This window comes from Anopheles bellator, chromosome 2, assembly GCF_943735745.2.
Source record: "Anopheles bellator chromosome 2, idAnoBellAS_SP24_06.2, whole genome shotgun sequence".
Classification (NCBI taxonomy): domain Eukaryota; kingdom Metazoa; phylum Arthropoda; class Insecta; order Diptera; family Culicidae; genus Anopheles; species Anopheles bellator.
The window spans coordinates 60,020,379-60,160,727 of record NC_071286.1 but is presented as its reverse complement, the minus strand read 5'-3'; the positions used below and the strand labels follow the sequence as shown (position 1 = coordinate 60,160,727).

Here is a 140,349-nt window from a genome sequence, read left to right as displayed (position 1 = left end):
CGTCGGGTCCTGTCAGTTCGTCAGCGGCACCAACCATCAGGGTGGCCGTGTCTTTCAATCGGTCCCACACCACTACCACGCCGACTGCTTCCGAAAGGATATCCCAAAACCAACACAGAGACCGACGCTAGGTCCCCGTCCACCAATGCGTACGGAACCAATGTGTCCTTCGCGGCGGTGCCGTGTCCAATACATAGTTGGCAGTCCTTTTCCACCGAAGACTTGCAAACACATACACACTCATCCCGAACACAGCCATCTCAATCGCAGCCGTCACTCTCATCATCCGTCCATTTTTAACACATTTTTCTGCGCTTTCCCATCCGATCCCGCTACTTGATGGTGTGTGCGCCCCGGAGTCCTTGAGGGGTGCGCTCCTTTTTCCACCGTAGCTCGCCACCTCGCGCCATCGCACTCACGCGACCGACATACACAAACACACGGAACAGGACCCGGACTTTTTGGCCCACGGTTTCCATCACGCTCTCGCTCTCTCCCAAGAGTCCTTCAACTTTCGCGGCGACAGTCCATCCATCTGTGTGTGCTCGCCAGCATTCGTCCTTCCACTTCAGTGCAGCTTTCGCTCTCTTTCTCTCTCTCTCTCTCCCTCTCTCTTATTTTTCCCGTTTTTCATCCCTTTTTCGCTTGTTGCTCTCGGCGCTTTTCTTTCTTCCTCCGACAGTCATCAATCTTTCCGTTCGCTGTCTCTATTTGCGAAGCTCGCCCTATCGCACTCTAGCGCTCTGTGTTCGAAGCCTCCAGAAGCCGGTTCCGTGAGTGGTGTGGCTGTGTGCGCATATCAACATGTCAACGAGACGAATGCCAGGACCGCCACCATCTGGCGTGCTTTGCCATTTTCCCACTTTTCTTTCCGCCCCGAGATGTGGTTGCGCTCATTTTTTGTTTGCTGCTTCGGTTCGTTTCTACTACCCTCACAGTTCTTCCCAGGATCGATAAACACGGACGATTTCATCCCCCTTTTTTGGCAACGGCCGAGAACACGCGGCCCACCACCACCGAGAGTTCATCCGTGTTCTGGCGGCGTAGTACGTAATCTTTCCGCCGTTCCGAGAAGAGTGGCGGCTTCGGACAAAGTGAAAAACGGTGTCTGTCATTTGGGAAAAGCGAAGTTGTTGTTGGGGAACGGTAAACGGCGCTCGAGCGTGCAACAGATTTTGGCCCGCCACTTTCGAGGCTGCGCGCTGTTTGAACCGCGAACCCGAAACCGCGCCTCCCCTGGGCAAACAATGTCAATGAACACCGGGAAAACCGGGGAAAAGCCAGAGCGAAGGACATGGTCGTTCTCCTGCTGAGTGACGAACGAAGCGTGAGTCGAGCCACGGTTCGAGAACAACGAGTCCGATAAGGAACACGCGAAGACGCCACCGGCAGAAAGTCCTTCAGCTGCTTTTTCTGGCGGACGATGATGGCGATGATGGCAATGAGTGGCACTGCTGATCATTGTCCCCGGTCATCCTGGATGATTATAGAAAGCCGAAATAATACAAAAGTGTGATTTTTACAAGTTTTTACTGAACTAGCTGAACCATTTTAGGAATGCTGGGGTCTTAGAGCTCATTTCTGATTTATTAGCTGACAATTTGTGAATGGAGTGGCGGCACATTTTATTTATTTAATCCAACTGCGTTTTCTTGGACTATTACTTATTACTGTATTACTTGTAAAATTCTTGTACTGTAAAATTCTCGTATTATTCTCATATTTGTCAATGAGAGTTTGAGTAGAACATGAATCATTTTTTATTGTTTCGAATTTTAAAAACAATATTTAAACAAGAAAATATGTAATTGATTGAAATTTGTAAATAAAAATTAATATATAAATTAGTAAGTTGATTTTTTTTCGTCAAAACGAATCAAGAAAAACGCTAGATTCTAGAAAATTCTTTTCTGTAAATCTCAGCGAATAATTTCAAAACATCACTAAACCATAGTCCAAACCCCGTCACTGTGGCCCAGAGAACCCACCAAAATCGATCCACTTTACCTCTTGAAGCGGACCGCATAAGATGGCCAACGCAAGACGCTGGCTGGCCGCCCGCCCGGCTGGTGGTCACGAAACGAAATGAGAAATCACATCGGAACCAGAGAAGACAGAAGCAGAAGGGTGCCCCGGACGCAGGCCACGGTTCCATAGTTCCAGTCAAATGGCAGCGTCAGGGCGGCCTCGGGAAAAAAAGACCGACACTTTGAGGGGTAAATAGTACATTTCGTCTATTTTCAGACATAATTCAAACTCTGAGACAGGCCGAACGTAATAAATCTGTCAGAAAGTGTGCCTCCGCCCAGGCCCCGGGCCTCTCCTCTGGCCGTGCCGCTTTCGCTTCTTTCGCTCCTCGCATCGACATCGATCATGGTCCGCTTTCCGCTGCCGGGTCTGTCCATTCCCGGGCTCGGGAAGCATCTTGGAAGGGTCCTCGAGAGACGCGCCCCAGCATAAGCGCGGACCCGGGCATCGGTGGCCACTGCACCGAGAGTGTCGTTCCGTCCTGCGAGTCCTGCGCTGGACGCGGAAAAGCTCACTTTCCGGAGCCGGACTGCCGGAATTGCATCACAGTTCACTGGGCGTCTTTGTGTGAGCGTATCAGACGTATCAGTAAATTATATGCCAACCGCTTTTGACGAGGAAGTGCGGACAAAGGCGAGGCGCAGATAAGAAAAATCGGGCCTCGGCAGCAGCAGCAGCAGCACTAGCGGCCACGTAAAGATGCACCTCGCCGAACGAAGCACGGCAGAAAGGTGCATAATCCATCCGTCCTCCGGTCGGGTGCCTTCGATTCCTCGGTGATCGATTTATGCTGCAGTGCGAAGAAAACTTTCGCCAGAACTGCGCACACCGAACGATTGGAAGAGTAATTAAGGAAGGATGCGAGGGTGACATAAATTTTAAAACCGACGGCCCGGCTGGGAATCCTTAAGATGCCGTCCGGGAATGGTGGTACAAATGTGCCGGCTGTGTTTGGTGAAAGATTTATTTAAAAAGAACACTCCGCCCTCGGCCTGGCCAAGCCGGGCGATTTGGTGGTGTAAATAATGGATTACATTTTCTCGGGAAATGCAAAAAGAAAAGTCTCTTTCGCTCAGCTCAGTTCCGGTTTGCGGGCTTAAACATTTATTTCATTCATGAAAATGGTCGTACAGAATTTGATAAAATTAATCATATCATAAGTATAGTTGTACTGTAGCGGAAAAGGCGACCCTTATGTGCCCCTGTCATTGTTTCAAAAATATGTATTTCTCACCAACACCACCCGAATGCGGAATTGAAATCGAAAAGGTTTGAAGGGCAACCCCCAGCTGCTCTCGTCGCAGTGTTGGTTGAAAGGCCGCCGTTTAAATTTCCATATCCACGTCTCATGAGTTTATGAAATTTATTTTCGCAAAACTTTGATGGTCCCTTTCTGGCGGCCCGAGGTCTCAAGCAACACAACGAAAAAAGGCGCACGGACGTGTTCCATTCCTCATACAGACCCTCGCGAAGTCGTTCCGTAGCTGTGTGTTCCGAGTGCTTCCTTCATTCCGGAACCCATCGCACTGTAACGGCATCCAATCAAACGGAACTCGTTATCGTAGATAACAGAGTCGTAACATAAATATGAAGGGAAGGCAGCACCCCTCCCCCCCACAGCATCCCTGTTCCACCCGCCGCCGAACCCTGGCGTAATTTTCCATCACTCTCCTCTCGGGCCCGGGGTCCCGAGCCTCGGCCTTGTGTGGTCTATCTATCTGGTGCCACATTCGACATTGAAGGAAAAACGCCTTTCTCCATCACCTAGCTCCGCCGGTCCCCCGCCAGTTCTTCGCTTCGACACGGATCCTGCTGCTCCGAGCGCGTCGTCCTCACATCGCAAAATGGAATATTTCCCAGCTGAGGATTCTTCAGCACCGGCACCATCCAACATTTCCTAACCAAGCGAGCAAGTGAGCCCGGCAGGATTCGCCGGCAACATCAGTGTCAGTAAACGGCGCCCCTCACAAACGCCTCCACCGTAAGCCTTTTTCGGCTGCACCGAACCCATCGCCCGACCCGGCGCGGCGCAGGACAGTTATGCTCCTCCGGAGCGTAACCCGATCGTGATCGGGTGCCTCAGCAAATGCTTTGTTTTCCCGGGCATCGATGCGGCAATAACACGTACAAGACTTATGAGGGTTATCCTAAGTTATTGTTTATATTTACTAGCATCTCATTTCTTCCCGAACGTCTGCGACGCCGCCGACGACGCCGAGTGCTGTTTTCCCACCACCACAATGTCCCTATCAAAGAAAACCAGAAAGAGAGAGAAAGAAAGGGACAGAGAAAGATGGAAAGAGGGAGAGGGAAGAGAGAGCTCCTCTTCTCGATGGTTCCATTGGATGATTTTTCTCCGATGCCAATGCAAAGGTTGAAAGGTTTCTAGAATGATAAACCTCTTATAATGTTTATTGTATTACTTTAATGGTTTAATTTGCCCTATTTTCGTGATCATAATTTTTTTGAAATGTTGTATCATTCAGTTCTATGCGATTAATGCAATTTTTGAAAGACTTTTTGAATGTTTGATACTGTTATTTGGTCTGAGTTGTAACGGATACTCTGCGTTTTGCACGTTTGATTAATTATTAATAAAAATTATAGATTTGAAATTTTAAAAAAAGATTCGTAAAAAGCTTAAACTTTCCCTGCTATCATTGCAATATTTTTTGCGGAAAATTGAGTAATTCCAAAACATCGTTAATGGAGCATATAAAAATACTACAGACAAAAAAAGATATGTCGTTCGTAAACAATCTTTTCTACCGTTTACAGTTATTCTACACTGATTTTCAGTACATTTAAGAAAGCGTTTCATAAATTGTCATTAAAAATCGAGTCAACCGAAACACTGATTGCTGTTTTTCATCTGTTCTAGCAACTTTTCGAACGCTCCGCCCGTTTCTTCGGCCGAAACTTGAAGCCTTTCAATCTTTTATTAGTTCATTCGCGTTCGCTTGATGCCACATTTGTTTGGCAGAGTCCTTCGAGGCAGTCCTGCGAGACCAATGGGCACGCGCACCCCCTCCATTGTGTTATTGCCAGGACTATGTGGCATGTTTCGCAGCAGAAAGAAGCTGGCAAGGTGCTGACGAACGTTTCGAACGACGTTCGATCGGGCGCCTTCGATTCGATCGTCTTCCGGTAGGTCCTGAAGGGCTCAGATACCTTGCGGGTCGGGTCGGGTGGGCCTGCGGCCACCCCAAGGGGCAGCGATCCCCGGCCCCCGAAATCAAAATCATATCACATCGCCCGGAGAAAATATGATTACGGTTATGGAAATGGAAATAGATGAAACGAAGATTGACACGCCAAACGCCGCGGAATGGTGAAATCGTGTCGTGTGACGACGACGGAAGCCATTTTGCTCGTGCTACGTGCCCCGAGATCGTCCGGAGCATCAAACCCGGCACCCCGGAACACTGCCCCCCGCCCGAATCGGTTTCCATTATTTTCGATCCCGCGGTTCGGCGTTTTTGCGGTTCAGCGCCCGACAAAGAAAAATCACGATGCCCGTCGTCGGTGCACGAACTCGGATCCCTGAGATGTGTGCCGAATCGGGTCACCGGGCGTGTATGCTGCGCTATGATTTGATGGGTGCACACCACCCATTACGGTTTGATTGAGTCGTCCCGGCAATAGGCAGGCGGCGTGATGGAATCCGCCTCGCTCGACGGAATGTCCTTTTCTTCGTTGGAACCCGTGGCAGTGGCACCGAAGTGGCACTATCGATTCGGAGCGTCATCGTCATCAGCATTTGCAGAGCCCAATAAATTCGATGCCTACCGCTTCGGAGCTGGATCCAAATTGTCCGTGTGAAGAATATGCCGTGTCGCAATCAAACCTTCGACCTTCCGTGCCCTTAGCGCGGTGGGCCCTGTGGGTGGGGTTTTCCCATTTTCCCGGAACACACCTAAGTGGTGCTGCACACAAAGCAACATAACTCCTAACGGTGAGCCATGGGACAGCTTCGGTTTCAATCAAGAAAATGTGACACCCGGGCGCCGGCCGGTTGGTCGGTGGGTGGCTCGCACGCCCGAAGACGCCATTTTTCCCTATTGTCCTGTAAGGGCCAAACCCGCCGTGCCGTGCCAGGCGGCACACATACGTCTTGCTCATCCGTTGCAATGGGGCGATCCCAAATCCCATTATGGGTGACAATCGCGCTGCACACCGTCCGTTCCGTCGTGTCGGTGTAGAGGTGTCAAGGGGCCCGGTCCGCAACAACAACACAACAACCGAGCGCCATTTGTGCTCCATCCAATCAATGCGCGCCCATATTACAATGTTTACCGTTGCGCTTATCATCGTCGTTGTCGCGCACAATTGTGCATTCGTCAGGCGTCAGGTGCTGGCTCATGGCACGTGGCTCTGATGATGAAATGGGGCGGGAAATATGGCCCACGCCACGCGATCCGAAACCCATATCATCCTGTTTGTGATGGAACGCAATTTGTTGTGTAAATGTAACATTTACATTCAACTTTTACTGTATATTCTGTATACTGTATATTCTGCTTCCCTTCGTGATTGTGATGGGATGTTAATATAGAAATATGCTGCATCTTCGAACTAGTTTGTTCAGTTTTATATTCAGGTTTGGAGGTGCCAATAAATACATTATTACATACAAACGAAAGTTGACATTGAGTTAGTATGATAAATTCCAGTCTGTTGTCGAATATTACCTATGTTTTATGATTGTCGTTGTCACTAGGAAGACATAATTGAAATTGTTTTTAAGGAAATTATATTGTTTTCAACTTCAAGTGATGTTGAAACATGCAACATTCAGTTCGTTCCGTTTTCGGCATATGATTCAATTCAACTGATAATTTTTTTTCTAAATATTTCATTCCTAATTATCTCGTACAAATCACCTATTTGAGCAACACAGTTGAAAAATATGCAGGGTAGGCAAATCAGTGTGTATATTTTCATTTGGTTATCAAAAAAACGGCTGAATATTTTTCGATGATTGAGCGTTTATTTGAAAGGTTGATTATTAAAATTTATGTACTTAAAATTAGACAAACATTTGACAAAAATTGTTTACATAAAAAAAATTAAGAATCAACCTTTCAAATTAAAGTTCAAGCATCTGAAAATATTCAGCCGTTTTTTTAAATCAAATGACGCTGTAGTTGGCTCACTGTAATAATTTTAATAAGGAAAAAATATGAGAGGATAAAAAATCTATCGATATTTATGTTTCGTGTAGCATGAAAAAAAGCGCAATGATAGAAGCCCCGATAGCTCATTACTTCATTACAGAATCCGTCGAATTTTTAAACATTCTGTCGTATAGTATTAATAATTATGCGATCAGTTCCCATACTTTCTGATAGTTTGTTAGTCCACGATCAATGAACCAATTGCTCGATGACATTGGTAATAACCGATATTCTTCACAGACCTCCATCCGTGTTCCGTCGGTTTCCTTCGTGGCCTGTTTGCTTCTTGGCCGGTTCCGATACCGTCACCGCCATCTAGCGGTCGGGGCAGGCACGAAAAAAACGTACGCACCGCGCACCAGCATCATCGGCGTCGTCATCATCGTCGTCGTCGTCGGGGCCATAAATCTTGGCGGCAAACCCTGACCTGACAAGCGTACTACGCGCCGCCACATCATCCCTCCGCCAGTAATCCTCGCCCAGAGGAAGTCGGGATTGTGGGGGGGGTTGTCCTCCCAAGTCTGCCCTCCTTTATTCGCACACAACCGCACCGCCGCTCCGTCTCCCTTTTCGACCTGTTCCGGTTTCCGTCAAAGCCTGGAGAGTTGATCAGCTCGAGTCACCACACGGGAAGGGCTCAACTGTTTTTAGGCGAAAATCCGGTGTACATCGCAACCCATCAAACCGTCTTAGGTTTTCATTCTCTGTCCCGCTCGCACTCTCTCTGCGGCGTCCGGTGTCCGTGTGGTGAGTTATGATTTTTATATCCGCTTTCTGGGAGGTTTTTTTTCTTCTCAGTTTCATTTGCCACAAAGGGCCAGCCACAGGGAAGCCGTCTGGAAGCCCTGTACAGCTCCAGATAACGAAGCGGTGCCCGGGGATGGCATTCATGGCGATGGAAAGAAGCACACGACCCATTAAAAACATGACATACGGTGAATTGCGTCGTAAAAAGGGAAGAAATGTGACCGAAGGATGTTCGCTCATCTTTGCATGCTTCTCCGGGGGACGAAAGCATAAAAGCGGCGAGCGGTCTCATTTCTTATTTACAACCGTAATGGCGAGCGAAATTCAAAATATTTGATTCGTCATGGATGAGCGTGGCGAATCCTTGGGGCTAACAAAGTATATTGGGCGATAGCTCACATTGCCCAGCCGAAAGCATAAACTGCAAAGAAAACGATCACTTGGCTCAGTGATGCTTCGGAGGTTATCCAACATAACTTTGAAAGGACGAAGCCACGGAGGGCCATAGGCCTATCCTGACATCTCAGATAATTAAGCTCGCTATTTGTTCGCTGACGTAACAGCCTCCAATCCACACGTCGACCTCGGTGATGGCCCGTGCGCGATATGACGAAATGAGATCGCGAATAAGATGAGATTCAACATATCATTCCGAGCAACGCTCCACGCGTCGCCACCCCGCCCGTCTCAGGGTACTCCGGAAAATGGGATTCACGGAAAATTCCCAAGAGAAAAATCATTTACACAAATCCTACCCGAAAGCCCTGAAACGCGACGACTCCTGTCGCAGAGAGCCGTTCGCTGGAAAGAAGGAACGAGCATCCTCGGCCGTCGTCGGCCAGAAAGAGTCGGTTTGAGAGTGCGCCAGGACATCCGTCGGGCTGCGCTGTGTTTGTGTAGGGACAGCAGCGGTGTTGTGTATCCGCCGCTGGAGATGTGTTGCGTCAGTCAAGTCAGCCATCGACCGGAGTGCGCCCTCCCTGCTCTGGGGCTGACGAGCAACCGACAGCCGACCGACGGAAGACAGTCCGGGACCACGCACACCCTGTCCCGACGGCACACATACAGCCAGCCAGACAGGCTCTGCCGTAAAGGTGCGTAATGGCGTTCGCCGTCAAGTCGACGGAGCGCATCCCGACATCGATTAGACATAAACGTGTCACTGAGTGAGTGCCACGACGGACGCCTGTTTGACGTGCCGCCCGCAGCAGCACGCAGGACATCCACCGCAGGATCGGCACTCGCCGTCGTCGGCACGGCACGGCCACCGTCGGATACGCCTACAGCCACACTCTCCGCAGCCACAACTACAGCGATAGTGGCGCCCGGGTTTCCTTTCTGGCCCGGGTTTCGGGTACGTCAACGAAACATCCTGCTCTCGCACGCAGCTGGCCACACGCCGCTTATGTACAGGAACCCAGAGGAAGAGCCGGTTTTTTGCACTCGGTGGAAAACTTTCCGGATTCCGATTCATTTTCCGAGCGAGCGAACGATTGCAATGAATTTCTGGCTGCCAAGATTGAGGCCTGCCGTCGCCGCGGTTGTCGAAGGACGAATTTCATCTTCGCCCCGACGGAACGGGGATTTTTCACGCAACCTCGTGTTGATTGAAAGTTTGCTGATGGAAGGCTGCCATGCGAGAAGTTTCAGCTCTCTTTTTGCGGCTAAATGGTGGCACTTCAAGAAAGTTCTGGACGAGGAACACCACTTCACGGCCTCTCGTGCCGTTGCTTTTAATGGCCGCCACCGGAATTTTGCGCGGGCCTGAATTTTTCAAACGCAGTGCCTCGAGACGAGTGCCGGGGAATGGAACCGAAATGATATCGACGTAGCATGAAAGTAAGGAAAAGTTTCGAATCAAATGTACTTTTGAAAGAATTTTATTTAAATTTAAATCAAAATTGAATCCAAACGCACCATGTTTAAGCCGTGCCCTGCTGGGGACTGTTTGGAGACAAACTACACCAAACTGTTCTCTATTATTTCTTCGATGGTTCAATGTTGTTGACGAACAGTTGAGTAGTTCAGTGGCGAGCCAAGACGAAAAATAGCAACCACTTCAAATGGAAGGAAATGAATTCTTTATTGGTCGATTGTTGGATGATTCAATGTTTTAAAGCTACAATGAAAGTTTTGAAGTAATGAAAATATTCAACAACATTTTAATCGTTTTTACTTAAATACTTTCTCGCCGATTTTCGTCCAACGTAACTCTTATAAATTTCAGGAAAATCGTTAGCCCCTATCGCACCATCCAATAAAATTCTGCGCCCTGGCGTCGTTTGTGTAGACATTTGCAATTATTGATGCGTCCCTTGAGGATTCAAATTATTCTTTATTACCCCTTACGATGGCGTCGATTTGTCAGGGCGATGAGCAAAGCACCTCAATCATAAGGACACCCCTGCCTGCATACTTTATGCTGCACAAGGCCCTCATTACCCTCGAAGAAACTGAAGTTTGCAACCCGATCCCGAAGCTTGCATAGCGCTTCTTCTGTTTAGCAAGTCGAGCCTGATTTAGTGACTTTCCCTTTGATGCTGTTCCCTCATTATTAGTGGCACTTTGAACCCCAGATCCAGCCTAGTAACGCTCTGAATACGGCAAATTTTTAATCCACACTTTAGCACTTGCTGCCATCAGCGCGCCCGCTGAGTGTGAAACTTTTATAGTTCCTACTTCCGACGGAACACATCTTGCCGGTCCCCGAAAAGTACACATCCATTAGGAAGCACTTTATGCCGCCAAACTGCGAGCAGGACGACGACGACCTGCGTGTTCCGACGTACCGGCCTCGAAATCCAGCCGCAAAACTCCGGAGCCGACTGCCGAGCACCACAAATAATGCGTCAAGTGTACCGAGGCGCATAAACAAACCCGGCCGGTGGCCACGTCCTTACGCACGGCCAAAGCGCGCGCCCGTGCTCCGGTACTGCTGACGAGGCTCATAAACACCCCCGGGGGCCAGGGCCGTTCGAAAATATAGTGAACTCCCCGTCCGGAACGTGTCGTTCGTTGGTCCACACCATATGCGACCCTGCGCGGCGGCCAAACCGGTGGATGATGCCCGCCGTTTGGATCCGCCGACTCGACGGTACGGCTTCAGGTGTCAGTCGGAAGCTCATCGTCGGACTCGCCGTCCGCCGACCAAATGGAGCTCCTTCCTTTCCGGGGTGGGCGGGAAGCATTTATCTTCAGCTAAACACGCTAATACGGCGACAAAACATGCATGCGTCCTTCCGGCCACAGAGCCAGGCCGGGGGTCTTTCGAGCGCCGGCAGCGCCAGCCAGCGGAAGATACCGTGAGAACTTCGGGCTCGGCTTCCGCCAAAATATTCCCGGCCCTGGCCGTCCCGGCTCGGTCAGTAATTTTTGGGGATGGTTCATAGCCGGCTTGGGGGGAATGTTGGCGCCCCCTGTACGGCAAACGGCGAAGGCGCCGTCACCATGAGCCACGAGCGCGAGGCATTCGGGGACATTCCCGTTACGGCTTGCGGTATTGCGGCTAATAACCGCAGGAATTTGAAGCGCGAAACATTAAATCAGGGCGAGTTATTAGAGTACTTTAAATAGCAATTGCTATATCATATATTTATGGCGTGCAAAGCATGTAGCTGGGGTTTTTCGGGGCTGGAGCTTGTTAAAGGTTTGCGCCGGCTGCAGCCGCACCGATGTTGAGTGATTTTTTAAACATCAACCAAATTGCTGATTCAAGTTCAAGTTTAATGGAAAAGTAAAATGAATAAAGAGAATTGTTAAATACTTTTTTCTGAATAAATTTTTGGTTGTTTTCCTTTTTATGCAAAATTATGAGCACTCTCAGAAATTGTACGCTGTTATGCTATTGTTTCTATGGTTCGTTGCTGGTGGAGAAGCATCATTTGGACAAAGAGAACACAACCTTTTGTTGGACGCGTGTTCGAACGCGTGTTTCACAACATGTCCTGCATATGGTTTTGGATCACTGTTCGGCCGATGCTCCAACCGGTGGCATGGTGGCAACATGACACTTACGCTGCACGAAAACCATCACCGACGTTGCCGGGCTGAAGCGGGCGCAATGGATCCAAAATATGCAAAATAAGAAACGACTCCCTCCGGCGAACGAGTGCCAACCGCAACATTCTTCGCACGGGCTAATTTCGGGCCGTCGTTGTGACGTTATGTGTGCGGAAACAGGCCTGTCCCTTAACGGTCCACCGTCCTGCCGGCTTCCGGCCGACCGCCGGAAACGGATAACATCGTTCGCTCGGCCCGCTCCGATAAGAGACGCATCGCCGACGTACGCGCACACCGTATTGGGGCCAAGATTTGTGCGCTTATGGTCCATGGCTGTGTGTGTCTGTCCCTTGAGTCAACAAGGCTCTGGCCGGGCTTGAGGCGGGTCCAGTGTCCCCGTCTAACCACCCGAGGAATGGACCGGGACCTCATCAACCAAGAAAGCCGCCCATCCGTGGGATTCGTGTTCGGTGTAACGGCCACGGAGCATCCTCTCGTTAACCTCCTTCGGCATGGTCGGCAGGCTGGAAGGACCGACGGATGAACGAACAACGACAACACCGTGCTTGGTGCGTAGCGTGACCATGGTTCGGTGCACGGCGACGGCGAAGAACCGACGAGAATACCACGCCGTATCCGTAGACCCAAAGTTTTACTACCGAACCCGGAACGCCCGGAAAGCGTCCCTGGGAGCAAATTTAAGAGACCTCAGGGACAATTTTATTGTTTTCAATATCCTGCAAATCAGTGCTCACTTCCTGCGCATGCATATGATTCGGACCCCAGCTTCGGACCGCCGTACGCGATCGCTACCGGCGGTTCGATGCCAAACGTGAGACTTCGATTGTTCGGCGAAAAGTTACACCCCAAAATTCGCGCGGAAAAGAAAAATTTCAGCCGAAGTTTTCCCGAATTATGACAGTAAATTTGCCAATTTTGCATTAATTATGAAACCAATTTTCAACTGCCAATTTGGAAGCAAAAAGAAACGATTGTTCTTTACATTTGCACTGTCACCATCAAATTACTTAGATTTACTTTTCTAGTTGTTATGTTTAATTCATACACTTACAGGAAGATCGTTTTGTTGCCTAATGATATTTTGTTGTCTTCTGAAAAAGAATTGAACGTTTGTATTTTGTCTCTTCTCCTTCTTACGAATGATAATTTGTTAATAGTTAGAATAAACGTTCGTAGCGTTTACTGCAATGTCGGCCATTACAATGAAGAATTCGAAATAATTCAATATAGAATGGGTCAAAATTAAAATAAGGTGGTAATTAAAAATGTTGCACATTGAAAACGAAAGGCGAAGAATGTGATTAGTGAAGAAATAATTAATAGATTACCGTGCTTCAAACTTTTCTAGACTTCTTTTTTTTTCTTCGAACCTCTTTATTACGTTTGCTACATTTTAGCATAATCGTGCGCAATGACTTATGTAAGATTAAATTCAAACTCAAGCAGTATATCTAATGCCTCCAACTGCTTAACGATAAAACTTTCTCGCACTTTCATTGGCCCATGGTTATGGGGCCATTAAAAACTCGTGAAAATTGGAATTCAAATCCGATGGACGGAGCACCTGCAGCAGTGACTCGTAGAAGACGGCATAATTACATCTTCACGCCGTACGTGTAATCTGCCTCTGATACTTATAACAACTTCACTAATGCCACTGTTGTGTTGACTTAATCATGAGTTATTCATATGGCAAGAAATTTATGATCTGTTGGCTTCTTTTCGAACCCCTTACCGAAGCGACATCGTCATATGCTGTTCCAGATGCACCATCGACGCTTGCACGCTTGTTGCAGGATGTTCAACGATTCCAACCTTTTTTCTTCCCGGGTCCGCCTGTCCGGCCATCTTTAGCCTGTTCCGGTCCATTTATTACAGTTGATTTGTTTCCCATGCAATCCAATGAAGAGCTATGGATCTATCGAGGCGCACATTACACTAGCGCTACACCGATATGCAGCGAGCAACGAAGCAAAGATCACCGGGCAGGTGAACCAATAATGCAACGAATGCAACTGACCCGTGTGTGCATATACATGAGCTCCTGCTGCATGCCGCATGCTGCCCGGGAAAGGTGAGCATCACAAAGCGATGCTCGCCCCAAAAGCTTTCCCGGGCGTAATTAGATATATTTATTAATGTTCGCAAATGTGGGCATCTTTCAAACGACTTTCGGTGGCATGAACGTGGCCCTCCGACACAACCGGCACCACCGGCCGACCAGCTCCGGTCGGGCGCGTAAAATTCGAAACGAACCGGACCATAGGGAACCCAAGCCCAAGTGCTGTGGCCGCAGAAGAAAAGTTGATGTCATTCGGAGATGAGAGATGGTTCTCTCTGCTTCGATTCTCGAGCTGGCTCCTGGATGGGGGGACACCTTCCCGTTGGCCTCACGATGACCTGGCGTGCCTGAAACGCCGCCGCTACCTTACCAAAGACAGGAACCCGGCAGAAATGCTAGGTCTGGTCCGCACACGAAAAGAGTTACTACCGACGGTTTTGCCCGTAATGATAACGTACACTCGGGGCGATGTTTGAGGCCGATGCTGTTGTTGTGCAGTAACTCTGTTGGGAGATGATTTTTTCTTGCAAATTGATTATTGGGAGCTATTGTTCTTTTGAAGCCTTTTCGGACGTCAATTAGAATTTATAGTAGGCACGTTGCTGCTGTCAGATCAATCAGATCATCAAAGTCACCATCGAAAGACTGACCAAAAGGCAAGTGTTTGTGGAACGAAGCAGACGAAGGCTGTCAGACCGAAGAACAAGAAAGAGTTCCGAAGTGGCCATATCTTCCTCTCGCGGCATAAGGTATGGTGGTTCATTATTAGAATCCAACAGCACCGATGGCCCGAATGCTGCTCACAACTTGGCCCGGGGTGTGCCCGGACCCGGACGGAATGAGCTGCTAAGTTTCGGTCCAACAGCTCCCGGTGTCCGCATGTCTGTGTGTACATAAATTTGTGTAATAACCATGTGATATATCAAACAGAATTTATTCCAACAATTAGACAACAACTTTGGCCATTCATCAAAATAAGGATTTCAGTTTTATGACCATAACAAGCTCTAGATGGCAGTATAATCATCCTCCTCAGGGATCATAACATTCAGCAGGCGGCTTCCTTCTCCGACTCTCCGGCCATTGGTCAGCCGCGCGTCCGTCGGGGCGGAGGACCCGGCGGAAACGGGGTACCGGGCCGATACGCCAGTATGTTAAGAGATATCGTCCGTGTATGTTGGAGTCTCCCGGAACCCGTCCGAACGGTGGTCCGGACCCCGGCACCGGTCCGGCTTGTTTTCCGCTTCGAACGTACCATGTCCATGTCGGGACCTCCGTGTATGTGTTTGTACGGAACCTCCATCCCCCAGGTTCCGGTTCAGTGCCGGTCCACATTCCACGGTCCCAGCGCCACCACCGTAGTAAGGGGTACGTAGTATCGGTAGCGCGTCGGAATTCGGGGAGCCTGACGCCCGACGCGGAGGACCTCCAGAGTGCCTTCATATTCAGTTGTCTACAAAATTTTCTGAAGCCGGTCAGCTCAGCCCCGGATAATGGATTCGTTTCCCCATAAGTATTCCCCCAAAACGGGATCTTCCCAGCTGGCTTGTCCAACGTATCCGCACCTTCCCGGGCTACACTATCACTTATTAACCGATCCCTCCCCTTAGTGCCCGGTCCATCGATTCTACACCGTCAACCGTCATCGTCATGTTTCCACCCGGGGAGTAGGGTACTCCGGGAACCTCGGGACACTTTATCTCTCCCAAACAACCGAACAGAACTTGTCGGACCAACATTGACGCCGCGTCCACTCCGTAGCCCAACCCTCGGCAGCCCAAAGAGAAAACATTCAAAGTGTTGCAAACCCGGGGGCCGGACCGAGACCGGGACCGGGCGGGATGGGAAAATAAATGTTTTTACATGATATATTTATCAGAAAGTTCTTTATCACCTTCGCACGGGGACATAGACACACTCCCAGCTATTTGACTAGCTATGTTCGGGAGTGATTCAAGCCCAGGTGGCCGTGGGGCTGCAACCCAGGTGCAGCTCATAATCTGCACCCTGCACTTGCTCCGTCCGTCTTCGCCACTCCCGGCGCCACTTATCTCTCAAGGCATCCTCGCCCGGTTCTGTCCGGTGAGCTGGGGGACCCCATTGAACAGGTCTGATTAGTTGGCAACCCATCCCCGGGCGCACGTTTCTTGACCGGGCGCCTCTGTGTGTTGTCGCAAAGTTTGATATACTTGCCCTATTCCGCAGGTCTCTCGCCATCGTAACGGCCATTGTGTCAAAGGCGCGACTGGGCCGCGTCCGTACACGTGGCTTCTCGAACATCGACATGCTTCACGACGAGGACAACAGCGAGCTGGACGACACTCACCTCTGCATAAAGTGTGGCACCACCGTGGAGGGAATTGAGAATTACATCAAGCACCGTAAAGTGAACTGCAGCCAGACGCAGCAAAGCCCAAAGTCCGCGGTGGTACCATCGGTCACCAGCGGACGCCCGGAACCGGAACGAGCGGACCCAGAGCCGACAGGAGCGGAGGAACTACGCGTGACGACAGTGCCGCCGTCGTCCTATGGGACGTTTGACTTCAGCGAAGCGATCAAGGAACCGGACCACCACAAGAAAGTGCCCAGCAGTGCCTATGACTATCATAACTACGAGCTGCAGCCGCAGCCACATCACCATCATCATCATCACGACCACGACGAGGACCACCAGCACCAACAGCAGCATCAGCAGCAGCAGCAGCAGGATGAACCGGAACACCCCGGAGCCGGAGCTGACGGTAAAACGGCCGACTACAAGAACGAGGTGAATTACGAGTACGAGCTGGGAGCGGATCTGTTCTTTTCGTCGCTGGAGCTGCAGAGCAGCAGCAAGAAGTCGGAGAGAGCCCCCGGTAGCGCGACTGGCCCGAAACGGCAAGTGCGGCTTCGCAAGCCCCCCGGCTCCGTGTCCGACACCCAGCAGCAGCAACTACCAGACGACTGGCTGGCGACATCGGCGAGCTCGTCCGATAAGCTTATGAAAGCTGTCAGCGATATCAGCGGGCACAAGAAGCCGATGGACCTGTACCCGATATTCCATCAGGAATCGCCCGAACCACCGACGGACGACGACGAAGCGGTAAGCGAGGAAGAGGACGACGACGATGAGGATGCACCGCCTCGGACCCACACCGGTGGCAAGTGGAAGCCGGAGAACCGGCCGTCGGGAAGCTTGCTCCAGCGGAGCGCCCACCACTGGCGTCACCAGTGGTTACACCCTGAACCCGACGAACCGGAGACGACAAGCTGCAAGAGCTTCTCGCCGCCACCACCCGGCCACACCAAGGGCAAGTGGGTTCCGGGTTCGAAGCAAACGCCCCGACTTGAGGAGAAACCGCGAGTCCAGGTGGGCCAGTACGAGGACCAATGCTGGTGCAGTATCTGTAACCGGCGGTTGGCGTCGCGAGCGGTGTACGAACGGCACCTCAAGAGCCAGCTACATCTCAAGCGGGCCCAGGAGGAATCGGAACTGGAACGCACCGCCGTCCGGCCACTCTACTCGGCCGAGCAACTGTCGAAGCAGCTCCAGGAGTCACGCCAGCAATCGAGTTCCCAAGCCGACCAATTATCGCGACGGACCCCGGCGGAGGGTGCGAAGGCGAAGCGAAAGCGCAAGTGTTACTACGCCAAATGTGGCGTCTGCAAGACCCGACTCCCGACGCACCTGCTCGGGAAGCACCTGATCTCGCGGTACCACTACCGCCGGATGCAGAACCACCCGCAGCAGTGCTGGGAGCTGGTGCTGCGGAACATGCACCGCATCGTGCTGCAGTCCCCGTTCCAGTGTCAACCCTGCCGGTTCTACGCCAACACCGAGCCCCACTTCATGCGCCACTGGACGTCGGACGAGCATCGGGACACCGTGGGAGCGCCCGACGGCAAGTTCTGGTGTAGCTTCTGCAAGTTCGAGTGCGACGGAAACCAGCAGATGACCGAGCATCTCCTGGGAGCGGGCCACCGCGAGCTGATCGCCGTCATCAACCGGTCCGTCCCGATCATCATCCGACGGCTGGCCGACATCCGGTGTGCGTGCTGCGGGCTCCAGTTTCGCTACAACGCCGAGTTGCGACGCCACCAGCGACTCCACTGTTCGGCGACTGGGCCCGAGCAGGCCGCCCAGGTGTGTAGCCGGGTCCAGAACACTTTCGTGTGCGAGCTGTGCGGGGCTTCCTTCCCGGACCGTATCCGGTTGCTGCAGCACGGCCAAAAGCTGCATCGGCTGGCGCACTACTACTGCTCGATCTGTGAGTGCTCCTTCGGGACGGCCCGGGAGTCGCTGCGTCACCGTCGGACCACGCGCCACAAGACGATGTCGGCACGGCGACGCCAAAAGGGCCAGCGGACACCGAAGGGGTGCTCCGTTTGTAAGGTGCAGTTGGCGGACATTCTGGAGCTGAAGCAACACATGCACGAAGCGCATCCGGACGTGAAGTACAGGTGAGCCGGACGTCTTGAGTGTATGATTTGTCCCAAAAAGGGAACAATTCTCCATTGGAATTCGCTCCCAAATCGGTACGGCTGAAGAATCCGATGTCCAGGCTCGAGATCTGCGACGTAGGACATTCACATAACCCTGTATTGGACTTGGGAAAAAACGATTCCAGACTTGCTTCTCGAATGCGTGCGAAGACCCAATTTTGTGGTTCATTGCACACGAACCCCGTTGGCACTAAACCCCTCACCACTACCTCTCTCTCTCTCTCTCTCTCTCTCTTTCTCTTTCTCTATCTGTCTCCCGCTAGCTGTCCCGGATGTGGCGAGTGTTTCGTCCTGGCGCAAGAACTTGGCCGACACGTACGTGACAAAAATTGTACATTTTTCAATTCCTCCACATCGTCGGCCACAGCCACGCCACGGCCGGCCACAATCGATTCGGCGGCCACGACTCATCAGCCTGCGGCCGGCGACGGTGCACTTCCGGTGGTCGCACGGACACCGGCAACTTTACCAGCGTCGCCGTCATCAGCGTCGTCATCATCAGCAACCCGGTCGCATCTTCCGGTCACAAATTCAATTATCTCGAATGATTCAATTAAAGTAAATATGAATGATCGTAAACTAGGCAAGGAGCCCCATCTGTATTCTTCTTCGGCGTCCGACCAACAGCAGCCGGTGCCGGTCCGGGCCCCGGTGGCAGGCGAGCCGGGCCCAGCTGATGAGCCTCGCAGCAAAGGTTGGTGTACATATTTCACCGGTTTTTATTTTCCGCACATTCCTGCCGCAGCCAGGCCGACCGCCTCCTTCTCGAGTGCTTCCCGGGAAAGGGGAATCAGGGTTTCCGACGAGCGCGCGTGTCAAGTGGGAACAGAATAGAACAACTTTTCCCCAACTCCGGCTGGACTCCTTTTGGCCACGGGCGGCCTAATCGGAGATCGGGCGAACACAAACCTCGGACGGTCTCTGGGATGTCACCGAATGGCATCGTTTTATTTTTGCTTTTAATTTTTGATCATTTTTAAACACTTCACCATTCCTTGAAGTAGTAGCGTGGACGTTTTGAACAGGACATTTCATAAAACTATAGAGTCTCTTATGTTTTTAAAGCATATATATGCAACTTCCAATGGAAACCCTCTAATTGAAATGTTATTGATTGTTCTTGGCCATCATGTAACAGACTAAGCAGAATTACCAGTTGCACCACAATATTTGGCAATGTATCAGCTTTATCAGCAACTCTATCGGGTATCTTTTTGTACCTTTTTTGAAATGTTTAACTGTAACAAATGGGGAGCATTTGACAATGTTGCACACTCGTACAGAATTTTTAACTATAAACATAATGAAGTTCTATTTTGCTTAGAATCGTGTTTGAGGAAGAAATGAATCTTTTCAAAGAGGTCTAATTAAAAAAGACTGATCAGACCGACTGACGATCAAACGATAAATCGATAAATATATTTCCCTTCAATTCAACCATTTTTCGGCGAGAAATTCAAAAATCGCAGAAGAGATGTAATACATGCCAAAAAGTGATGATTTGATTTGATCAAAATATTCTTCAGTATTCTTATAAAATATAATAATAATATTAAAATATTCCATGTTCAGATGTTACATTTTTATTAATTTTATTAAAAAGAAGTCCCGACTTCTATACGATGCACTATTGTACCCGAGGCAAGACAACCCTATTGCCATCCAATATTCATTGGAGATCTTTTGAATTCGTTGGATTTAAAGCAGAGCACTTCTGGCTGACTTGTTTAGTGTGCAGGCTTTAAATACGGAAATACTTTAAATTTTATAGGAATAGTTTTATTCATAGTACATCCAGTTAATTTTACCTTCAGTCAGCAACTTTTCAGCTGTTTTGCACACCTTCAGTCTTGATTAAAACTAATTTTACAGTTAGGCTCTTGAAGATATTTTGACTGATTCTTAACTCCCAAACAAGCAATCATCGAACAGAAAACAAACTGCACAGCCAATATAGCCTATGTAAATTCTATTGACATTTACACCACATAGGATTACGAAACACGGAATCATTTAAACAAATAGCACCTTAACGCACTCAGTGTTGGATTTTCGCATGATTTTTCCTTTTCCCAAATTTTTCTCACAACCCATCTGCCTCTTTCTATCAACCTCATTTCACGGCTAATCCCGCACTGGCAAAAATCGGACTTGACGCCTGTACCAACAGTCGGTGAGATGGCACAAAGTTATGCTCCCGGGTCGCCCGCCGCGCCACATTTGTACGGAATTAAACTGCAATCAGCCGCGCCGGTTCAGCCATCAACATCAACAACACCGACACGGCTGGCCAGGCTCCCAGCAACAACTCCGGCACCGCCATCGAATTCGGATTGCGATAATACCCCGGATGTCGCCGGAGCACGCGGCAGCCCACCAGCGACCGGGCCGGCGGCGTCAGCAGAAATCTTCCTCACGATGGCGGCTAATATTGCGTCCGAGAATAATACTGTTTACGTTGATGAAATTGTTGGCACCATCGCCCCGGACGGTTCGCTCGTTTGCTGGCAATGTAAAATATGCCCATTCAGGTATTTGTTGTGTTATTATTCTGGTTAACGGGCACCGAGGGCGGGGTGTCCCGGTTGGGGATGGTGAGGCGGCTCCAATAGGTTCCAATTCAAAAACGCTCCTCGGGAGGATGGAAATTTTCCGAAGCACAAATTTTCGCTGGGGTCCTTCGGGCGTTGATTATTTTCTTCTTTCTCTCTCTCTCGCTCGAGCTGCGTGCCGCTCTGCTATGTGTATCTGTGCGGGGTGGGGGGGGGCGAGAGCCAGAGTGGCCGATTGTCCTTTCGCCACCAAATGAGGACCGGATGAGTGCCGGCCGGAGAGTGTGTTTACCTGTTTGCTTATTTGTTGCTGTCCTTGCTAATTTTCCACTTTTTCGTCCCCTCGGTGTTCCAACAACGGGTCCCCGGGATCCGACCCACCGCCTCACTCACCACCCACCCCCGCTATCGATAGCCCTTCCTGACCACCCCCTTGGTAGAGCGAACTCACGCACTCCTCGCCATATTGGCCGAAAAGTTTGCCGGACAATTCCACCGGCCCCACCGGGGAAACCGAGGGTGGTGCCGGCGGCGGGGATAAAATGGCGCTTTTGCAACCTTCATTAAAATTTTCTCATTTCATTTATTTTGTGTCCCCCGCCCGGTTCGCCTACACCCGCGCGTACACAGCACATCATCGCAGGCCGAATTTCTGTTTCACGAAATTTTGCACTCATCAAAGTTGGATGACAAAGCAAAGTCGTCACGGCGCGCACCGCCCCCGAAGCTCGTCTGTCCCCTGTGCGGCCGGCCGTTCTCGAAGGCTTCGCTCCGGTGCCACCTGCGTCAGCACACCAACGAGCGGCTCTTCCCGTGCCCGCACTGCCCGATGGCGTTCACGCGCAAAACCAACCTCAAAAGTCACACCGATAACATTCACCGGAAGCCACCCATCGGTCCCACCGATCCTGGCGGCCCGGTGGAGGACCCGGCGACGCGGCACATTTGTACCACTTGCGGAAAAACGTTCGCCAATCGGTAAGTGTCCGGGAGCATAGTTTCATTCTTCTGATTCGTTTCGTATTTTTTTAGCCGGTTCTACATGTTCCGTACGCAGAGGTAATTGTGCGTGTTTGGGGCGATCGGCGATTTGACAAAAAACGGCGGGCCTGAGGAGGCCCAAGAAGGTATTTGGCACGCAATTTATGACCCGCTGGGAAATATCGGGAAAATGGTTGAATATTTAACGCAAGGTTTTTCGCCCCCGGAAAGATGTTCCACGTGCTCCGCTAATGTTCGCGCGCGGGCGCGGCCTGTGGACTGTGTCTTGCCTGCTGGCACAGGCAGGCAGGCAGGCTTCGAGATAGGAGGAATTAATAAAGAAAGGTTTTACGACCTCCCCGGGAGGGCCGGAGAAAGAAACCCATTACCGCGCGAGCCCGACGGAAGCACGAAAGATAGGTCAACGCGCATTCAAATGAGAAGAAACAATTTGACGCTACCGTTGTCCGAGACCGGGGGCCATGTTCTTCGGCGCCAGTATTTTCCGCTCCGCGAGCGATGAAATAATCGAACCAGTTCTGGTGAGGTGGCAGAATTTCTAATTTGCGATTTGAATGCTCCCGAGCTCCCGAGGAGCTCTACAAGGATTGCTAGAAAACAGCGCTTGATGTCCATAAAATGTAGTTTATATTAACGGGTGAGCGTTACAGCGCATCGCGAAGTGGTCTAGGTGATAGCGTTCGCCGTTCTGTGTCGCCCAACTGGTCACCAATCGCCCTTCGAAACATTATTGACAGCACCACGACCTTCCAATTAAGTAGAGTTTTATCACGGTCTTACTTTAGTGGTCCCTCAAAAGGTCCGTGTGTGTCGTTTGACAAATGTTTACAAAATAGCACGCGGGCAAGGCTGGCGAAATAATTATAGGTGGCGAAACAGGGTGTCCTAGCCCAGAGCTGGCGACGGACACCGATCTATTCACGGATGCTCTCTAAAACTGATAATTTTATGTGTGGCCACCACCGAGCCATCGAGAATCGAGCAACCTAAGCAAAGGGCAGCAGTTTTGATGTTGTGACGGCAGGCAGACGAGATACAAAAGGACGACCTGAATCGGTGCTTTGTGGCATCGGGTATCCGTGTCGAAGCCCCTCGAAGTCCGTCCTTTTGAAGCACGGCACTCACTCACTGATATGCTGGGAGAACAGCCCTCCGAGAGGCGTGTGTGATGATGAAGCCCGGGTTTTATGTGCGAATCCTTTCCGAAAGGTACGTGCGCGCCGCACGCCACCATGTAAATAATTAAACATTTTTACATCCCACCCTAGCAACACGGGGTACTTTACGAGTGTCAGATAAGCAGGATGGCAGCCCGGGCCGTAGATAACCTCCAAAACTGGCACCGAAATAAGATGCGCACGTCACGTTGGGCCAAAATATTGCCGCTCCTTCTATCGGATCTACAACTCTTCCGGAATGTATCTCGGTATCACCCGAGATACATGCCACAGGCACATCAGCCAGATCAGCCCCAACTGCCCCGTCTTTTGTCACTGACAGGCTGACTGCCTGAGGGGTCAGATTCCGATGTGGTCCCTTCTACTTCGTATCCTCACCGAATGTCCACGAGATAATTCAGCAATTATCCCTCGACACCCCCCCAGTCCAAAGGTTAAACGGCAGCAGAATGTCAAGGAATACCTTACGCTCCGTCCCGGTCCATAGCCGGCCCCATATTGGCCTGCCACAGGTGGGAGCAACGGACCGGCAAACTAATTCACGATCCGTACATCAAGATCACTTAACCGTGTGAGGATTTTCCCGTGGCGAGATTTTCTTTATTCTCCGCTATCCTCGGTTCCTCGGTAAAAGATTCATTGTAAGTGCCCCAGTGTCGCCTCTGGTCCGGTCCGGTTGGTCGTAAGAATCGCGCGCTAAACACCGACCCCAGTACACCCGGATCGACATTAGCGCCAATAAAATTCGACCTCAGACCACGCGGACGCCATTAGGCGAAGGCAGCCGCCCCGGTCCGAGTCAAATGAACCAGAAAACAAGGACCAACCCGCGTCCAGCGTCCGGCGGCTGAAACTACACACAACGCCGCACATATCGGAGCGATAAAATGCAAAGTTAATTACAGAAAATCTAACGTAATTTGTGAAAATAGCTACTTGATCTGATAGATTTATCGAAAAAAAGGTGTCGTTTCCAGGGTGCGCGCGCCCGCGCGCTGGATTCGACTCATTTCGGTTTTCCCGGGTGTCCCAGTAGCATCCGTAGCATATTAGAGCTACCCATCGGAACCTCATCGGAATCTGTTCCGTTCCTGGGTGTGCGGAATGGAATTAGCAATTAATGTCCTGTGGGCGCAGGGCTAATGACGAGAGACACCGGAAGCCGATGGGGCTTGGCGATTTCTTTTCGCCCTGCCCAGGTCGGGACCTTCGGAGCATAAAAACTCTTCTACTGCTTTGGCAGCATTGCCGAAGTAGGATTAATAAGTGTCCAATGAATAAATTGACTCACTTGTGCCAGAATGAGGTTGATCTGGAAAACTAAACTCGAACTATTGCAGGATACGCATGCGATTCGCCAAGAGCATCATTGTTTAAATATATTTAAAAAAGAAACATGAAAAAGAAAAGAATTATTTTGAAAGCCATAAAACCTGTCAACATATTTCTCCTGTTCGCTGCTGTTAAATTTTGAACACTTGCTTCAATCATTTTTAACACTTTGCTCCTTAAAATATACAGCCTAACAGATGATTAGTTCAATGTTGAGGTTCCCTTATTCTTTGGTAGTTTTCCAAAGTTCATTTTGATATGAAATGTGACAAAACAATCACTCGTCGAAAATGCATATGTTCAGTGTAATTTTAATTGCTCACTTTCATTCTGAATCTTCTTTAAAATTCACATAACGTCAATCATTTCATTGTCATTGTGTCATTTGTCAATGATAACCATCCGATGATGTTAGAGAACAAAGCCTTTTACTTCTAATGATAAATGCATTCATAATTTTCTATCATTTTGATAAAACCAACAATGTTAATGTTCGTCAAAGTATGATTTGATTGCTTGCTGAAGCACCGTGGGGCATGCGTTTCACAAAGTCATTTTTGGGAGCCGTGTCTGTCGTCGGCTGCAAAAAGACACCTTCAAATGCCATCGGCAGCATAATCCGCCCCGGGTGTTCAACTGGCCAACCGGGGGGCACGCTTCTAATTGGCAGCTGCAGCGGTGTAGATAAATTTTGAATATACCCAAAACGGTCTATCGGCGATCCTGTGCGCCGCGCTGTCAATACCCGCGTCCTGCGAGACCGCTGCCAGTGTGTGTGCCCGTCATGTCCTGTGTGGCGGCACTGGTTTCGGACGAGATGACGACATTGTTGACGCCGCCGCCGCCGACGTTGCTAACACGCCCGTAACTGGCCAAGAGCCGGAGTATTTACCGGAGTTCATCGTGGCCGCCTCTTAATTGGTGCGATGTTACACTGGACAAGCGGCTCGCACCACAACGACGGTGGTGGCCCAGTTGGCGCATAAACATAACAGCACATAACTTTCCGTCACCGGACGGACGGACGCTTTTATGCTCTGGCGCTCGGTCGCCCTCTGGCCCAGGCGAATCATTTTTGTGATCAACCGAACGCACCCCTGTCGACATAAAGTCACAGGACACCACGGACCGTGGCGTAGCCATAACCGTAACAGATGGGGAGTCCAGAGAGGCCCAGGACGACACTCGGCGGCGACGACGACGACGACAACGATGGCAACGAGGCCGGTACGATATTAATATGACAAGCCTCGTGTGATATACACTACCCCAACGCATATATTTAACGCCACCCGCCCCCTCTGTCGTTGTCCCTGGCCGGCAATGCGGTGCGGGTGCGGGTGCGGGTGCGGGAAGTTGTCCCAAGATTTACAATCTCTTCCCCGAGCGGGACACTAATCGTTGCCGGAATAATCGGCCAGCTGGGGTTGGCAGGCAGGACCGGCAGGTCCATCACCCGCCGGTTCCTTAACCTCTCAAGGACACTCCAGGAGCGGGTGTTATCACCGAACAAAGGGCGTGCACTGACAATAGTGGGCAAAAGAAACGAGCCATATCTTTATATAACCTTCTATTGTTACCTTCTTTTGATGTTCTGTTTGTTCACGGCTTATTGCTTTGTTTATTTCTAGTTTTGGTTTTTGTTCATTTATTTGTATATTTTCTTTTGAAAATATTAGTTTCTTTCATTTGTTTGCTTTCACTTTTGCACTGAGAATGAAACGTAAGCTCCTCCGTGAGGACGAATAATCATTAATATCATTCTGTGACTGACATGATTCTGTTATGTACACTTTTATAAAAACAGTTTCATTTCATGTTGTATTTGCAAGCTGTATGCTTATTTTGCTTTTTATTTTGTTTCGTTTTGTAATCGACACGTCTCTTCGACTTGATATTTACATTCCATTCCCATTTCTTATTTCTTATCGAAAATGGAAATGAATTTCTTAAATTAAAAAGCTTTAACTGTTTGCTTATTCAAGGCCACCTCTGCAGTGACGCCGAAGTTGCCACCGTTTATCACGCGTGAAGACAGACGCGGTCGCCCATCTGCTGGCGCTGGGCGCTGGCTGGCCCCTCTGTCTCGGCGTAAATGATCCCAAAAATTTATCTAATAAATTTCTGACAGCATATGCATCGTTAAGCGGTGCCCTTTCGCAGCGGCTTCTGCTGAATCTTTCCGTGAAGAAGCTGCGACCGAGCAGCGGTCGCAATTTGCCTGGCCCTGTACGGATATGTACGTTCCAGTCGGCGATGTCAGCTAGATTTAATTACATATTCATACACCGTGCACGGCCTCGGCCCCGAACGGCAGCACCAAATCTCATCGCTGCCGAGGCCCCTGGGCTCCTTGCGTAAGGAGCAAAGGATAATTCGATTGAGTTTTGATGATTTCCCCGACCGAGACACGGGCCCGAGTGGCAGGCACGCAGGTTAGGAACACCGGAAACAGTAGCGCCAAACGCCCGCCCGCCAGGAAATGAGGCCCCGAATCCCCAGGAACATTTCGTGTAATTTATTGCCAAAACACCACTTACGCAAGGGGAAGTGGTCTAAAAAAACACATACACATCCACATACATGGGGGCCGAAAACTGCAGAACCCGGAAGCCAAAAGTGTATCCGAGACGCCCTGGCCCTGATGAGGTATGCGGGATCCGCCGAAAACCGCTACGGTGCCAATTCATCCTGAATACCATTGCCTCGTTAGTAGCGCTCCTTGTAACGCTCCAAACAAAACATGCACCCCACGACCCTCGTAATGGGTCCCCGTGTCCTCGGGAACCCCTTTCTCCGGCCGACACACATGTAGAAAAAGATTAAAATTATTTCAGGACAGCTCCAAAATAATGGAGGGTTCTTAGAGCCAGGGACTCTCCACGACTCTCTCTCTCTCTCTCTCGGTGTCTCGCGCAACTTGACCAATCCCTTAACTTCGGCGGGTGCTGCGCGGGTCACCTACACTAAGGTCCTGTGGTCCATCTTTTGTCGCGCACTGCAGCAGCCGCCAACGGTGTTCCGTTTGAATTTCCTGTGTATCGGCCCATCCGGTCCCGGGGAGCGGTTGGTGTCGAGGGGTAGGCCCGGGTTCGGGGGATGTCCGGGGTCCAGCCAAAGTCGCCGAGTTTCGCTTTGGCCGCGCAATACCCCATTAAGCATAAGTATAAATCTAAATAGCAAATAAATTATGAAGATTTTCATTTTATTCGCTGTCGGTAAAATTGTACAACCCCGTGGCTCCCGTGCGCAGGTGGACGCCAGGACGCCAGGACTGCTCCTTTTTTGTTGCCATTATTGTTTATTTGTGCCGAAAGAGGGAAATCCTTTAGCGGCCCAGGGAATGTAATGACACTATTGTTCAACACATTTCATTGGAGGCTTTGTGAGCCCAACTGCGGCCCGAAAATGAAAGTAACTAAAATTAGATCGAAGTTCAATGGAGCGTAAATTTATTCTTAAAATATGTGATAAATTTATGAATAATTTTATTTAATACCAAGTGGAATTAAACCCTTTTTTGTTTTTCTTTTACTACAAATGCATAGGTAGCATTTTTTTTCTAGTGTAAATTTGCTTGGTTTCGATCATATCGATTTTATTTTTAAAACGTTATGATATGATTGTGGTTTGTTCTAAATAATAAGCGAATTTGTGTGAGCTTTGCTTTGAGATTTAATTTTAAATTGCTAATGTCATTCCCAATTCACTTTCTATTTTTCCATTTATTTTTAGTTTAAGTTTGTGATGTATTTTGTCCTTTTTAAACATTTTCTGTTTCCATTTTGATTGTTTGTACCATTTCGGTTTCCAGTCTAGTATTTAGCGCCATTTAGTTGTTTTTAAAATGTATTTGTTTTATTTTATTTGAATTAATTTTCCTTAAGTACGTCTGCTTAAGGAAAACACATGTAACCGGCGCAGTTCAATCTCTCATTAGCGTGGTTCGACAGCAAACCGATCCTTGTTGCATTTGTCCACTCATCCGTGTAATTTCCACCAGGACACGATGGCCACGGACCAGCCCACGGCTTTGAGATGAGCAACAAAGCCAAACACACAAAAGTAAAAGAGCAACATTTATTCAAAAGACATAACAAAACACAAATAGCGGACAATTACAAAACAACGGACGCGATTCACACACCGTCCGTACGCGATCCTCAATAAAACACCGTCAAGGATCCAGGCCGGCCAGGGGCCCAGGGGCGACAATCGCACCCAATTCTACGTCCCGGCATGTTGTTTGGCTTTTTTTTGCTTTCGTTAGGGGGTACGAATCTGAGGTTATGTCGTTTGCTCATTCCGTCAGTCGTTGTGGTCCTTGCGACTTCCCTGGCTCTACTGCCGCGTGGTAATGGTTGTCCGTGCCCGCTGTGTGTGTTTTTTACGATACTTTCTGTTCAGTAAATTCTTTTCTATATAATTACAGTCGACGGCAATAAACAAGTTGTAGGCATTCTAGGTTTCGGTCACTCTCGCTCTCTCTCTCTCTCTCTCTCTCTGTCGCTCTCGGGACATCTATGCGAAAAATAAAACACTTTACTATCGCTTTAGCGCACTTTGGCCGCCGGATTTTGGGCCCGCCGCCGTCGCCGGTTTATCTTCGAGTGCTGTGCTGACCAGCGAAGGAAAGTTTGGGCCCACCATTCGGGGACACCACCGCAGAGGATCGTTTTGGCCGGTGAACCACCCGGAAGTGAACCCGATCCTTGGGTGTGTAACGAGGTGTCCGGAACCGCCAACGACCGAGAAGCCGGGCCCGGACACACTTTGTTTTATTTCCGTCGACTGGCCGGTGAATATTTGCAATAATGCCCACCTCGATCGTCACCCATTTCTACGGGTTTCTGGGTTTTACCATTTGCCTTTATTTTTTTTACCAACTTACTGTCCTTCGCCGCCGTTCGGACCAAGACCACCGAAAATGACCAGAAATGATTCCAAAACCCATTACCCGTGGCGTAGGGTGGACACGGGCTTTTCGTAAATCGTCCGTTCGCCCGTGGCCCGGGGCCCAGGTAAACCGGACATTATGGGGCCATTCGACCGGCGGCGACGGCGAAACATCATCCTAAACGCGCCCCGGGCATACCGCGTCCCGGTATCGGTTGCATACTTTTGTCTGTATTTATACCATTTTTTTATGATGATCCTACGCGTCCGGGAGTCCGGCCACAAGACGGCGAACGGTTCGGTCTCCGGTCAACCCAATCCCGGCGCATTTCGGTTCAATCCGAATAAATAGATTAAATAGCAAAACTGACCGCGCGCGCGCCTAGAACGGTGGAAGTAAGGGACCGCCCGTCGGAACAACCCGAATTCCCTGCAACACTTTTGTGCATTCGAATGCGGGGTGAAACGGAATCCTCGGGATTCCGTGTGGTGGGATTTGCGCCGTTTTATGTCTATGTGGTGTCTCGCGCTAACCGATTTCTTTGATTTTGGCGCAGTGGTTTGCGTCTGGTGTGTGCGTGAAAGGTTTGGCCGGAATTCCGATCCTTGTGGCTTGGGAGATGTTTTTTTGGTGGTGAGCAAACCAAAAAACTCGAGACACTTGAATGTTTAAAATACATAAAACTAAACGCAATGGTTATTATTATTATTATCATTAAAACTCAAGCTATCTTAAAAGTAATAAAATGCAACAGAACCACTTCTCTTTGCTAAAAATACCACGAGTTTGCTAATAGCTCAAAGAGTAGTTATTTTTCTAAATCTATTTCATTACCTTTAAAGTAATCTCTACTCCAATCTTCCAATATTCGATATTTATTATACTTTTTCCTATCCGTTTTCTCAAATCCTGGTTTTCTGTCAAGAAGACCACAAAACACAAACTTCTTGGAAAGGGAGTTCAAGACCTTTTACTAGACAATGCCTTGGAACGGCTCATCATTTCGTTGACACTTTATCAACCATCATCAAACGCAACACATCGCAAGATAGTGAACGATTCCTCACCATTTAAAAACCTTCCTGAAGTCACCATACACCCACACCGAAACGAGAGGCATTTGTTCCGGTAAAACAATATTGATCGCTTCGAACATATCCGCCACACGACAACCCGGGGTACGGACGGTCAGACGATTTGATGGCCACCGAGGACCGGTATGCGCCAGAATGGCCAGATAATGGCCGGTGGCCTGGAGGGACTTTTGGGAAGCCTTGGCCCACCCCCAAAAGCACACCCCTGTCGAGGGCACCCCCTAAGGCCAAACCTCGAGCCATGGCCATTACTTTTAATTTCTTTCGTCCCGGTGCACGGTAATCGTTTTCGAGAGCTTCTTTAGCGCTCGTTTGGTTTTTTGAGTTTTTTTTTTCTCTCGGCTCCTATGGCCCCAAAGCCGTGGTCAGTGCAATGGCCACCCTGCTGGCTTCCTTATTCCCTTCCTTATCCCTGCTGGCCAGTAGGGTAAGGGAGCTTAAGGAGTGCCCCCTGCACCGGCCAAGACCCACTCTCACCTGGGCGGCATCGGCTTGGTTTATGGTGTCCGACGGCGAAAACACAAATGCCCTATCTGGCGACCGGCGAAGAAGGATACCTTAGGCTACTTCGTGGCCGCCGCCACCATACGTTTTTTCTCGGCGAAGATGCTCCCGCAGGCTGGCTTCGGTTGCAGATCTATTGCCGCCGGTCCGCCAGGGTTTTGATAGGCGAAAAAATATTCCTTATTTCAGTTGACCAGAGCATAAATGTCTATAAATATTTTCGCAATCCACCCTCGGGAGTCCCTGGATCCTGGTGCCAATCGTCTGGCCACCGAAAGGTCAGCTTGACCGGCTTGACCACTTCGAAAGCTTTCTTCTGCAGGTGATAATAATATATGTGTCCGTGCACGGCGGAGAACTGCATTTATGCTTCTTGCCTTTTCCCGCAGCCAGCCAGCGCAGGGGCTATCGCAAATTCCTGAAATTCGGATGAATTCCTGGCCACACCACGGAGCGAAAGGAGTGCCAATAAAAAACAAAAAATAACTGTTCCAATCCTTTCTCCACAGCAAGCAGGGTAAGCCCGGTCCGGTAAGCCAAGACCCACAGCGGCCGGCCCGGGTGGTTGTTTTATGGTGCCTCTCGTCGTCGGTGTCGTCGGCGTCGATTGAATACTTTTATCGCACACCGGGCACAACACGCCACCGCCGCCGTTACATGATTTACGGTCCGACCAGGACGTTCGTGCTAAACATCGTGCCACAAGTCACCGGAAAGCTGGCCGCACATTGCACGCATTCCGGCGTGTGCGCCGAAGGACCAGACGTTTGACGTTTCTTGCGGACACCCCGAATGTGGTCGATTTCTTCGTGGCAACACTCGACCCAGACATTCGGACACTACGAGGGACATTTTTATGCCCCTCGTTTGCCTTCTGTCTGATGGGCCGCTGTCTGACCACAAACAGTCACAGGCCCATGCCGAAACACCGCAACCGGGCTTTTATCGGAAAACGATTTATAAGCGACAATCGCCAAACACTTTCGCGCTGGGGGGAAGTGGGAAAATGGACCCACGGTGATGTACCCACCAGCAGCAGACCGGTGGCCATGAAAAGCGAAGGACACGTCGGGCGTTTATAAATCTTCCCGATATCCAACCAGGACTTCAAACCATCAGCATCAAACCACGGACGCCCGGCTCAAAAACTCAAAACCCTTCCGGAAAGGCGGCACGGCCAGGGGATCCATCGAACCGGAAATGAACACATCTCGGTGCCGATGGTGCTGATGATGATGATGATCCTCTCCGGTGTGCCGTGGTAATGAAGTGTGCACGGAAGTATTTACCACCGCACACGATACCACCGATTCCGTTTCCGAGTGATTGGCTGGGCGGCTCCCGGGCATTCCGGCCATGATCCATTCGCCATGTCGCCATTCGTGGCGAAACAAATCATTCTTATCGCGTTGCCCTGTTCGGCGCCAGGACACTGCCGGCCGAGGTGCAGTTCAGTGGAGTCCTTTTGTCGGGGTCCTTCAAGAGCGAGATGGTGGCCATTGCCTGTGACCCATCGCCAATCGCCGCCGACATGGCTGATGTTGACACCGTGCCACAGTTGATTTAAGACACGGCCGCCGTAGCCAGGCATCATCGCAGATACCCTGACTCACTGGCTCAGGACGCATCGTTGCTCACGCGTTACGGCACGCTGCATCTTGCCGGTCCATGATTTTTTATGCAATGATTTATTGAATATCTAACATTAGCTGTCAGTTTTAGCCCGTGGTGGGGTGTGGTTCAATTTAAATACATCATAAATTTGACACCTTTGGTGGTTTGAAAATTACTAAAAGACCTTCGAACATCTCGACCCTCAGATGCTTTGTGGTATAAATAAAACTTGTCGGCTGATTGACTTTCAATCAATGTCCGATAAAAACTAATTCTGATTGCTCATGGTTTTTTACTATGAGACAAGGCATAACACGGATAAGACTCGTATAATTTAATACAAAATAGGATCTTTTGTTTCGCACTATACAAGCTGTAACAAATACAGCACATTAAACATTTATTTTTATGGCCCTTTCAACTGTGTCAAGCGAATGATTAAGTGTTTAAAGTTGGAAACTTGACTTCACCTCACTTCATTTACTATTTTTGCTGAACTACAAAGGGCATTCACTATATTGTCCTTGATAATAAGCAGCTTTCGGATAATAAGCAGCTCGGATTGATAAACATAAGACTTTGGCTTGATAATAAGCAGCATTTTTCATTATTTACTTAGTAATGTAAGTTAAGTACACTGATAACCTGGGACAGTTGAACCCGATAAATTTAATGTTCGATACATTTAATCAAGTGTACGAGTGCTTTGACTTTAATCAAATATCATCCAACGACTTCGTATCGTATCTCGTATCTTTGGGTATTTTTACCAGTTCGCAACATGAATTTATTGTACAGTAACCGGCAAAACGTGGCTGATTTAAAGCGAACTCATTTGCCATGGATGAATCGTGCCCTTTCCTTCTTAATGAACCACGCCAATAAGAATGACGTAAACATACAAATTTCTTTATTTAATTAAATGGCAACGACTTCATACAGCTTCGTCGCGATATCAGCTACGAAAATGAAATACTTGGCACATCACCATCATTTACCATAAACCTCGGGATCATGCATGGCAAGCAGCAAGTTATGTGATTCGTCTGAATCAACGGGATCCTTCATTAGAGCGTACAAAGGGAATCTGAAGTTACCTTTCCTTCCCAACCTTCCATATCCCATTGACATGGTAGACCTCTTACCACTCGACACAACACCTGCCCTGCCAAGGGATTCCTCATTTTCCATTCTTTCCACCGTCGTTTGGGTCGTCATTTCCGCGCACCGTTCCAAAAATTACACCGTTCGCGAATTCGCTTGGGAATACTATTTCTTGCGCCCGTACGGCCACGGTTGGAGTTCGGCGTCCAGAGCTCGGTGTTTCAAAAAATCAAAATCTTTGCCAAAGTGGAGAGTTATGAAATATTCAACACACGACGGGGTTCACAGAATTTCATTCGCTCATTTCCGGGAGGTTCCACCAATTTCGAAACACAGACTCGCCTTTATGCCCCGCGAGTTCCCGATGGCGGAGGACTCGCGGCGACCGTTCTCTACTCGCGAAACAGTCCCACATTCGAAACTTCAAACCCGTGGCGACCGTGAGCTTAACACCTGTGGGAGATCCACGGAGGACCACCAACCATTCCGTATCTACCCGGTCGGCACGCACAATAGATAAAGAACGTTAAGAACAACTGTGCCTGTCCTCTCCTATATGTGTGTGCTCTCAGACCTTCACGTCGTCATGACACCCGGGGCACTACAAGCCATTACACTTTTCCTTATTACACACTCGCGCTCGTCTTCGCTGCTGGGCCGCGGCAACAACCGGAACGGGGCCATATACATACGCGCCTGTGAGGGTAAAATATATTTTTCCCCAAAAACCGTTCTGTACCATAATTTTCGCAGATAAAAGTTAATTTTCGCGCCCACTCATTGCGATGGGGGCCACTTACTCATTCAGCCGTTTACTCAACGGATTCGCTCCGGACGCGGCCAGCACCTGGAAGACGCTCGCTCGGGCACAGCGTCTTAGCGGTGGGATGCTTTTATGAAGTACCTAAACCTCACCGGCGCAAATACCGGAGTTCCGGTCCCGAAACGGATTGTTCTTACCGCACGAAGTGCCATAAATATGGCAAAACAAACACACTCACACGTACGTGTAAACGGTGGCAAGGATTAATGGAAATGAAAATCGTAAAGTGCCGGTTGCCGGGTGGGGGGGAGTCTTCTGTGGCCACCAAAGGTTCAGGGGCCACGGCGTACTTCTTGTACGCCGAATGCGACTTTTCTTACGACTTTTCATTTAACTCTCGGCCCGGGGCTGGGTTGGTTAATTACGAGCGAGGCTTCTGCAGTCTTTTGCATTTTAAAATCCGACTCCCGGGCGCGCCCAGGTGGGCCAGGCGCGAAAACGAGCGCCACCTTCGAATGCCAAACTCGGGCGACTTTGGGCGAATTGGGGTACCGCCGGCAGCAGATTGTGCAGTATCTGCACAATGCATTTACATCATTATGCGCCCGCTCGCCCATTTTCCCACGCTGCATACCTAATGGGGGGCGCAATTTGCTAAATGTTATGTCCTTCTTCCCGAGCCCGCCTATGGGGGCCACTCGCCCGCGTCTTAATTGATTGTGTTGGTGAGGCGATGTGTTTCCGGTGCACCGGCACTGCATAACTTGGATTAGCCTGGCCGCATTGGCCAGCCGCTTGTGCTCTCATATTAATTACGAGCTCGGTTTTGTGGCCACCGTTCAAAGCAATCACCACCATTAACCGATCGTTCCGGGCCCTGGCAAAGTTCGGCCACCGATATCGAAACGTACGTCCGATCCGGGAAGGAAACTGGTTGCTAACGATTCGGTGGCCAACCGAACCGCATTAACAGCGGTGGAAAATCTTCAATCATAAAGCGGGAAAAGTTTCGAAAAATTCGATTTTATGTGCCATCGAACGGCTCCGGTGATGGTGCGGGATGGAAAATGGAGAATAAGGACACTCTGCAGAGGCGCGGTCTGTTCACGCTTCTGCAGCTGACGGCAGCGCTGACGATGGCGAAAAACCACGGCGGCGCTGGCAGGATCGTTTGATGCTGACACCGGACACCGAACGACGCCGACGACGGCCGGCGGTGACTCCTCAAAGTTTGCCGCTGCTCTGATGAGTGCGCAATACTTCGAGTGCAGGACGAGCTGCAGGACGAGTTCATCAAGTGCCGGGTGCACACGGTGGCCGACAAACTCTACCGTGCAGGCGAAACCGACCACAAGACCTCTTCACATCCGGTAAGGAGATTGGCCGGTGGTTGAGGACCCGATGTGGAGACCTCCTTCGGAGTGTTCGGAGCATCCCAAGAAAAACGCAAGCCCCGACTGCACATCCACAGAGAGAGAGAGGCAGATGCAAATTGGCTCGAGTTTGGTGGACTGGCCCGGAGAGGGGAAATGCACCCGTTTCGGTCGCAAAGAAAAAGACGCAAAAAAACCCTACACTTGATTATAATAATAAACATAAAAATTTATCGCAACATCCATTCTGGTGCCGGGCTGGGCTGGGTGGAAAAAAGCGCTGGAAAAACGCCCAGCGCCCAGCCACACCGGGAAAGGAAGTGATGCGAAACGGGAACGATCGGGGGGAGGCGGTGGCCAGCGAGCGGAGCAACTCAAACCGAATGGAACGAACGGATCTCCGAAATGTCATTTGCATTTCGCATTTCGAACGTAAAATGTCACATCATGCACACATACACTGGGCGAGCCGAACAGGAAGCTGGGCCGCGGCCACGGACTTGACGTCCGACTGAAGAAGAAAGCGCACGCCCTGCAGACGACGACGACGACGACGAGCAGCAGCAGCCCCGGCTTATAGATATATATGATAATTGCATTCTGCTTTTGGGATGAATGGTTTTAAGTGCACGACGCTCGTAAGTCTGCGTTTTGCATACGGATCCGCCATTGACCGCCGCCATCTTCTTTGTTCGTGTTTAGGAGCGAAAAAGGGTCAGCCGGAAAAATCGGCTGAGCGGGAGCCCGGGGATGGGCCCGCGCCAGGAATGTAGGGAATTCATATCGAAAAATTAACCCATTTCGATCGCTAATCGTCGTATCTTTTTATCGCCCCAGTCAGTCTGAAACTCTTCGGGCTGTTTCATTCATTATGAATTAACATTACTGTGTTGCGAGCTGCGAAGCTGTGGAGGTGCGAAACTCGAGCGAGTCGGGTCGTTTTGAGTTTTCCCTCCACGATTTTAGAATTTTTCACGCCATTGCAACTGGCTCACAATTTAATTTTTAATTTTCCTTTATGTTTTACTGAACAACTCTCTAGAGTTGTCTAGATAACTTTTACACGTTATTTTTATTCAGAATATGCAGTGTGCTTCATTTAGACCCGCTAAATAGAGGGTACCTCTTTTGCTAACTAATCTGAAAAGTTGGTTGGACACCATTTTGTTGTCTGCTTTAGGTTGACAATCCTGGGGAATTTGATTAGCATACTACCCCATAATTAGTGCCAAAAAGCAAGGAAGACTTTTGGTTTTCTCCTGAATTTTCCAAAATTAAATTCCAATCTCTTTTTAGTTTGCATTCGAGGTAAGTGATAACCCTCAAAAGGGCTTCAAAAGCTATTCCTTTGGCAAGTGTTGAGCAAATTTGAATTTATTTAAACAAAATAAAACCTTTCATGTAGTTGGTAAGGTTGGATTCATGTAATTGATGGAGAATTGATTTTAGTCAATCAAAAGTCACAAACTCATCGATTAAGACGTGTAAAATAATAAGCTAGTTTTGTCAAATTAGCTTACTTACTCCAAGGTTCATTAGTTGGTTGAAAGGTTTGGCCTTTCAGTGGATAGTCTTAAACCTCAATATCATAATTTTCATAATACTGCATGAAAACTTCATTTATACCGCGTGGATTGGTGCATTATCCTTTTGAAGGATGAAATCTTGACCGACAAGACGATTTTCTTCAGTAAATGTTGCTTCCGCTTCAACATGACCCAGAAACGTCTACGACTTGCCAACAACTTGCCAAAACTGCATCTCAAGACTATCATGTCTTTGTAATTTCCTTCCTAATGTTGATTTACCAAACGTCCAAAAATAATAAATTGAAAATTTGTGTCTTGAAACATGGTCCGATTTGTCTGCATCATTTAGTCTAATTCGAATGACATGCACTTTTTGTTGATTATTTTTGGGGAATAGAAGAGAATTCGTTGTTGAGAATTTATCAAATCATTTTAGTGTTGATATCACCAATAAATAACTAAATATTCTCCACAGAATGAAATATGGACCACCAAAAAATAAATTCAAATGAAACTAACATTCAATACGACTGTCCGTCTTCAACGGCATATTTTGTCAAGACCTAATTCATCATCTTCTGTTTGTGGTTGGCCCATGTGCCAACAATAATTCCGAATTCTTTACTCTGGAGTCGAAACTAATTAAAACCGGTGCCCTCTTCGTTGATTCTGCTGGTTTAATCGCATCGACATGTCTTCAAGTCATTGCTGAATATGCTATACGCGCCCCATAAATTAGCGCACCATTTTGATTGATCGCCACCGAGAGTTCTCACGATCCTCGGGAGTGTTCCCACCACAAATCGCGCAGATTTTGACCACGGGACGAACCCAACATTGCTTGCGCTGATCGATGGCGCAAAAGTGTGTGATTAATTCAATTATTCACTAATTACGTGCTTCTTTCTTCCAGCCACATAATGCTGCAGCACAGCAAAGTCCATCATCAGCAGAGATCCATCAAGCAGTTTGCCTGCCAGCACGAGGGTTGCCACTATCTGGCCGGCACCGCGGCCATGGCCCGCCGCCACCAGCTGGTCCACTCGGACCAGCGCCACTTTGCCTGCGGCGAAGGCGGTTGCGATTATCGAGGGAAAACGTTGGCCTCACTGCGACGGTAAGTTCGGGAGGGCAGTGCATTCCTCCGTGCGGGCAGCGGGGTCAGCATAATTAAACGATGATTTTGGTCGGTGGCAATCGGCGTACCGAAAGACGGACGCCCTCGAGAGATGACGGATCGTCCCGGCTCGTTGATTAATAGATTATCGGAAGGCAAAGGCGCACAAGATTGGTACGCAAAAAACCAATTCATTAGTCGCTCGAAGCCAACGAATCTTTTCGTAACTTCGCCAGCGCAAATCGAGCACCGATGACCGATGATGGAATTCATTTATTTCACCCTGAGTCCTGAGGCCCATCAATATCCTTCGCGGTCCGACGCTTACAATGCTAATGCATTTCGGTTCGCGGACCACGGCGGACTGGCACCGAACGCGGGTGAGGGCAACGGCAGCATAACTAGCATAAAGATATTGACACAAAATTACCATTCAATGCCCGGCATTGTGTGTTAACGTGTGTCGATGTTTCCGATACTTGCCCCCGTTGCAATGCAATCCCTGTTGGGGGCCCTTTAAAAGGACAATCACGCCAGTCGGGCCAACCACCGGTGGCTGTGGCTCCTCCCAGCAGAAGAAGCATTATCTCCAGCTTCTGCAAGAAGACAACAAAATGTTGTGCGTGCGCGCTGGGAAGCAACAGAACCGCGCTCCAATAGATAAGTGACAGCCACAGCAACCACCACAAGACGGAACGCATCGCGCGCCGGCCAGGGAAGGTTGCAAAATATGTTTGCCTTACATACCCGCCCGGTGGATGTGTAGATAGTTTATCATCGATTGATTTTTTCCCTCTTTCTCCCCGGCACTCGTTTTTATGCGCGCTCGTCAACGCGCGTAACGAGCTGTAACGATAAAGGGCTGCGTGAAACGCATACGCATGAAGGATTTGCACCTTGGCGCGGCGTAAGCGCAGCTCCCGGGCAACAACCGGGCTCCCGGTAGCGTACATAAAACGAAGAAACCCCAGGTAAACAAGCTGCTCCGAGCCAACAAAAACCGCAACAAACAACTACAAGGCAATGGAGAATAATTAAATTAAATTAATACCGAATTCCTTTTGATATCGCAAGCACTTTTTTATTGTTTTTAATTTCCCATCTTACACACATACTCGCGGCCCGGCCGGACGAGCGGCCTTTTCGTCATATCAAGGTGCACGCAAGACGAGGGAGGGCCGAGGCCGACCCACCCACCCGGGCGAAGGACTCCCGGCGAAGCGCGAGGATATCAACGCGCTTCGCCCCCGTTGTGCATATAAATAACCCGTTCCGGCGAGGGGCCCATAATGGCCGGCTGCCGGAGCGCAGCGCTGGGCGATGGGCGATCGATGGAGCAGCAACAGCAGCATCGCATCGCAAAACAGACCGCGCAAAAACGGGACACATACTTGGCGCGGGACCCGCGCCCTCGGCCTCGGCGCAGATGCGGGCTACCACTCCGCAAGGATATCGAAATAATTGGACACGAGTTCGCGGAATATAACGCAAGAGGAGAGAAAAAAGCAACACGAAATCCGCGTCTTATCCGGGTGCGGTTGGCGATGGCGAAGAAATACGTAAATTCAATAGACGCAAACCTGATCGCTCCCTGATCGGTTTTTTATGGTTCCGTGATATGGCATTTCGCGGACGCGCGGGAAACATATGCCCGTTTTCTGGTATGCCCGAGTAGGGGACGGTGAGCCGTGGACGGCCGCTGGAAGCCTGGTTCTTCTGTTTTCATCTGCTTAGACAATCTGCTGCCGTTTCAATGTTACTTGTCTTTTTACTGCTGCCTTTTTTATCATTTCTTGTTTACTTACAATGTTTTGATTAACATATTTATCAAATACTTCTTTTTTATCATTTTTACCAAAAATCTCTTACATTTCGATGCAGAGTTTTTAAACTGTCCCTTATCAAGGACAGTAATAGTCTTTGAATGTAGTTATGTTTTTAATTTATTGCTGTCGCTTATTACAACAGTTGACAAATACGACAGCTACTGGCAATGTCCCAATGGAATTGAGTCATCATTACAATTAATTCGCGATATTTGACCATCGTTTGTCAGCATCGGCAGTGTTTCCGTGCTGTCCGGCGATCCCCTAGAGTAGATCAATTCAATTTCATAGCCAATCAACGGCACGGCAGCACGACGCCGTCGGCACCGGGCGACGTATGGCCGAAGAAAACACGTCGATATCGCATCAGAACGATCCCGAAAAGGGAAGGTTGTCCCTTGCAAACCCAGGGAACCAATCCCTGAGGCTCACAGCACTTCCCAAAAAACCCCAGTCGGCCGAAGAAAGCGTCGTCCCCATAATGCATATTGTGTTGTGTGATGCAAGTCCTGGCCCGGTGCATCTGCGCGCGCTCCCCACGGTGCACGGTAGCGCGCGACAGCGGAGCTGCGACAACGTGAATAATGCACAACAATGAGCACTTTGAGCCAATGGCAAGAGTGATGAAGGCCGGTGCCGGCTGTGTGCCGTGCCGTGCCGAGCGCGGAAAGATTGTTCACAGCACACGGTCCGCCGATATCGATGATGGGACCTTAAAGACAAGACAAGACACAGAGCGCAACGCAAAAAGTAACGCGCGGAGCTCGCGAGAATGCAAAAATGTGGACACGGGGTCCCTGAAAAAAAAAACGCTCGCCGCTCTGGCCGATCGATTCGTACGAAATGGCGCGCGGTTCGGCCAAAAATCGAGCGAAATCTCCACGATCTCCACGGGACCACGCCGGGGCCGGGGGCCTTCCTGCCTGCCGCCGTGCCGTCACGTCACGGTCACCATAATATTGTCAAAATCTAGATCAAATAAGATATCTTTCGTAACTCTCTCGGAACGGTCGGCCTTCGGTTGCGAATGATGCAGAACGGCAAAAAAATAACCCGGGACGCATTCGCATTCCGTTCGATCCGTTTTTGGTGCGCTCCGATAAGCGCGGGTCGGGCGCAACTGAACCGCGAAAAAGCGAGGCCCAAACGTGGGGATTCCTCGCGGTGATCACGATACCGCGTGCCAGCGGCCACGGAAGCGATATCCTGGGGTTGCATCAAGCTTATTAACAAGCGTGCACCCAGAACAATGCACCGCGTGCAGTTCGATTCGGTAAGGACCTGCTTGTTTGCAGCTCCCGAAAGCTCCGCGATTCGCGGGGAAAGATTGTTCGAGAAGCGCCGCAGATGCGCTGAGAGTTGGTTTTCGGGGGTTTTCATTTATTTTGCGGCCATACTATCGTACTATCGTGCGGTATAAATCGTAACTTCTTCTCGGTTCATCAACGAGTAAGCTGGAATTTGCTTAAAACTCAGAAAAAAACTTATATTTAACCGAGTTAACTTTTAATAACCTATGTCATCACCTTTAAAGTGATCCTTTCTCTTTGCACCTATGTCAACATTCGATTACTATCTTCAAAACCGAAACCGAACCGAAAACTCCTTTTTTGGAAAATCCTTCAATAGATAGGGCTCACGGAACGATCTCTTGAGCGAACAGCGAGAAGTAACATAGACTCTAGTCAGTCAAAAACGATGGTTACATAAAGGTCACGAAAAGATCACGAAAATATGATGCAAAAACTTAGAACTATCTCTTCACAAATCCATCAAACATTTTTTTGACAATTTCACCGGTTAGAATGAATTTTCAATGCACCACACCAAATCAATTGATTGACAACTTGTTCCTGTTTTTTTTGCCCAAAGTACTACTCACAATTGATTATTATTTCAATTTTCTAAAAAATATTGGCTGGCTAAACAAATACTTTTATCTTTCCCATAAATTTATATTCCATCTGCCCATTATTGACTAAAGAATGTCGATTGCCATTACCTCTTTAGGTAATAAAAAGAGGATTAGCTGGCAAACCTCGCTCCACAAAAGCCTTTGTTGCATGATCTTTCTCTAATCATGAATAATGTATAATTACCCGAGCCCTGGACCCGTAACTCACGCGAAGCGCCACATGTCGGGACATCTCTTTCGCCAGATCAGTTCACTCGTCGGTCACGAATGTATCAACCCTTTTCCACGTAGTCAAATAGTCTCCCGCACACAATGGCAGCGACAATGGCCAACCCAGCCCGGCGCTGTGGCCCTTTTTGCCATTGTTTTCCCTCCCGACTGCGACTGACCAGAGGGGACCTCTGGCAACGTACGAGTTCCGTCCATCTTTAATCGTCCGTGAGCATATTTTGCTAATCTGCCCCGTGGCTGCCGTGGGGATCTTCCGCTGCCTGATCCTTATGTTTACTATTATTTTTATTATAAGTAAATTTCCTTAACCCCCCGCGTACAGCGCGATGGTGAAGGCAAATGTAACTGAATGAGGCTACAGTATTATTATTGGCTCACTTTTGCACTGTTCGGTGACAGTGCTCACGTTCCGCGCTGTTTTCTCATTATTCCTGCAGCGAATGTCCACCGACCGCAACAACCGAGGGCGAACCGAAACAAAACGGCGCACAGCATGCAGCAACGTACAGACAACCATTTCCCTACGCTCAGATAATTCTTTATGTTATTACTACATTTTATTATCATTTGCATTATTATGCATCCCTCCGCGGCGACAGAGAGAGAGAGAGATGCAAATGCATCTGCCGTGGTGCACTCGTGCCGTGGCTAACGCCATGTTAATGCCGCCACTGACGATGTGTCATCAATATCTGGCCGGCGGTGGAGTTGTGCAAGAAGGCCAAGAAAGCCCCACCACAGTGCAACAACGGCCACACAAACAATCACATCAACCCGAACCCGCAGAAGCCAAACTTAATCAAAACATACAATCCTCACGATACGCACATTAAGAGTGGGTCGCCAGGCGGTGGGCGTCACATAAAAACGGGAGCATTAAAAATAAAACACAGAAAATGAAAATCGGGAAAATCAGGAAAAACTGCTCCGCCGCGTGCACGCGAAGGAAGTTGGATTCCGTGTTTCCGGAGCGCAAACCCTGGAATTTGTTTACTTCCGCCGGGACCGCCCTACAGAATGTCGATTGGCCGCCGCCCGGTTATGGTTATGACGGACGGCGACGACCGCCGACGAGGACGACGTTCTCAGCTGCACAAATGGGTTTATTAGACCACCGCCAATCGTGCAGTGCAAACACACCGCGATGGCGATGGCCAGCACGATAACGGCGAACTTTCCGCAAGTGCTTCGCTCGGCGTGGCAAGTGCCCTTCTTGCAACAAATCCCACACATAAAAATGTGCTTCTGTTTTTCTCGCTCCTTGCTCCTCTGATTTACTCTCACGGACGGCGCGCTCGACGGCGAACTGCAAACACATTAGATCAGTAAACTGGAACTAGTCAGCGGTCACTTCCAGCCCTGCCGGGAAATGGAGTTTCCCACCGCTAGGGATAGCGGAACTGAAACACGTCTAGGGCGAGCGTAGTAGCAACACGATTGCATTAAGGATCGTTGCCCATTTGGAGTTTATCATAATCGTTCGTGAGGCTGGCGTCTCGAAATGCAATAATCGACCGATCGATTCGATACGCCGCAAAACTACGCGCCTAGTTATGGTATTCTTCGAAACGAAATCCCCTTTATTGGTAAATTTAACTAACTAACTAACTAACTAACTTTCGATCAAACATCCATCTATTTGACCTTCAAGATGAGATCCTTGATTACCCTTTTCATAATGACAAACGTATCATCGGGCCATTTTTGTTTTATTACCATTTTGAATGGTGTTTTCATTGCCATTGACTTCAATTGAACTGAACAGACACATTCTACGGGGGGTTTCGGTTCAGTGTTTGGATTTTAAGCTACCGATTCCTTGAATTTTGAAACACCAAGCCTCGTTCTGAAAATTGTAAACATTTATTAAACATTTTGACATATGCGAAATGGGACGCTATATGCTTGCAGAAAATTGGAAAATATTGGAAACTTATTACCAAAGTGGTGATCATTGGCTCATTTTTCTTCGAAAATGAAGAAGGAGTCGCCGTAACCTTTGATGGCGTACCCTACCGAGAAATGTTGGCTGATTAGTTCTTGGTCGAAATTTAAGCAGAAAACTAGGACGACATTGTATTCAACAGGACGCAGGACGCTCGGTTGCTTACGAATCACTGACTTAAAGTTGGGAAGATATCGGCTCTCACTATAGATTCACGATGAAATGCGGAACACAAGGAACGCGTTGTCGAAGGCCAGTTCGCACCTAATGATCACTGATTGTCCTATACTTATCAAAGTACGACGATTCGCTCTAAGCTTAAGGTTAATTTCAACAGGAACTGGGCATTTACTCCTGGCTCATGAAACCTTATCCCAAACTGACACGGTTGTTGGACTCCAGCAAAGAAGACTCTCGATCTTCCTCTATGACGGACTTCAATCCTATAGACGCATGTGGTACTTAATTCGCCAAATACTCGCCCTGCACTTGGCATAGACCTTGAACCAGAAGTTGCTACATGGCGCGGCCACATGCCAACAGGACACGCACACGAAAGCCCGCCCTGTTGGGCCCTCAGTCTAAACATCGAAATTTCATTCCAATCCGCGTCGTTGAAACTGTCGAAGCCGCAGCGAAAAAGGAAGCTTACACCAAAGTGCAGTGAAACATAATACGCGCGGAACGCAAATCAAACGCTGGCCAGCGCCGTGTTTGGGGCGGGCGTTATGTTTCCGGCTCAGTGGTGGACCAAAGCGGACACACGCTGCAACAGAAAACTGTCTCAAATACCAATCACCACGGGACCGGCAGCCGACAACGACACCGAGAGGAGCCGCCGGGTGCACCGAATGCCGATTGTCGCATACTGATCGCAATTTACATAAACCGCCATGCCACGTCAGAGTGGGAGAGAGAGGGGGCGAGAAATGCCGCCCGACGTAGGGAGCTATGCGCAGCATAAGGAGCAGCATAAGAAAGGGCCAAGAATGTCACCGGCAGAACCGACCATCGCTCGCGTTGCGGGATTCACGCGCTTCTGCGTCGTCCCTTCCGTCCATTCTTCGGTTGATCCGTGCGGTGGCCAACATGCTTTCCACCCCGTGGCCACTCCTTGGGACTTCAATGTTCGATCAAGATTTGGCGCACTTGGCTTCGGAGGACAGCAAAACATCGCGTTCGAGTTCGGTCTCGGTAAATCGATCGATCCTTCGCTCTTGCTCGTTTGTTTACTTTGCTCCTTTTCCTTCCAATAATGTGGCCACCATGGCTTCCCCCCAGCTGTCCCCGCCGGGGAGATCAGTGTCCTTACACTGTTCCCTGTGCATGGGTCTCGTCGACAACAACCCGTCGATCGCGAAAAGAAACTTGATAGGAGAGGCAGCTTCGTTGTAGTGGAATTGTTACAATTCCAAGCGATCGTAACAAGACCCCGTCCCAACGGAAGTCGCACGAAATTGGAGTCGAGTTTGATTCGAGAATTACAACAACTTAACGCTTTTTTGAATACCGCCTTAAATACTAGAACTAAACGAAAACAACAAATTATATCAATGACTCCTTCAGCTATTCAAGTTGGGAAAACTCTTCCCAGCAATTGATTTACCAAACGGCGAAGATGGAGCCCGGAATTGGGCTTCAAACTAAACTGTAAAAGTTTGCCAAAACAGTCCCAAACTCAAATCAAGTCTCTGTCGGCCAGTTGGTTGCAAAAAACGGAAGAATTACATTTTTTATTCCCTCGGGAAGAGGTGTCCTCGGGTTCGCGGATTCTTCACCACCCGTCGCGTACATAGCGTCTCGTTCAGCGCGACGAATCAAAAACAGCCCTAATACATATTATTATCGATCCCGATATGATCAGCGCGCATAAACTATACGATCGCGCACTGCAACCGTTTGTCTTACTCCATTTATGTTCGCTGCCTCCCGGATGTTACACTGTCTGCACGCGTTCTTGTGTCTTCTGATCCCCTGATTCGGCGAGCTTTCCGGAGCCAACCTCGGCCGACGGGAAGACGCGTGCGCCACCAGAGCACCCGCGGAGGGCGCACGCAGTCGGTTGCGGTCAGTTAATAAGTCACGATTTCTTCATCTTACGGCAGTCCAATTTGGGGCGCGCAGAGCGGATTCGCGTCGGTGGGCAAAATGCTTCCGAACTTTTACGTTGCCTCCGCAAAACGTTGGCCATTTTCTTGCGGCCATATCGCGGCCGGTAACATGGTCGATCATTATTATGCTCTGCTTGCTGCTGCCTTGCCCGGTCAGAAAGGTCCGAGCCACCGGTGCTCACTCGGCAGGCTAATTCATTATTGGAGCGAGCATCCCATCGCGGCATAAAAAAATCGATCGGAAGACGTATGACCTTATGGGAGTAATTTTGTTTAAATTGTAGATCAATAATCGCCCCCCGGCAGCCAGCCCACCTCACAGCCACAACCCACCGCCGAACGATGATTTAGCCCGATCTTTAAAGGCTCGTTTAGTCAATTCGATATTTTATTGCATCCACAGCGGACTTTCAGCCCGTTTAGCTGCGTATTCTTGTGTTGCGTAATGATGATAATTTTCTTAAAATATACGTTCCACTTTGTTGCAGCCACGCACTTCGTCACGAGGACACGGACAAGAAGTACAAGTGCGATCAGTGTGAGTTTGCGTGCCGCCTTCCTGGGTCCTTGAAACGGCACCTTCTGGTGCACTCGGGGCAAAAACCGTTCTCCTGTCCGCACTGCGATTACACCTGCAACGCCATCGTACGTAGCCGGCGAATTGTGTGTCTGGTGGGGTGAAATCTTAATGCTGATTGCTTATAATTTTAGGAAAACTTGCGCAAGCATGTCATTTCGACGGCGAGACATCTGGGACGATTCCTCTACGAGTGCAAAATCTGTGCGCACGAAGCTGCCGAAGGTGCGTATGGAACCAACTTTCAGAAGGAATATAAAACGCATCTTCAAGAGTGTCACAAAATGGTGGCCGAGCAAGTCGAAGAAATGGTAAAGCTGTGAACCCGCCCAAGGTCATAAAATGAGACGACAGTTGAAAAGTGATTGTAAAACGGATACTTCTTTTACCGAAATACTGAACTACGCATCAACAATATTTTTCGTTTTAATTTTCATGAAAGAACTGGAAGACACAAACACAAGTCAGCAGTATCTGGAGAACATAATGCACTCGGGCAGCACAGATCAGAACATTGGGTCGAATAGATGCAACTGCAGCAAAACATTGACCTTTGTTTGTTCTTATATGATAACTCTGGTTGTTCTTATTCTAGTTACGCAAGATTTTCAACGACCGTAACGGGTTGCAAAGATCTGTGCGATCTTTGGCCAAATTGTCACGATTCTTCAACACATCCGATATCAAATTGTTCTTAGCTTCTCCGTTTCATTCACAATCATGCTATCGCATAATAATGAACGGTGGAAATTATTGAAACAAACAAACAAATAAACAAACAAACAAACAAACAAAACAAACGAGCGAAAATTTAATAATTTGGTTTATTATTTTCATTTTGCGCGCGGTTATCCTTTACCGGCGCGCTCTGGTGTCCATTCCTGTAACTGTTACCGATTTTATAGCAAACCTATAGTTGGTGAAATGGCTGCGTAATATCATCCGAAATCATCCTTAGCACTGAACAGAACCAGGTACGCAGCCACAGAATATATGGCTGCGACATTCCACAGAACGAACTATGGGTAATTGGAATAATACAGGCGGACACATTTTTTGGATACAACAGTTATCGTAAATATTTTTAGGACAGGACATGTTACATAATTTATCTAAATAATAGAAAAGGCAGAAAATTCATAAAGGGAATTCAGTGGATGAGGAAATTAACTTTAGTTTGAACAACACAAAAGATTTTAGGAAATACGAGGATGAAAAATTTGCTTTAGTAAATCAAAAATCAATTAAAAACATAAAATAAGATGTGTAAAATATAGTTTTTCTGTATTTAGGGATGATTGATACAAGAGAAAAATTTTGATCAAACATACCAAGGAGCAACTATGTCCGTTTTACCGTCCGATGGACGTCCGTCGGGACTCCATAACTTGTGGAGTAATCAATGTTTTAACGGTTCGTTTGTATGGGAGGGGTAAGAAGGAGGGGGCGGAGGGGTTTCTAACCATGACGTTGCTCATCCTTAGCCCCTAAAACCCCTGTGTGGCAAGTTTCGAGTCAATCGGTCCAGTAGTTTCGGAGTCTATAAACCGCACACAAAACGGAGCGTCATTTTTATAATATAGACTAGCAAGTCCCGGCGAGCTTCGCCACGCCCCATTTCATTCTCATTTCTCGACTACCTGGCGTTTCAGAGGATCGGACTTCAAGATGACGTCCAATCGGCTTCCCTACCCACTTCCCGTTGGATACATGTCAAAACTCGCACCAGCTGAATTTGGCACAAATTGCTTGAAAACTGTCCGAGTTTACCTGAAATGAGCTTAGATTTTGTAAGGGAGCCCTCCTTTGCAAAGAGGGGAGGGGTTTCAAACATTCAAAAGAACATTTACCCTCCCCTAAAACCCCCGCCTACCGAATTTTGTTCGATTTGCTCGAAAACGTTGGAATGGGACGTTACGTATGAGACGTTACGTATGGGTCGTTACATAACGTTACGTTTGTATGGGAGCCCCCCCTTCCCGGAGATGTGGGAGAGTCAAACTTTCCTATTCACAATCTGGGGTCACAAAACTACGCTGTGCAAAATTTCACGCGGATTGGTTAAGTAGTTTTGGAGAAAATGCGGTACACACGACAGACAGACAAACAACCATTTCTATGTATATAGATTAAGATCCAAAAAATCCTTTAAAAAAAATCTCGCCCCCGTTCGAGATTAAGTCTTCGTCATGACGCTGACCATCCGTTTTGGCTTCCGTATCGTCAGCGCGGCGACGATGCGAAAGCTCGTGGCTCCTTAAGTATTATATGTAACAATATTGTGCGGATAATTACAAATGATTCATTTCATAATTTATTCAAAAATACCATAAAATATGTACCTAAAAGGGCACATTTGTATGTTTAGAGGAGACAAAGTTTTTACTACCGTTGTATAACGCGCATCCATATTTTAGAGCTAAAAAAATTGGGAAAATGGTGCGCGTTATACGCGGAAAAATACGGTAATTCTACGCTGTATTTTTACGCTTCGTGTGGCCTCCCCGTCATATCTCATAGTAAGGTTCGAGAATTGCAAGTGAGGAACGAAAGTCAGGTTAGCTAGTGTTTGACACTTCGAGCAGCTGTCAACCCTTACGTCGAGTATTGTGTGAAGAAACACTCGTCATAAAAAAACTAAACATTGCCCGCGAAGCGTCGCGTTTTCGTGTGCTCTCGAAATTGCCACGACAAAAAGGCAATAGATCGATTCGCGCGGCACCGTGACAAAACACAACAACAAGACACAACAACCGCCAATATCTGTCTGTGCGTGAATCAATGTAAAAGTTCAGTGAATCTCCTCCTTCTCTTCAGCTCCTCGCCCGTATCGCAACCTACTTTTCCGTCAAGTGCAACCGCGAATGCAGCGAGTGCAGTTATCTGGCCACAAGTTCCACGAAACCTCTGCAATCCTCAACCATTGTCAACTCAACTCCGTGTTAACCGCAGTAAGCACTCCCACCATCAGCGAGGGCGTGAAAGTCGAGTGAAACTCCGAAAGCATCGCCGCCGCTGGCCACTGGTTCCACTGGCCTCAAAAAGGGTTGACTGAGGGAAAAAGTGAAAAGCGAAGAAAAATTCAAATTCCAACCCAGCTCTCCAAACACCGTGCGATTGTGTCGCGACGTGACTCCCGGGAAAACCACGGTATTCGGAAGCTCGCCAGAGCCTTTTCCATCATTCACTCCGGAAGCGAAAGTGTGTTCTCTGTCTCTTTCTCACGCTCTCACGTGCTCTATCTCGTGTTCCCTTCCGCACGTGCTGGTGGCTACGGTGAACGATAAAGTGAATTAACGGAAGTAAACATCCTGACCGGAAGTCGACAGTGAAACCGGTAGTCGTGGGTTCCTTTTTTCGGGCTCGGGAGGCTGCCTCTTTGCTTGGTTTCTATTTTCCCCAAAATTCAAAACCCCGTTACTGTTGCTGCAAGACCCATCGTAAAGCATGGTGCAAAAGTATGAATCTCCGGTCAGGATCTACAAATATCCCTTCGAGCTGGTTGTGGCGGTAAGTGGCTGGGCCGAGCGCCCTTTGTTATTGACTTAAACTACTTCATTACCATCAATCACGCTTCGGTAATCCATTTTGAAAACAGTAAACAGAATAAACCGGTTTGGGATTGAAATTACGAAAACCTGTCGTTTCAGTTCATTGTCTGCTAGATTAGCTCACGTTAGCAATACGCGCACAGTGCGGCAAAAAAGATCCACGATCGAAGCCATGTATGAGCCCCAAACTGGGTTCCCTTAAACCGAAATAGTCACATTGTATCGTAAATAAAATAAATAAAATTAATAGTCATACGATAACCGTTTGTGTGCCAAACATTCGTGATGTCACTCCTACCAGCAAAATTAGTTTTCCTCAATTCGTTGTTGAAAGTTCCCCTGGCTTTTGTGAGAAATTGTGCCCCGAATTCAATTAGGTTATTCAATATATCATCCAAGTGGATCTCATAAGAACGACTTATCGACTTCAATCTTGAAGCTTTCTGGCCGCACTGTGCATCTTGGTCGGAGCTTCTAATGCAACCGCGTTGAGCCATTGCAGGGCTTTTTCCACGTATAATCGCCAAGAAATTGTATTATGAAATCAGAGTAAGACCAGCAAGACTGCCGACGGGTGAGCTCGCTTATGCGTCCGATTTGCGTAAGTGATCCTACAGTCGTCTATTGTCGCAGCTCGCTGTAGCGTAAAATGGACGTAGCTGTAGCCTTCAGGCATCCACAACCCAATAGGCAGATAATTCGTATCTGCAGTCGTCAGCCCAAAAGAAGCCCATTATCTAACACCGAGACCTTTCACATTCGACCAACCGGCCGACGTCCCCATGCGACATTAGCTGCGCACGCAAAGGGATCGCAACCCGCGGGTTTTACTGCTACGGATCGGTGGGGGGTCGCATCCCGAAGTGTGCTGCTGATAGCTGGTTGCCTCTTGCGTTCCGTAATCCCCGGTGGTAATTAAAAGCGCAAACTGACCGACACATGTACTCTACTACCACGTGGGCTCGGGGTTGTCTAGCGCGTCGCTTTGAGTCTTGTGACGAGACGCCGTTTATTTTTGTTATCCTATAATACCCTCTAAGCTTCAGGGGCTCACTACCGAGATAGAGAGAGAGTACCTGAAAGTAAAAGTCTGGCACGGATGCTATTGGATGTTGACCGGCGGCGGGTGGTCAGCGTAATCCGTTTGATGTGCCATTTTTAGTGTTTGTGTAAACAGACTTTGTGTATGCGGCGAATCAGAAACAAACAGCCCCTGGCCACTGATTTGCGTTTTGATAAGTGAGTTGTTAACATTTGTACAGTGGTGGTACGTTGCTTGTTGGTCTTCCGAAAAAAAACACCACCATAGTCGTCCTTCTTAGCTTAGCTTAGCCCCGGAAGCGGTGACCTTCGGTTCACTTTATTGACCTACAACGTCCGACATGGCTCGCGATCCGAGGTCTTTGCCACGGTTTTTGATGTCCGGAACGCTTCGTTCTTGGGTCTATGTAACGAGGGCAAAGTTGTTACTTTACTACGGGGTTGGATTATATCCTGAAGGCCCCCCGAAGTCCTACCGGTCGGCCTTGGCCTTTCTGGACGGCCTTGATGATTAAAATACTACACAGCATCGTTGATATCGTGTGGCTCGCAAGGCTCAATCGCCTTCGCCGCACGTATCGACCGAGCCGAAACTTTCAAAAATTTCGTCCATGATCCGTTCCAGTTATCGAAATGGAACCAGCAGCAAGATTCTGATTCCATTCCATAATTATATTTGCCCTATCGGAACCCATGGGGAGAAATTAATTGTCCCAAAAAACACATCAAACGCTCCTCTGCGCACTGCTGGAGCTAAAGTGTCAAAAATGGTTCGCCTTTTCTTCGCGCCTCTCGGTTTTAATGGCCATCGAATTGGTGCCAGCCCCAAATTTGATCAGCAAAAGTCAATGAGGCGCCATCGGGTATTGATTAGAAAACGCGTGGCACTCTGCGGGTCAGACTGGGGCGTTCCGCAAAAGTTAAGGTCCTTTGGCCTTCGGCCTGTCTTCTTCTGTCGTGGCGACCGTGTGCTTTCAGCGAGCATCCGGAATCACAATTAAGCACGAAGCGCCTGGACCACCAAGCGATGTCGACTCGAAGTTTATTCGAAGGACGACTGAATTCTTAATGGCGCCACCGGTGGGAAACATAATTTTGGGGCTGAGTTCGTTGGGTTTTTTTCTGTCTCATTATAGTGGCCAGCCAGTAAAAATCCTGCAACGGAATGTCTTTTAAATACTCATTTCAAGCTGATGCGCAACGCGGAATGGGGATAGTCGTTGAACTTCTGCTGTGCAACTTTAGACGTATTTCTCTCGCGAAGTAACGGGACTAAGAATCCCGGGGGGAGGGCGAACGTAAATTACAATCCACCACCATGCTGCACGCCCAAATGTTCAATCACACGCCAGCCTCGCCAGACTGAACGTTCGCCGTTTTGGCCACGGATTAACGGCACTTTAGTGGTCTCGGGGGAGCCCTTTATCAACTTAAGGCTCTCACGGCTGTGAAACTTGCTCCGTTGCACCGTCTAAGTGGTTAATCTTCGCTGGGTCCGCCATAAATTCGGACAGATTGAGGCAAACTACAGCGATCCCCATCGCCAGGATTATAGCGCGATCCGAAAGATTTGCTTCCACAAGTTGATGGCACTCTCAAGGTTCGTAGTGACGTCATTTGCTCAGAAACCGTTGACTCGGTGCAACGTTGCACGGATGGTTTACGGCCACCGGCTCCGACAGTACTCCATTTGAAAATGGCCAAAAAGGTGTTGAAGGTTAAACATTTGGCTCCCAGTGGGCGCATTTGGCCCACTGCGCTCACTCAAGAACCTGCCGCATGTGCCAAAAGGCGCAAAGGTTTGTGGGTTAATGAATTAAATAAACTGGACCGGAATTTAAATTTATGATTTCTCGAAGGTCTTTAATGGCCTCCAATTGCTGGCAACCGTTTTCGTGTAATTCCCATTCACCGCACACGCAGCACGTGGCCTGCCAGTCCATGTTTGGTCCCGGGCACCATCAGACGTGACGCGAGACCACCCCAAAAGTGCAACCCCCTTTTCAAGGTTGCACCCATTTCGCATCGTTTTCGATTTTTCACTAAAAAGATGAACCCGCCAAGTTCAAGGGGCGCGCACGCGTGCGCTAAAAGTGAATGCCGCGCCGTGGCCACCGAATTTTCCGGCCCAACTTATTACTGTGTGCGGTGCACACTCTCTCTCGGGAATGGGATTTTTGGCCAACCTCTACCACCGCGTTGATGGCCGGCCAGACCGCGGATCTCGGAGAATGGTGCTCAAAAGTTGCTTTCGCAACAACCATAAATTTCACAACGCAGCGCGGCCCCGGGGTTGGGTCTAGCCCGTGTCGCAGTGTCGGGGACCTTTTGCGCCACTCTCTGGCCGCGCCAAGTGCCCCCGACGGTTAACGCGGAATGTACACAACTTGCGCGGCTGCGGTAGCCTTTGATGGTGTGAATCAGCTGTTGTTGTGTTTGGCTGTGGCACATACACTCCTGAGTGTGTTGCTTACACGAGAAAGGTCAGCCGACGCCATCTCGGAGCCAAAATGTTGGCCAATCTTTCGGAGAACGCGCAGATCGCGCTACCGTCTTTCACTTTCACATCTGCGTCATCGTCATCGTCTTGGCCAACAGCAGATCAAGCGGAGCGCTGCAAAGTGATTGAATGTTCTCACCTTGTGTTTATCCCATTTCCGATTCGTGGTTCCCGGGGGGATCAAGATGTCGGATGGGGGGCGCCGGATTCAGTAATGCCGTTTGCATTCCGCCCCGAAGATCCGGCGAAGGCGATAAATTGATCAAATATTAGATTGCCGAATGCCCGTGTTGCCTGATGGCAAATGTATTTTTAGCTTCCCGAGAATTGGTCTCATTTGCGTGTGATTTGATACGCCACCAGTGCCTAGGATGTCCTTTTAATGTCCTTTTATCAATCCAGAGCGGTGAGAAAGGCTGACAGCAAATGGCGTGATTCGATACGCCTCAGTTAGCGGAAGCATCTGGCGCTAATCTGGTTCGCTGGCTCTGAGGTTTCCGGGAGGTGTCATTTGACGCGACGTCGAGATCTGTTGCCATGTCGTGGGCCTCTCTATTTATCTGCTCCATTTCGTTGTTCCATGTGACTCGAGTGTGTTAAAATTAACATTACACGGTTGAGCGAACCAATTGAGTCACTTCGCACCCTGGAGTGTGAATTGTTCGTTGGAGCGATCGTTCTGCACTCGGGACTAGATACTGGAACGGGACAACTGGCCAATTACTATTATTTTCAATTTTTTTTGTTGCCTTTTCCAAAGCTACTTAACTTTTCGTGTCGGTTCTTGAACTTTTCCATAATCGATATTGTCCGATTCGGTAGGGCAATTTTCCACGAAAGCATATTAAACGAAATAATCACTCATTAAACCGTAAAAAAACGAACGGTAAAACCCAATACGAGGTACGCCCCGGTGGCGGGTGTCCTTCGGCGCAATGTCGTTATTCAAATAGAGTCAATTAGTGCGCTCTAACTGTATCGAGTCGGTCCGGTTTGATGGCGGCCAGCACCGGCATCGGACCCAAGCTAATAAAAAGTAAAAAGGCCTTACGTAAAACTAAGGCACCACTACTGAGTCCGGCGGGAAATGACCCCGCTGTTGCCGCAGTCCTCCTGGAGTTTGAGTGGGCCACTTATGTGCAACAATTTGTTCGTGGCGTGGCGTAACAAAATGGTGTGTACAGGACTCACTGCGGGTTGTTTGGGGGGCTGGCAACTGCCCTGTGGATCCAACACGTATTTCAACTCCGTTCCCGGTTTCCTAGGGCTTCCTTCGACCCGACTATCCGAAGGCTAATTGACCGCAACAGGATCGGGTTCACACGCAGCACACAGCGCTGGTGTGGTGCTGGGATTAATAATTTAACGAAACAAATGCCACCAAACTTTGGGGTGCACCTGGGACGCGCAACATATGCGACCCAATTTTGACTCTCCGCTGAGCCGGGTCAACGACGAGGCATCGGCGATCGATCGAAAACACATGTGTAATAGAAACAAACAGAAAAAGCATTCGAAAGGTGGCCTAGTGGCCGGCGCCCAAGTGCCAATATTTGCACATCTGCCGGGGGCCACAACGTCGTTGGCCCCCCTGGTTTGGTTGTGTTTTCGCTTGGCTAACTTGCACTCCGAGCTGAAGCCGCTTCGTGGGGACTCACGAAATAGTGTAAAATATGCGAGCGCCACACTAGGCAGCGGGTGGTCAGCCTTTGAACATCGGTTAGCATGCAATGGCGCAATTTATTGTGTGCGCAACGCAGGCAGAGGTTGTGTTGCAGAAAATTGCACTTTGTTATGCATTTTGCAAAAGTGGCCTACTTTTCTTTATGGCTTTATTTTCCCGTGCAGATTTCAGTTCTATCCCGACATTGACCAACGGACACAGTTCAATATGTAGTGGGTAAAAGATCACGGGACGTGGTGTGGTGCCTATTGAACTCCTTTCGACCGGCCAAACTGTCTACAAACTGTACTTCAAAATGACCTGATTTGTGGAGAGATAATTCTTGGTTTTTGTATGACATTTTCGGGATCGTTTTCAATCAATCAATTCGTGATCATTCGTGATCATTTTGCCACAAACCCGACCAATATCACTCTGCAATCAATGTATTCGTCTTACTTGGCATTAGGTCACTTCTTTCTATCCGCTAAGCTCAAGAGACAGTTCCGTAGACACCGTTTAGAGGCGATCATTGGAGATAAGAGCAAATCTGTTGAAGGCTATTTCCAAAAAGAACTTTTTGGATCGTTTAAAAGTTTTGGACAATCTTTTACAGTGATTTATTGCGTAAAGTATGGATTATTTTCAAGATAAATAACTTAAAATGAATAATAAAAAATAAGATGAAGAAAATAGAATTAAAAAAATTGGGAATTTAAAAGAATACACATTTTTTTGAATAATCAGCATTCGCATCATATTTTTTATACCGTACTACCTAATGGCAGTACTCGTTTTTCCGTTTACAATACTCGTTTTACATTACCAGTATTTCATTTCGAATCTCATGTTGCCTCTCGTTAAACTTTCAATAAAACATTAATTACCCGCCAAACAATAGAACCTTCATCCGGTGAAGCTGGAATTGTTCGATTGAATGATTTTCTCTTACATCAAACGCATAAAACAATAGATAAATGGCTTGATAAATAACAATAAATAAATAAATAACGACCCCTTCCTATCCTTTCTATCGCATTGTCACGCGAGGCTCTTGCCGGATGCTAAAAGGTTCGCCGCAGCACTCGCATTTGCGCACCCAATCAAGCCTTATCCTTGAAACGTCTCGCGGTCGCGAACCCGTCACTGTAAACCGGGTTATTACCGTTAATTTGAATAATTGAAAACCAACAGATACGCGGCCCCATTGCAGTTCCCGGGTACACGCGACGACGACGGGCGCGTAAGCCATTTATTACTCCTCATTGTAGCACCCTTAACCACCGATACACCAGTTCGAGTCCCTTGCCGATTGTTTCCTGGCAGCAGCGCGGAAAAAGGAACCACCGGCCATTGCGTACGGCCGCTTGAATGTTTAATAGTTTTCACGATCGATGGAACACTGCGTCCCCGCCCAAACCTTCGGTGTTGATAGGGACACGCTACATATTTAGTCGCCATTCGCCATTCGATGAGTTCAAATAAATACCACCGATCGATCGATAGCCCGACAAAGTCCACACAGTCCATTAGGGCACGGTACTTTGTTCGCCCTTGGCAACGAGCTTTTCCGATAACGCACCCACGTAACCGCCGACCTTTGCGGCAAGGCTGGCAGGGCCAACACAGCCCGGAATGCTCCCGGAAAAGCCGGAGACACCTGTCCGAGCCAATCGAGTTGATTGGATTATTAAAATGCAGCCACAGCACTGCGGTGTGCCCCTCGGTGCTCCAGAAATTGGTACTGATTGTGAAACTGCGGACAGTGTGGCACGCAAAACGCCCACCGTTTGAGAACTGGAGTCCTTTTTCGAGTGGCGACTGCCTCTCGTAGCGTTCTTTTTATAGACCCACGGAAGCCCTTACCACTTCAACGGAACCAAGCCTTCGTCTCCGGGCGGCAGACAACCGCTCGAGACGAGAAGGTCGCTCCTCCCAACCCGTCGAATGTAATCCGACCTTTCGCCAGTGGCCTACAAAAAGTGGTGAAAGTCAAAGTTCACAGTCGCCGGCCTCAGTGTGAACCTTCACCCCCAAAGGTGGTGAACTATGGGGCAGATTCGATCGAATCTTTCGGAGCGATAATGATAGCTCGGGGTGACAATAGGGGTCCGCTAATCGGGGACGGGAACCAAATTGTACCCTGCAGTGGGACAAGGCATTGAGGCGCTTATGCTGCTAATGCTAGCCATCGAGTTGAACACGTATCAGGCGCAAATCTGTGACAAGTCCGGAGTACAATCAAATATCCGAGTCCTATGATCTATTACAATTACGATCACTACCTTATAGGCCAATCTATAACATCATCACGTTACAGCTTCAACGATTTATCGATGAAAAACTTACTCTCTGTTGGCGATCAGACAATACTAACATCTCGTTGCTGATTTGATGACGCGTTACTGATGATTTTTTATCAGGGAGAGTAGACCCTAATTGCCTTCAAATTTATGTACTGAAGTTAATGATTTGAAAACGAACCACAAATAATTATTGCTAATAGTTATTGTTGCGGTCTGATCATGCCCGTATCTTGACGCCACGTATCAGACTCCATAGGGTCTACTCTTTTAAAAGGGATTTTCAACCCATCATCATGTTTCATAACTTTAGATGATTTGCCTACAAATCTAGTCCGATAAGTTGCTGAATTCCATACGTTTTATAAATTATCGAACTTTTGATAAACAGGTTATTAACATATTGAGGTTGACTTAATTGTTCGTCTTATTTTTATTTTTTAAGTAGATAAACAATATAATCCAAACACGATTGTCTATGGTTTTGAACGCGCTTTCTTTTAATACAATATTGAAACACTAATGAAATTTAGATATTTGCTTTTTTGTTTCGTTTTTTCGGGTTCGTTTATTATTCCATTTCGTATTCTATTTTTTCTTTATTCCATTCACTTTTTACGGAGAGTAATAGCGTCATTCGTTTGATATTAGTAAACGCAAAGAGATGCTTTCGAGATACACTAACCGTCATCCGCTCTGTCTTAAATCTCTGTATAGTGGTCTTGTCCTGCGTTTTGTGATCCACTTATCACGTTGAGTCGGCTCGAAAGAATTCGTCAGCCGTCTTCGCTGAAGATCCAGAACATCCCTGCCAGGCTACAAGAGAACAACAGCCCAATCAGTCGTTTTCTACGAGATTACTCTTTACGCTTCGCTAAGAACGCTTAGGGCCAGGTTTGCTCCCAGCGGTAGCAACAGTGTTGACCGTCACGTGTTCCCCATTGTTCCGAATTGTCTATTTGTACTCTGTGTGCCGTCACTTGACCTGCATTTGTCGGGGATTGAAGCTGTCCCCGCACATGATTCTAGTTCTTAACACTATTAATGTAAAACAATAGATAATAAATAATAAATTAAATTCCTGTGCGTAGAATTGAATTCTTTGTTTTTTATCCTTTGTCATGATCCCAACAAACTGATGATTCATATGTTTGCATTGTCGAAATGGGTCCGATGCTATATATTTCCACCCGTTTCGATCAATCTTCCGGGGGCTCCCTTCCAAAAGTGTTTGCAAACATGTCCGGGGGTCCCATTCACCATGCGTGATAAATCTCAGCTTTCAGCAAGGCCTCGCTCAACAGCGCGCTCAACAAGTGCAACCGCCAACGCTTGCCAGCAGCATAGAGCATGGCCATTCGGATCGTCTAATGCCATGCCATAGCATTGTTTATGGCATCATTGGCCAGTGGAAGCCACTGAGACAGGGCGTGAAGCTCTGGGCGGTGGTGCACTCGAGCCGCGGAAGGTTCATTTATCAGCAACAACACAACCGACCGAACACAGCCACGCCGTCGGGTAGCCGGGCACAGAGAGTGCACAACCCACGACACCCCACGTGCCTGTCAATGGCGGTTAAAAGTATCATTTTTCCACACCTGTGCCCGCCAACGGGCGGACCGCCACCTGCACACATGGCAATGCTTTGAAGGGCTTACGCCTCAGTTGCTGCTGTTGTTGTTGAGGCTGAGTCTTGGCGAATGTTATTTATAAATGGCGGAATCACAGTCCGGACGCAACCCCCACAGCATAAGACATAAACATGAGTTGACGGGCAGAGCCATTTCCCGTACGACGAGGCTATTCTGGGAAACAGGAACCAGGAAAAAGTCCGCCAGATACGGTGCAACGCCGTCACGTCCTCCCATGTCCTTGGCAACTACTGGCGCTAGCACGGATGATGAATGTTTTACGAGTTGAGACTCCATTTTTACACCATTCTGCGGCTCAAACTCTCCCTGTGTCTAATTGGTGGCTTAATTGATTGATCATTAGCTACCGAGGGCAGGAACGGGAAAAGGGGTTCCTGTAGTGGAGGCCAGTCGTGGAACGGACGCCCTTCAAGGACATCCTGGGCCACACATTTCGGAAAGAGTGCAATTTTACGGTGCCAAATTACGTATTCTACGCCTGAAGTAGCGCCCTCCTGGAAGTGTTCTAGATGACGCAAGTTTACTCCCGGGCCTGGTTTGATTGACATTATCCGCCCCCACGGAAGGAAGGATATTGATAAAACTTTATCACAACGCCAACCATAATCTAGCGTGAAACTTTGTTGTGAAGGTCGTCGGGCACAGACAGTAACTCCATTGCGATTCCATCGGTGGTTGTTTCGTCGGAACGCACTCGGAGCATGGCCACGACGACCTAACTTTTCTGCCCATCAGATGCCGCTCGCTCGGCAACACGGCCCCCAACATTATGTCAACTGTAATCAACCGGAATGGATCGGTTTGGCGTTGGATTACGCTCATCCGCTTCTTCTTCCACTGTACCGCTGATGAGGCCTGTGGCCTTGACGAGACATCCTTCAGAGTTTGATTTCTTTTTCAATTGTTTTGCTCACAATAATCGGAAAAACGATGCGTAGAGAAGCGAGTGTTTGGATGTTGGTTTGCAGTGAATTTCATTCGTATCGAAAGGAATTCTATTAAGATCGTTGTTTGATATTTTTTCACACTTCTTTCTAACTCGTAACATTACTTACCAATTTCAAAATTCGAGCGTCGTTTGGATTCCATTCACTACATTGTCACCCATTTTGGAATTGCTTTAGTGACGGTAATACGTAATTTTGAACCATCGCCGGAACGATCTTCTTTTATGCCGATTGAACGTTTTAAGAGAAGCAAATAATCAACTACATATTCAAAGGTCTCTAGTGATTGAGTCCCTAGCATAGACGCAACTAGCACAAGCAGAAGACGTTGTGAAAGCTACGATGGCCTCCCCGTCATGAACAAACCACAAACCACACTGCACTAAAGTTGTCCACTTCATACCATAGGAAATTCAGGCCATTTAGGAAAATAAATACAGTGGTAACACCCGAAACAATCTACAAGGTTCTCGCAGATACCGCTTTCGGCCAATTATGGTCAGTCCGCTCTTCTAAGAGTAAAACAAACTGCATAAAGTTGGCCCAGATACATCGCAATTGTCTCAAAAGGTTGAAAAACTCAAGATATTCAAAAAAATGGTTCAGATAAATAATCCTCTAGTTCTTGAAGACCTGTTCAACAATAAACCTGTCCGATCGAGGTCTCAACTTTGAAGACCAAACTGTTGCTTATGTTCACTGAAATTCGAGTGGCAAGATCATCGAATAAAATCGTTCTCAGAAATAATGAAAAGCTTTTGTGCTGTTGCATTGAGAAAAAGAATTCCATTTCAAGACACTGCTAGTGGCCATTCGGTTGCAAAACTCATTTCAATATAGTCAAGCTATCGTCGAGCGCATATTTATTAAGGTTACATGTTCTTTTACCACTCTTCTAACCCGGCGGCAGGCATACGAACGACGCTTCCCCACGTGCCCACAAATGCCGATCGTGCTCGACTGCGAGATCATCGAGGACAACCTGTACGACAATGGGGCTCGGCGTGACACGAAGCGGCGCTGTACGATCGCCGTCGAGGCGCCGTACCTCATCAAGAAAATAATCGGCGTGGATGTGGTGTTCTTCATCCAGAAGAACTTCCTCGACATGCGGACGCGCACGCTGAGCATTGAGGCGACGAACGAGTCGTTCGCGACGCGCGTGGAAATCTTCGAAAAGTGCCGCTACTACGCGCACCCGGAAAACCCGGACTGGACGTGCTTCGACCAGACGGCCACGCTCGACATTAAGAACTTCTTCGGCATCGAACACTCGATGGAGAAGATGGGCATGAAGCAGTACACGCAGACGACGCTCAAGGGCAAGGAAATCATCGAGTACTTCGTGAACGAACTCAAACAGGAAGGCGTAACGCACGTGGAAAGGTACGGTAACAGGTCTTACAACCCCTTTCGGCAATCCGTAACTAACTTACCCTTCGATTGCTAATGCCACATTTCAGATGGGCCGATGACGGCGCGAGTGAAGATCGCATCAACAAGAGCACCAGCAGCGGCACCGGTACAGGAGCGTCCGAGAAGCCGCCGCTGCTGCGCGACAACTCGATCCTCGACGCCGACTACATCGCCAAGTATCTCGGCCAACTAACGCCACTACAGGAATCGAAGCTAGTGCAGTTCCGCAAACGTTTCGAAGAAACGGCCGAACACCCGGAACCGGATTACCAAACGTTGCTACGTTTTCTCCGGGCTCGTGACTTCAGCATCGACAAGTCGACGGTTATGCTGCAGGAGTCGTTACAGTGGCGCAAGGAGCACCGGATCGACGACATTTTGGGCGAGTACAAAACGCCGGCGGTGGTGGAAAAGTACTTCCCGGGCGGGTGGCACCATCACGACAAGGATGGCCGTCCGCTCTACATTCTGCGGCTCGGCACGATGGACGTGAAAGGATTGCTAAAGTCGGTCGGCGAAGATGAGCTGCTCAAGTTGGTACGTCCCAGAGTTCATTGACGTTTTCGCACCAATCCTTCCTATCTTGTGGGCGGCCAAAGGTCGACGGCTCCACCGATCGGCTGGCTGGCCCGCTTATCACTAACCGGCTCCAGAGGCGAATTGAGGCCACTCGCAGTTCCGGCTTGTTGTTATCAATGTTTTTCACGCCCCGTGCCCCTATTGGCACCCTCATTCGTTTCAGACGCTACACATTTGCGAGGAGGGCTTGAAGCTGATGAAAGAGGCAACGAAACTGTTTGACAAGCCGATCTGGAACTGGTGCCTGCTGGTCGACCTAGACGGCCTCTCGATGCGGCACCTGTGGCGACCGGGAGTGAAGGCCCTGCTGCGTATCATCGAAACGGTCGAAAAGAACTACCCGGAAACGATGGGCCGTGTCCTGATCGTCCGAGCACCGCGCGTTTTTCCGGTGCTCTGGACCATTGTCAGCGCGTTTATCGGTAAGATGGGTAGCGCCGTCAAGACCAGCCGGGCTCACTAACGGAAGCCCGCTTCTTTCAGACGAAAATACCCGCTCCAAGTTTCTGTTCTTCGGCGGTCCCGACTGTATGCACATGGAAGATGGCATAGAGCAGTACGTGCACACGGACAAGATTCCCAGTTTCTTGGGCGGCTCGTGCAATGTAAGTAGTTCCTGTGGGGCCAAATGGCCGTTCTGTGTGCATGGTGTCCGTTCGAAACCTACCGATTCCAGCTCTGTTCCTTTCCCGCCACCACCGTTTGTTGTGTGACGGCGTGTTTAGAGCACTGTTTATGTGAACCATTCGCGGTCTTTCGCGGCGTACTAATCAAACCAACTAACAGATAACCGTGTACCGTGTATCGTGCAGCCAAACATACCGATCGTGACGGAAGCGGTACCGGCGAAACTGTTCACGCGCTGCTTTCTGGGCGCTTGTCATTGTGTAAGATATAGTAAATTTATCGGTTTAAGTTTCTTGTTTTCCCCTCTATTTGTCACCTGCGCTAGCAACGTACAGAAGGACCTCTTTCCAATGGGGAAGGCCATAATGGGCATTCCTCTGTTCCTGACGCACAGGAAATCAACTTGTGAATTGTGACCATTATGGGTTTCCACTATAGTATTGTCCTGTTGGCTATTCTCTCGTATTGCTGCTACCGTTTACATTGCGATCAACCCACAGCCATCACTCGCTTTCTAACCGTTTCCTCACCAGCCATTATGCGAGCTCATTACGTGCAATGCAAGTTGTTGTAGTTAAATGTTGCAATCAATGGCACCTGCACTGGCAGAACTTGTGTGCATTTTCGCGTTCCACGTTATCCATCCATCAATCCTCCATCGGTCGAAGCAAAAACGTGTTTGGCTTTCTGCTCGATTCGCGCTCCTCGTTTCTTATTACGCCTGCCGTCTGTGCCATCGCTGTCCGGGATCGCTCCTAATCTCCTCTTCAAACACCTTCTTCACAGACCTTAATACACGAGGGAGGTCTAGTGCCGAAGCATCTCTACAAATCCGAGTCGATTGAGGAGAGCAACGGGGCCATCCAAGCGCACGATAGCCATGGCCTGTACAAATCGGTCGATCTCAAGCCCGGCCAACTGTTTGAACTGGCCATCCGTAACACCGATCCGAAGAGTGTGCTCACCTGGGACTTTGAGGTGCTGAAAAACGATACCCTGTTCAGCGTGTACCATACGACAAAGGAGCTCGAACGCAACGCCAATGGTAAGAGCTCAGTAAGGGGGGAACTATAATTCCTATTACCTCATCTGTTTTTTCCGCGATTCACAGATAACTTTTCATCGGTATTCGACGCCGCCGGGTTTACGGAAGGTGTCAATTATAGTAAAATAGAACAAGGCGTTCGATGCCGCCCGAAAGAAGGTGTACAGGTAAGGGATGGGACGAAGTGTGACGGAGTTTCTCGAAAGCAAAACCGGTAATCGCCTTTCTCGACAGGGTTCCCACGAAATGGCCAACACCGGCACCTACGTCCTGCAGTGGATGTGTCCACCGTCCAGTGACGGGCCAGCTCAATTGATGTATTTCCACGAAACGCTCAGCTCTGCCAACTACAAAGGCTCGATGACTAGTCTGCAGTCGGGATTCTCCTCCAACAGCCTACAATCCCGATGATGAACAACGAATGAGACTGAACCGAGCGCAGCCAGTCAGCCCTCGGCTGCAGCCCAATCATCTGTCCACTCAATCAGCCCTTTGCTCTAGTGATTCCCCCCTCTTTACGGGGAGCACAAAGACCGGGTCCGGGGTCACTTTGTGGTGTGGCACACACCATGTGCTTGCGCTGACCCGGCACCGATGCAGCCAATGAAACATTTTTTTTACTCAATGTTATCCACTCTATACCGCGGAACCCTTGCTTGCGCGACAGCGCATTTGTGCAAAATGTTTTACGAAGGAACAGCAGCAGTGAGAAGCATAATCAATTATTGAAACAATCTCAATGAGCAAACACAAAACCGATCTCGTAGTTACACAGTAATTTGTAAAAGTAGTAAGGAAGACAAATGGAGAGCAGCTAGTTTCGTACGAACGTTAGGAAAATGCTACTTCCCTGCCGTCCTACCGTTGTGTCCCGTGTGAGGAGGACAATAATAGAAGGCGAAGTGTGTCAGGCGACGAACGCGACGGACACGAAGAGTGATTTTGTGCACACAACGCACCACTTACACCACAAACCATCCCCTTACTGTCTCTGTCTGTATCTGCAATGTTCGCCGTTCGCGCTTTTGTAAAACTGTAACGATGTAAATCTCATTCCCACAATCACGAACTCGATCACGAATCTTCATTGGCACACCGTGTCCGGGAGGCGTAAGCCGCGGCTGCCTTATGGCACGAAAGCGGCAGAAGGTAGAACGAATGTCGAACCACAACCAGTCACCTGGTTTTTATGTTTCTCATGTGGAGCAGACGTGTGTAAATATTCTTAATTTCGGTAGTATCTCATTTTTCATAAAATAGCTAGCATAGGCACACACCAATCGTGATAGATATCAAACGGCGTGGAAAAGTGTAACTTTTTTCATTTGTACTTTACAAATCACTTGCGTATGATATTTTAGAGCTTCGAACATATTGTACTGTTACGATTTTATTGTTAGGAAGAAGAGGAAAACAGCAAACATACTCCCGGTTTTCCCGAATCTTTTATTCGCACCTCATTTCAACTCAACTAGAATGCACAGGATGATGGAAGAATATGCTTTCATGTGCAGTGGCTAGTGAAACAAAGTTTATTCTCACAAAACACAAATGGTTAATACGAGGATGCAAAAATTGTTTTAGTCAATCAAAGATATGTCGAAAGAAGCTATTTTATTTAAGAGAAATTAAAGAAAAACGCCAAAAATTCTTCTGACAAACAGTTTGTTATTGAAAACTAAGTTTATTTTGTGCTATACTGGCCATTGCGCTCACACACTATTGTAAAAACAGCGTTGGTTATGTCCTGCGGTCCTTTCTACAGTCCTCAGGTATTATTGTTGATCAGATTGTTTTAATTTTAATTAAATTTATTTGAGTTAATTCTGTTGAACTACTTTTAGTCTTCTCGGGGTACTGGTGCATTACTGCTGAGCAGGGTGAAATCTTGATCAAGAAGACGTTTTCCTTCGGGAATTATTACTTCCTTCGGCCAGGTTTGATAAGCTTTCGAGTCACCACGACCAGGATAGGTTTTTTACTTGTCAGATTTATGGAAAAAGCAACGCAATGTCTTGTGAATTTTTCAACGTGCGTTTCCTACCCTTAATGCTGCATTTTGAATAACAAAGAATATGAAAAATCAAGCCATTATTACTCATAACTAACTGAATCTTCCCTAGTTGCTTTAAAACAGGGAAGCAAAGTAATGCGAACAGTTTAAAACTGCAACTAAATTCACCTGCGACCTACGATGGCTGTACACGAGATTGAATCTGATTGATTGATTGAATTGAGATTGATAATGTCATTTCAATCGTCATAATCTTGCCCCTCGTACTTTAAACTAGCATTCAAAATCTTGAAAGCGGTTCAAAAAAACACATATTTTCCCGTATTATTCAAATGCTCAGTTGATAAACTTTGGTTCGCTAGCCACAGTATTTTCAAATCCGTTTAATGCAACAGTGAGAATATTTGATTTGATCTATCTCAATCTAAGTGCGGCGCACTAGCATTAGTTTAGCAACATCGATCAACCTTTAGGATACAGAATTTTTACTGTCAACAAATGGACACGGGCAGAATGATCATCTAGAAACATTTCATCAATACGTATCGTACAACACTAAACTGGATAAACAATCTATACAAACAGAAACAGTCGAAAATTGCTTCAAATGAACGAAAGCGTATCATTATTAGTGTACATTTTATCCAAACAGCTAGAGCTACGTGTGTGCCGCGTGTGTGACCCTCTTTCCTGCTCCAAGATACTAGTGAATGAGTGAGAATTATTGTTATTTAGGAACTAGAATGAGAAAGGGTTCATTTTATATTACGCAAGCGCAAAACGAATGAGGCGAGTTTTTGATTGTTCAAAAACTTTTAAATGACACGGGATGGGTTTGTTTTTTCATTTTAATCATATAATTTTAAAACATAAACGAAGCTAAGCATAACGTCGGTGTCGGAGGGGGGGGACAAAGATGTTTGTGCCGAGTTTTTGGGGTCAAGTTAAATCTAATAGCTTTTGCATAGCCACCAGAGTACGCTACTATTGGTACGAAATTGTTAGTAGGTTTTCACGCATACGCAACGTGATAGAAAAATTGTCATCCATCGCGCCAGGGCGTATTTAGTAGAGGCAAACGCAATCATAACCCACATTACACACCTATTGTCCAGCTAACGTCTGTAGGGGGACGCAGGACGAGTACAGTGCAAAGTAGCAACAGTTACAGAGGAATGGCGCCGGAGGGTAGTGAAAATTCTTATATTCGGAAAAGACGAAGGCGAAAAGAGGGTACTGCAAACGACACATAAATCACAGTTTATGGAAGCATTGTATTGTCGAATTTAGTTTATAACTGCAGATAATAAAGCGATATGGTAAAATTATAACTTGCGCGGTGAGTTCTGGTGTTTCGCGATTGGCGTGTCCTTTTCGTGTCCCTGCCTCAGTTATAGACTAAGTTTTTCAATGACGTCACGGCGGTTAGCTTAGCGATAGCTTCCGCCTTATCGAGCGTGATTCCCACACAGTGCGATATGGTCAAGTCCTGGAAACAGAAACCGAAAGCCAGTAAACGGGTCCATCCTTTTGGGAGTGTTTTTAATCTGTTACCTGCAGGTAGAAGCAGTTCTCGATGATTGCATCAACGGAAACGTTCGTCAAAGCGCGCAGGTTGACCACGACCAACCGTCGCAGGTGGGTCAACTTCCGTGCGATCAACCCTAGGCCATCATCCTGCAGTGTCCGTTTGTTCGATTCCAAATGCAAGCGCTCGATCAGCGGACAGTTGCGCACCAGGAACGAAATGCCCTGGAACGTCACGTGTGGGCAGTGCGTCAGGCAAAGCTCGCGAAGATTCGGTAGCGTGAACGTTAGCAGCGAGGCATCGGACATATCGCGGCAGCTATACTTTAGACACTGCAATTGATCCATTTCATCGAACCGAAGCACACCGTCGTTCAGTATCTCGCGTTCGCGGAAAACAAAGTTTTCTAGATCGAGAACCCGGACCCGACGCATCTGCTCCATCAGCGTGCGCACTACGATGATGTCCCGCATCAGCGTCTCGTCGTCCACGTCCTCCAAGTACAGCCGGTGCAGGTTCGGGAAGGAGCAAAAGATGGCCGGCGAAATGAGTGGGAACGTTACGGCCAACGAGAGCTCGGTAACGCTCTCGATCGCCACCGTTTCGTCCCAGGCGCGCACATCATACAGACACAGGGTTAGTCGGCGCAGGTGGCGCAACTCGGCAAACGCACTGCAGTTGTTGACACTCTCGGCAATAATGTCCAGCTCCTGCAGGACGGGCAACTTCTTTGGCAACGCCTCGACGGCTCGTAGCGAAAGCTCCGAACCGATCGTTAGCGAGCGGAGCTGCGGTTGATTCTCGTACAGCCGTATCAGCGCATCGGAGAAGTCATCCTCGTTGCCGGACGATTTCAGGTTCAGCTTGGTCAACCGCAACTGATCGTAAGAGTTCAGAAGCACCAACAGAGGTTTCAGCTCATCGACCCGCACGGTCAGCTCACGCACCGTTCCCTGGTGACCATTCAGCAGCAGCTTTAGATGGTGAAGTTCCATTTCGAACCGTTCGAACACCAGCGACACTAACGGGGCATCGTTCAGGAACGGGAGACTACGCAAGATAGAGTAGCCAGCGAGGTGGAGGTTTAGATGCTTGAGACCCTTTAGGGAACGGAGTGCCGTTTCCATGTTGGTCGGAAGTGCACCGTACGCCGATTCCGATTCACTCGTAACGCTCAGCTTCTCCAGGCTGTACAGCGTGGGGAATACTTCCAGCAGTTCCGTGCTCAGCTCTGTCACCTGGAGGGACAGCGATTTAAGGGCGCATCCTTGCTGCCGGAAGTACTGCTGAAACTCGTCCGATCGAAGCAGATCTCCGTTGGGAAGGGTTAGCTTCAAGTGGGAGCAGGGAAACGGCCTAGCACACTGCTCCGCCAGGACCTTCTCCATCGCGACGAATTGATGGGTAACGGGATGAACTGGCCGAACGTGGAGGACGGCATGCTTCGGCAGAATGAACGTACGGATCAGGTCTCTCCAAGCGGTGCAGACGAGTGAAATCGTTACCAGCTCGTCCACCGGCAGCAAGGCGAAGATTTTACCTAAAATCTGCGGAGAAACGGAACATTGGGTTTTGAGTTGGGACACACTCCGGGGGTGCAACATAGTTACCTCATTAGGAAGGTCCGAAAATTCCATCCCGTCCTGGCTACGTGTGGTTTCCTGTTCTGAGATTGTTCAACTTACTATGCGAATTTGCCCAAAATATTTGATCAATACTTCCACGGGGCACTATTAATAGCCACATCACGCACGGGTTGAACGGCAGCAACATGCACCACATTACATTTCGCCGATGTCCCGCATCCGGCCGTCGGAGGTCGCAGTGGAACTGTCGAAGTGCCATGCAACAGGTTGGCTACGGTGGAGTGTGCGCATTGCACCGGAGTTTGAATATCACTAACAACGGCCAATCTTCCAAACGGCCAAAGTTTCGTACACCTAGATTTTGTAAGCGTTCGATCGTTTATTGAAGAAGTAAACTAGCAAAAGTTTCCGATCGACCGAACAACATAAAGGAGCTGTAATCGGTAAGTACGGCCAGCTTAGGACCTGCTTCAGCGCTTCACGCCGATTTCTCGCGGATTTCTTTCCTTCCACGTTGCGCATAAGCGTGAAAGAAACAAGAAAAAGTCAACCGAATAAAGGTAAATCTGCTTTAATATATAGAGCTTTTATTTCAATAATAATTACTCAATCAGTTTATCTATAATTATAAATCACATTTTAATGCAGTTGTTTTGTTCATTCATTTATCGTCATTCGTGGGTCAGGAAATGTTCACGTGCGTTGTCCCCCACGTTGGCGGTGGCTTAACGGTTTTACGTCGATGGTTTAGCAACATTTCCTATGTATTTTCGTGTGTTTTCATTTTTTTTGTTTACTGTGTTTACTTTATTCCGTTTTTTTCTCGATTTATTATTGATCCTTTCTACTGTGCTCCGATTTCTGTTTTTACATTCAATTGATCCTTTTTCCTACTGTCATAGCTTTTGAACGATTTCTGCATCTTCTTTCGATTTCTGCATCGTTCGCTTCGTCCCACTCGCGGAAGGTTTTTGTATTGGCAGTGTTAGCCGGCAGCACAAACCCGCACGCGCCACCTACACTCACCTCCGGGAGGGACACACAGAGCTACGCCTTTCCTTGCTCCATCCGGGATCAGTTCTGGGCAGAGCGCTAGAGAGGTTTGTCTGCGTGCCGGAAAGCCACTTCCTTGCCCCACTACGCTTCCTGATGCCCGGAACGCAGTGTCCCATTTCCTCTTCGATTCGGAGAGTACTTTGGCTGGGACAGTAGTAATCCTATACCGAACACCGTCGCATTCGGTATCGATAGACAGAGCGTACACCTCTTCCCTTAAGGCTAGCCATCTTTCAACGGTTAGGTCTCAATCGCGAGTTGCCCGCTCGCGCCTCCGCCTAATTGTCTCCTGGACTCCCGCTCGTTAAGGCGGAACTGAGCGCGGCTGACGGGCCGTTCGTTGATTCCAACACAAATGGAACCAGCTGGTAAATGGTGATCGGTACTCCACCAGTGGGGTTCAGACTCGCCGGACAACGGAGCAGGATCCGCCGTTTGATAGTTTCATCTTAAATTGCTTCTTTCACTCCACCGGAACGAGGCCGATCCGGGCGGAAAGCCTGTGACACCCGGAAAAATGTTGTTGCTCTGAGTTTTCTTACACCTTCTACCCTCACCTCTTGACAACTTGTTCATGTTTATGCAATTACACTTATTCGAGATTGTGGCGCCTCGCGAACATTCACAGGTCCGAGCGGTGAATGTTCCGGCGAGGGGGGGATTTTGTTTTATAGTTTCTTTTCTGCTTTTGCTCTAGAGAACACGCTGACGGAACGCTGGATTCACACCACTCGCTAGGGAGCCGCACGACCATTTACTATCCGTTTCAGCCCTACGAAGCGCTGACAATGTACAGCAGCGAAGGTCAGGAGATAAACCGGTAACAGAACTGAGAATATGTTCCGCGATCGTTTGTGACGGCAATACTGGGCAGCGTCCCCCTATCTATTGCAGGCCTAGAATCGATTCGACAGAGACCAATGTAGACGCATGGGATGAAACAGGAAGTGACCAGCATGAAGTGTGTCGGTTTTGTCTAGTGAGGTTTCTCTTTTTACAAAATGGTCGGCCAACCGACGTAACAACATGAAAGGGAAATGGGGTTAATGATAAAACCGCAAGGAGTCGAACCATGACGATCGGTGGCCACTGATGAAGAAAGTATGAGTGTTGTAACGTGGAATCAAAATCTACAGCACACAGCGTGGCCGACCCTTTTCTTCCACACGACAGACTCACGTCAACACATCCCCGGCCAGGCCACGAGGTTACATCTAAACAATATGTATTTGCATACTTTTTTTCATGGTTTTCTCTAAATTTTCTCTTCGTTTTTTATGTTCTTTTTGTTCTTTTTAAAAGCTTTTCTCTCCATCATCAATCTTCTAGGATTAAGTTTGTAGTGTGAGTGATCCGTTCTATAATATTGTTACCCCCGTTGTCCGACTCGGACTCGGAGCACCTGCGGAGAAGCAAGTTTTGAGGCGATCCCGCAAAAGAGTCGGAATACAACAAATCACGGGTCTTCTATTGAACGAGAAACAGCAGCTAATGGACCCTGGAAGAGAAGAAGCTCACTCCCAAAATTAACACCTACCAATAAGGGGACATACTGTGTGTCGTACGACGAACCATCAAAGATTGCTTTGCGAATTCGCTAAAGCTGACAACCAATCCTAGCAACGGGTTGCTGTGGTGCAAACAAAGCGACAAGAAAAATGCTCCCCGATCGTGTGCTGGCCAACAAATGTGGCGTTTGGAACGAAACGACGATCACTATCCAACGGAGGAGAGAGAAAATGAATCGCCCCAAGAAGCCTTGAACTGAGATACTACGCACGCCAATTAAGCCGCTCGCCTTTTCCAGTAACGTTCACAACATAGTCACGTCGTTGGTTTGGTGAAGATGGTTTGTGTTTTTGCCGGCCATTTGTCCTATTTTGTCGTCGCGGATGCTCGTGCGGATTTTGCTCGTGATTGTGTTTTTTTTTTCTGAACATTTTGTAATTTTTATTGACAGATTTTTTTCGTTTCATTACGCTTTTCCACATGTTTTTTAAAAAAGGAGTTCCGTAATCTGTAAAGATCAATTCAGGTCCCTGTCTTCTAAGTACTTGTATTCAAACGTAAACCCTTCCTTTTTACGCTGGCCCCATTTTTCATAATCAAAATAGATGTAGGTTCCCTGGTTGGTGAGAAAAAAAGGAGGGGAGAAAAGAGAAGAAGGAAAACCAATTTTAAACGGTGTGCACGCGCGAAAGGACCAACATGTGTCTGTCCCCACCGCCGGACAAAGCGTCGGTTCTGTTTTCCGCCTCATTCCGCACCCATGTTCCAGCTTCCCGGCCCGAGTGTCACTTACCTGCTCGTACTCTTCGTTGATCACTTTCGGCTCCTCGTGGCGCTGGAACCACATCATGTATTTCGTATGAAATCTCCAGCTCTGCTTTTTCAGCGCTTTCGCGGCCAGATATTGAGCTTTCGTTCCCTCCATGTAGTAAAACACGAAGAAAAGCGTCTCGGGGGAAAGACGCTGGAAAAACTCAACCGTGTCAGAATGTGGAAGTTGTTGCTGCAAATGGAAGCGAGAAGCACAGAAATCATTGATCAGGTTTGATGGCCGTTATTTCGAGGAACCCCGAATTGTATCACAATGTGATCGCTGGATAGGAAATGTGGCGTTACCTGTGGAAAGTGCCCTGGTGTTTGCACGGGTTGACGTTGCAAGTACGGCCTTAGCCTCTCCGAGTCGCTCGGCGTTGGCAGATGATAGTAAGCGGCTTCCATCCGTTGGAACTGGAAAAGGAAGGTAGTAATCCCCATGCGGCCAGGCAAACGCGAATCGGACGCTTACTTGTATTTGATGCTCCTTCTGCAGCTTGGACGTACCGAGCGGGGCGACGCCAAGCAGCGGCGGTATGCATGCCTCGTGCGTGCCAGCAGGATTAAGGCTTCCGCCGGTGCCACTGTTCACGCTGGCGGCGCTCGAAATACTAGTGTTTGTGTTGATGATCGTGTTCGGTCCGTTGGTGATGGCAGTGGCCGATGACGTCGGTATGAGGCCGGCGCCTGCCACTCCACCGCCACCGCCACTGCCGGCATCGACCATGAACGACGCAGGCGGGCCTTGCAGTTGAGCGGACTGATTGGGAGGAACGGTCTGTCTCGTGTCCACTGGCTGTGATAGTGGTAGCTGCTGTGGTTGCTGTTGCGATTGTTGTTGCTGCTGTTGCGATTGTTGCTGCTGCTGCCCGGCGACGGCTGCTGCGGTTGCAGCGGCCGCGGCTACTGCCGCTGCCGTCCCTTGTTGCTGAGCGGACGCAAGTGCCACTGCTGCAGCGGCCGTTGCCGCGGCCGCTGCGGCGGCCGCTGCCGCAGATGCACCTAGCACATTCTGTTGCTGTTGGCTCTGCTGTTGTTGCATCAGAGTGTTGGGATTGGGGCTAGGACCAGTTTCGAGAACTCCCGTTCTATTTATCACTTCTTGCGCTGAGAAAAAATCGAACGAAAATATATGCATAGATACGAATGGATCATTTGTAGCCAACGCCAAAGCGTTTGCATAATAGGGCCGAGGACTTACCGAGTGTTGTAGGGCCATTTAACAGCTGCTGCTGCTGCTGCGGTGGTGACATTAAACTGGGAGACGCCCTAGGACGCAATAGGATATCCGGTCGGCGAGGATAAAAATAAACGGTCACAGATTGAAATAAACAAAGAAAACTACCTTCGCAAACAAGCGACCGCGAGAGCGCACGGTGCACCTACCTGCTACTGACTGCGGAATTGCTTGGCGAGACACAGTTATTAATAACATTCGGGCCACTACTGCTGATCGTGGCCGCGGACGAGGTGCTAATTACATGATTGCCGCTCTCGGTGCTCGCCGCAGACGACGACAGCGGTTGGCCACCGCTGTGTAGAAGCATGGAATTCTGCACGGAAGGAATCTGCTGGGATTGTAGCTGCTGCGGCGTTTGTTGCTGCGACTGCTGCTGCTGCTGCTGCTGCGGTTGCTGCTGTGACGATGGTACTGCTTGAGTCGATGGCTGCACATTGCCACTGTTTGCCGCGGCAACCACGGCCGCCGCACTCGGCATACTATTTTGCTGCGTCTGATTCTGCTGCTGCTGCTGCTGCGACTGACTAAGCTTAGGTTGAGATGCATTAATAATCTGACTGAGGTTGAAGACATTCGATGCATTCGGAGCTTGCGGACCGCTCGACGATGCACCCGAAGACGACGTCGCATTCGACTGGGTTGTGGAGCCATTTTCTGAAACAAACAAATGGAAATTGATGGATGTGTTTCAGCTGACTACACGCGCTCCGGTGATTGGTATACTGACTGCTGGCGTGCTGTTTCGCCACCGCAGCGAACGCGGGCCCATTGAGCGATATACTGTTCGGAGGTGGCTGCAACCCGCTCGGTGCCGGACCAGCGTTCGCGTGGTTTTTGCTAGGCGTCGAGCTAATCAACCCCGGTTTGGACGAATTGTTGTTGCTGCTGTTACTGCCGATGATGCCGCTAGTGTTGCTGCTGCCGTTGTTGTTGTTCACGACATTGCTGACCGCCAGGACAGAGGGGTCCACTTTGCTAGCTCGGATTGCAGTCGGTTTTACCGGCTGGCGGTAACGCATGAAAGTCGAAAGACATGATTTAGATATTTAACTAAGTGTAACGGTGCTCCCGCCAACATACCGTTATCTTCGTGCCATCGGGCTTGGGACGCTTCTCGCTTAGATTGTTATTATCGGCGGACAAATCGCTGCTGTGGTTGTGCAGCGTGCTCGCACTGTAGTTCAGCACCGGCGACTGTGCCGGACTAGTTCCCGATATCAGACTGCTGGGCGAACCGGCCGTCTCGTTGCTGTTATTGCTGTCTGTGCCAGTTGACACCGGGATGCCTAAAACGAAACAACCGTCGTCCGATTAACCAAGCTGTTTCGGACCATTTGGGTCTTGGGACAGCCTCGGCGACGCTTACCAGAGATTTCCACATCATCCAATCCGATGATATCGTCGTAGATGTACTCGTTTTCCTCGAAGTCCGGCTCTTGCGAAGAATCGATGTAGTACTCTACGTCCTCTTTAATTTTCTTTATCTGCTCCACCTCGACACCGTCGTTGTCGAGCATCCGCAGCAACGTCTCGAGCTTCGTGACGTGGAACTTGTGCCTCTCCAGCTTTCCCTTCAGCTCGTCCATCTTGTCCTGCTTGTCCTTGTCGAGCTTTTTCTTCTTGCCCGCCAGCAGCGATTCGATCTCGCACTCGAACTGATCGATCTGGATCTGCAGCGAGTTGATGGACGACGTTAACCAGCTGCTGATCTCCTCCTTTTCCCGCTGCGCCGGATCCATCTTCTGGGCCGCTCCGAGTCCCTCCTTCGAGTATGCTTTCGTTTTGGTTTCCCGTTCGACCACCTTAAACCGCTCCATTTGCTGCAGAGGGTACACAAATGGGAGACACGACCGATTGAGCCAACAAACAATTCTCTAAACCCTTGTCCCCGAAACGTACGGTTTCTATGAGCCGACGGTTTTCCAGCAGAGCGCTTTTATCCTTGATCTCGCCGGATGCGATCCATGATTTGATCTGATCACGTAACCGCTGCAGCTTTTTGATTTCCTTCTTGAGATCCGCCTCATACTTTTCCTGCAAGCGCAAGGTACCCGTAAGTCCGTGGCCATCGCATCGAGAAGCGAACGCGCGGTTGCTCACCTTTTGGTTGCTATTTGTAGCATTGTGAACTTTCTGCCAAATATCCTCGAACGTTTCCACTCCTTCAGTGACTTTCTTCAGGCACCGATCGATTTCACCTGCGGATAGGGATCGGGGATGAGTAAACATTCCGTTTCGAGCACGGCACGTCAAAAGCTACACATTAAAAACGGGGTGCCATTCGCCGTCGTCCGTATCTTTCTTGCCGCCGTTTTGTTGATACACAAAAGTGCACAGCGCGCCTTATGATACACGGTCTCGGCGGTAGCGCGGCAACTACTTGTGAGTGTCACATTCGTTCTATTTTGTACCTCCTCTCGGCCACTAACATACACTCGGGGGCGCGCTCAACACCACTGACATTCAATACTGTCAACACTAAAACGATCGAACAATGCTACTAATGCGTGGGGTTAAGGGCCGGGAAGGGCTTCAAACTGTCAACCGAAGTGGGGGTCCGGTTCGCGAGTGGTTCCAATCGGAAGCTAAGCTACCTGCCCGAGTATTGAAAATTAAAAAACGAATAGCTTGCCTAATCAAGTAAACATTATTGATGACCCCCTGATGACCCGCGATTTCGCTTGCTATGCCAAAATATCCGTCTCCGGGTCGTCGATAATGCTCTCACACAATGTCACGATGTTCAGCTCAACGGTAAAAAGCCCCACCATCTGTCACCGACGATGTTAGAAGAACTCTCATTGCCTACATTGCACACTGGTCATTGCACAGCATCCTAGATCCTAGGAACGAACTGATGTGCACTGATCACTTGTTCAGCACGTAGCTGTTGCTAGGGAACCGTAACTTGAAAGCATTGGAATTTGAAGCCGCTCTTTTGGGAACTAGTTTCGTAGAGTCCTTTGAACAGATACTGAGGACACATACACATGCACAAATATACTAGCAATCCTGGAGCTCCGCACTCCTTGTCCCTGCACACTTTCACGCAAAACTATTATGCTGAAAAGTTAACACAGTTTCCTTTCCCGGCCCGGGCAAAAATTTTCACAAAAATGTTGCACTCGTGTTGCACTGGACCGCTGGATCGATTATACGGCGGACAAACTATTGCATACTTGCGCGCCTGCACCGCGAAGCACCCCTATTGTACCGCGTTAACGAGTGGTTCTCACCTTGCAACTTTCGGGTCGCAGCCATGGCTATGTACACATCTGGTCACAGATATCAGACATAATCTACTCATGCAAGCCGGGCCTCTGGAATGGGTTCTGGGGCGCGTTCTTAGGCTTCCGGATCTCGCTGCTTGCTCCGTCCACTTCGTTTGCTCCGCTCCAGCGCTCGGGTTGTGTACCGCGGGACGGTCGCTTTCCACGCCGTCGCTGTGTCCACACCCAAGGGAGAAAGAGATGGTGCTCTACGCGGCTCGCCGGAACTGCCGGGTTCCAGTTCCGGATGTTGCAATTGTGATCCTGGTCCTTCCTTTCTTTTCGCTTTGCACCCCAGCAACGGCAAGCGGTTTGGCCGAATGTAAGCGACGGCGAGAGCGTGGTGTAGTGGTGGTGAGATGGTAGCGATTGTCTTACGGGTCACTTTTCTAGACCTCTTTCCACCTATCGGTGCCTGCCATGGAGACGGATCGTTGCTCGCTGGAAACCCGCTGAGAGGACAATCCGCTATCGATCGCTGGTAGGGCGAGCGCGTGTAGCAAAGGGCACCAAAAACCAAGGATTCCTTCGATGGCAACCGTTTCCTTGCGGGCATAGGACGCACGTACGTGTCTGCGTTTGTGCGTGTGTTGGTGTTGCCTTACTTTCAAGATGGCCGAACCGTGCTCATTCCGCGAGGAGTACCTTCCACTTTGGGTTAACGCACCGAAAATCTCGGCAATCCACGACTAGAGATGCGAACGAACACTTTCCCGAGAAACACGCACCGTTGCTTTGGGCTGGCACTGTTTTACCGGACGCCGAAAGCGTGCCTATCGTTTAGCATTTACAAAATATTTTCCTGCAATTGGGAGCACTTATTTCGGAACCTCTATTTGGCTCATTTGTTGGAGAACCGTTCGAAACCATTGCTTGCCCAGAGCGGTGTGCGTGTACGCTTCCCCATGCGCCAGACCAGGCCAGCAACAGCAGGCCTCTCGTTTCTTCCAACGTGAGAGCGGTCATCGATATTACGCACACACCGTTGCGTGCTTCTGCGCGTCAAACTGATTTGCGTAAACTGTCAAACCCGCTGAAAGCAAATCGTTCATACGGCCTTTTCATTCAAGATTGCGTGCTGTGTCAACTGGTGCGTATTGCGCTGAACATTGGGAGCATATTTAAACTGTCCATGCCGTATCACTTCAATGGAATGGAATCTCAATGGAAACGTTTGCCTGGTTGTCTTATAATGTTTCACATATAGTTTACTCATATTTGTATCGCCCATAATTGTCAACTATAAGGAAAGCAGATAACACCAATAAAACTTCACTGTTGGGCGGTTATTTCGCGATTGTTAAGATAAATGGGCATTTTCCTGCAAACGATGGTTTATATGTTGAACGATGATTATATCCATATAATAACCGAATAGATACACTAATGAGAATAAAAGTACTGATTTGTTGATAAATCGTACAATCGGACAATTAGTTTGCAGCAATCAATGGAGGAAATGATCACGTTTCGTGTGATTTAACGGTTCAGTTGAGTCTGGCGTGAAGGCCCACTTTAGCCAACGAAAAGATTAATAAAGCTTCATTTTCAGTCATGAACGATTAGTGTAATATGCATTTTATATTCGTTTGTAGGATTTACAAATCTAAACTTAATTGTAAGAAACGTATTCCTTCAGGCTTTCTTGTTTGCGCCAATCCGGCAGTGAATCGTGCTTCAGTAACCAGTAGAAAAACAAACAAAATATTTGGTTCCCATTCAGCTGAATATCAACATTATATTTATTCATAACAAATTGCTCTGCCGACCTCGGTATGCCCGTAACCTGCGGGCCTGCTGCCCGCTACAATTCTCTTCAAACATAATGTTAATGTTCAGCGAATAGAAGCCAAAATTTAAACGAATGTTTTCTGTTGCTCGCCTTATTCACGCACACCGCAAGAGAAGTAATAAGGATGCAGAAGGAAAAGCTTGCTGCTGCTGTCGGCTTAGGCTTCGACATCGGCCTGGATTTTGGCCATGAAATCGGCCTTGTGCTTCGCAACCTTCTCTTTGCGGGCCTCAAGGGACAGCTTGGCCAGAGTCCACCGTTTCTTGGTGACCTTCTTCTCGGGTTTCTTCGTGAAGGAAGGATCTTTGCGGATGGCGGCGTGAGCATTCTTGTAGATGGTTTCGATCTGCCGAAAGAAAAATGGGGGTAAAAGGTTATATGAATGATGATATTCTTACTCTGCTCACTAATGACCATAGGACAAACAGAACATAGCATCCAAATTATTGTTATTTTAGAAATCATTTGTATGATAAAATCAAGGAAGTCTGCAAGGTGGAAAATGTATCCCGCACACTACGAACTATTTCATTCAAACATTACTGTGGTCCACTTTCGGAAGCCGTCGTGCCTCTCTAAATGGGTTCGTTCGACGGTAATTTGGAGTGGACGTTTGTAAAAGTGCAACCGTACAATCATCGCTTCTATATACTTACATCATCGGCTTTGATGCCCAGGGCGACGTACTTGCTGAACTGGCGCTTGTACGCCTCCTCATCCTCTTCCTCCAGCGTTCGCATATAGTTGGCGACATGCAGACCGAAGATGTGCTCACGGTGCATCTCAGCGTTGAAGCTCTTGTTCTCTTCGCTGTAGCCCGGGAACCGCTTGACGGAGTGCGGGATGTTGAGCCCGCCATCGACGGCACCCTTCATCGCACCGAACACACGGGCACCCGTGGTGGTACGAGCCAATCCGACATCCAAGTAGCACCGGAAGGCTGCCGGACCATCGTCGACCGCCTCAACCAGATACTCCTCACCGGTCACGTCGGTACAACCGGCGTACAGGGTGTCGAGGCGCAGCTTCTGCAGAATGCGGCGAGCAACCAGCAAACCAGTGCAGTACGCGGCGGCGTAGTTGGTCAGACCAACCTTGACGCCATAACGTGGCAGCTCGTGCGAGTAGGCTGCGCAGACAATGCGATCTCCCTCGATACGGGCGTACGCAATCTGGCAGGTGATGTCACGGTTGCTGAGACGAACAATCAGACGGTATTTCGGCGTATTGTATTTGTTTTTGTCCTGGAAAATCAGGCGCTTGCGGGCATAGTAGTCGGTCTTTCCTTCGCGACGGCGACGGAACCTGACCTGGTAACGCTTAAAGTACTGCTTGTTCTTCACTACTTTAACGAACCCCTGTGTGCAAAAAGAGAAAAAAACATCAGATGTGTTTCAATTAGTGAGGTTATAAACATAACAAGTCCAGAATCCCAAAGGTATATTTTCGTTTTCCATATCTCACGAAATCATTTCTTGTATCACAAAGCTTGACTACAGTGGGTAAATTACATTCTATAGAACTGGCCAAAGCGATAAATAGATTGATAGATAATTTTACCACCGCATCGCCTGCGGTTCACACGCAGGTAGACTGTTGCTGTTGCACCGGACACGTATCAGTGTCGTAAAAGCGCTTTACATTTATTATATTCGTTCAAAAATTGTTTAATTCGATACAAAATTGGCATACGCACCAAAAGGAACTATTTTCAGTACAATAAACTCACCATTTCGTCTTATTTTGGGAATATTTCGACGCACGAAACGCTCAACACGTTTTCTACACGTCGGTTCTACACGGGAAAGGAAAAAAGAAAGATGGCGCACCGACAGACTCAGTTTGTTGACAGTGACAGCGGCGAACACGACTGTCCGCCTGACATTCGAAACAGAGGGTAGGAATGCGTTCTACTCCTTATTGCCACGGAAACAATATGTTGAAAAGATGCACGTCCACACTATGAGAAACTGGGCAAAAATGGATGGTACCCCTTTTTTTGCTGGAATGCCGCGAGCTAGTTTGAGTTGCTGTTGAGCTTCTTTTGTTTATCGGTTATTTTCCCGTTTCGGGATTTATAGGGAATATTTTTTAAATTTGACAGTTCACGTCAAATTTCCGCCAGATTTTTTGGCTGTCCAAAAAATGGGACAGTTTTTCGACAGCGAATCAGATTATGACAAAGATGGCAATAGAAGGAGAAGGAAAGCATCATTTGTTTTCATTTGTGAACGTAGTTTGGTACGAACGAAAGGTAAGTCGGTTGAATTGCAAGTTTGTGAAGCAGTTAGTGCTGCTAATTTTAAGAACAATTGGATGAAAAAGACGAAATCGTTATTCATGTTATCCGCAGAAAAGAATGGCGAACCACAAAGGAATTGATGGATCAAAGCGCGTCCGCTGCGCACCCTTACGAGTGCAGGTAAGAGCCGTTTTTAAGGATTATGGAGATGGCCGATAGAGTGTTGTTATTTTTCTGTTTTCTCTTTTAGTGGACAAAAGAACTAATGTTTAAAGTTATTGATGCTATGAAGGAGGAACAACTGCTGTGGAACCCCAAGCACGCGGACTTCAATCATCGTTCCAAGAAAATGGCAGCGTACAAACGAGTTGCTGCCCAACTACAGCTACCAATGGATGCGGTGCGGTATAAATGGGATGTGCTGAAAGGTTCATTCCATAAAAACCGCCGAACGCTAGAAAACCAGCCGGCAAGTACGATACGATGGTTTGCCTTCAAGAGGCTATCGTTTTTGGCTCCTGCTGGAGAGGTTTGCGAAGCTTCGGATGTAACGAACATCAAGAGCGAGGTAACTTTTATTAAAATAATTTTTTTGCGTAGTAAGGTTAATTAACCAAAACAACGCCAATTTACAATAGCTCTCCCTCTAGAATAAAAATAATCTTTGAATTTATTTCTTATTTCATTTGCACTGTGGCACTTGTCATGGCACAATTTGAAGTTCGAACATTTTATTGATATTTGCATCGTTTCGCCAGGAGTCAGGACAAATTGTGTTGCGTTGTATTCTGTCCATACTTCCTGTGGGACAGCTTTCCATTCATGTTGAGATTTTGGTGTCTAGTTATTAAGAGAAAAAATGGAGTTGATATCAATATTAACACACATATAATATTTTTTCAGAACATGGAAGCAACATACATGGAATCACAACAATTGACGGCATCAGAAAGAGACACGGCCACCTCACCCACGGAACATGAAACACCTCGGCCAAGCAATCATTCCGAAGGGGCAGTTTTGGAAAGGCTCCTGAAGGTGATCGAAGTGGGGTTAAAGACGGATAATAAACCCACATGGTCCGATATCCTGGGGTCGTACGTCTCCATGGCGGTGAACAAAGCTGGCGAACGGCCAGACAGCGAAATGCGGCGGCTGTTAAAGGAGGTCATCCGTCTGATGGAGCACTTCCAGGATGGCGGGCTGGCAGATATCAAGCCATCACCCTCAGCCATCAGCAGTCCCACGTTTTTTGACTGAATAAAACCCTGCAATAGACCTCTTTGGTATATTTACTTCTAAACACTAACATGAAATAATGAAGACACTGAGCCATATAAATGAGACTGAGACGCATAAATGAATGAAGACATGAAGTGAAGAAAATTGGTCAAATCACCTGTCGGACCGTAGTTTTCGAAACATTTTCATGATGTGGAGCAGTGTATTCGTAATCATAAACACCGGCTCAAGGTGCCGGATGTCAAACGCCTCGTTGTTTTTCTTTTGAATTGTCAAATTGAAGATTGCGTCGAAAGAGGAAGGTCGAATTGCGAAAAACTGGTCACACGGAGTGTGGATAAGAAGTATGTGAAACTGGGTTTCCGACGTCCTAGCGAGTTTAATCTAGAAGTCTGAAAGCGCTGTGCTATGGGCAATGAGCAGTCCCAGCTGAAGGGAGTAGAAATCAATAAGAAGGCGATCCAAGTGACCGACTACTGGTCGGTGTACAATGGGGAGCTTCCGAATACGAACGGAACCGTCGGAAACATATCGATCTTCCAGGGCGAAACACTGGTCTCAGGACAGTTTTGGACGAACCAAAACCCACTCGAGCGAGCGATAAAAAATCTGAAGATCTATCGACATCCGTACATTCTTCGGTACCACGCATCATGGAGCAAGGGCTCGCTGATGATGCTGGCCACCGAACGGTGCCGTCCACTGGTGCAGTGTTTGAGCGTGGCAAGCGACGTACAGATCTGTCTCGGCTTGCGGAACGTTCTCTGTGCGCTCATTTTCTTGCTCGAGCAGGCTAGCGTGCGCCATCTGAGCATATCATCATCTGGTATCTACGTTACGAACGATGGAGCCTGGCGGTTGGCCGGATTCGAGCATCTCTGGCGGACCACTGATTTCAATCAGACGCTGTTAGAGAAGTCTCAACCGTATCGCTACCCGAAATCAATCGACCCAGCCGAACTCAGCCACAAAGGACTCGCACTCGAGCAGTACGCATTCGGTGTGATGTGCGAAGAGATTTTGCACAACAAAAGTGACGCCAACATTCCGTCGGTCGAGGACTTTAAGGCGTACTGTGGCACGCACTTAAAACACGCCAATCCAGCCATGCGCCCCAACCTGTCGGCGGTGCTACTGCATCCGATTTTCAACCATGACTTCATACTGATACATTCCTTCCTGACCGAGCTGCCCCTGAAAAGCCCTCAGGCGAAGCAAGAGTTCTTCATCAGTCTAGCTGATCGGCTACGCTTATTTGACCCGGAAACGGTGGCCGAGCAGATGGGTTCGCTGCTCCTGTCGCGCATCGTGCTACTCGATACGACTGCTCAGCTGTGTGTGACACCGTACGTGCTGCGACCGAAAAGCGATGACCTCTCACCGGCCCTCTTCACGCCCAAACTCTTTTCGTCCTACATGCTGCCCAGAGTGCGTCAGGTATTCTGCGTGCAGGATGCGCAGATTCGTCTCACTCTGCTCGAATACTTTCCGGCTTACGTAGAATTTTTCGCCAAAGAAGACCTCCGAGACCACATTCTACCTCAGGTGAGAACTCGCCGAGTGGAACGACTAATCGTGGGTTTTGACGATTTGTTTCTTGTGTTTTGTAGCTTTTGCTTGGGATAAAGGACACGAACGATGTTCTGGTGGCGAAGACATTGCTCTGCCTGGCCGATCTCGTGCCCATCCTCGGTTCGGCAGTAGTGATCGGTGGCCATCGAAGTAAAATATTTGCCGACGGACGACCGCAGGGTATACCGGATGTAGGAAATCCTTGGAGTGCCGTGCGCTCCATTACGCCTGTGATTGGTTCGGGTGAATTTCTCTCCGGCAGCCCGGTGCCGGATACCGGAGCAGACACTAATGCATCGTTTGCATCGGTGCTGATGAACCAGAGCAGTTTCAATCTGGTACTGCCGGAACGGTTATCGCCCGAAGGGGAAGACATCTATCAGACTAACTCAGACGTGGAGCTGCAGGTGGACGAGTGGAGTGACTGGGAGAATGATACCGCCGACCAGCGAGTTCAGGAACAGACTGCCAGAAGTGAACCCGTGGCAACAGTGGATCGAGACCAATCGTTAGACCAAAGCGACTCTACTCAGCAGCAGGGAATCGGAACAGCATCGAACGATTCGTCTTCAGCGGCCACTGTTACGGGTGGGAGCATCGAGCGGTTAGACATCAAAGTGCAGGCCACAACGAAGAAGGGTGACCCGGGAGAAGAATTCGATTTCTTCAAAGACATGGAACCGGTCATACAGAGAGCAAACGTTTTGCTAATCGCCGAGGACGAGTCCGGTGGCAACTTTACGACCCACGAGAGTCGGGATGCTACCGGAGAGAAACTAAACCCGCCCGACGAGAACCGAAACGAACTAAGGCAAGAAACGCAGCGGCTGAAGGGGATTGGCAATAATAAGGAAGAGGAAGTGCCTGTGGTCAGCAGCAGCCGCCTGGAGATCAAGGTGGATGAGATGGAAGCGACCGAGGATGGATGGGGTGACGAAGGCAACGAGGATTGGTGAAGCGATCATCACGTACCAACATCCGGACTACCACTGATTACGATGCTTAACGATTTGTTTTTTATCGGATCTATAGCTAAGTAATAAATATTTGTTTATAATTGGTTAACTAAACCATTACCCTGGTGGTCTCCGAAAATACGGTGATTCTAAGCAACAAAAGGGTATTTGTTTCACAGCCATTCTACCATTCACGTGGAATAATGCAATGCAAGTCTAATTGAAGTGGTTAATGGGGCAAAGTTATTAGCTCACTACACCTATCAATGTGAATAGTTGAGCAACCAGAATGGAGGGACGGCGGCATGACAAACTGAAGAATAGGACCCTGAGATGGAATTTAGATTTTCCTATCGATCGCAAAGTGTTTCTCTTATCAGTGGGCAGACGCGTAATCATGCCTTTGATGGGGAAACCCGCTCAGATTGATTACTCCCCTATTGAAGTGATTGAATTGGTTACCCCACTAAGAGAACAGTGTCAAATATTTCTTACTTCATACAAATATAATTTTATTACTTTATTATTTTTAAAAAAATTACAACTAGTGTTTGTAAATTATGGTTCGTCGATCTTTCAATCAACGTTATGGTCACAAAATGGCCCGTTGTTATTTAAATTACCACACGAGTTCCACGCTGATTTGAAATGGAAACGAGGAGGTATTTGAATCCGCGTCATAGCAATCAATGCCACCGAAAGTTGCTCAGCGTGGCAACATCATCTCTTGTAAGTGTGGCTTAGTGGGTTTGTTGCTCTTTTACGCACCACGTAACGAGCCTTTAAGTCTTTCAGGCGTAAACGAACGTATTCATCTTTCATTTCCATTAACGCAGGAAAGGCACAGGGGTCACAAGTCACGATTAGTCAATGCTCAGAGGCGCATCTCATTGACGAGACACCTTCGTCATCGGGCGCCATTTTGACCTTGTCGCACCATTTATTTCGCGCGCTCCTCGATCGCACGTACGACCCGCGCAAGATCGAGTGCTGGTAACTGCGAACAGGGCACCTGTGGGTTATCGACCGCCGATGGGAGGCGGAAAATATCCTGCTGAACTCGATCCACCATCGTCGTATCACACATGAACCTGGCACCTCCGTAATCTGCTACCGCGGCATCAAGATCGATGCTCAGTCCGGACGGCGCCATGTGCAGAGAGCGTTCGATTTGTTCGCGAATCAAACACGCGAACGTAGGCCCAACGGTGGCATCGGTGTCTTTCGGACGTTCCGCAATACCTCCCACAACTAGATCGATATCGCGTACACTAGCATACACCGAGCGAAGGATCGCCAGATCGTTCGGTTTCATCACACTTTCCAGATCGGACCAGCCGTTGATCTGATCCCCGTTGCACAAGGCGTAGTAGTCGACGTATCGTGCCAACCCGTGATCTCGACCCCGCTGAATGTCCAGCGCCAGCACATCGAGTCCTACCTGACCCGTGGCTCCAAACAGGAGGTGCGCCACATCGTCCACGTACTCGGTGTCGAGAGCCATCGCGCTCTGCTGCAGCACGGAGCCAACGAGATGGATGAAGTAGTCGCGTTTCCGGAGATCCTTTGGCCGGTAAAACAGTGGCTGCAGATCGGTACCGTTACCGATGACCCCGGGCATCATCGTATGGTAGAAGCGGATTGCAGCCGTCGCAAACTCGTTGCTCACTCCATCATCTCCCCGGTCCACGGATTTGCTCTTCTCGCGTCGCCCAGCGACCGTTGTTAGCCACTCGCGGACAATGTTCTGATAAACCCGGGTGTTCACCTGTCGCGAGACGTTGAACAGCTGCTCGTCCGTCCAATGCGGGGCCAACCGGGCCAGATGCTTCGCTAGGTGGTTGTGTGAACGAAGAAACAGCGTGTGTAAGAGCGTAACGTAAGGATTCACATTTACGCGACTATCACCGGAACTGTAGCACGTAATTTCAAGTTGATCGTCCGCTACGCACAGCTTCTCGGACGCTGCCTTAGGCAGGTAGTCCAGAGAATCGGAATGTTGCGCCCGGAGACGACCACCCTGTAGGGATCGCAATTGCGACGTATCGTTCGCCGTACTTCCGTACACCTGCGACAGGTCCAACCGGGCAGTGGCCGCATTCAGTTGGTTGGCTGGCCCCAGATGGCAGGTCTCACCGAGCGACAGCGCACTGCGGACATAGTTGAGACACGTGGCCTGGTGCTTCCGGTAGAACGGATCTTCGGCGGGAACCGGCAACGGCGCGCAGGATGCCGGATGTCGATAGCGAGGCAGCAGCGGACCGTGTTCGTTGGTGCAGCATTCAATCTGCGTTCCGTCGTGCATGGTTTGCACGGTCGTTTTGGCCAAATCGTGCTCGATAAATTGTGACCACTGCACCAGGGCCACCGAATGGCGCCCTGCGTCACGATGGCCCCCGTTCTGGGTCGCCGTGTGGAATTGGCCAGAAATTTGGCGTGCCAACGGTAGCTCTCCACCGGACACGCTTCGCCGGAACGTGTAGATCCCGTCGTCGTAAGCGGCCGGTAGCAATCGACGGTACTCGTCGTTGTGCTCCTTCGACGCGATCATTGCCCTGCACCGCTCAGTCAGAGGCGAGCTATCCGGAAGCGTAATGGCACCGAGAAAGGCGCCACACTCGGTGGAAGAAATGGCGGCCGGAAGACAGTACCGGTTGACGATGAATGCCGAGGCGCGGAGCACCGTGCGGGCCAGCAAATCCTGACGCTCGGTACTCGGCGTCGGATACCCGTCGATGGTCTGGGCGTACGTGGTGCCCTCCCTGGTGACCTTCACCCGGGAACCGGCCCCGCTAATCGAGGCTTCCAGCCGTTTCGATTTCTCCACCACCATTTCGCCATACTCGAGGGCTTCATCGAGGTGCGTTGGGTTGGCGAGGCGGATCATCTTCTGGGCGAGCGTCGGATTCGCTAGTCCGTAGCGCTCCACGATTTCGAACGGCTGGCCAATGGCCGCCAGTAGCAGTAAGATCACCGAGGCGCACCACAAACTTGCCAATCCCGATGACTTCATGTTGCTTGCTGTGTTCTTATCTCCGTCGTAACTGTAATCGTAGTCGAATGGCTTCGCGGGGCGTGCTCGGCCAGTGGAATTCCATCGACAAACTTTTAAACCACCGTGGACGTCGGAACGGAACGTCCAACCGAACGGATTGACTGAACCGAACTGTGAACCGATCGCTGGGCGCTGGCTGGGTGTTGTTTTGTTTGCTCAAAACATTATCCGATCCCATTTTCCGCTGGCCGCTAAAACCGCAAACAAGTTCCAACGCATACATCTCCGCGGGGCCACATACCGTCCTTCGCGCTCTCTCTCTCTCTCTGTCTCCCGGTGTTACTTTTTCTCACTCACTCGATCGTGGTCCGGACCTTATCGGTTCGCCTCGGTCAAGATGACCATTGGGCGCCTCTCTCGCTCTTCGCGCTGTTCCCTCTGTTGTTCTTCAAAGTTCAAATGATGCGTCAATTGTGCCTGTGTGACGAACACACTACGAACCGTCGTCGATCGCTAACGCGTGATCGCGATCGGCCGCGCCACGTTCTAGCCATTGCGTGACTCAATTCCCCTTTCAGTCCGACGATCACCGATTCGATTGACAATGCGTAGGCAACCCGCCACGGAGTGTGCATTCAAATCGCAACGGGCGATCCGCTTCGATCGAGACGTTCAAATTCGATCCACGTCGACCGAGACTGGAAGGAAGCTGCTGGCTGAAAGGAAAAAGTTGAACGTGATGTGACTTCAACGATGCGATCGAAAGGTAGCGACATCTTTCAGGGTGCCTCTCGGGCTGAAAAGCTTTTAATTCCCTCTTTTACGGCTTTGGCGACGGGCAACGTGGACGGTTGAACTCTTCCTGGATTCCGCTGGGTTTAATTGAACGCAATTAGCCTGTGCTGGTTTGCGGACGCTAATTTTCGAACCCACGGTTCTCTAAACGACTGGTGCTTAGCGATTGCACACGTCCTTCGACTGCACAACCCGCGTGCCTCGTGTTTCCGGAAAATAGAAAACATGAACGCTTTGCTAAATGGTTCCGCGGTTCAAATTGGACGCCATTTGATGCTGATTGAGATGTTGCCGTGATGGTTATATTCTCTCGTATTTGAGAGAATAGTTCATTAAGTGGGTATGGCAAGCTCGCCGTGGCCGGCCGATCTCATACCAGAACGGTTGTAGTTCGAAACCCTCAAATCATGTACGCGAAAAATATCAACGTTTATCTCAAGTTTGCAGCAAATGTCTTTGATAATAAACATGCTGCACCACCGCATCGATCGACGACAAAATGGCCATGCAAAAAAGGTGCTTCAATCCAGATGCAATCTGCCTCGAACCGGAATCGGTTGGTCTCCGGGCTCAGCTGTGTTGTTTTCTCCAAAAGGAAAACCGGTACCTCGTGTAGGTTTATCACTTCGATGGGACTGTAAAAAATCCATACGCATAAGGATACTCGTGTTGGTAGTGAGCAAAGTTTAACGTCAGCAAACGGCAAAGTCAAGCGCACGATCACCTTCCGATAGAGAGGCACGTTTAAAAAAGGTCGGTATTGAACAAAAAAAAAAACAAATGGCCGATAACGTGGGCAACAATGAGCACATCTCAATTCTGCGCTTAGGTAAGTCATCGAGAAGAAATGTGAAAACCTCTGCCCATTGTGCTAGAAACAAAAGACGGAGAATCCGCGCGGAATGAGATGTGGGCCATAAAAAGCGGTGCACCCCACGAGAGTGTGTCATACGCGAGAAGGCCATACGATTGCGACAGCTGAGCTACTTATCGTTATCTTTGAATAAACTCTCGTCACTTGTAAAAAAGTCAGTTTTTGAACACTTGTTGTAGTTTTGCCTTGGCCAGTGGGCTCTCACCTTGATATAATTTATTCATTTCTGTGGTTCCACTAACAGCCCCGACCGGACGACTCGTTTTTAGTTGTTGTGTGTATATACGTCCCAGAGCAAGGATTAGTTTACCCTTGCCACGTGTGCCGCTGTGTCGTGTCACAAATTTCATGGATCTTACTAGCCGCTCTCAACATTCCGATGTAGTGAAGCGTCGTGGGTAGTGTTTTCGTTGAGAATTTCATATCACTTTACATAAGCCACCGCGCACATCCGCACATTGCACAACTGATCGCGCCAAACAAGCGCAAACTATTTTATCCATATCGCCTGGGGGCTTTTTCTTAAATAACGTCATTTAAGCGTGTATTCATAATGATATCGTTTTATAACTTCATTGGGATTTTGAGCGCAGAAAAGCGTCACTTAGGATTATTAATGTCTAACTGCGGCATTGCTTAAGCAAACGCAAAATACAAAAACTCAGCTTGCTCGGGGCGTTAATGGGCTGCATGGGTAATGATGACTGCACCGGATTTGTCCCATCGGTGTTTTTTCGAGTTGGACGATTCTGTTTGCAAAAGTGTGTTGCCGTTATATGCGAGGCTCTTGGTTATGCTGCTCGACGCCATTACTTTTCGCCTCTTCACTCAACATTCCTGTTTGGTTAACTTGGTGCTGCTGCGTGTATATACTGCTCTGTGTTATTGTCCTTTTTTGTGGCTCATTTGCTCGTCCCTAGAGTGACAAAGGACCTATTTAGTAGCATGTTTGATGGCTGGGACGTAGTTCAATAAGGGTGCATCTGATGCGGTTAGAGATAAATTGCGGCAGAACTGGACAGAACTTTGGAGACAATGTGCGGCCATAGCCCGGCCATTGCAGCGCACACCGAACATTTATCCGCACAACATAATTGACTACATTCTGCCACCTGCGCCAATGATGTGTCTGCTGGCCTATTGATTTTGGAAACGCGTGAGAAAGGAGTAGATGAGATGCGAATTTGGTTCCACTGTGTTACTGTCGGAAATTCGTCGTTTACAGGTGCTTGGGGAGAAACCGGGCATATCGTTTGGTGCATTACTTTTCCCCACTCGCTGGACGCTGGATAGCATTTCCCATAAATGTGTCTAAAAAGCCAATAAGCTGTCCTACAAACTGTATATATGTATCTATATATAAAATCGTAACCTATTATGTACCGTTGCCACCGAACATTACTGCCCTGTCCGGAGGAAAGCCATCGTTCTAGAGGCACAGAGGGTCCCGGTGCGCTCTGTTTCCGCTGCGTGGCTCGTAATATCTTCTACTGACCACGTGGTAGTTCCAAAACGGTATACGAATGACTGCCAATGATTAACGAAAAATTACTTTCCACGTTTCCCTGAAGCTAGATTTTTTCAGTTTTCCTCTTCGCTAACCAGTTGCCATTCCTACAGAAGAGCCGTTCCAGTTCCAGTGATCGTTGCTTGGAGTTCTTTCCTATGTCTCGTAATCATTTGGGCATACTTTTTACGTGCAACAATTAATCTTTTAGACTTTAGATGCAATATTGTGCCAAACGAATGATAGTCATTTGGCGGATTCTCCTTTTCTTTAGCCGGGAAAGATATGATATGATTATCAAACAATAGTAGAAATCGTCATTGTTTTTTAGATTTGCACAGGAAAACTTATCAGCTAACGCGCTAAGTAGTGAGGTGTTGTTGTTTACGGATCATCGTAAAGGATTCATTAACATAATGCTGCAAAGGTGAGAAAAATGGAATGATTAGTTCACCATCAAAAGATAAGAATTGGTAAATTTCTACGAAACAAGGGACATGAACGAGAATATATGAGTAAACTGCTATGAGTGGAATCTAGGGCGAAACAATAATAAAGTAACCGTATACAATAACTAATACAAAAGGAAATAAATAAACGAAAGTGCATTTGAGATCTTGCTGCCTCATTTTTCAATGTATTTCAATTTTCCGGCGTTAGCAAACATGCTTCCTAGAAGAGAATCTTTACTTGTTTCTTGAATTTATATCAGAAAAACGCGGTCATTCTCAGTCGGAATGCGTTGATTCCGTTTATACGTACCAGAACCTAAACGATTCTGATGGAAACGCGCTACAGAAAGTGATACAAATCATAAAGCTTATAATAAATTACAAATCATAAGGCATTTTTCCCAGCATTCCTATCGTTCATTGACTCCTTGTTGTCTTCGTTACGCATGTCCACAATGCACGAGAAATACTAACGTGAAATTCTCTAAAAATTAAAAACAAGCAGCTAGCTAATGAACCTGACCATTGAAGCTAATTCGCCAAACGTAAGCGACCGACATGGTTCACTAAGCAGAAGTCGATAACGCATAATCTCCATCGGTTTTCCTAATTTATAGTGAACGACAATAAACATATCCTAATTTCCGCACTGTCACGGTTCCTCTTTTGCCATGATGTTTTAGTATTTTAATCATTTTCTAACGGGATGTTTGTTACAGAACCACCGGTCTGTGGTCAATAAATAGTATTCTCTATTCGCAGAGCTTGTATTCGATCTACCTTTCTCGGTTTGTTGCTTCTTCGCAAAACACACGATCGTTTCACAAACACGTCGTTTGGATCCCACAACCAACTGGAAGCAGTGATATAGTGGGTGTGAGTGTGCGTACATCACAAATCTAAAAAAAACCTTTTTGCTGCAATCGTGCTGTGGCGCAAAGCGACGGTAGCACAAACGGAAAAGCGAGGAAAAATATAAACTTAATAAAACAGCGAACCTCTGGTGCTTAAGTGACTAAACCTTGCAACACGTCTAATGTCTAACACGTAATGATAGTAAATAAATACATTTTCCTTTTTTACCGTACTCTATATACACAATGAATTTTTCCAACCGTTTCCGGATATCGTCAATTTTGTTTTGTAAAAGCAGAATAACACGAACCTTTTCGTTTGCTGCACAGGTAAGATACAGGGACACAGGGAGGGTGAAAGAGAGATAGTACACCCCCATTCAGTATACCCCTCCGCGGCAGAGATCCCGGGAGATTATGTGTGTGAGGTTTGCAACGGTTTCCAAACGAGATTTAATTTCCTATGAACGCCCCCTTCGAGGAACACTGCCGATAGAACTCGCCAGTGGTGGTGGTAGTAGTAGTCACGCCGAACGACGCTATCCGGGAATTACGATTAATCATACGACCGACGACGACGCTGTTGCGAGCACGCATTATTATTACTGTGTAGTGATCGGGATTCCCATTACTGCCTCTAGTGGGGGCGGGCCACAACTTTCGTCGATAACGATACTAGATTGGTTCAGTGTTGGCGTTATTGAATGTTGCACACGAATACGCGGGTGGCCATCGTGGAATGGAAAGAATAACAAGAGAATGTATGTCAATATGAGGTCAATATGCAACAATGGATACATCATTCGATTTAGGCCCATCTACTGCTACTTTTACTAATAGTTCTCTACCTACGACCTACGACCTACAACCTACGACCTTCATGCATATCTAACACTTCAGTACCATCCTAGCAGGAGTCAACAGAACAGTTGGATGAAATCATTCGCTACCGTGCGTAAAAGAATAAAAAAAATCAACAAAACACTGTACACTTTTAAACGCGCACCAAAGAACATAACAGGGTCAGTGATGACCCAAGGTGCCAAAGGTGTTAACAAACGCAAACAATACGGAATCGGGCACTAGTAAACGTGATTGGAGAAAATTCGGTACCCATTTGGATCGCGCGTGTCGTCTACGATGTCACTCGTCAGCCACGGGTGATCGAGAATGTCTTCGCTGGAAAACCGCAGTTCTGGATCGGACTGCAGCATATTGATGATGAGATCGCGCACACTGTCACCGATGTTGTTCCAGTATGGGGCCGGAAAGTCAAAGTACCCGTTCAGGATGGCATCGAACAGCTGCTCTTGCTGATTGTCGGGCGACACGAAGGGCGGAAAACCGCACAGCAGTATATAAAGTATAATACCAGCAGCCCACACGTCGATCTGTGTAGCCAGTGGCCAAAGGAGCGCGAAACAAAATTAGACTTTCCAGAAACCTGGCGAACTGATATGTTCGGTAAGAGGAACCATTCGTTACCTTTACACCGTAGCCTGATTCCATGAGGATTTCCGGTGCGACATACGTAGGGGTGCCGCAGATCGAGAGCAACGGTTCCGTTACCTCGCAGGCAAGTCCAAAGTCTCCCAGCTTGAGTAGAATGACGTTACCATCACTGTCCAGCTCAACCTGCAGCAGCGAGAATGAAGATGAGTAAAATTTCGACAGCTGCTAGAGGCGCGTTCTCTTACCAACAGATTCTCGGGCTTAATATCTCGATGGACGATACTGAGGGAATGCAGGTAAGCCATGGCGGACGCCAAGTGTTTTATCATAATCTTTGATTGGTTCTCCGAAAAGCGTGTTACACGTGTGATTGCATCGAAGAGATCTCCGCCACGGACCAGCTCTAGCACTAGATACATATTCTTCATCGTTTCGATGTCGTGCACCAGTTGAATGATGTACGGATGGTTCAGTTTTTTCATCACACGTATCTCGGCCGCCAAATAGTGATCCTACAAAGATGAGTGATAAATCAAATGCGACAGTCGCAAACTGACCATTCAAAAACCACCCGGCGACCTTACCTTTCCGGAACATTTCGACTTGTCGATGATTTTAAGTGCGTACTCCGTTGTCTTTTGCTTGTCTTTCAGCTTTATCACTACAGCAAAGTTGCCGTCACCTGTTAAAGGGCAATGGAGACATTGAAAATTAACCCAACAGAAAGGCACAGAAAATATCCTTGAGCTTGAAGGGACACCTACCAATTACAGAACCGAGCGTATACTTTGCCTGCAGCTCCAATGGCAACGAATCCGGTAGAATTCCTCCGTTTATCGCGGATTCGTCCACACAAACGAACGTATCGTTGTGGCTCTTTAGCGGCATCTTGGGCTTCGGTCCCGTGCGGGTCGTACTGCTGCGAAGTGTTTTCCGGTGGGCCGCGATGGCTTTGCTTTCTTCGGCCTCGAGTTCGAAATCGTTCGCACCGACACGCTCGTTGCCATAAGCGAAGAACACGTCGTCGTCATCGAAAAACTGCGCTAATCGTTGCACCGGCACACCGGCCTCGGTAAACACCTTCCGCACGCAACCGGTATCCAGCTTGACGCACTGCGTGATGGCCGTCAGCACGTGCTCGTACGTAGGGCTGTTGCGCTTGTTGAGCAGCAATCGCAGAATCTGTCGACAGCGAGAAAGAGACGAAGGAGCGTTACTGCTGGACTCTAATTAGTTTACTAGCGTGACCTCTGGCCCTTACTAACCTTTCGAGGCTTGACACCATTTCTTATGAGGGTAACGATCCGCGGATGCACCACGGCGTCAATCTCCTTCAGTGGCGTCCCACCGTTCGAGCCGCCGCCATTCTTGACCGGTGATAGTGCCCGTATCATTCTGCAATCGCCCAAACCAATGAAATTTGATTAAAGACCAGCGGCTTCCAGTGGAAACTTCTATCTATACCTGGACAGTCTGTTGGGGTTCTTGCTGCTGACGGTGTTCGATACGTTATATTCTATTCGCTTGAAACCTTCGTTGTTACAGGAACACACGTAGCTTTTGCCATCCTCCAGATCGTCCACCTTCTCGATCTTCTTCCCTTCGAGGGTGAAGATCGACCGGATGGCCCCGGTAAGCGTTACACTGTCCTCCAGCAGGCGCGTTAAATCTTCCGTCAAGCTATCGAACGATCTACAAAACACGATCAAGTATGGGGTGGTGTCCACATTAGCGGATGAGATCAGACACTTCTGAACCGCTCCCCTACCTGTAACGTTCCACCGAGACCGGTATCGTGCTGCCTGAGTAGAACTTGTCGCCATTACGAAAAAATCGTATTCGTTTCGCTTTCTTCGCCGGTGTTCGACTGCTGGAGATCCGTTTCTTGAGCGTGCTCGACTTGTTGTGTGCCCCGGCGCTAATGTCCAGATCAATTAGCTCCTTCTCCAGCTCGGAATTGGAACTGGTGCGGCTATTGCTACGACTAAGCGTCGAAGTCGTATGCGTGCTTACTTCCATGCCAGGGCGCTGCTTCTTCTGCTTCCGTGTGTGTTTGACCCCGCTCAAACGATGTTTCCGCCGGCAGTCTAATGTCCGTCCAATAAAATGCGCCTAAGCCCGGAGACTTTTTGCTGTAAATGAAAGCATAACCACACATGAAACGCATGAAAAATAGCTAACACGAACTGGAAAAGAAAAATTGGGTTTCGGAATGTGCAATTAGATTTTATGACCATCCCGCGTAATCCACAGTATTCGGTGCGTGCCAGTTCATCCACGGTAAGCAATACCCCCAATACCCCCATGTTGCACCACCCAACGCAGAGCCAATGGTCATTGCTACCATCATCACGCTCGATTGGGTGAGGTAAAGTTGGGCGAAATAATCTTTTGAAGCGGTGCGGAAACGACCAGACCTAACAGTCAGTCCCAGTCAGCCAAGAGGCCTCTCTCTTGGCCCATTTCACCTCTCGAGCATTGGCGCTGCGAAAGCGAACGGAGAAATAGGAACGCCATGAACATTTTACTTTCATTTTGGTTTTTGGGACCAAACAGCTGAAATTGAATCTACTACCAAATCTACAAATCTACTTACTCCCGAGATCGGCGACGACAGCCAACAGGAGAAGTACTTAAATTTTATGAATTTATGCAACTAAACAAAAAAGTTCAATACATATTTGCAATGAAACACAACTCTTTTCGTATGTTTCTTCTATGTGCTGGACTGTGAATTCATTCCCAATTCTCACTTGATAAAACCTACTGCGATTGCTATGAGCTGCTGGTTGCTTTGGTATTTAAAACCAATCAAGTAAGCTATGCTTTTGCGCTCAGGATGCCATCTGACACCTTTGCCAGTAACAAGTGCCCTGCGTTTAAGAAAGTCTGAAGTCGAAAGCTAAGAAATAACTCATGTAAATGAAGTTTGCCTTAATCGGAAAATCGAGTTCTTTTTGTTTCGGGCTGCTCGGAACATGAACACTGAACACTTTTTGCTCTGAACATATTGTGACCTTTCCAAGTATCTATCGTGGGTATCTATTGCTCCAATTAACCTTCCGCTCGTCCACAACCCAACTATAGGTTACCGAAGTTAGTGGCCCATTAACCTTGAACTATTGAGCTCGCTGAAGCGGAAACGAATGACGCTCCACTTGATGCCACTTTCTTCACAAACTGCCGGTGTAATGGGCTGGCTGGTATTTCTCTATTCCAGGTTGAAGGTTCGCGGGTAAAGTTACCTGCATTGCATTCGTTACTTTCAGCGTTTCAGCCACGTTACGAGTTGCTCCAACACATCGCAATGCGAACGAGTTCAGATCGCTACCCCAAAGACACGTAGCCCGAGGCAATCGCAAAACCGGCAAAGGGCGAACCGACGGTGCGTACACATTAATCGCTTCAAACCATCTGATTTGTGTCTGGACCGAGTGTGACGAAAGACGAAGGAAAGTGGTCACCCTATTTCTGAACATCCTAATGGCTGTACCGAGGATCTCTTCGGGACCCCAGCGACAAGTAGCAGGCCATCTAGACGACGCTGGGCGAAAAGTTCCCTCCAGAGATGAAGCAGTCAAAGTCGCCGCGAAAGGGAATACCAATGGTCAGAGGCCCACATTCCACGTGGCATTGATGCTACCCCGGTTCTCCGTTTGTGTGCACATAAAGGTCGCGAAAACGGATGGCGCCATTAAGGTTAGGGCTTCTGTTGACGAGTTTTACACCGTCACGTGCTGTTCATCCCAGTGTTTGTGCCATATTTTTTGCATCATTATCCCTTCGTCTGGTCTTCGTGGGTACCAACGCATCTGTTCTTCCAACGGCCAGTAATATCTCACACTTCAGTCCCCCTCAAGGCTATTACTGCCGGTGGTGGTCGAACTTGCATCTTTTAATTACTTTATGCAACATTTCTTCCTCTCCAAACAGACCAGTTAGCCAAGTCAAGCAACACGCTCGGGCTCGGGAAACGGAACTTGAAATGGTCTACGTCGGGTAAAGTGGAGCAAATTTCACTTGCCAGTTGGCAACACCCGGCACTGGCAGCAGTGTACGGCAAAAGCACAAAAATGGACGCAACTCGCCGAGTGCACTCCGCGAGTATGGGCGTGATAATTGATTCTCCACGTCAGAGATTTACATAACAGCGAGTGACTATCATGGCCAGTTCGGGTAATGTGGACATACCACCGCACCCTCTCTGGGGGAGTGTAGTTGGGTCCCTTTTTTGCACAATTGATTCACTTGATGGCGGCGGCGAGCGCGTATTGGTCGGACCCGCCGTAATGGAATCGATCTAACCGAATGCCGTCGATTCGGTACCGTGCCCGGTGGTGGTAACTTCCTGGCCACCTGCTTAGTTGGTCGGAAGTACTGTGGATGGATCGACACGGCCATGTTTACCCATCCTCTGGTCTCTGGTCCTTTCAACCCCATTTTCTTTTTTTTCGCAAACCGATCACGACGATGAACCGCGCAGATTCAGGTTTCAATTAACTTTTGCGCTTCGATTAACGGTAAACGAAGCATATCCGCAACGGATGATGGGTCTGGGATGGTGACGGCAGTGTTTTCGAGCAGCAACCCGTTTTCTTCTCGTTTCTTTCCATGCTAACCATACTTCTTGTTAGCGCGAATGTCCGTCGCTTTGATTTACATCTCAATCTTCTTCTCCACCAGCGTTACAGCCCGAGCAACCCCGGGCAGCTACCAGTGTTTGCTCACTTGGTCACAGAGGGAGGGACTTGCAAATCATACAGCAGTGGAGTCAAGTAGCGGCAAAAACAGTACACCCTGGACCCGTTCGATCGCACCAAGTAACTACTCCAAGAGGAAGAACAAATGCGATATGGCGGGAATGTTGTTTTGCTGCGTTTCTAATCGGGACGTTAGTTATACCATTACTCGGTGGTGGTGGCGGTCAGAGTTGGTGTGTTTACTTTACGTTCGTTTACATGTGATTCTGATAAATTATTACAGTCAGAACTCGGTACTGTCGAGGGTTGAAATGTTTTTCTTCATGTACCACCCGACTGTCGGCTACACGGTGGCTAGCGAAATTAGTTGGACCGTCGTACGTGCCCTAGCAATGATGAAAACTAAACGCTGGTCAATTCTTTTGCAGAGTCTGATTAAGTACTTGATTAAGTTGCTAAACGAGCAGTGCTGATGAGAGGGTCAAATACAGTGAATTCTTGGGATTCACCGTACGACAGATTCACTGCAAATAACGAGACAGGAGCAGGGTCAAAATGACTGTCACCATGTCTTACTCAAGAGTCTACACAAATATTGGTTATAGCCTAGAACGAGAGTCTAGCAATAAGTTGCCCTGCTAAGGACCCGCCGGCCTATCCACAGGTTCGTTTGCGTGTGGCGTAAAAAATCATTCCCACCACGGTTTCCACTTCCTTTCTGTTCGATCAATGCAGCGCCGCCGCGTGGCAGTGGCCATTTTCCTGCACTCGAACTCGAATGATTTACACACAACCGATTCGATTAGAATTAATTGCAGCTCGTTCGGTCCGGTCGGACAACGGTCTCCTTTCAACCGTCGGTAGTAATTATTATGTGTTCATTTGCCACGGAATGGACCCCTGATTGGCCGTGGCTTTCCATTTCACGAACGAAACCGAACCTCCGTGGCACTTCTTTCGGGGAGGACCCCCCGAAAACCTAAGCGTGCGTCCCGTTAAGTGGAAACAGCGGAAAACCGAAAGCCAATCAGCCACAGCAACTCACCCCGCCGGTGGAGACACAGTCGTGGAGAAAGCGTGGCCAAACTACCCATCAACCACGATTTCTGTTACTTCCCCGGCCATTGGTGTTAGCACCGGAGTACTTCCGACGCTCCGAGCACCGGCTAAGCCAACACTGCCAGGCCAACCAATAAAGTCACCGATTGCATTCCCCTCTTTTTCCAACGATATTTTTGGAAAATTCTTCTATTTAGCAGCATGTTTAGGCTTACGCGGCAGCGTGAGTCATAATTATCCGCGGGGGAAAAACTCTCCACATACAACCACAAAAAAAACCTTAAACCGAGTGCCGCGCTAGGAACGGGAACTACTTTAATTTAATGATTAATCATTAGCTCGTGCCTTTCGCGGATGGTCACGGAAGCGTAAACTAACGGGGCCGCATCATAAACAATATCTTCTCTTCCTTTTAGACCACTTTTTTCTGTAGCTCGCAATAACGATGCTATCAATGATAAACGATGGGCCGGTGGTAAAAACATCAATTTTTACTGCCTTGGCCAAGCTGTAATGAAGGAAAATTCAAACTTCTTCGTACGAGTCCTAAACGATCGGCCAAAAGGCCGCTAAGCAAAAGTAGGAGAAGTAAAAGTGTATATTTAGGAACCATTTTCGAACCGAACCCCTTACCGAACGAACAGGTTGAACACTTCTCTTCACAGGGCGTGTCCATATGTTGCCATATTGGTGGCGAAAAACAGAAGCAAAAAGCCAACTCTTTCCGGGCACCACGACGTCCACGACGTTACGTCACCCCGAAAATTGGGTTATCACTCACGGAACACGGACCGGTCTGCGAAATGATGACTGATACCGAGTTGGCGAAACCTACAGGCGAAAAACATGTGTTGGACCGGCGGTGGTCCTGTTGGTGGTGGTTAGGGTAGATAGTTCATCGAAGCAAAAAAAGGGAGGGCTCATAACGTTGTCCTCCACTTTGTCAGCTGGGCCCGAAAAAAAAATCTAGGATTCTTTGAATCGGACCATGAAAGTTTGCCCAGAATTATAGCAAAACTCAATAAAACCCGACCCGCACTTTGGTGTAATTCTGCGGCAAAGTTGATAAGAAATCTGGCCGAGAAGCAATATAGAAACATCATAATCACCAAAAAAGGCCGGGCCCTCTCTACCGCCCTGTCGTTATCGCTTGATCGATGCTCAACTCAAAATACCTGGGGCCGGCAGATGGGTCGGCGTATCTGACGCACATTATTCCACACCGCCAGCGGGTCCTGGGCTCTATAATCGAAACCCGTCACGTCGCATTTGCCAAACGCGGTGCGGGCGGTCTTGCCGCTTAACCTTGCCCTTACACCGAAAGTTTGGACCCGATAAGGTGACAGTCGGTCTGCGGAAAGCAAATAAACCTGCCATGGGACACTGTTATGCGCCTAAGACGCTTCATTTTTCATTATGATTTCCTTCCTTCGATTCCGTCTTCTTGACTCTGTGTGCTGGATACGCAATGCCCGAGGAGCAAGATCATATCTCATTTTTTGGGAACTCAGACCGGAGCCAAACTGCCGCCGGAGGGGACCCGTTCAACCACAACCCCACGGCAGATATCAAAATATTAATAAACGTTCCACCTGAGGGATTTGGCTACCCAACACCTTCCACCCTTAATCCCTCCCAAGGGAGGGACCCGGTGGAGGGATGCATGCTCTTTACATAAGCAGCCCACGGAACCGTCCACGAAGTCCGCCGCCCCCTGATTCTTCGGCAGCGCCAGTCATTGACCTCCACCGTGCCTGTGTGCCGCCTTCTCTCGCAGGGAAAAATAGCAGCCTACATCGTTTGATGATTGCCGAGCTTGCTGGGTAATGAAAACGTGGCCAGCAGTGACATATTGGGGCAGTAAATTCACCTGCGACTTATACAAGGGTAGTCAAAGAAGGTTGGATTAGAAGAAGACTATTTTTAGCGCTTAAATGTGGTCAGAGATGACTTCGAACAAGCTTGATGCGATCTAGCAGTCACAGCGCAACCACAACCGCTCGATGTCAGCATCGACAAGCGATTCCAGCAGACAGTTACAACTGCAAGCATTAGTTGACACCGGCAGGAAGTACGAGCGGAGCCATTATCAAACAGAAAGAAGGAACTGTTAAGTCGTTTAGAAGGACATGAACTAAAAACAACCTGGATTTGACTGAGAGATGAGGAAATTTATGAGAAAAACGATTATTCGGAAGATGATAGTGTAGCTAAGACGTTTGACAACGGGCATCGGTTGTCGATAGCAGTGACTACTACGATGAATAAAGGAACTATAAGGTAAGTTCAAGACATGTCACAAATTTAGTTTATTTGTGTTTTGGTAAAAATAATTTCAAAAATTAAATTATGAAAAAAAAATCGCTTCGTGTGGCTCTGTATTTATCAGGCGCCGTAGTATACGCTTTCCGGTAGCGACTTTCATTACCAGTCCTGCAGGCCTCTGGCACACCGCGGAACTAACCAGGGGGAACCGTGGGGTTTTTGCATTGCCAATAAATCTCCGACACGATTCGTGGCGACTCGCTCCTATTTTACCGCCGAGCCTTTAGTCCTCTGCCGCGAAGCGAAGCAATAATCAAGCGTGAGTTTTTGGCAAACGTTCAGCTTCATCCTACTCGCCACCCCGGGGATCCGGATCGATAACGAGCTTCCTCCGTTTAGCGCTAACGTCCGGTTCCGACCGAAAGCCGCAAACTGGACCCCGGTGGCCGTCCGGAAGGAAGGAAGGAGACACGACGGACCGCGCTTAGCTAACTTATGGGATGTTTTGGTTGCCGTTGTCGGACGACGGACGACGGAGAGGTATCCCGGCAAATGGAACCACAAAGATGACAAATCGTAATCGCGTAAAAGGGGTTCCTTCTTTCATCTCCCGGCCGTTTGTTGGTTTTATTTTTCGCGAAGCAAAACAACAATCGGCCAAATGGGCATGTTTGTTTTTGCTTGTCTTGGGCCGCGATAAAGCAAGTTGCATCGTAATGAAGTGATTATGCATGGAAACAATTCCACCGATTTTGGGGCGAACGGCAAACTACGTTTTTATATCAGAAAAGTAGCCAAAAGGTTGTCACCACCTGAACAAGTATGAACCGTTTATTTTGGTTTTTGAAATGGAATGCAACCTTTGCCGAGGACATTGCACACAGCTCGGCAGTAGATTTATACGGCACGGTAATGGGAATGCCGACTCGTGACTCGCGAGTTGCTCAACCGGCTGTGTCGCAGCGATTAATCGTTGGCAGTGTCCCCGGGCCTAAGTTCTGTTCCCCGACACTGCACTGAATCAAAAGAAAAATTATGTTGATGGACATATGGCTCGTTCCCCATTTAATGACGTGAAAAAACTAGGAACCAGCAACAGTTAGAATGTCTATTCATCACCAAGAAGACGAAACGGGAGCATAATATCTGACTGACACGACAGCTACACAGTGCTCGGGCGCTCAAGCGACAACACCTTCGCGCGGAGAATAGTTTTGAATAGATAAGTCCGTCGTGATAGAAAGAGATGTCGGTAAAAAAAACAACAAAACCCAAAGGTCTTGGGCTTTGGTTATGATATATGATATTTTCATGAACGCCGCGCCGTGCCGGCTCCGGTAATTTCCGACGACTTAGCGAAACCCCAGCCGCCTCTCATTTATATCTTGGGGGGTTTTAATGGCCCCAAAAGTGTTGTTTAGCTGACAGCTCTCAAATGAAGAGGGTTGTAGTAGAACCGCGAACGAAGGTTGTTGACGTTGTGCATACTTGTGTGGGGGTCCGTTTGAAGGTTGTTAAAAATGCATGCAACGTCCACACTTGGGGTACTCTCACTCTGTCCAGGACACAACTTGTTTTCGGTTCTTATTTTTCTACCAAGCCACGTGTTAATGGCTTACCCTCGTCTGACTGGAATCCCTGAGTGGTCACCGAAGCGCGAAATTATTTACTCTCCGGCTCAAATCAATACACAACACAGACCGTCGAGAGAGGACCGTGCCGCTTTCATGCTGCATGCTTCGCTGGCCAAAAATCAATTCGCATTAGAACGATCCGAACAATACGCCCTCCTGGACGGCACAAAAAATAAGCTAAAGTCTTGGGTCAAACGTGTCCAGGTGGACCGCCGGTCAGTCAAGCAAGGCTTCGCCGCGAAAGAGTGAGAGCAAAAAGTTTTACGATCCTTTTATGGCTGGAACTGTGCCAAAGTTCACGGGGCAACGGAAGACCACACCAGGGAGTTCCGGTAGGCGCCAACCGTCTAGTAGACGACCGTCTTGTGGGCCAACGACTTCGTACTCGTCCACCTTCCAGTGGATGACCATTTTGTTTTGAGCACGATTTTGGTCTACACTAAGGAACTAAGGAACGCTCGATCTGAAGCCTTTTGTGATTGGAGAAAATTCACCAGAAAATGGACTCAAGTAAGAATCGTAGCCGTAAATGTGAAACTAATGACCGGTCGTAATTATCTGCCCAAATGGGTAGGGGTTTGATCGTATCTTTTGGGAGAAATGGCCCCGAGGAGTTCATTACAACAAATATAAATCAAAAGAATTGTTGAAAACGTTACAAAAACTAATAGACTTTGTGATTACTTTCGGGCATCTTATCGAGAAGTAGAAACCTTCACTAGAATTCATCAGGATCAGTGTAAAGGCAATAAATAAAAGCGACAGCGCTTTAACCACAACTCGTACGCTAACCTCAAACTGCTGGCAACCGTGAAACTTTTCTACACATTCCTCAGACCAACATTCTTCGCCACGTTACAATTGACTTCGTCTGACATTGATCGTCGTCTCCCCGGGCCGCCAGCTGGAATGAATATTTATTATTAGCGTTCCACACTTCCTGCAATTCTCTGTGCTCCTGTCACTGACTCACCCTATCGGAATCCCACTGTCCCGACGGTCGCCCGGAACATTTTGGCGGCCTAGACAAGGCGGACTCTCTTCGGTAGCAGTGTCATAAGCCACGAAAATCATAAGCGAAAGAGATCGCGATCAACATAAATGATTTATGCGCTACCGAACGACGTCGTACTGTCTCTGGAGGGTTTCTTGCCACGCAGCAATTAAAGCCATCTCTTGAGTGAGTCGACGGTGCGCGCCCTCGCAAAAAACTAATTACTTTAGGAGCCTTCCCCAACTGTGGGATGAGCTATTGGACCGTGTGAAGACGCGCGAGTGACCTCCGGGTGAGTAGTTATCAAACAACCGCTACTAGGATTACAAACCTCCCCCAGCACGTCGCCAAAACCGCAAACGGACTTCACACCATATAAAGACAATAAAATCATCACCCGGCGGTGTAGCCGGTGTCGATTGCACCTCACTCCGCCGATGGGAGTGTTTCAGCGGGAACCGGTTTGTTTTGCATAATCAAGCTTACTTGAGCGGGCCCGGGAGGTGTGCCTGGGTGGATTGAGTCACCGGAAGAGGAACCGGCAACGGTACCGTACGCGGGTCACGGAGGCGTATCATAACACGGAGATCATCGTCGTCATCATCGTCGTCGTTGCCGATGGTGCTCACATCATGTGAGTCGATGGCTCAAGTGCCGTCCGCCCGAGAACAGAGAATATATGGGAAGGATCATCGGCACGCAACCACCACGTAGAACCGGGTTGTTAGTCGTCCGTGTTTGCAACTTTGTCACATTCTCCTATGCCCGCGAACGGTAGCCTCTCACGTTTGCTCGCATAAAAAATCAAGACATGTGACCTACTTCTCAGCCTCGATTAAGGGTCTCTAAAAACAGCGCCTTTTATCCGCCCTGATGTGTGTCAAAGCACTCCGCACTCTCCCTTTCTCTTTCTTTCTCTGCACGATATTCTGCAATCTAGGGCGCCATCGTCCATTATCAACCACGACTTCTGCCACCGAAAGAAGGCGTCCATTGACGAGAGAAGCTTAGTGGAGTTGGTGAGGTCGATAATTAGCCTCAAAAGTGGAACAAACAAACCGGGCAAGGACTTACGGGTGGCGGTCAGTCCTTTCGAGAACCTACTGTGTGCGCCAAAAGCAACCCACCCGTCGTGATTTGTGCTAGTAACTGCCCGAGGGAGCGCGGCGGTTGGCGCGCTCTTATCAAATCAAGCTCGCCCACAGGCAAATGTGTTGGGCTCGTAAAAAACGGAATGTTTGCACGTCAACCAGCGGGATAAGCTGGTCTCTCGCTGTGTAACGCGGGCTTGTATAGCGTCGCTAACTGGTGATGATTTGCTTGAGGCCACCTTTTTTGTGACGTTTGTGCGCGGAATGGCGATGGAAGAAACTATGGTTCGGAACATCCCATTCAACATTGGTCCTTATCCACCATAAAAGCCTCAGCAAAGCCGCTCTGCGAAATTCATCCTGGTGACCGATGAAGAATCGGCGGTTGAAGAAGCGACTCAAGAACGGAACCGTGCGCCACCATAAAACATAGCCACGCTCAAGTGGGTTGGTGGGGCTAATGAATGCAGAGCAACCAAAGATCCTGGCTCGGTTCGCTGAAGCTACAGTAAGTGTTACAAGTGCTACAAGAGCGGTACTCGTCCAGTTATCAGAGCATGCTTTGCAAAATTATACTACATTTAATTACGTTTCGCTACGGTGCCCAACGCAGTGCTGTGCCGTGCCGTAGTCCTATTAGCGAGTTGTTCCCTTTCAACACACATCAGACGGTGGAGGAAAGAAAAAAAAAAGTCTTCTCACTAACGGTTTCCGCTTCGCACGTGGTGCATTCCAATTCCACACTGTGTCTGGTAAGTCATGTTTTATTCCGCCTGTCCAAAGGAGCGATCGTTGGCCTGCGGGCACGAGGAGAGCATAAATCATAAGGTACAATGACACCCCAGCAAGTGGCTACTGAAACATTTAAACCGTCTAAAAGATTGTCCACGTGAAGGCATAGGACCCCTCTGTTATGTTACGAGAGAACCTTTGGAGAAGTGTTTTCTGGTAGGAATTTTAATATAATCTCCGGTCACGAATCTCCAGCTTCGTAGCTGATTTGACAATTCGGCGATCAACTGGTCGCTTCCATGGCAACTCAAACTATACCTTTGGGATTCGATTCGATGCTCAATGGTCTTGGGCATCGGTTATTCCTGCATACCCTCTTGAAGGCTCAAAGCAGGCGCGAGATGGAAGTAAATGATCACAACAACGAACAACGCCATTAGCATAGTGTGTTCCAATAATAAACGTGGCAAAGGCGCGTAAAAAACATTTGCGTAAATCCAAATGGGCCGGTGTTCGTTGTTGCGAGCCGACAACCGACAGAACGGTGGTGACATATTTCATCAATCATAAACCACCGAACCCCCACGCCGGACGGGGAGGACGGAGGCGGTGCTCCGGTTCGGACCGCCATGACGGATGAGCTCACTTTCTCTATTTTCGGTCAGTAAATTGTAGCAGAAACGCGTGGAGCATTGGACGTCACAAGGGGTTGCTGGTTTGCCCGGTTAACATGTTGTGGCCACTGGCGAAACGACAAATTAGATACTGATTCACCGAATCGCTTGTGTCCCTGACGTCCCTGACAAAGTGGAGAAAGTGTTGGCTTTCTTCATAAAGCATAACCTTTTGGGGCGCTTAATGTGGCTTTCTACCTTCGCCAATTCGTTCGATGCCTTTCGGTAAGAGGCAGACAGACAGTGGGTTGCCGTGGGCCATTTTTTGAAGAATTTATGTTACGGATGCATCCAAATGGCATTCATGTGCGCTGCCAAATGCCACAGTATGATGGGTGGATTTGATCACAGGAAAAGTGGTGCTGGTATTGAGAACACGGGAATCACTGTCCGGATGTGTTATGAAACCGATTTAGGAGGCAAAGGAATCAGTAAAAGCAATAATACTAATAATACCACTGGACCAGTTTGATAAGCTAAACCGGTTTTATGGCAAATGGGAGAGGCGCGCCGGCTATCGTTGTTTTATCGCTATTTGTCACTGTTTTGCAAACTGATAAGCTATGGAACAACAGTTGTTGTTTGTCTGAAACGAATTGTGACACTTGAGGGAAAGGGTCGATACGCCTAGCGGTGCTCCATCGTAGAAATATCAAGTACTATGCAAAATTATCTTCGGTACAAACCTCGTGTATAAAATAAAGTATGTACGGGTAACTTTATTATTTCCAAGCTCCTCGTAATGGACCTGTAGAGCTCTAAATAGACCTCACGACTTTCACCGCACTAATAATCTGTGAGCTTGAAGGTTTATATTTTTATTTTAAACTCCTTTTACGAAGCAGTGTTGCGTATCCGCTCTATGGACGTAATTCCGCCACGTGCTGTCAAACAGCTGCATGTCTGAGTGCTGCTGTTGTGCTTCATTCCTCATATTATCACTTCTCACACGCCAGGACGCAACAGCACGGGGCAAAGGGGGGGAAACACAAGGGTACACATAAATAGCTATCTTTCCCACGAGCATAAACACAAACCGACAGCAAATCGGTGGGTGGTTCGCTTGATGAGCCAAATGCACGCCGAAGCTAATTTTTGTGGCGTTTCGCCGTGATGGACTTGCTTTCAACTCTATCGCGCACGCCAGGTTGGAAAGGATACCCTCCGCCAATGGTAGGCATCATGTGACACCCACCCACCGGGAGGTCTTGGGATTGAAAGGCGATTTGGGGAAAATCATGGAACGTGTTGCGTGCGCGTCCAGCCGTCGACTGGGTATCGATCGGATGACAGACGTTTATGTTTCTGTGACACGCCTAATGTCTTAATGATTCTTGAGTTGAAATATTTAACAAATTTCATCAATTGATCTTCTTTTGATCATTTTGAAATTCTTTCGTTTGCTGTGCCATTTCGCATTAACATATCGTTGGGAACTAGAAAGTGCCCCAAACGTGCATCAAGACTCTCCTCATAGAGTAGCATTTAAGAGCCTGGTTCGCTTTGCTTTGTGCTGACACATAGGTTTCCAGTAGCGACGACTACCGTTGCTTTGCCACACCTAAAAAGGTCGCAAAATGCCGGCCACGTGAAATACATGCTATAAATACGCTTCGTCACTGCTTGCAGCCCAACCCAGAAAAAAAGAACAGACCTGGTAAGGTACTGGCACAAGATAAGGGAAGGATATTGTGCTGGCTCCAGGCCTACAGGTGCAGCCCTATGTGTGGGGACCTGTATGCCACGCGACGTAGACTGCAGTCCAACAACTTATTTGGGTCACCGCCAACGTCCGACCGTGCGCCACCTGGGCTGACTATTTTTTCGGGAGTAAAAATAGTGACTAGCGGCAACCGGCTCTAGAGCATTTCCAGGCCACTGGCTGTACAACAACCTGGAGCCATGGGGCGTAAACACTGCTTGCAGCTCCAAGGTGTCGATTTCATATGAAAAAAGAGTAGTCAACAATTCAAGCATAACTCGATGACAAGATGGGTAAAAAACATTCATTAGACACGCCCTGGTGGGTTTGGACGGGCCGAGGCAGGAGGATTGCCATGATTGCCGTCCTAGAAGATCACCAGATCGTATTAGATATGCGCCCTTGCTTCGGTGCACATACTTGCATCACTCTGGAGCAGACTAATAACAAAATTAGGCTTTTTTCAAACAAAAGACGAAACTTTTCCAGTTATCTCTACCCGATCCAATGATAATAAATAATAATTTGTCAGATGTTTTTGTTTACTCCACATCCTACCAATCATGAATAACTGTTACAGCGGAATGTGTCATTCCATAAATGGAAATCGGCTCCCGCGCGTAGGGTTTACCATAAATCTTTTCACTGCCCCCAGAAGGTGGATTGGAAATAGCTACAGAGATGCCTCCATTCCACAGCGCCGGATTCTTTCGATCGGAGTCTTCGTCGGTCTCTTCGTCACTCTCCGCAACTCTCTCCGCAACTGGGCTCGCTTGTTAGCCTAATCTGTAGCATAAAATACTTCCACGGTTGTCGCCAATCTGTGGAAACGATTCATGCAGACGAGACACGCGTGTGTTTTTGTGCCGGTTTGTCCAGTAATTATAATGTATCTTAAGGGCGCACAGGAATGTTGGTTCTGCGCCATCGTCCCACGGCCACGGTCTGAGTAAACATCCGAAAGCAACTGTGAACAAGAGGCATTTCTTTCGATCCTCCCCGAGACTCTGGCGTCTAGGCAAACACTTAGTGAGACTTTGTGTTGCCCTCTAATCGACATCCCAGACAGAAACCTACACACATCCGCTGCATTCGGCTCGGAAGAGCGTCGCGCAACTCCTGCGTCAATGGCATGCATGTCCGGTTGGGCAGGAATGCAGAGGGCCCGTTGTTTTGGGGCGACCAGAAGCTCTCCGCACTACGGTGCACTGCAACTCATCTGTCCCCTTCGGGCGTGTCGGAAAAACACAACATTAACCCATGCGGAGACCGGGACGCTAAAACCCGAAGCATAGGTATACTGTAAATGTGTGCGTGCATGGGTTTTTGGGGAGAAGGGATGGCGGCTTGCGTGGTACGAAATGCGCGCGTACGGAACATTTTTAGAATCTCCTTGACATCGACGTTGACTCCCCGACCGGTGCGGCAGCAGCAAGCCGGGTCGAATTCGTAGCCAATGCCAAACGGCGGGTGCAATACACCCTCTTCTCTGCCGGGGGCCAATAAATGTACGTCCGGCGCCGGGGGGAGTTTGTTGTTTTTGTCGGTGTATTGGTAACGGTGACAGTGACACGAAGTGCACGCAGACGACGCATCCCGACCGTGCAGCTTCCAAACACTCGCCGAGTGCTTCGAATTCCAACGCTTCACCGCAGTATGATTGGGTGACTTTTCTCAATGAAAACGATTGCATACTTTTCTCGGACGTCAGCGCCATCATCGAAGGCGACATAAAAAGCAGGCAGGCTGAGTTTCACGCTACTTTCAAAAGCGAAAAGGAAAGGCGAATTTCGGTTTCGTGCTCAGGCGTCGCGGATGCGTGTCACTGTCCCGCAGATTTTGCCATCGTTTATATGATAGACATTTCCTTTTTTTATTAGCGTTGCATGGTGCAACAAATAAGATTCGAGAAACTTTCTTTTCCTTTTCTCCACCGCTCTTCACGCGCTGATGGGTTTATGATAGGCTTTCGGCTTTCCCGTGCGGTGGTGGTTGCGAAATTGTGGCACCTCCGACGGTTGTTAAAAATCCATCGAGAGGAGCGCACCTGTGAAGCCTTTGGTCCTCACTAAAAGATACACAAAAACGAAAAGTGAATACCAAGCAAAAGGCAAAACACAACAAAGAGCTCCACGTCAGGTCGAAAATAGTAATGCCCAAATCGCCCTAAAAAAGCGATGGATGTATCTATCCTCTCGCTTTCGTTAGCAAAATGGACACCACGAACTGTCCTCCGTCTGGCACCGTCGCGTATCCTGCAACACCAGCTTTAAGATGCATTTCTCACTTTCTTTCCCCGCAGCACCCTCTTCCCATGCATCCGGGGGGGTCCTGGGGCCTTCTTTCGACACCGGGACATTTTTTCGGACCATTTTAAGGCCAAGTTCTTTCCCCATCGTCGCCGCACACGAATCGTAAACATACGCGCGGGTGCCAACAAACGCACACAGTCGAACGCCTGCTTGGATTAATGTTATGTTACGGCACAAAATGGGTTTTCCATTTCCTTTCTTTCGCGCCCCGGAAAGCGAACGCCTGCTCCGCTCAGCACACAGCATCGACAATTATTCGCCATTCGAGGGTTGCGGATGGGACAAAGGGAGTGCTCCACTGCAGAGACTTACTCACCTGCGGGGTGTGATCAGAGAGCAAGCGGCATGAGGGGCGAGCGTCTTCGCGTCAATGGCGACCAGCAGGGCGTTCGAAGGTGCGCGATTCCACTCACAGCGATTTCACGGTAAAACAATAAAATGCTTCATTTACTGGAGCGAACCGGAGATTTTCCCTGCAACTTCCGCGCTCTGTGTGTGAGTGGATGGAAGAAGGGTGCGCCCGCCGGGTGTGTCGATGGCTCGGTGGAGGTTGGCAACAAAGAGCAGGCAGAATGCACCTTCAATCTATGGCCACACTTTTCTTGTTTTCCGGCACAGTGCACAGCAACACAGGCTCCGCTGGAAACTACGGCCTACGCACGTTTCACACAGCAAGCGGCACACGCGAAAACAACAGCAGCGAGAATAGCCACTATCTTCCTATTGCTTTTCCACTCGCTTGCGCACTCTTATCGTAACTCCGCGACATGAACAGCGGCAGCTCCTTCTCTCGTACGGTTGGTGATGTTGGGGATGTCGGGCGGAGATTGGCACCGTTGTTGTCACACGTCGCGAGCTACAGTGTTTAACCCTTATTTCGCGGTGGAAATGCACAGGCGGAGCAGCAACTTTCCCCCAAAGAAGGACCGCGATCAACGCCCAACGCGAACGAGTTGCCAGCGACGAGACGACTTCCGCACCGAAATTTCTCGCGACCGACCCGTCCAATTGAAGTTCCGATTTGAGCCGAAGGAGTTACGATTCCACACGATCCGACTCGGCCGTCATCTGACGCTGCAGGGCTGGGCTACTTTGACAGCTCGTAACGACCGGCTTGTAACGCTGTCATCAGCCTAGAATATAAACAAGGGCAAGAGTGAATCGTTCGTTACGAAACGAAAGTCGGAATGATGATTTTTAAAAGTTTTGCCAAATGTCTGATCTCGGATCGTGCCTGTGTTCAGTTCGGGGTTTCAGCATGCATACGGAATTCGTCCTCCAAACCCGACCAACGGCAGGCTGAGTTGATGGCAAGGAGTTTGCCCAAACGGATGCCTCTGCCGGGAGTGAAGCACATAGTCGTCGTTTCCTCTGGAAAGGGTGGAGTGGGCAAAACGACTACCGCCGTCAACCTGGCCGTCATGCTGGCCAAACGCGGCAAGGACGTGGGACTGCTCGACGGAGACATCTTTGGGCCGTCGGTGCCGCGGATGATGAATCTGGCCGAGGTCCCGAGGGTTGATGAGCGAAACATGATGATTCCGCTAATGAACTATAATGTGAAATGGTAACTGCGCGGAAGAATCTACCAACCTGGCCGGTGCTACCACGCTACCAATCTTTCTTGCAGCCTGTCCATGGGTCTACTGGTAGAATCTGGACCGGTTGTTTGGCGAGGACCCCTGGTCATGTCGGCTATACAGCGACTGCTGAAGGGTGCTGTGTGGGGCCCGCTGGATGTACTGATCGTGGACACACCACCCGGAACGGGCGATGTCCACCTGTCGCTCAGTCAAAACGTGCCGATCGATGGAGTGGTGCTCGTCAGTTCTCCACAGGCGGCTGCTCTTGATATCACCAAAAAGGGTGCGGAAATGTATCGCGCTCTTCAGGTGCAAATTATTGGCATGGTGGAAAACATGAGCCACGTGGTATGCGACAAATGTGAACATCGCATCGAGTTCGCCGACAACCTAATTGAGAAATACACACAAGAGCTGGGCGTTGACATTCTTGCGCGTGTACCGATCGAAAAGGACGTCATGCAGTGCTCCGATAGAGGAACGCCGGTTTGCCTGAAGTACCCCAATTCACAACTAGCTCACTCATACGATAGCCTGGCCACAAAGGTACTAGAATTCCTGGCGAATAAAACGACAAAAGTTTATTTCTTCTTCTTCTTCAGCTTCTTCATCTTGATCGCTGCCTTGTGGAAGGCCTTTTTCTTTCTGATTTCCAAGGCCTCGGCGTACTTGCGTTTGTTGAACTTTTGGAACTCGGCATCAGCCAACAGTTCGTCCACGAGCGATTGTGACTTTACTTTCTTCACGCCCCGCTCATTGTAGTATTCCAGAGGTGAATTGGCAACCGTTCCTATCTGAAAGTACTTTGGCAGTTTGCGGATTTTTTCCGCCCTGCCAAAGGACTTTTTCGGATCCAGCACGGAGCGCATTTGAATCAGTTCCAGTTGGTTCTTCAGCTCGGTCGTCATCTCTGGCGCTGGGAGATCGAACCAGCTCTTTCCCTTCGTTTTCTGACGTTCCAACTGTAATGGAATAGGAAGGATATTGTTCAATAAACTAACCACACACAATCCTTCGGGGCGACAGATTGAGATGGGTCACAAAGTTATCAGATTACTAAAGAAGGCATCAAATGGCTCAGGGATCTCCGGACAACTTGGCGAGGCCCGCACTCACCGAACCCATCAAAGATTGCACTTGTTGGACGGGAACAACCACAGCGCATCGTTACGTTTTCTCACTTTGTTCCGTGGCTTAGTCCTCGGATGGATAAATTGCCGGTGTTCACTTCACCAGCAAACGCCCGCCAATCAACACACCCCTTCATTGTCTCGCTGGCCTTACGACGGAATGTAAAGCTTAAGTATCGATTGCTCAAATTCAAACCGTTAAGATTACAACGAGAGGGTTATATGGTGGAAGCACGGCGAAAATCTTCGCCAATTTGGTGGAAGTATCCCTGCGAACCATTTCAGCTGTCGAATATGTCATCATTGAGACTTCTGCTGCCACATCACCACATAACGTTGGGAACGGTCACAAAGATGCTTACCCTGTTCAAGTGCTGCAGCTTTTTATCGCTCATCGAGAGTCGGGCCAAGTTTTCGCTCTTTTCAATGGCTGGTGACAACACGGAACTCCGCAGCTCTTTGTCCACATCCGTGGTGTTGAGTTCGTTTGCAACTGTTACATGCCGACGCTTCGACGAGGCTGCCTTCGATGTGCTCGGTTGTACGTCCACCCGAAAATTGGGACCTTTCAGCGACGCCAACGTTTTTATTTTACGTTTTTGCCTACCCGTGCTAGCGAGGCAAACCAGATCAGCATCATCGTTTAAGATTTCCGAAATGCTCTGTCCCGGAGGAGGTAAACCTGGAACAACGCAGCAGACAATGAGGTTTCTGGTATTGTGGGAGTTTTAGCAGTTTAACGCACCATCGTAATCGTCGTCTTCATCGCTTTCGTTGTCGGCCGCCGGCAGTGATGACTGCTTCACAGAAGAGGATCCCAATGTTTCGAAGGCATTCGAGTAACGTTTGGGTAGTTTGTTGCTTGTTGCCGCACTCCCGGTGGAATCCCCGACCGTATCAAGAACGAACAAATCCATTTAAACTAAACTCACAGCTTACTGGTGCACGCTTATCGTGCTGAGAAGCAAATTTCTGCTGCCCGCGGCAACAGGCCAGAAATAAACACGCGTGCTTTTCGTGTGGAAAGTGACGTTTAGTTCAAGGTTAAGATACGGACGGTTGGTTTCTACGCCGGTTTCTAAAGCAACCTTGTTTTGCACATGATTTCCTTTCTCTATTTCGTGGTGATCTGAATTGATTTCAACTGCTGTTTCAAATTTGTTTAAAAATATACAAAACAATTACATTGAAAAAATGTCGTGTATATCACTCTAAAACAAATCCAATTTAATTATTCCCTTTCTTTGAAAGACGTAGTAAAAACATTTTCATTTTGTCATCACTGTCGGGGAAAAACTGCAGTCGATAGATTTTGCTTCAAATCATTTATTGTTCTTAGTTGCATATTTTTCGTAATTCAAGTTCACGGTTTATATTAGTTGCTGCGGAATTAATTTCAGGTGAGAGTTACAATATTTTTACAATACAGTGGCATATAACGGTGACGGTTGCATGTTCGCTTTCAATTTCCGTGTTTGCTGAACTACGGGGCGTGTGATTCTGTTGGAAGTCAGAATGGTACAACATTTAAAACTTATTTACATCCATTGTGGTACCATGAGTTTGCATCGTGTGCACAAAATTGATACTGTTGCCTGTGAAGATTGACAATATAATAAAGCAATCTTGTTTCATCAATAACAGTAGATGAAGTGCTTCATTAATAGTTTTAAGCATTCGACTGTATTGTTTTTCTTTTCGGTTTGTGAAATTGATCAACCCCTTATTAATGCGAGTCAAAATAGTTTCTCTTTCTGTCACGTATTGCTTCTCACTGCTATGATGGTGGTATACGCGAGAATATGAACAAAACTTACTATAAAAGGCGCATTAACATATAGACAAAGCCTTTTAAAGACGGCAAAATCAGACTAATTCTATTAAATCATGTTGTTAATACAGTATCGCTAACGTAAAAGTAATAATGATGCCCTCGGGTTTGTTGAAATGAAATGCACCTCACTCACTCTACTACCTAGCGTATCTACTACCTTGCGTGTTTTTCCTAGTCTTCGCGACAAACACTACGTGTATGTAAACGCATTTTAGAATAAAGTAGTTGTACGAATGGCGACCGCATTGACCGTCTCCGTCAGAGTTCCATTTTGAATTCAATGTTGTTATACGTACTTAAGGGTGGAGAACGATTTGTGTAACTGGCATGCTTTCGCGGACTGTGTTTCGTCGGTAGAAACGAGACGCAGTATGACATGGAGGACAAAAAAGAAATAAAGTAGATTTATTATACATAGTTGCTACATTTGATATTTTATGTATTGTGCCTTGTAAGTTGTTCTCTCTAGATTCAACTAAATCCCTGTGATCTGCAGATCTGTGCAGCTGTGCGGTTTGCTTCGGAAAATAATTGCTGCTGGTTGTTTTATTTATCTGAGAAAGTAGTGCCACAAAGCCCTTCTGGCATTGACCTCGGAAATGTCAGTGTTTACGTTTAAAAGTATTCTTTTTTACACATTATCGCATAAACTTCTCATGCAAATCTGATGCTTAAGTTTATGGTTTAACTAATAACATGTGTGTGCTCTATCGATTATTGGATCTTTTGGCTTTTTACAACTTGAAGCCTTTGCCTGCCCCCTACACTACCTGAAGTGGCGAATCCTTCGTTCGTTTTTACGAATACGCTTTTATACTGTTAGCTCACGGTATACATCCCATTTTGGATGTAAACCCCTTACATACCAGATATGATCACTTCTCGGGACTTTTCATCCATCTCGATGATCTCCTCTTTATGGACCACTTGCTGCTGTTGTGGCTGCTGTTGCTGGCTAGCTTGTTGCTGCTGTTGGGCCTGTTGGTTTTGTTGATTCTGGTGCAGTGGCGTGGTTTGTCCTGCACGAAAAAGAGGAATCAATTGTTAGCTTCTAGTTATGGAAGGGTTTGCGAATGAACGTACCATATTTCTCGTGGATGCCACGGTGCCGTTTGAGAGCGAAACGATCGGCAAATGCTGCTGAGCAGATGTCACACTTGAAAGGCTTCAATCCCGAGTGCACCTATAAAAGAGGAAACATATGTCATTAGGTCACTTAAGTGTTGTAGATAGTAAAGCTTCACAACACCGAAATTGCTCCTTACCTTTTCGTGGTTCTTCAAATGGGCAGCTTGACTGAATGCCGATTGGCAACGATTGCATTTATACGGTTTCTCGCCAGTGTGGATGCGGCGGTGGTTCCACAAAGTAGCATGGCGTGCGAAACCTTTGTCACAGACCTGCAGAGGACAAGAGGACATTTCAACATCGTTCACAGACGACACGAGACTTTTTTAGATGCTCACTTGTTAAATACTAACCTCACAAACGTACGGCTTTTCTCCACTGTGTGTCCGTTCGTGGTTCTTTAGATGTGGTGACTGCGAGAACTGCATGCCACACGTGCCGCATCTGCAAAGAAATGATCCGTACATTCAGATTTCTGCTCTTGTGACCAATGGCGGCCCAATACTTACTTGTACGGTTTTTCTCCCGTATGAATGCGCATATGGTTCTTCAGGTAGACGGCCTTTGCAAACGCTATCCCGCACACGTTGCACTTGTAGTTCTTTTCACCCGTGTGCAGCTTCTTGTGCGACCAAAGGCTGGAGTAGCGCGAGAAGCGTCCTCCGCAGGTGTTGCAAGTGAAGGGTTTTTCCGGTCTAATGTGAAACATGGGGTTAGGTTTGCGTTATAAGATCTGGCAATAATTTCACCTTCATAACTAGGTACTCACTGATGGTGAATTTGCGACTGATGCATGTGTTTCTTCTGGCCACCCACTATAATCACCCCCGAGCCGTTGCACTTGTTGCACTTTGTGACGGTCGCTAGGTTGCGCTTCTTTACCGGATGTGCGTTTTGTTGCGGAACTACGGTGTGTTCTGCCTTGATGGCATGCATCGGATTGGGCATCAACGAGTCCATCGACGAGTTGCTGTTGGAGGCATTGGGAATTTCGCCAATCTCAAACTTGATATCTCCATCCGGTGCAACAAAAATCTGAGTGGCTGTTTGTCGAACAAGGGCAGAAATTGAGTGAAACGTTCCTTTCCATAGCAATTACGAACTTACTTCGTGCCACAGTCTGGGCACCATCGTTGTTAATGCACGTTTCGCAACGAATCAACTTGGGTCCTTTACGCTTGGGGTTGCTATGGATGGGCCCGTTGCAAGAGATACACTTCTGCGATTTATCTGCCTTCGTAGAGTGAGTTGTAACTTGTTGCTGCTGCTGCTGCTGCTGCGCTTGCTGTTGCGCCTGTTGTTGCTGCTGCGCTTGCTGTTGTTGCTGAGCTTGCTGCTGGGCTTGCGCTTCCTGTGCGTGCTGTAGCTGCTGCTGTTGAGGAGCTGGATCGAGGGCCTCGGTGGCGACGATTTGAATCTGGCCCAAATTTTGACCCGTTTCCGAGATGAGATTTTGAGCCTGCACCAAATTCTGCGGCTGAGTTACGACGGTAATGGCATCCGATGTCGTTTCACCGTCCTGATTGTGCGTGCGTTTGTGATGGTTCAGTAGCGTCAGATGGTTAAACATCAATCCGCACACATCGCATTTGAAGCTGATGTTCGAAATGGTGTTCTGTGGAAGCACGAGCAATCGTAAGAATCGTACGTGGAATCAATTGACCACGGTGGGGACACTTACGGCAATCGGCTTGTTGACAACGAGCTGCCGCCCATCTACCGTAATGCCTGTAACGCCATTCGGTATCGGCATCTGGTTGACGAGGGCACAGTTCGTGTAGCTGAAGGGCTGCAAGTACTGCACCGTTTTCGTGTCATCGGAAATCTGTGCCAAGTTGACGGTGCTTAGCGCCTGCAAGAGATAAACGGACGAAAGTTAGTGCTACCGGCCGCAAAAAGGACGTGCGAAAAGAGAAGCGTGGTGCCAACCGCCAGCATTGAAGCTGATTGTACCTGCGACGTTGGCGTCAACTTCTGTATCATATTCACATTGGCGTAGAACGTCGAAAACTCCGGCGCCTGTTGGTTCGTCTTTTGGCCCTCCAGCTTGGTGCCTTTGTTGATGTCGGTCGCCGTGGTCGTCTGGTACTGAATTCCGATTGGTGTGCCCGTCGCCGTTTGGATGTTGTTTGTAGTAAACATTCTTGTTCTGCGTCGCCTCTTCGATGCAGAACTGCGGAGTCTCTTCCACACGCTTAAGCGATCGACGATCGCATTAGGATAACTGTCCAGGAATTTCTGATTTCGATAACCTGTAAACGATAAAGATGTGGCGGTCAGCGTCATCCCAACAGTCGGAAATTGCGAGGCCAAATCTACAGCATAAAAGGGCATAGGTTTCATTCATTGAACTCAGCGATTCGATTGAAGTGCTTCAATATCTTGTTGATCACATGCGACCAAGTCAAGGTTGTTGCCAATTTTTCGTGCGCGAACATGATGTTGCACGGTGCCGGGCGACCGTTTTGAAAGTAGGACCCAAGCCACCGAATTGAACAAACGGAGCCAGAGTTCACACGATGCTGCCGATCACACTGCATACCATTTATCTAGACTATGCACACCTACTTAAGAAATATTGCCCCAAATTATATTGCACGAAACATTTATCGATATCTGTCAAACTTAAGGTCAAACGCCAACCACGATTGTTAGTTAACGCGGCAAATGAAATGCAAGCATTACTTCTGCGGCAAGCCGCAGATTTCCTTACGGTGGAGTGACGAAAAAAACGTAAATAAACCGCCGCTGGTCGAAGATTCGCGCGCTCTGGTGTTTTCGGTCACAACACACGTTTTTCGCTATCACAATTCGGCGTTCTGTTATCGTAGAAAGAGAAGGCGTTTATGCGAAGAAATGTGAAAACTACCCAACTTTTCCAGCGATCGAACGGAGAATGGAAAAGAGAAAACGCTGTTCAGCAAACGCGAACACGAACGGACCGCGTTACTGCGCAGCAGAACAAGAGAGACAGAGGCGCACAGCGAGAGCGAGAGACCTTTGTCTGAAACAAAAAAGAAGCCTCTCTCACACAAACTGTTCAACTGGCAGTGCGGCCAAGCGTCTCTTTTGCTGGCAACACGGCACGGCAGCAATTCCCAGTTCCCAAATGAAGCACATGAAGCCACAATGAAGAAGTGCTCGTAAAAACAAAACTACTCCATCTCATCGAAATGATGGCCTGTCTCGCTTGCGGCACAACCGTAACGTCAGCGCCATTGTATTCGTTCCTTCCTTTTCCTTTGTAGAACCAATTGTTTCAGTTACTCGCGGTGCGAACAAATGTCTCCACATTCCACCGATTCGGATCGGAAAGAAAGCGTAAGAAAAGGCTTCTTGGCTTGACTCGGCGTAAGGAGAAACGGGATGACAACTGGCTTTGAGATGGCGGCTTCGCGTCGCCGTGTGTAATAAAGTTCGTCTTGCTCACGTCAATAACTCACATCACGGGCTGTTGGCCCCACTTTTAATGATGGAAATTTGGGATTCTTTCTATCAACCGAACAGACGAACTGAGAACCCTTAATACAAATTGAGGGTCGCTTTTTAGCACTTGCTGTCAAGATGCACAAAATGCCGAAGCAGTAACTTGGTGCAGTAAACTCGGCTTCTCTCTTTTCCAACTCGAAAAGCCCTACTTCCGTTCCGTCGGTAAGCGCGCGCGCGGCCATTTGCTAACTCGCTCTCTCGTGCGCGCGGCCTCGTTCACCAACACACTCGCGCGTCGCACTATTCTCAATTCGCCGACACACTCACACACACTCGCTCTCTCGCTCTCGGTGGAACGGTTCACTCGCACACTTTGCCGCATCGGTGCGTTGGTAAAAATTTATGACGAAATCGCCTTTGCTTGCCATTTTTTACCCAGCAACTTCAATCGATAGCAACATTCACCAAATCCGCCATTATGCCCAGCTACAGCAGGCAAAAAAGTACCCTGGAAACGGATGCGCCGATTTTCCGTGCGGTAGCCCTTATTCAGCAAGAAGCCACTCGGGCAAGAAGCGACCCACGCCAAGCGCTTGCGGGCCCGTTCGCGGCGGAACTTCGGTTTTCCGTACGGTATCGCGCTTTTAATGTTGGACAACAGTTCAATTCAAAACAAATCACCTTTTCGAGACACAACGCGCGCGCTTTCCTAGTGCGTCCTCAGCTCGTCTTTTGTCTCACTTTAATATGGCGGTCACTCGCTCGAGAATTCACACTTCTCGAGAATTCTGATCTGATCTGAAGACGACGGCTGGGAACAAAAAGGAGCACAGCAAACAATCGGTCACACGGATGAAACGGAAAAAGTCGTCTGTTCCGTTCCGAGAAAAAGAGCTGGCATAAGACCGCAGGCGAAAGAGAGAATCAGGTACGAGAGAGAGCACGAGTGCGGCGAACGAAAGAGAGCAGGAACATTTTTCGGCGGATGATCGAGAAACAGACGTTGGTGTTGGTGTGAGCAGTGTGCTCCGATGAGAGAGAAAATATCTGTGAGAAAAAGAGACGCGTTCCAAGCTGCTCGAATTTACATTCCGCGACCGTTCGAACTAACGGTTGTTTTTCGAACAAGTAAACCCGTTTTGAAACTTTTTGGGCGCCTTTACATTACACGATTTAAAGTTGGAGTCTTCAAATGAACTGACGTTTGAGGAATTATCAAAATTTCGTTCTGTTGTTTTCTCCGAGCAAATGTTTTCCTTACTTTCGAGCAGTAAAGAAAGCATGAGGTATAGATTTTTCACCAGGTACGGGTACTGATCTTCAAACTTTTAAATAAATACAGTTTAAAAATGTATATACAGTAAAATAACTCAATATTAATGGATTTTTGATATTATACTCTATGGAATTTAACAAATATTGGAATGAAGGGAATGTAATTCAACAACGTTTTTCTCGAAGAGGCTGTGAGCTTCAAGATGAAATGACTGGATAATCTTTTTTGAGTTCAAAATTTCTGTTGAAATGTCTGTTGTCCGCGGCGTGTGGGGGCCTTAAACCCTTCCTTGGGTTCTAAGCTACCTCTACACCAATTTTCAGCCAGATCGGTTTAGTCGTTCTTGAGTTATAAGCACGCTTCGTTTACGCTTCGTGTGGCAGCCAGCAAAAATATAAAAACAAAACGTCAAACGTGTTTACGTTCGTGTTTTGGTCCGAGAAAATAGAAATAGAAGGGAAATCAATTGAGTCTGAATATTTTTTTCTGTTTTTTTTTATTTTGTTGATATACCAGAAAATAAGAAGTTAAATTATCCTCTGTTTGCAAGCAAAGCGTATGAAAAAAATAATTACGCTCGGGTTTTCGCCTCGGCCGAGCCGTAAACGAGGCATTAATCTGTAATGTCAAAAACATTACGTTGCGCCTCATGTGGCCCCCAGTATGGGATTCACTTTTGCCTTGCGTCAACCGTCTGACAGAACACACCAGTCCGCAACAGGGCACGGGCTTCGCCACATAAGCAATGGCGAGGCTTCATACGGTTGCGTATGCGAGTCCCGTTCGCGGTACACCAACACACCAGCAGCGAAACGTTAGACGCTTAAATCGGCTGTCTTCGAGCGATCTCGCGGTTCTCAGTAACACCACAACCGCGGACACAGGCGAAGATCGCGTTTCTTCCGAGCGCGACGCGAGACGCGAGATCAACGTTTTATTGCTCCGAAATCGCGTCACCCGTTGTGCCTGTGGAATGCGGGGCAGTCTGAGCTGCTTTTTTGTTCTTTGACGAATTGAAGTTACGAGTTTATGTGAACATCGTGGAAGTGAGCTAAACACGGCGATAGAGTGAGTAGCTTAGAAACTGACTCGATCGAAGGAGTCCGCGAAAGCAAAACGGGGTAGAAAGAAAACGCGCGTGGCGAGAAGAAGCGTCAAGCAGTTCTGAGCGCGAGTGTGCGAAGGGTTCGTTGCTGTCGTCGTCGTTGCAGTCGTTGCAGTCTGCAAAGTGTTTGCTTAACTGTTCCGAGCGCGAGCGGCAAGTTCGGTGTGTTGACTCGATCCTCCCCGATCTGCCTCCCATTTCTGAAGTAAATGTGTGGCCTGGCCTTTTTGTGTCACTTCGGAAGTTGAGTGAACAAACCGTTCGTCAACAAAGAAGGCGGTTTTTCCTAGAAGAAAAGTCGAGCACCGCAACCGCAACAAGCAGTGGCAGCGAAAAAGTAAGTCAAATCTTTTAATCGTTGCATCAGGTTGGCGATTTTTACGATTTTAACCCTCCATATCAACGTCGGATCAGTGTATAAAGTGCTCGACAACAGAGAGAAACGAAACAACAAAAGGAGACTTCAGCAGCAACTTGCGCATTCCTTGCTTCTCGATGCGTGAACTGGTGTGCGTGACCGACGCGTGTTGGTGTGGGTATCTGTAATATCTTTTACGAGAGAGTGGAGAGAGTTTTCTGAATGAATTGGAATGTTTAAAAGACAGAAACGGGGTTTACGTCGCTTTCACGCGGCCAGAAAAGCTTCTGGAGCTTCGCACAGTTGTTGCAAAACATGCGAGTGGTAGATCCTCGCAGCCAAACCGTGGATGCGAGACGCCAAATGCTCCTTCGCAACATGATCGCTGGCTACGTGGTTTGTTTGTTGCCTCTTCTCCCGGTGCTGATTCATGCTGCCAAACCGCGAACGGCCAATGTGTCTGCGTCTAACGATCGTTGCAACATTATTTTAAAAGGTCTTGTTCTCCTTCGTAGCGCAAGATCTGCGCGATCGGGAAGCTCACGTTCGCCACCAACAACGCTGGCCAACCAGCCCTTCCAAAGCCGTGGCCGTAAAGAAAGACACATTTTCTACACCCAGTCCTGGGCAAGGGTTTCAAAGCAGGGTGACCGGGAATGCTACCGTTTCGAGTATTTTGGACCCCAGTAACATTCACTTTTAGTTGGTCTGAACATTGCCCTGTCGCGGAACAAGTTTCTTTACGCTTGCAACATCCGTAACACTTCGGGGAGGGTCTGGATCATTCTTTAGCCAGTCGCGAGCATAGCCCAACGCTCCCTTCCGAGTCGATCCGAAGCGAAAGTGATCGTCTGACTGTGGTCAAGTTTCAGGCACCCAGTTTGCTTCAGTACTTATGGTACACTGGAAAGTTTTCCACAAAATGAGAAAAAAAACACGTTACGTTCATTAGAAACATTTTATGCCTTTCGAACAAATGGGACTATTTCTTCCAACCCCAAAGAGAACCTCCTAATGATAGAGCCATTAAATTTCCCATGACCACAAGATAGATAGACACGGTGCGGATGTCTTTATTCTTCTGTCTAGCTGGCTGACAATGAGGAAAAGGAACGCTTTGTATAACCACTATAAACAGTCCGCCAACAGCCGGGTCTCACTCAGGGCGAGACATTCAAATTACATGCTGTGGCCACCACGGTGAAAACGTGGCTCGACGTGCCACGGTCCTCTCCCGATTGTCCCATTTTCTGTCTACGTTTCGTAGTTCTTATCTCGTCCGTACATGTGTGGTGTCCAGAAACCTGCCCAAGATTACCATCTTTGCCGCGATGCGATCTGCGAGCCCGGAAAGATTGATTTCGGGTTTGGGGACCAACCGAGCGTGAGCGTGAGCCCTTTTCTCAATCCGTACCGAATCAGTGAAAAACATCGCCTTAGAACCGTAAGAATTCCGCATACGGGTGGTCAGCAGGGCTGAAGAATGAAGCATAATGAAAAATAGCCCAAAACGATCGAAAAAAAGCAAACCGATTTTCCATTCTCGGTCCGAGGCCCCTTTTTTCGGTCCGGCCGTTTTCTTGGATTCGTTCTACTTTTGCCCTGTCGTCCTTCCTTCCGTCCACCGTTCTGGTGCTTTGGCGGCGTAGCTGGGCCATCGGGCTACCTGTGTGCCGGAAGAGGCTGATGGTGGTGTTTTGGGACCGAATAAGGTCTGGCCGGTTGCCGGGGTACGATTAAAACGGGACAGGCCGAAACAGAGCACGAAACGGGACGGAAGAAGGAGCAACCCAAGACGATTTAGATTTGTCATTCCAATTCTTTTCCAACTGGCGCGGTGAAATATTAGCTGCGATCAAGATCTACCCTTTCTTTCGAACGCTAGCCACTCGTCAAGTCGCAGCCAAATGCACTGCAGGACCGAGTACGGCCCACGTAAAGCACCAAAGAAGCAGATGGTCAGTGAGTGGCCGTAAAGAACGTTCTTAAGCGGCAGAGTACCCATCGCGAGCCTGGTACCTTGGTTGGTGCCAAGATGCCCCCGATGTCAATGGCCGAGGTTCATCTTGGAGCCAAAGTCTCAGCAATTCCGTTGCGGGAACCCGGGGGAGATTAGTTACGATGTTCAGCAGACGGACGCCTTCGGGTTGCAGTAGTTGAGCAGATGATTTCGTGAGACGATTTCGACGGCGAGCGGGACCCGGTTCCGAAACCAGTTTTGCTGGTGCCCGTGGTGTTCGTTGGCTGGATCAGCACCGCTTCGGATCGTACGGGAAAGTGTGTAGACGCTGGTTGATGCGGTCGGGGATTAACCGTGCGCCGCAGAGTAATGCTGCGCACCCTTATCGTCCCCGGTTTGATACTCCTAGGGGGCAAAAGTCTGACTGCGTGGGGTTCCGAAAGGCAGTTCCGAAAGAAAAGAACTTATCTAAAATGTCTAGAATTGTTTGAACATCGAGACTTAAAAGTTTTAAAGATGCTTACGAAGCGTTAATAATTTATTTGCTTCTTATTCTGTGTTACTGAGGTCCTAGTCCAATGCTCAACGCATTATTTAAGTTTGGTCTTTCGAAAGAAACGTAGCATTTACCAATTTCCGATGAATTCGTGGAAAGCAACCTCCGATTGATGGACCGAAGCTCCGACGGCTCACTTGCTGCGGTTGACCTACAGCCTGGGCCGCCGGAGGCTGCATCTGAACTCTACGACTTCCGATGCGAAGCGCAATCATTCCCGTCCGTCCACCGACCCACCGATCGCCCCCGCCTGGGCCTGAAGGTTAGCGAGCTAACTTCACCTCCAAAGGTCTCCTTCTGCTGGACTTGCTGGACCGAAGCGAACCGGACGAAGCTCGAAACACGGTGAGCAGGTGCGGGCTGCGGAGGGACAAACCGGACGTGCTAAGTAAAAAAAGGAGAGAGAGAGAGAGAGAGAGAGAGAGAGAGAGAGAGAGAGAAAAGAAGAAGAAATAACCAAATCAGTTTCAAAAATCATCACGCCGCCGCGGGAAGCACATTGGAGCAGTACTAAACTTTATAGTCAACCTGGGCCCCGGGCCCCGGCCGAGTTTGTGAAAATGGAAAGTTAAAATAATCTGGACGACGAAAGGCGCGCACGAGAGCCTCCGAGAGCCCGCGGCCGAAGACACACAGAGAAAGCGCCCTCGAGCGCAGCTTCGCAAGGCGTACCGAAAAAGATGTATGTGACGTGGCCGCCGACAACGACGTGGATTCCAGACGACTTCAGCGCCGCGTTCGGGGCCCACGATCGACAACGGGAGATAGATTTGTTGGCGGAGGCTCCCAAACCGCGTCGTGGAGATGATGAGGCTTTCCGTTACGAGGTGGTTGATATGCCGGCCGCAGCATCTCGTCCAGACTTCCAGGAAGCCACCTATTTGCGAGGAACACACAAATCTCGATCCGAAGGAATGCTGCGCCCTGTGTCAATTCCGTACCGAACAAAGCGCCTTGCTGTGGCCTTGCTTACTGCCCTACTCCTAAGGTGGTGCTCTTCATTCTCCTGTTCCTGAAGCCGCTGAGTAATAGCATCTCAACCGCAATCTTTGTGCGGATTTTTTTTCCCGGTCGTTGCGAAAAAGATTAAAAATAAACAAAGTGTCGACGGACTCCAAGCCAGGGACGACTCCTGAGCGGACCTCGGCGGGGCTGTCGAATATTTCGAGGCATTCCTCGAATTCCTGTGAGCAGCGTGGACCAACCGAACGGCGGCCGGTCGGTTTTCGGTGTTGGAATCTTAATCGATCGATGATCGATTTCGGTCGATGATGGTTTTCAATTCCGTGGCCTGCCTGCCGTCGCCATTTTCCAATCGACGATTGGCGTTTGGGGCGTGAAGCGTTTGTTCGAACTGAAAGGCAGCCAGGAAAAAAAAGAACCAAAATGGAGAGTCCGAATAATGACGGCAATGATGTGTGGGTTTGGCACAGATGCGCACCGCGCGCCGAAAACTGTATCGAGCTAATTATTGGGTTTCCATGACCGGCGGTACCCGAGCCACGGGTCCGATCATTAACCGCAATTACCGCGAATTCGGGTAAAAGTTTGCGGTAATCGCTCTGTGTTACGGCTACAGTTAAAGGATCGGATTTACTGTCCCACCGTAACGCCGTAACGGACAATCCTCTGCGAATACCGGAGGTCGCGTAAGGAGGAAGGTTGAATTCAATGTGTGCATGCGATTCGGAGGTATCACATGGGTTGAAAAGTTCCGAGCTTGGGGAAGAAAAGGCGTTTTTTGTGTGTTTAAAATAGGCTTTATTCATTAATGTCGTTTCCACCAAGCGCCACACAATCATTCTTGCGACCCTTGGACATTTCGGTACCACTTTGTAGAACGATTTATCGACTTGCCTCAAAAAAGGACTCAATTTCAGCGATAACCTCTTCATGCGAGCAAAATTCCTTGCCGGTGAGCATTTTGTTGCCATTTTGTCCTTAGACTAGTCTGTTCAATAAGTTCGTAGCCTCGATAAGAAAAAAAACCATTTTATGGTTTGAAATACACTTTATTATTCAACTTTGTGCTAAATTTTTTTCAGTCATTCGACGATTTTCCAATACGATACCCTGTACTTTTTCTACGATTTCAGGTGTAGTGTCTGTTTTTTTACTTTTTCGACGTGGATCGTCTTGAAGGCTTATACGACCACGTTTTTATTCAGAAACCCCCTTTTAACGCCCTAATTGAAGACGAAGAGTCCTTATACACTTTCAACATTCCTTCATAAACTTCCTTTGCTTTTAAACCCAAAAAAATCAATCATTGCACGGAATTTGTTTTTTCCGTTGTAAAAAATATTGGGACATGTCGATGACTAAATGGCTTGTAAAAAGAAAAGAAGAGTTCATAAGAAGAGTGTACCAATATAACAAAAAGAATAGATTCGTAGCAGCGTCCTCTGTTCGGCTCCCATCAATAATTAGTGTAAAATTGAAACTCAAATTTGTGTTTGATCAATTGTTTTGAAAATAGCGAAAGTAGTGTTACTCTTTTAGGACAATAACTCGACAACTTTCGAGCATAACACTATAAAATTTAGACAGCTTTCCTTTCAAGGTCCGTACTGACTGGTAAAGCGATGAAAGCAATAGCTATAGCTATAGCAATTTATGTGCTAGGCTCGGGACTTTTCAGCCCATGTGTTCAGCTACCCCCAACACAACGTTGGAAGAGAAATTCCTAAACACCAGATCACTACTTAAAAATAGTGCCATCGCTTCAGAACGAAAGCTGTGACTCAACCCGTGTCGTTATTTGCGCTGAGTCTCAGCGGTGCAAGTCATGCCGTCATTATGGGCTTTAATTTTAACCATGACGATAAGCTTTACGTGATCTCCCGGCCTCTGGCGAAGGGGATGTGACGTACCGCAAGTGTGACACACGTGTTTCAGCCTAGTTCAGCCTACAAAATGCATATGGTTCCGTTAATTCAATTAAGGGCTGATGCGTTGGAGAACCTGTTTTTGGGGGGTTTTATCCCAAACCGAGCCTCGAAGCGACTGTAAACATTCTACCCAGTTCTGTTCCGAGGTGTAGCGAAGCCCACCAAATGGTGCTCCGCGTTGTCAGCTTATAGCCTTTGATGTGTCACCGTGACTCTTGTGACGCAACCGGCTGAAGGTGGCGCAAGTCGCACGCTGTTCACAGCACGCGCACACGAAAAAGAAACTAGTCTAAAGAAACACAATCTCTTACTCGAAGTGCCGGAGGAAGTGGCGAGCAGGCAGGAACCTCACCCAGTTCGTTCAGAGCGTTTCTGCAGCTGCAGCTGATGTGGCGGAGTGCCGAAGTGCCTCCGTCGGTTATTAGATTATGGCTGCTGGGTACTGCGGGCACTGGGTGCCTTTTAGCTTTTGCTGTTCCTTGTTTGCTCGCAGACCTCGCCGGTGGCAAGTTGCACGAACCTCCTCTCACCGCTGCTACCTTCCGACCACTCCGCGGCGGTGACGTCGATTGGCTTCTCGCGCGCGGGGTCTGTTGTGAAACGTGAGACCAAAACAAGGTCGACCGCGAGCGCGTTTTACATTTTTCCCGACCTTTGTGTCTTATGTTCATCCCACCCACCGGCCGCCATCTTGTGGCTTGGGGCCTGTTTTCGTGGGTCGGGCGAGGGAGTTTTTGATCAGTTTGGCCAACTTTAGCTGCTGCTGCGTTATCAGGGCGTGCGGTGTTGGTGTTGCGTGAACGGAATAGTTTTGTTGTTCATGGCTTCATGTTTTATGAGCGCACCATTTTATGTTGGCTCCCGCCTCTCTTTCGCCTCGCTTGGTTGGCTTGTTTGCGTCGCGGTCGGCACCACTTTCGGCTCATTATGATTTCCATTGCTGGGACACTAGCAGCCAGTTAAACGAAATATGAGCCACTACACGAAACTCCCAGCGCCTTTAGTGTTCCGTCTAAATCAATGTCAGGGTTACCTCGGGAAAAGGTGCCACAGATAAGCGAGGCTGTGGGTCTCTTTCGGAATGGCACAGTTTTGGTTTTGCAGCGCATTATGTTTGCTGACCGACAGGTGTGAGAATGGATTGGTTTGGGCCCCGTTTGCTGGCCACCAACACTAAACAGTTAACAGTTTGCTCGGGCTGGGGCTCCGGGTAATCGGCAAACATTGCTGCATTGTTGCCCCGTTTTGGGAATGGATTTGATTGGTTTGTTTGTGTTGTTGGTTTGAAAATGTTTGTTTTATTTCCGAAAGACTCCGACTCTGCTGCGCTGGCTGCATTGTCTGACCCGCTATCGGAGGGTGCCGTTTATACTACCGCTACATGATTAAATATTAAGACACTAGGAAAAAGAAAATCGAAATCGTGCCTCAAAAGTAGGGCCATTTATTGCATCGCAATTTAAAGAAACAAAAGTGCCTTATCAGTTGGGAAAAAACGAAAAAGTTTCGAAATAACGTTATAAAATTAATCTCGTGCTAACACGTGCCATTTTCTGAACACCGTTCCAATGGTAACCTTTAAAAAGGTATATATGTACGTTGAAATGATATCATACATTTATATTGTACTAAATGAGAACTTTTATGATGCACTAAATGAGACATGGGTAATATTAGGCAAACTTTTAGATGATGAGGAAGCTGTAGCGGTTAAAAACCAATAGTAAAATTACTACGCAAACAACGTAATGAAAAAATATTCTAATGTATTACTTCATACATGTTTGACTCTTGGAAAATATTGCTTTTTTCTATTCATCTTTTCGCATTATGATCTCTCATCAGTTGCATAACTCCGTTATATTCTGCTGCTGGTTGAGCTATAAAACTATCCTTTTGCTAGTGTCATTTTGTAGAAGGACATCAATCAATTAAATCGAAACAAATGAGACAGTCCAACACTCTAAAATTAGCATATTTCAAATTAAATATCTTTCTCTAGGGCCCTAAAAGTCAGACCCCATTTCATAGGGTTCAGCTTCATATCAAAAGCTGCAACATTTTGGTTTCAAATTATGCTACCAATGTACCCACGGTGACCACTCCAATAGGTGCTTGCATTTTTATTGCTACAAAAGAACTGCCGTCGTAATCACTTCCCCCAAAACAGTTGCAGTGCCATGCACGCATTTTACTTCGCCGGTCACCTTTATTCAGCCACTATTTGAATGTTTTATCAACCGTCAGCGTTTAATTACCGCTTGCTGTAAGCCGGCTGGCGGCTGATACGAACGAGCGCAATCACTTGCCTGCTCTGTCCGGTATCCCGGAAGCCACAGTCGAGTGAAATTGTCACATAAAACCAGCGAAAACTGTCAGCGGGAAATGAAAGCAAATTGAAAGGCAAAAACGGGGGCTGGGAATCGGGAAAACCGTCCCAAACCCGGACACGGAGAACGTCATAATGTGCGGCGGAATAATAACATTTGCATTGATTTTGCAACCTGCACACGGGACGGGGCGGCACAAAAAGGCTACAATTACTTCGAAGCGGACATAAAATCACAATCTCTCTGCGCCGAGTCCTGCCGCCGGCTGGAACACGATACGACCCACGACACTAGGTGTCCCCTTACCCGGTGCGGAACTGGTGCTATGCTGCTACTGCTGCTGCTGCTGCTGCGAAGCAACAGTTAAAATGTCCAACAAAATGCCCGGTCCTGTTGCTGTAACCAATTTCTCCTGCGCACTCCAATCTTTCCATCCATTGTTGGCGGGGTTGGCTTATTAAGAGCGTCATGTTCGGCCGGGGCCGCCGGGAGCAAGGCCCCAGCACGGGCCAATATCTCACGGCTCCACGTTCCATCCCTGGAAGCCTTCGCCCTGGAGTCCAGGAGCACCAAACTGAATTGAAGCCCAAGCCATCGTGGTGGACTTTCGGCACTGGAACGCATAAAATGGAATAAAAACAACTCGGACTCGGTAACTGGAAACCAAACTGACGGCGAGCAGGGCTTTGGCTACGAAACGGGAAAGATCTGCTTTGGAGAGATACGGCGGGCGGCTCAGGCTCACGGTCCGTTGGCTTCCATCGGTGCAGCGGAAAGAGAGCGCATCGGGCGGGCTCTTGCGGAATGTAGCGTTGCATGGATGGAGCAGGGTTTTTTTTATAGTACGATAGAGACTGGACCACTCTACTGGATGCAACCGGAACCGGATCTGAAGCGCGCCTGAACTCCGGTTCAATCAAGTGATTACGGTGCGAAAATAGATTTTCAATTAATGTCACAATTAGCCACCGGTTCGGGTGTCTGGCGTTTAGTTTAGTGTCACTGGCGCGATTCACGTCCATTGACTTGCCCGTTGCGCCGATGTGGCATTTAGAAACGTGCTCCACGAAATGGATCGAACGTTGTCTTCGCGGCGGCGCAGCGCTGCCCACGAAGAATGCCATTTGCAGCCATTACGAGCATAAATCGGCCGCCCGAAGGCAAAACGTAGCGCCGTGAAGGGATCGGTGCATGAGTTTCGCGATGACTAATCGCACTACGGGCGTCTTGGTTGTGCTGGTAAAGCTGAACTACTCCGTCGGAGTTCCGAAGCGGTGAACCTTAAACGGAGGAACCGGAGCCTAGTCAGACTCCTCGAGTAGCGGACCCGCGCCCCAAGCGCTGTCGGTGGGCTGGGGTCTGATTTACCAAATGGATAATAACGCTCCAAGGACACCGTCAGGTCGGTGTTGGGCGGGCGCCAGAATGTCGCGGTTGCGGTTGCGCCCAGCGACACCAAGTCGCTTCGTCGTATATCTTACTTTACTCTCCTCCGACAACTTCACTTCCGTGCCCGCACAGAGCAGTGACGAGGTGTGAAACGGGTTCACCTTTTGGGCCGCCTGGGAAGCGGATGCAATTTTTTGGCCGGCGGCGGAGTTGATTGATGAAGGTGCACTACGGCTTTTCTGAGAGCACGGAACCCGGATTGACGGAACCGTAGCTAAACCGGACCTAACAAATTGCCGCATGCAGGCCACTAGAGCTTTCGAGGTTCCGTGGTGATACATTTTAGGACTACGACTAGTGGTCACTTTTACGCCTAGCTGGGGCGTATTTAGAATGGAACTCGTTTTAATGTCAATACTGATCAACTGCACGCCATGGGAGCCCGATGATCCACGACGATTGATTAAACTGGACTCGGTATCGGCGTTGGTTCTGTTCTTCTGCGACAACCCCAGGGTCCATTACTTAACGAACGAGAGCTTTCTACCGATGTGGGCTCAAGCAAAAATGCTACTCTGCTCACGTACCCATGGGTTGGTCTCCGACTCCGGGGAGCTTGATTGATTGGAAAGCAGTGACAACATAAAAATGAGCCGACTCGCGGGCACATAAATAAAAGCGCTGGCCCAGAAACGGCCCGAAACGCAGAAACCGTCGGAATTCCGATCCAATTCCAGCGCACCGGGCGTGACGAATTATCTCCTTATTAAATAAATTTTACTCCACCACCTCAGAGATCTCTTCTTCTTCTTCTGCTACTTCGTCCCGTCCCGGTTCGGTTCCTTTCTTTATCTGTCTGTCCCGGGGGCCCGAGAGCCCACGACCACGGCTTAAGGGTGTGTCCAGTCTCGTGGACCAGTTTGCGAATGGCCGGCGTTGAGTGGTAGGTGACTCATTGGAGTATGATATTATTTTGCTTTGGCTTTCGATAACTGAAGCCCTCAAGAGAGTGGGTCAGGTGAAGGATCCCACCAGGCAGGTGGGAGGACGTAGCGCGGGCGCTCGGCGACATCAATGAGCCCGAGCAAGGGGAGTATTGCTGTAATCGTTGCCAGACATGTTTCACGATAAATGGAACGCGGGTTGCCGATTTCGACAGAGTCTGAAGAAACCAGAGAAACGACATCCCAAAGGCTCGAAACGAAAGGCTACCAATGGCGTCGAAAGGATTGCAACAGATTTTGGTAGAAAAACTAGAACAGACAAAACAAAAAAACTCGTCCGTTTCACGTTTGTCACGGACCGACCGCGGCTCGCCGAACGCCGAACTCCATCCGATTCGTTTCCCTCGGCACCGTTTAATAGGTTCAAAGGCAATTCAAAGACACTCTGCCGGCGGCAGAAGAAGTTTTGTTTCTCATTGCCGGAAATAATGCACCTTCTAGGTCGCGCGGCGCACGAAACCTGCTGCGAAACAGCCGCGTCCAAGCAGAAGGCTAATCTTGCGCCTTGCGCTGCTGTGTAGGTGGTGAAAGGGATGTGGCTAAAAACACAAATGGCACAGCTGACCACCACAATTCGCCGAAGGGGTCGAACGCCAAGTTCGGGCGGGTGGACGGGTTGAAAGGCGTCGGAAAAATGGCGTTGCAAATGGATACCTTTAATCTCATTAGCCAGTGCCAGGGTGCCAGGGCGGCATAACTAGGCTGTTGAGTGGAAAATAGGCTTTCGATTCTGTGGCCAATTATTGGTGAAATAGAATTCTGACTTTTGCTTTTTTGTGTGCGCAAGACACCGAAACGAAGTGTCGATAATCGTCCACGGCCGTGTGCAGTGTAGAGGGGCAAATGGGGTTTTGACACGCGGCAAGGGCGAAACGGTTAGGTTTTTTGGGGTTTACGACACCGGGTTTCAGTTGCTGGAGAGTTCAAAATTGTACAAAAAAAATAAAACATTCCTTATAAGTGTTAAAACAAATTCCTTATAAATGTTAATAAAATAATTTCAACTTATATTTTGTCATTCCAACACTTCCAACGTCGACAGTTCCGAGAGTTGAATCCTACTCCTAGTCCTAATTTTTGAAGATCCTACGTCAACAACACCTACACTGGGGAACAATAACAATGTATATTTTGAAAAAACCGCTTCTGCAGCTAGAATTGTTAATAATAATGTTTAATTTAGTCTCAAACCTCGACTGCGTCTGCGTAATCGTTTGTTCGTCCGTGCTAATACAGATTTATCCATTTCGTAGTTTTGAAAATAAAGGGCTGGCCCTTTGCAGCTTTACGAACATATCTGTCAATCCAAGTGTCAAACTTTTTGTTGAATGTGAGCCATTTTAGAAAATGATTCGTTTAACACCAGGACAAGGTGTTAAATTGTTTAAAACATTCTACAAAAGTGGAGATTCAAACGTAAATATGTTTCGAACCCTTCTAAGTGGTACATATTTTAGCTTGGCAGCTACGTAAACAAGCCAAATCGCCGCGTCTGAGGCACTGGAAACCCTCAATCGATTAAATGGAAGCCGTTATACCCAGAAAAGATAACTGTACGGTTCTCACTATGGGCTGGTGGCACCATAGGACCCTATGTTTTTCAAAAACGACGGAGGGAGGATAACTACCGTCAATTCCGAACGTTACCGGTAGATGATAGTAAATTTTGTTTAGCCTGCAATTGAAGTCTTAGGACTTAGAAGATATGCGGGTTCAGCAAAACAAGGCAACGAGCCACATAACAAGAGCGATTTTCGATCTGCTGCGATCGAGGACTTTGATGGGCGTATAATTTCGCGTTTTTGTGAAGTCAATTGGCCACCAAGATCACCTTTGTACCCTTTCTTGTAGGGCTACTCAAAAGATCGTGTTTATGCTTGCAAGCCTAGCTTTAATTTCCCAATAGCTCTTTAAGTGAGTTAAAAAAAAAACTCAATTTAATTTTCAAATAAGTTTTTTTTTAAATAAACGTTAAATAACCCTGTATTTCCCTTTTCACATTTTCTCTTTCTCCAGTTGCAGTTCCTTGGGACGGACTTTAGGTTTGGACTGCGCATGAGTGAGGTGTCTTGCTGCCCCAGGTTGCAGTGATAAGTGATGAGTGTTCGGTGTCCGTTCCCGGTAGTAACGCCATGGTGTGGTGGAACAACGACGACCCACTAAACAACGACGATGCGTGCACCGGTAGTAGCAACGGCAGTGACCACAGTGACCGTAGCGCCGCCTTCAGTCGGTGGCACAATGTTTGGGATTTCGAACGCGCACCTCGTGCAGTCGCTGAGCGGGCCAGCGATGGCTGCCGCGGGATCTGCCGCTGGATCCGTGGGCCTTCCGCCACTTAAACTGGACAGTCCCACCGGAACGGGGGGTAGCGTGCGGACCAAAGTGAATCGCGCGTCATCGATCTGCGGACCCGGACCCGGGATGATGCTGGTGTCGTCGCTGAAATCTTCCGGTGCTCGGAACAGTACCGGCAGCCCGGTCAAACGGAACTCCAGCTCCAGCTCGAGCTTTGCGGGTAGCGGCGATCGCAGGAGCGTCTTCTACACGGACGCTGGCCCAGAACAGCGCCACAACAAGGTACGACAGCCCATGGGGGGACCACGAATTTGGGAACATGGCACACATGGCGGTCTCGCTATCAAACAGTTACCATCGGTTGGCAATGATCAGACTGCCTAATCGATGCGGATAACGGACGCCGGTGGTCGCCGGAGCGTGAAGCAATACCGTACCGCACCGCAGCCCGAACTGGGTCTCCGAGAGTGGCTGGACTGGAACGAAGTCGAACGGTTCACCGCTGGGGAACCAGCGGGCTGCCTGGTGGAAACGGCCCATTGTTTGGCTGACTTAGGACGAGCATTTAACGGCCACAGATGATGGCCGTTATGCAACACGCTTTCGCAGGATCGTAACAGAAGCTGAAGCATGGCAGGAGTATGTGGCGCCAGCGATGCGATGCTTTCGAGCGATTGCCGGGCGAAGCGTAGCCGAAGCGCCGTTTTTAGGATCACGTTCCGGTGCAACAACGAGCTCCTAATAACGGCTCGTTGTTGAATGCTAATTTTATTTTAACGGACCAACATCGGACGTGAGGATGTTTTGGGACGGCGGTTCAAGACTTTAAAGCTTTGTAGCCGTTGTCAATGAATTATAAGGGGCTGAAAATACTTTCGTTAAGAGGTAATGATTTAAAAAGATGTCCTCAGGAAAATAGTTTCTCCATTCTATCTTAGCTTAGATTGAATTGAACTCTAAGGTGGTGCATCAAGTGTTTGGATTTTAAATTAGTAAAAACATTTAGTAAAAACTTTGAAATATGAAAAAAATTGTAGAATGGGACGTTATACGCTTGCGGAAAATTGGGAACTATTAAAAACTTATTTCCAAAGTGGTGAGTCTTCAACTCAAACTGTGCGTAATTTGAAACGCTCACATCATTTAAGCTTATTTACACCTCAGTGGTTCGCAGCGACAGCAACAATCGATATTTTGCACCCCATCTTCGGCAATCAAACACTAGAAGGGCCACCCGATACAATGGCATAAGAGGTCTATAACATGTCTACATCCTGACCCCGACCGTTCCTGTTCCTGTTTGGAAACTTCCGCAGCGCGGGCAACAGTGTCTGGACATTGTTCGATTTCGTACGTAAAATGTCAGACTCCAACGAACCGATTTAACGAGCAGCTGCCCCACACTTTTAATTTACAAACATCGTGCCTGACTGAGCGGACCGGTGCTACTTTCTATCAACCCGCCGATCGGCCAAACAAGCGGCAATCAACAAATGGATGCAGGCTATTTATTCGTGCATGTCATTTTCCCGGGGCCGGGACCCCTCGGCTAACTGCAGCACTGCAACTGCAGCTCGAATTCGTCCGATACGACGGTTTAAATTCAAACGGCCACCCGCCCGCACTGGGCCCGCCTGTTGGCTTTGGGGAAGGCAATATGCAAAGTAGCAGTGCGCTGCGCTCGAAGACTTCCATCAAAAAGGGTTGCGTCGATCATACGCCGGTGGCTTACCGTAGATAAAACGTGGAACTCCGGGTTTCACTCCGTCCCCAAACGTTGGCGGGAGGAAGCGAAATCGAAAGTAGCTCGTTATGGCGGCTTGCGGGTTGCGCGAGAGCAAAAATGATAGTGTGCCGAAGATGAGGAGGTCGGCCGGGAGCTTCCTTTTTGCGGCGCACTAATGTTAATCAGCTTGCTGGCTTTGTTTGCGCGGTAATAGACTGCCTGCCGGTAGCGGCAGTTAGATTACCTAATAATTTGACGGCTCGAGCGAAATACGGGTCCGCCGTTGCTAGTGCTCCGGGGCTCCGGCCCTGAGCCCTGCCGCCTTCATCCGAACGCCATTATCGAACGTACGATCGTCCGCGAAACGGGCTAGGATTTAATCACTTGAGCTAACTTGAGCCCACTTCGCCACCGGGGGGGCCAGAGCGACGAGTGAGGTGTGGGCCTATTCCTAGGTTATGAAACCAATTAAAAAATATGTGTTTCTCAAACGATAAATTTCGGCGCCGGGCGGCAGTGGGGCCGTGTGATCCCCCGCCAGGTGGCCGGCCTGTGTGTGGGTCTAGTTACTTGCATAATTTTATGGAGCTATTGTGACGGGCGGATGGACCACCACCGCCGTTGACCGCTCGACGATTCGGGTTAAGGATGGCGATGGCCTTCCACGAAACGGCCCCCCGGAAGGGTTTCGCACGTATACAAACACACATAGGGGTTTGATGTGTAGTTTGCCTGGAGTGAACCGATGATTCTGGTGGCTTCAGAAGTCATGTTGCACAGATCATCCCGCTATGATCTGGATAAAGAGCGTTCTAGCGACGAACCGCATTATCCTGACCACTGCTCGGTGCGCCTTGTTTTTAATGAGCCCAGCTCATGCTTTTCGTGTGCCGCTGATGATGCCGTTGCCATTTGGTGTAGATCTCTGTCTTCCCTTGGCTCGTTGACCCTGAGCGGCGGAGTGATTTGTTGTGGAGCGCGCGGTTCGCGTTTTTGGCCAAAGCCAAGTCGCCTAAGCCTAAGCCTCATAAAACTGTCGAGGGTCGAAGCCAAAATACAAATACCTCGGGCCCCGGGGGAGGCTAATTACCTCCAAACGTTAACTATCACCGACCGGAGCGGGGCACTCAGCATAAGAAGCTGGGGTGTACTCGACGGTGCCACTCCACTAGGCCTAGGTCATCTGGATAAATGATTTATTAAGGGTTGTAAAGTTCACAGCGCGGAGTGTCGCAATGGTGGCCGCCATACCTGGAGCCGAAACAAACCGACGAGAGTCAGTGGTGTTCACTGATGATCCACTTTTGCCGGTGGCTTTTTGGAGTGCAATTGACAACAGAATTGTTGTGAGAGGATTCGTTTGATTGAAGCTGATTTGACGTTTGATTTGACCGCTCCATTTGGGGCCTTGTTTTGCTTGCGCTCATCCATTAAGCCTGTGCGAAGGATTTGTGGGGACCTTGTCCACAATTGGAGCGGAAGGTGTCTTCTAAAACGTGATGCAGATTTGATCATAATTTGATCCGTCAGTCGAAAGGCTAGCAGCTTTTGCTTCTTTGCGAGTTGATTATGAGCCATTATAATGGGTTTTGACAGATCAAGTAACAGAAATAATCTTGATGAAGTTGAAGACTGGAACTACGGAGACCGTTCCATCTTTGTCTCGCGATGATTTTCTTCTTGTTGACCTGTTTCCAAAATTCCTTTTGGAACCGTAGAATAAAGCTTCGTGAAGGTGAACTTTCTTAGCATATCCACAGGACTTAAACAACGACAGGGGACAAATGGAACGACCTATACCTTAACCGGATAGTGTTAAGTGTTTACTATTTTGTTTCCCCCGACTCGAAACCGTGTTACATCGCAAAAAGCTCATGTTTATGGTGAAATCTTACGCTAACCGTTCCAAAACTGCTCACTGGGGACCATATCCGGTACACCAGCACGGGTACGGTGTCCATCCTGTAACCGATTCCGGATAGTCGTCGTGTTAGGAAGCCCCGAAGAGGAAAAAAAAGCTAATACGCTAAATAGGCGCCATAAATCTGCGCTTCGATCGATCGGGATCCGGGGTGTCCGATTATTTTCTTTTATTTATTTTTCCCGACACATCGCCGTGGCACGCCCGTTTCGGGTCGCCAGATACATTCCAACGCCAACGTTTCGATTGTTGAGAAATTTCTCCCAAAATCTCTGGGTATCACTGCCGGGGCCACCGGGGACACCTTTAGAGAAGGGACCACCGGAAGCGTGACTTTCGTGGATTGTCGCCGAAAACCTGATCCGGAAGCGGCCCTTCGAACTTCGGTCTCTTCCCTTCGGTTTTGTGTCTCTGCGTGAAAGTCGCAGAGAAGAGCCGCTCGATTGTTTGTAGCATCTTCTTCCGAGCGCACCCTTCTACGTTCGAAGATATTTTCCGATTTTTTAGCACTTTTTATATCCTTCTGAACCGTTTGTTGTTGCCGTGGACAAGCGGTGGAACCAATTCCCTCCCGCTCGGTTTCCGGTACTAATCGATGCATGTTTCGTTCCATCTGGACGATAACTCTCTGTAACCTTCCACGGCATTGGTCCTGCTCTGCACGAGGGCCCGAGGTTTCGTTGGCTCAGTAATGAAAACGGCCAACGGCCGGTTAGCAATACGTCTCAAAATTGAATTAACAAATCGCATCCGGCGCGGACTGCCAGCTACTATTGCACTACATTTCCGGTACGGCAGCTACCGAAGATGACGTTGGCTACGAAATTTAGTTTCGCTCCAGCTAATCAAAGCGTTCCAAAATACAATCCGTTGGCGCAAGGAGAGAACAGGCCACGCTAGGGCCTTTGAAATTTACCGAGAGAAAATGATCAATTCGGTGGAACTAATTTACGTAAACAATGTTCGTCGAGCGTTAAATGTGGCGTGATAGTGTCCAGTGTTTGCGAAATCGAAAA

The 140,349-nt window shown here is 48.4% G+C and overlaps 13 protein-coding genes across 17 annotated transcripts in view; 6 read left to right on the top strand and 7 right to left on the bottom strand.

Moving 5' to 3' along the window:
• Positions 1–16,318: 16,318 nt before the first annotated feature.
• On the top strand, positions 16,319–47,503 carry LOC131207801 (uncharacterized). The gene is made up of 7 exons (XM_058200432.1): positions 16,319–18,474; positions 18,780–19,210; positions 20,819–21,047; positions 21,699–22,046; positions 38,372–38,575; positions 47,092–47,248; positions 47,315–47,503. The coding sequence occupies exons 1-7, from the start codon at positions 16,319–16,321 to the stop codon at positions 47,501–47,503; spliced, it is 3,714 nt and encodes a 1,237-aa protein (XP_058056415.1).
• Positions 47,504–50,551: 3,048 nt separating this feature from the next.
• Positions 50,552–66,637, top strand: LOC131212821 (protein real-time). Its single transcript, XM_058206859.1, has 9 exons — positions 50,552–50,690; positions 61,748–62,223; positions 62,301–62,790; positions 62,996–63,254; positions 63,316–63,437; positions 63,645–63,719; positions 64,246–64,504; positions 64,571–64,671; positions 64,739–66,637. Exons 1-9 carry the CDS (start codon positions 50,628–50,630, stop codon positions 64,913–64,915), a joined length of 2,022 nt encoding a protein of 673 aa, XP_058062842.1. The 5' UTR covers positions 50,552–50,627; the 3' UTR covers positions 64,916–66,637.
• Positions 66,638–67,905: 1,268 nt separating this feature from the next.
• Positions 67,906–69,777, bottom strand: LOC131212822 (uncharacterized). The gene is made up of 3 exons (XM_058206860.1): positions 69,657–69,777; positions 68,073–69,593; positions 67,906–68,007 (listed from the first exon to the last, which is right to left on the bottom strand). Exons 1-3 carry the CDS (start codon positions 69,681–69,683, stop codon positions 67,906–67,908), a joined length of 1,650 nt encoding a protein of 549 aa, XP_058062843.1. The 5' UTR covers positions 69,684–69,777.
• A 410-nt stretch (positions 69,778–70,187) lies between these two features.
• Positions 70,188–78,336, bottom strand: LOC131211484 (CCR4-NOT transcription complex subunit 3). Of its 4 annotated transcripts, none has more exons than XM_058204972.1 (12): positions 77,487–78,336; positions 76,351–76,448; positions 76,150–76,284; positions 75,617–76,070; positions 75,331–75,536; positions 74,978–75,254; positions 74,397–74,904; positions 74,212–74,279; positions 73,483–74,117; positions 73,314–73,424; positions 72,991–73,200; positions 70,188–72,813 (listed from the first exon to the last, which is right to left on the bottom strand). In XM_058204972.1, the coding sequence occupies exons 1-12, from the start codon at positions 77,509–77,511 to the stop codon at positions 72,715–72,717; spliced, it is 2,826 nt and encodes a 941-aa protein (XP_058060955.1). In that variant the 5' UTR covers positions 77,512–78,336; the 3' UTR covers positions 70,188–72,714. The 4 variants fall into 4 exon arrangements, with proteins under 4 accessions (XP_058060955.1, XP_058060952.1, XP_058060953.1 ...); XM_058204969.1 differs by lacking the exon at positions 77,487–78,336 and adding an exon at positions 76,511–76,633; XM_058204970.1 differs by having other exon boundaries at positions 76,150–76,448.
• A 997-nt stretch (positions 78,337–79,333) lies between these two features.
• LOC131211926 (large ribosomal subunit protein uL18) lies at positions 79,334–81,138 on the bottom strand. Its single transcript, XM_058205613.1, has 3 exons — positions 81,041–81,138; positions 79,968–80,669; positions 79,334–79,657 (listed from the first exon to the last, which is right to left on the bottom strand). Exons 1-3 carry the CDS (start codon positions 81,041–81,043, stop codon positions 79,469–79,471), a joined length of 894 nt encoding a protein of 297 aa, XP_058061596.1. The 5' UTR covers positions 81,044–81,138; the 3' UTR covers positions 79,334–79,468.
• A 530-nt stretch (positions 81,139–81,668) lies between these two features.
• On the top strand, positions 81,669–82,203 carry LOC131207800 (uncharacterized). Its single transcript, XM_058200431.1, has 3 exons — positions 81,669–81,733; positions 81,804–82,121; positions 82,192–82,203. The coding sequence occupies exons 1-3, from the start codon at positions 81,671–81,673 to the stop codon at positions 82,201–82,203; spliced, it is 393 nt and encodes a 130-aa protein (XP_058056414.1). The 5' UTR covers positions 81,669–81,670.
• A 900-nt stretch (positions 82,204–83,103) lies between these two features.
• Positions 83,104–85,646, top strand: LOC131209407 (protein-associating with the carboxyl-terminal domain of ezrin). The gene is made up of 2 exons (XM_058202472.1): positions 83,104–84,340; positions 84,406–85,646. The coding sequence occupies exons 1-2, from the start codon at positions 83,204–83,206 to the stop codon at positions 85,321–85,323; spliced, it is 2,055 nt and encodes a 684-aa protein (XP_058058455.1). The 5' UTR covers positions 83,104–83,203; the 3' UTR covers positions 85,324–85,646.
• Positions 85,647–85,816: 170 nt separating this feature from the next.
• Positions 85,817–88,468, bottom strand: LOC131208625 (peroxidase). Its single transcript, XM_058201425.1, has one exon. The coding sequence runs from the start codon at positions 88,334–88,336 to the stop codon at positions 86,264–86,266; it is 2,073 nt and encodes a 690-aa protein (XP_058057408.1). The 5' UTR covers positions 88,337–88,468; the 3' UTR covers positions 85,817–86,263.
• A 3,636-nt stretch (positions 88,469–92,104) lies between these two features.
• LOC131211965 (serine/threonine-protein kinase GL21140) lies at positions 92,105–111,990 on the bottom strand. Its single transcript, XM_058205663.1, has 10 exons — positions 111,732–111,990; positions 96,021–96,384; positions 95,717–95,944; positions 95,518–95,647; positions 95,017–95,434; positions 94,837–94,934; positions 94,498–94,764; positions 94,286–94,435; positions 93,914–94,191; positions 92,105–93,475 (listed from the first exon to the last, which is right to left on the bottom strand). Exons 2-10 carry the CDS (start codon positions 96,269–96,271, stop codon positions 93,403–93,405), a joined length of 1,893 nt encoding a protein of 630 aa, XP_058061646.1. The 5' UTR covers positions 96,272–96,384; positions 111,732–111,990; the 3' UTR covers positions 92,105–93,402.
• A 586-nt stretch (positions 111,991–112,576) lies between these two features.
• LOC131211966 (iron-sulfur protein NUBPL) lies at positions 112,577–113,571 on the top strand (the record flags this gene model as incomplete). Its single annotated transcript, XM_058205664.1, has 2 exons — positions 112,577–112,982; positions 113,046–113,571. Coding segments are annotated over exons 1-2 (906 nt in total), but the record flags the coding sequence as incomplete, so codon positions are not given.
• On the bottom strand, positions 113,563–115,098 carry LOC131211967 (deoxynucleotidyltransferase terminal-interacting protein 2). Its single transcript, XM_058205665.1, has 3 exons — positions 114,874–115,098; positions 114,491–114,810; positions 113,563–113,960 (listed from the first exon to the last, which is right to left on the bottom strand). Exons 1-3 carry the CDS (start codon positions 115,043–115,045, stop codon positions 113,580–113,582), a joined length of 873 nt encoding a protein of 290 aa, XP_058061648.1. The 5' UTR covers positions 115,046–115,098; the 3' UTR covers positions 113,563–113,579.
• Positions 115,099–115,471: 373 nt separating this feature from the next.
• LOC131212769 (zinc finger protein ZFP2) lies at positions 115,472–121,358 on the bottom strand. 2 transcript variants are annotated; one of them, XM_058206775.1, is made up of 11 exons: positions 121,201–121,358; positions 119,044–119,342; positions 118,772–118,942; positions 118,198–118,705; positions 117,860–118,133; positions 117,600–117,785; positions 117,444–117,534; positions 117,228–117,362; positions 117,046–117,145; positions 116,829–116,981; positions 115,472–116,302 (listed from the first exon to the last, which is right to left on the bottom strand). In XM_058206775.1, exons 2-11 carry the CDS (start codon positions 119,230–119,232, stop codon positions 116,259–116,261), a joined length of 1,851 nt encoding a protein of 616 aa, XP_058062758.1. In that variant the 5' UTR covers positions 119,233–119,342; positions 121,201–121,358; the 3' UTR covers positions 115,472–116,258. The 2 variants fall into 2 exon arrangements, with proteins under 2 accessions (XP_058062758.1, XP_058062759.1); XM_058206776.1 differs by having other exon boundaries at positions 115,472–116,981.
• A 14,202-nt stretch (positions 121,359–135,560) lies between these two features.
• The window catches only part of LOC131207799 (uncharacterized), a 20,659-nt gene continuing 15,870 nt past the window's right edge, over positions 135,561–140,349 (top strand). Inside the window, exon 1 of the mRNA XM_058200429.1 lies at positions 135,561–135,968. Coding sequence (XP_058056412.1) covers positions 135,561–135,968 — 408 coding nt within the window. The remainder of the gene's footprint in view (positions 135,969–140,349) is intronic.

Coding starts and splice junctions, on each gene's coding strand:
- LOC131212822 (XM_058206860.1), bottom strand. CDS start 69,683: ATGGAATTTTCGGACCTTCCTAATGAG. Junction 69,594..69,656: donor TTTCGGACCTTCCTAATGAG/GTAACTATGTTG, acceptor GTTTCTCCGCAG/ATTTTAGGTAAAATCTTCGC. Junction 68,008..68,072: donor AGAACTGCTTCTACCTGCAG/GTAACAGATTAA, acceptor TTCTGTTTCCAG/GACTTGACCATATCGCACTG.
- LOC131211965 (XM_058205663.1), bottom strand. CDS start 96,271: ATGGAAGTAAGCACGCATACGACTTCGACGCTTAGTCGTAGCAATAGC. Junction 95,945..96,020: donor GTCTCGGTGGAACGTTACAG/GTAGGGGAGCGG, acceptor CGTGTTTTGTAG/ATCGTTCGATAGCTTGACGG. Junction 93,476..93,913: donor GACACGCGCGATCCAAATGG/GTACCGAATTTT, acceptor GAACCAATCTAG/TATCGTTATCGACGAAAGTT.
- LOC131208625 (XM_058201425.1), bottom strand. CDS start 88,336: ATGAAGTCATCGGGATTGGCAAGTTTGTGGTGCGCCTCGGTGATCTTA.
- LOC131212769 (XM_058206775.1), bottom strand. CDS start 119,232: ATGTTTACTACAAACAACATCCAAACGGCGACGGGCACACCAATCGGA. Junction 117,146..117,227: donor ATTTGAAGAACCACGAAAAG/GTAAGGAGCAAT, acceptor CCTCTTTTATAG/GTGCACTCGGGATTGAAGCC. Junction 116,982..117,045: donor TGGCATCCACGAGAAATATG/GTACGTTCATTC, acceptor TTTTTCGTGCAG/GACAAACCACGCCACTGCAC.
- LOC131211967 (XM_058205665.1), bottom strand. CDS start 115,045: ATGGATTTGTTCGTTCTTGATACGGTCGGGGATTCCACCGGGAGTGCG. Junction 114,811..114,873: donor TGAAGACGACGATTACGATG/GTGCGTTAAACT, acceptor GCGTTGTTCCAG/GTTTACCTCCTCCGGGACAG. Junction 113,961..114,490: donor AGCTGCAGCACTTGAACAGG/GTAAGCATCTTT, acceptor ATTCCATTACAG/TTGGAACGTCAGAAAACGAA.
- LOC131211926 (XM_058205613.1), bottom strand. Junction 79,658..79,967: donor TGGGCATCAAAGCCGATGAT/GTAAGTATATAG, acceptor TTCTTTCGGCAG/ATCGAAACCATCTACAAGAA.
- LOC131212821 (XM_058206859.1), top strand. CDS start 50,628: ATGGTGCAAAAGTATGAATCTCCGGTCAGGATCTACAAATATCCCTTC. Junction 63,438..63,644: donor TCTTGGGCGGCTCGTGCAAT/GTAAGTAGTTCC, acceptor TGTATCGTGCAG/CCAAACATACCGATCGTGAC. Junction 64,505..64,570: donor GCTCGAACGCAACGCCAATG/GTAAGAGCTCAG, acceptor CGCGATTCACAG/ATAACTTTTCATCGGTATTC.
- LOC131207800 (XM_058200431.1), top strand. CDS start 81,671: ATGGCGAACCACAAAGGAATTGATGGATCAAAGCGCGTCCGCTGCGCA. Junction 81,734..81,803: donor GCGCACCCTTACGAGTGCAG/GTAAGAGCCGTT, acceptor TTTCTCTTTTAG/TGGACAAAAGAACTAATGTT.
- LOC131207801 (XM_058200432.1), top strand. CDS start 16,319: ATGCTTCACGACGAGGACAACAGCGAGCTGGACGACACTCACCTCTGC. Junction 18,475..18,779: donor CATCCGGACGTGAAGTACAG/GTGAGCCGGACG, acceptor GTCTCCCGCTAG/CTGTCCCGGATGTGGCGAGT. Junction 22,047..38,371: donor GGAAAAACGTTCGCCAATCG/GTAAGTGTCCGG, acceptor TCTTTCTTCCAG/CCACATAATGCTGCAGCACA.
- LOC131209407 (XM_058202472.1), top strand. CDS start 83,204: ATGGGCAATGAGCAGTCCCAGCTGAAGGGAGTAGAAATCAATAAGAAG. Junction 84,341..84,405: donor GAGACCACATTCTACCTCAG/GTGAGAACTCGC, acceptor TGTGTTTTGTAG/CTTTTGCTTGGGATAAAGGA.
- LOC131211484 (XM_058204970.1), bottom strand. CDS start 77,511: ATGGCTGCGACCCGAAAGTTGCAAG. Junction 76,449..77,486: donor TGCGACCCGAAAGTTGCAAG/GTGAGAACCACT, acceptor CCCTATCCGCAG/GTGAAATCGATCGGTGCCTG. Junction 72,814..72,990: donor TCAACGAAGAGTACGAGCAG/GTAAGTGACACT, acceptor CTCACCAACCAG/GGAACCTACATCTATTTTGA.